Below are 142,724 nucleotides of genomic sequence, written 5' to 3' on the forward strand. Positions count from 1 at the left end.
CATCCTTCAACCAGGGATTCACCCTTGTGTTAAGCAATAAACTTGGGGGAAGACCTGCCTTTTCCTAGGAACACAAAGGAAGGTAGCACGAAGATCTCCACAGGAAGATTGGGAGGGCTGGGGGCAGCCCAAACCAGGGCTGACCCACGCCCAGTGGCAGTCAGCAGTGGGGTGAGGAGGATTTCAGAGAAGGCCGAGCTCAAGCACCAAGGGACTTCACACTCTCACAGATGGCTCTGAAGGTGCACAATGGAGCTCCGGGTAGACCTACAGCTCCAGCTTCCCTGGTGCTGTGTGCCTGGCCAGCCATTTCCCACGCTTGCTGTAGGAGACTCGATGCTAAATTGCTCAGCAGAAAGGGGGAATAATCTGAGCATCGGAAGGATCACAGCACCATCTGCTGGGACTGCTCGTCGGTCCCACGGCAGGAGAGAACTACTGAATTTCTATGGCAAATACAGGATAATTTTGCCTTTTCCCTAGGCGATGGAGAGCCAGAAGGCAGCTGAACATTCTCCCAAAGAAAGCTTTGCCCAAGAATGAGAATTAAAAAAAAGTTTTATGCATCAGCTGAATTTGTAGGATTGGGTTTTTTTGCATAGCTTCAACTGACTTCAGCAACAGGGTGTCATTTTAGAGCCTCTTTCTTACCCTCAGCCTGTTTTTCTCTGTGTCCTCTTTCCCTCCCTCCTTGGCAGCCTTCTTCCCTCTGTTCAGCACTTGCTCCGTTACCCTCTTCTGTCCAGTCCCTGCTTTCTGCTGGTCTATCTTGGGTGATGCTGTGACATGGCTGTGCTTGAACAGGGACTTTGCATCACTCAGGGTTGGTCTGTAGCACTATTTTTGTATTTCCACTGATGGTGCATGGGGTGTTTTGCTAAACCTATCACAGCTCTCTGAGTGTGGCTGCAACCTCAGTATTGCTCCTGCACGGCAGTTGAGGGAGGTGATCCTCCTCCTTTATTCAGCCCTAGTGAGGCCACATTCTAAGTGCTGTGTCCAGTTCTGGGCTGGGCTCCTCAATACAAGAAACACAAGGAGCCACTGCACAGGGTCCAGTGGAAGCCACAAAGATGATAAGGGGCAGGGGCATCTCTCTTATGAGGGGAGATTGCATCAACTGGGCTTGTTTGGTTTAGAGAAGATTGAGAGGGGATCTTATTAATGCATATAAATATCTCAAAGGTGGGCATCAAGAGGATGATGCTGGACTCTTTTCAGTGGTGCCCAGCAACAGGATGAGGAGCAATGGCTGCAAACTACAACACAAGAAGTTTCACCTCAACATGAGGAAGAAATTCTTTACATTGAAGGTGGCAGAGCACTGGACCAGGCTGCCCAGGGAAGTAATGGAGTCTTCTCTGGAGACATTCAAAACCCACCTGGACGCGTTCCTGTGTCACCTGCTCCAGGTGCCCCTGCCTTGGCAGGGGGGTTGGACTGGATGATCTCCCGCGGTACCCTCTGACCTAACAATTCTGTGCCTCTTCCTGGCTATCAGCGGGAATAAACACCCCCAAGGACCCGAGATGATTCCAGCGGTGCCCCCTGCGGATATCGCGGTTCGCGACACCAGCCTGGGGCGGCCTTGCCCCGCGGGGCAGCCCCGCTCCGCTCCGTCCGTGATTCCACTCTCCGGGTTTCCCCGGCGCCTCCCGCTCCACCCCGTCCGTGACTCCGCTGTCCGTGTTTCCGCGCCGGCCCGCGCCGGCCCCGCCCCGCGGCTCCGGTTTCAGGCGCTGCTACAGGGACCCCCAAGATGGAAACGCAGGGGCTGCCGGCCGCGGAGGCGGCCCGGGCCCGGCCCGCCGCGCAACATGGCGGCCCCGCCGCGCCGCCGCCGCCCGGCTGGGACCCGCCGCCCGCCACCGCCCCGCCCTCCCCCGCCGGCAGCACCATCGCGCCGGGCCTCTACGTGAGCTTCCCGGTGCTGCTGGTGGAGGAGAAGCCGGAGCCCGGCGCCAGCCCCGCGCCCAGCGCGCCGCCGGCGGGGCCCGCGCCCGACAGCGACGGGCTGCTGCTCGTCTTCAACGTGGTGCGCGGCGCGGGCGGCGGCGAAGCGGGGCGCGCCCAGCCCGGCCCGCCGCCCGCTGAGCCGCCGGAGGAGGCCCCCGGCTCGGCGCCGCCGCCGCCGCCTCCTCCTCCTCCTCCTCCTCCTCCTCCCCCGCCGCCAGCACCGCTGCCCCCCGCGGGCGGCGATGGCGGCGCGGCGGAGGACGGCGCCTTCTCGGGGACCATCACCATCAACAACCAGAGCCTGCTGGTGCGCATCGAGAACGGCGTGCTGACTCTGGGGCCCGGCGCCGAGCAGCCCGCGGGGGCCGCGCCGCCCAGCGCCGCCTCCAGCCCCGCCGAGCCGCCGGGCGGGCCGCGGCCGCGCTCGCCGCCCGCTTTCCCGTGCCCGGAGCCGCGCTGCGGGGAGGCCTTTCCCCGCAAGCAGCAGCTGCGGCTGCACCGGCTGTCGGCGCACGGCGGCGGTGGCGGCGGCGGGGAGGACGGGCGGGGCGCGGCGGCGAGGCCCTTCGGCTGCCCCGTGCCGGGCTGCGCCTGGTCCTTCGCCACGGCCTACAAGCTGCGGCGGCACCTGCACTCGCACGACAAGCTGCGGCCGTTCGCCTGCGCCGCGCCGGGCTGCGCCAAGCGCTTCACCACCGTGTACAACCTGCGGGCGCACAGCCGCGCCCACGAGCAGGAGGCGGCGCAGAAGTGCGAGGCGTGCGGGCAGCGCTTCCCCAGCGCCGCCCGCCTGGCCGCCCACCGCCGCCGCAGCCACCTGGAGCCCGAGCGGCCCTACCGCTGCGACTTCCCCGGTAAGCCGCCTCTGGGGATGGGCTTCCTTCCCTCCCCCGCCCAGAAAAACCGGGATCACAACTCGCTTGTCCTCCCCGCTGCCCCTCCTTCGTCTCCCCGAGGGGGTCTCCCCTGAGACTTCACCTCAGTTATCAAAGACTTCCATCTGATTTGGCAGCTGGAGGACGCTGCGCCTCTGCTCCCGTGACTTTGTGAAGCACGGCATGACACAGCACCACTGTCCAGTGGTGCACCTTAACCCGGGCTGTGCGGGTTTTCATTGCTCACCTTGGGTAAACAGTTGTATTTCCTCGGAGTAACGTAGTTTAGGATTGCACTGTTTGTTTGGGTTTTTTTATGTTCCCGGATGTAACATCCTGGAAAAAGGATCATGAAGATGCCTCGCTAAAAGCTGGAAGGGAGAAAATAGTGCAGTTTTCCTGATTTTTATTGCTGTTTCCCTTCTCTCCCCAGGCTGTGAGAGAACGTTTATCACAATGAGTGCATTATTCTCCCATAACCGAGCCCACTTCAGAGAGCAAGAGCAGTTCACCTGCTCGTTCCCTGGCTGTAACAAGCAGTATGACAAAGCCTGCCGACTGAAAATCCACATGAGGAGTCACACAGGTATTCACAGGCATGACTTGTACCTGGGGAAGTACATGGAAGATAGCTATGTGAAGAGTGGACTTCAGTTTGCTGGAAAAACTGAAAGTCATGAAGGGAGGAAGGGTGACAGGAATTATTTGGAGTCAGTGATTCTTGGCCTTCTGCGAGGAAGGGGTAGGAGTCCGCTGAATCAACTGGCCAAATGCAAAGTAGGGACATGCAAAGCTGTGGTTTCTGTCATTGTGCACTCTGTCCAGCAAAACTATCCCAGCTCTACTCCCAAATTCATAGACCTTCAAAATGTTGGTCAAAACAAACAGCTGAAAAACTCTCAGACCATGTGGAGTGTTTGTGCCAAGGTTGGGAACAGCAAGAAGGTAAATTTCAACTCAGGCAAGCACTCCTGACTTGCAAGGACCACTGCTAAGCTGAAATACAGCCTCCTCATGTTTTAAAGACACTTGTGTGTGCTCTCTACTGTCCTCTGGTTTCGTGGCTTTATTGTTGAGTTTTGGGGTTTTTTTTTGTTTTCTTAAGTGTCACTTTTGTTAAATTAAAGTTCATAGATGTGATGAAAATCAACTTCACATACTTCACTGTATGGTAATCAAGATGCAGTCACAGGTCATGAAAACAGGAAAGAACATTTCAGTTTTCAGTAATGCTCCTATTTACTGGTTATTAAAGTACCTTCAAGATAGCTCAGATTAATATGAGGTGGATTGATAAATCTGATCTGTGATCTTTGATGCACAGGAAAAGATGCAGTAGCCTGGAGGCCCAGACCGTACAAGGGTGTAGGGGCATGACAATACTCTGCAGTGCATTGCAGGACAGAGTGGCTGAGTTGTTCTGTCTTAAATTATTTTAAGCAGGTTTTGATGTTTTCTAGCAGCAGTGTGTATTTTCATATTCAATGGTTAAGGTAATCTTTTTTTGCTTAAGGTGAAAGACCTTTTATCTGCGACTTTGAAGGCTGTGGCTGGTCTTTCACCAGTATGTCCAAGCTTCTGAGACATAAAAGGTAAAGGAAGCTTTTTCTGATTATACTGTCCTAAGCCGCTGACTGTTTGTTTATCTGTGTATTTTTTTTTCCAGTACCTAAGCAGCAGTGGATTTAATCATGGCAATTTCCTTCCCTTGTAGGAAACATGAAGATGACAGGAGATTCATGTGCCCAGTGGAAGGCTGTGGGAAGTCCTTCACAAGAGCAGAACACTTGAAAGGCCACAGTATAACTCACCTTGGTACAAAACCATTTGAGTGTCCAGTAGAAGGTATTGCTCCACTCTTGTGTGTTTACTGGTAACCAGTGTGTATTTTTGCCTAAAGAGTGTGTGTGTTTTCCTCAAATGTGAGCTTGGTACAGGATTGGAACAATTTAGAGTGAGTCTTTCTAACAGAATTTGAAGAGATAAAACTAAACAGAAGACATTGCAACTGAACAAGTGATCATTCCCAAAGTTATGGATTACAGAGAAAACTGTAGTTTGTGCTCTAGCTTGACTACCTCCATCACTTCAGCAGGACTCCAGGAACAGAGATTTTTGAGTCTGATCTGAAATATTCTGCTTTATAAAGTCAAGAAGCTCTACTTAGTGATTGTGTCTCCTTTTTATGGTCTTGCCAGAAGTCATCATGAAGATGAAAATGCTGTAGCGTGGAAAGGTTGTGCTTTATATTGGATGAATTCAGGGTTTCTTTTTGTTAGAAACAGGTTGTTGAACTGTCCTAGCCACTCAAATGTTGATTTCTTCTGGGTCCTCTGAGTATAGGCACAGGCACTGCAAAATAGCAAGTAGAGTTCTGCGGAGATACTGTGATTTAAGACATTAAGTGTGAACACTGAATTGAAATTAGATGAAATGTCAAAGCCTTGTATATCTTCTTACAGGCTGTTGTGCAAAATTTTCAGCAAGAAGTAGTTTGTATATTCACTCCAAAAAACATCTTCAGGATGTGGACTCATTAAAGACCCGGTGCCCTGTTTCCAGCTGTAATAAACTGCTCACTTCCAAACACAGTATGAAGACGCACATGGTCAAACAGCATAACTTCAGCCCAGGTAAAGTGTTTGTTTCAGGCTGTTAGGGGGTGCAGTGGGAAAATTAAATGTTTGATTAAGGAAGATATGTATTTACTAATGTTGAAATCTTAGTCCCATTGATATGAATGACAGAATCTTTACTGAAACTGGAGTTGGTTTCTCCCTTCCCTAAAATTTTCAGTGGGACCTCTGAGTATTAGAAAGGGATACCTGCACTTGACCTGTGTGAAATTGTGAGAAATTTCATCGTTTTTTAATGAAGTAGAACTTGTCCTTGTCCGTGCCATCTCTAGAATAGTAGCAAGGTCTAAAAGAACTTCTCTTTTCACCCCTTTTTCCACTCCTCTACAGCCTGACTTAGCTTGGACTGTCTCAGTGTTATTTTTTGGCAAGTGCTTTTGTAACTGAAACTTCTCAGTAAAGGAGTGAACTTATTTCAGTAAGCTGCTTTTTCTTAGATCTGCTTTAAGGGAAGTTGGGAAGTATTTTAGTAGGCTGAAGATACAGAATTTTAAGCTTCCTCCTTTGATCATTCATATTTTTCCTCTCCATTGTCTGATTGAAAGGTCTCTCTTATAACCAAACTCTTCTCTTCCAGATCTCCTAACTCAGCTGGAAGCAACCAACTCCCTCACACCCAGCAGTGAACTCACTAGTCCAGGGCAGAGTGATCTCGGCAACATAGACCTTGTATCCCTGTTCTCCAACGTGTCTGGTAACAATTCTGGAATTGCAACAGACATGGCGCTGGTGAACTCTGGGATTGTCACCATCGATGTTGCTTCAGTGGGCTCGACACTGGGAGGAAACCTGCCCACCAGTACCAATTCCTTAAGCCAGGCAGTCGATCCCTTGATCCTGGTGGCGAGCAGCGACATGCCGCAGAGCCTGGACAGTTCTCTCCTGCTGGGAAGCGGTGCAGTTCTACAGCAAAGCACTTTAAACTTGGATGATGTACAGACTGTCAATGCCGAAGCCTTGGGTTCGCTGGCGTCCCTGTCGGTGAGGAACTCCAGTCAAGATGTGCACAGCTTGACGTCCAGCAATAATTTAACCATCGACACGGCCACTTTGACTCCTTCCAGCAGCCTCGGCGGTACCAATGTGCCTGAGTTACTCACGCCAGTTAAAGCTGAGCGGAATTTGGTTCCGTGCTCAGATGTTGTTGGTCAACAAGAGGGCAGCAAAGTAGTGACACAGTTTGTCTTCTCCAACCCTCCGGGGAGCTACAGTGCACAGAAGGAAATGGATCTTGGGGCAGTGACTGGCAGCTCGTTTTTGGTATGGAGTAACTATATTCACTTTACCCCAGCCTGACTTTGGGAGTATCCCTTGCTACTTACAGGGAGACCTTTCTCTCAGATTTTGCAGATCATGCATTCTGGCTCTTTTTTGACAAAGGGTATGGAATGTTATGTTGTGGTAGTGTGTTGTCACAAGTAGATTCAGTGTGGTGATAAGTTCTCTTAAGAAATACTGGAATTCTGGTGGGGACAGTTAAGGAAGAACCTTTCAAAATAAGCAGCCATCCATCTGAAATGGAATTTGCAGGAATACCCAAGAATATGTGATATATCTTGTGCATTTCATTCCAGGGAAGGATTTGGGCTGTAAGAGTAACTGCAACATTTTACTCTCAGTCCTCTTGTTTTAAGTATTCTTCCCTTTCTGCTTCACTGTGTTGCTGCAGACTGTTTACATTATAAAGTAAATATTTGTTAAAATCTGAATGTTTATAAACGTGGACCTAACTTCTTAGTGTGTTGAACTCCAAATATTGAACACACATAGGGAGTTTGTTGAAACACTAATCAAAAGATTAGAGAAACTAGAATTCAGTGTTTGCAGCATAGAAGGTAACTGCATTTGAGAACTCATTAGTCTGTGTTCATTGTCTTGCTTTGTTCTTGATTCCAAAAACTTTACATCTCTGGGCTTTTTTTTTTTTTGTACTAGGAGAGCAGTGGGTCTGCAAGAACAGACTACAGAGCCATTCAGCTAGCCAAGAAAAAGAAACAAAAAGGGAATGGCAGCAGCACAGGTGAGAAGCCATTAATTTTGTCAAATTTACTAAATACAATTATTTAGGATTTTTGGCACTGCAATGGGAGCAGGTTTCTGAGTGGCATTTTTAAATGTCCCATCCAGTATATTGCTAGTTAAAATGATTATGCATGTGGTGTACCATCTGTTACTCTGGATAATCACATTCTGTGGAATATCAAATTCACAGTAAGTTTACAAAGAAAGATGCACCATATGTTTCATGGTTGTTAACAAGACACTAGCTCTCCATCTCTTCATCTGCTTTTTATTTTCTTATTAAAACAAAAAAAAAATTAAGGTCACTTTGCTTTCTGTTGTTTATGCTTTTGGTCTTACTTAAGGCGTTCTTTCAGTCAGTACAGACAATAAAAACAGCTGGAATTTTGCTTGTATGTTTCTCTTAGTAATAGTGTGTATACAGTGTTAAGGAATTTATTTTTTAATTATCTGGAAATACTCAAACTTCTCTCTCAGATTTTTGCCTTGTAGGGAGTTCTTGTGCAGGCTGTGGTTTAGGTCATGATTCCAGATGTGTCCTCTTCCTCTTAAACTGTAGTTTGACTCAAAGCTATCTGATGTGAATTATACACTACTCCTTTGTCAGGTCAAACATGGTCCATGGCTCACTGGACTTGCACGAGCTCAGATGTTTGAGTTGTGTCTACCTTTGGGGCTGGGGTGGAATATCATATATTTTTGATATGAATACCATATATGGAGAGAGAGTTTAGTTCCACTTTGCTGTCTCTTAGACCTTCCTCCTCTGAAAATCAAGGCAATAATTTTTGAGGTGAGTTAAGAGACTAGTTCTGATTTGAGAACCGTTGTGTTTGTGTATTTGTAAAATGCATACCTGTATAAATTCTGTCTGGTTCCGTGAGTTGTCACATGGAAGGATAAGTGCATTATGAAGCCAGTCCTGAGTGTCCTTGTATTAGACGTGTGCATGTGTCATCAACTGTGTCTTTTGGTTGTTAATTTGAAAAAGGCAATTACATTTTACAAATGTCTTCTGAAATGACCTCAGAAAACTCCTGTTTCTGTTCCTACTCAAGTCTTTCAAGTCCACCTTTCACCAGCTATTGCCTTAATGCTACTCACTGCTTCTCTAAGTGGTCTAGAGCATCTTGTATCTCTAACTGGTTTAACTAGGTTGAGCAAATACTATGGAGGGATGTTCAGTGTTTAAAAAGAACTTATCCAAGCGCTTCATTTATTATAGATGAAAAAAGACCTCAAAAACCCACAGAGCTGACAGGACTGTTTCCTTGCAATTGTTTTGATTAGGTTTTTGGTTTTCAACTTGTAATACAGCAGCTGATTTATCTTGCTTTAAACTGAAAGAAGCTTAAGTTGTGATAATTGTATTTGTGTAGCCCATTCTACCCAACAGTCTTTGAAATCTTTCTGAAAGTAGATGAGCTTCACTATGCTCTTTTTACAGTTTAGAAAAATGATGTGCATGACTTCTCAGGAAATGAATTGCAAAATTAAAAATAGAAAATGCAATTCTGCTTCCTAATTCCTTTCTATATCTCCACAAATATACCAGTATTTCTGTGCTACCACAGGGGTGAGCCCTAAGCTTAGCAGTTTGTGATGTGGTTTTAATGGTGTTCATGTAAAAAGATGCTCACTCAGCAGCTGGAGATCACCAGCTTTTAGCATTGTCAGATGGTGCTTAATTATATTGCACTGTTGCAGGCATTTGCTATGTAGTGTAAATAGCTGCATAAAATTGAAAAGTACTAGCAGGATGCTTTGGTTAATTGTTTCTGACCATCTAACTATTAAAACTGCTCTCTTTTAGGGGCATCTGGCTCTGGTCAGAGGAAAAACAAAGGTGGTAAAGTAAGCCCCACCAACTTTTCATCATCGACTCCTGGCAGTCGACTGGGTGGCAACATAGTTCTGCCAAATGGAGGGCTGACAATAAGGGACCCTGCCACTGGAGCTCAGTATGTGCAAATTCAGCTTCTTCAGGTAAGAGCTAAGGAGAAAAAAACATGCTCATCTTCTCTGTTACCCAAATTGGCACATTTGTGGAAGAATTTGACTGTTTGTGAACTCAGGTACTACTGCCCCTGGATGAGATCATGAGCTCTGCAGTATTCTTACATTATTCCACATCTCAATTACAAAGTAAATATTAGAACAAGTAAATATTAAAACAAGTAAATATTAAAACAAGTAAATATTAAAACAAGTAAATATTAAAACAAGTAAATATTAAAACAAGTAAATACTTAAGTATAAATAGTAATTAGACAAAATATAAATAAATATTAAAGTAAGTAAATGAAACTGACTTGAAAACATTCCTGCAAAAGGAAGTTTCAGCCTTAACTGTTATTTTTCTAAACTGTTGAAATGAAGCTTTAAAAAAACCAAAACAACCTAGTAATTGCTGTGGACTGATTAGAGGAGCATGAAAGGTAATAGTTTTTGGCCAGGTGTGTATCTGTGTAGTATTCAGAGAGAGGGGTAAGTTCCTTCTACTTTACTCCTAAACAACTGTGGTATGGAGGAAGCTGTGGGCAGAGTTCTCCATTCATCTAGTTTTCTGAGGGGTGTTTGTAACATAACAAACATGAAAGTTTGTAACTTTTATGTTAAGTATCAGCTTTATGCAAACATGGTGAAACTTGTTTCACATTTCTGAGTGTTACATTTGTTGGAAGATGAACAATTCCTCCTTTTCAGATCTTGCCAGTGGTCCTGATGAAGACAGGATAATAGGTTGTACTCTGGGTTGGGTTCAGATTTAAGTGGTAGTTAGCTTTCTGCATGTCTGTAGATCTAGGCCTTACTAGTACAGTGCAGTGGCTTTAGCAGATTTTTTAACATCATGAGGCTGAGTGAAATTTGCTGTATTGTGCTGAGATGCCTGGGGGTCGTGTAATTTAATCATATTTCTGTGTTCACAGGATGATTCCCCAGGAGAGGGAGATTTGCCCTTTCAGCTGAGCTCCCAGTCTTCCTCATCACATTCTCAGCTTACAGTGGATTTACCTGTTCACATACTTCAGGTACAGCACGTCAAGCCATTGGGTTTTATTGCCTTGCTTGAAAGTGAAGACAGTTTATTGTAAACACTCACATTCTGCCTAATGAAAGTACCTTTTTTTCCGTTGGGAGTTTAATTTCACTCACACGAAGTAGTAAGCAGAGAGCTGCATTACACAATTTATCTTGTGTCTGTTACTAACCTTTGACACATCATAGGTGGTTGTTTCTCTTCCTCTGTTACTGAGTAATGAATAACTAAATGTTACTCATTTATTCTGAAGTGCCCCCATCCTTATTTTCCTGATCCCAGCCTGCAGATAGTAGGTGGGTCAATAAAGAATCAGAATTGGAATGTAACAGGCTACAGGAAGGTTAGGAAGTGGGAAGTATAATCTTCAGCCTAGATTTCAGAGTGGTGTCCATATGGGAATGGCAGGTTACAAAGCCTGCTCAACGGCCCTCAGTTTTGATAAACTCTGCAATGCACCTATTCTTGCCAAGTGGGCTTCTCCTGGGTAGAAAATAAAGCTTTTTTTATTGAGGAGGGGCACCTTACTGTGCTAAACCTAGAAATACAAGAAGAGTAGGGTTGTTAGCCATGGTAGAGAGTTAATGGAGGAAAACCAAATAGCAATTTTAAATTTAAATGCTCATCTGAAGTGTTCCACAGAAAAACTGTGGCAACATTGTTTGGGTGGATCCCCAAAGTAGGAAAGCTTTGGGATTCCCCTGAACCATTCAAAACATTGCTGTGCTGTTGAATAAATGTCAAGGTAATCTTGCTGATAAGCAGTAAAAGCGTCTAGAGGTGAAAGTACTGAACTCTTCATGCTGTCTATTTGCTTTAACAGGAACCACACAATTCCACTGAAGATGATGCAGGTTCTGATAACTCTCAGTTCACTGGAAGCACAATAAACTTACAGGATCTGGAATGACCATTATTAAGAACAGTTACTTGAAAACAAATTGGGCAATCATGACAGAGTGAGATAACTATATGGGTCTTTTTCCGAGGAAAATATGGAAAGTAGGAGAACTGAAGTATGGTTGCACTCTTTGTGATTTGCTAAAGACAGTTGCAGCTGAAAGATTTTCTTAAAAAATGTAAATCCCACTTGATGTGCCTGTGTAAGATACCCTGTCTGCCTGGTGGTCGGGGAGGCTGAGGCAGACTGCTGTACAGTGTTGTTTCAGGGAGAAGTACTGTATTACACTTCAAACTGAGGTAATATTTACTGTTTTCACAGGAAACCAAGTATTCTACAGCTAACAAGTGCAAATTTATAATCCTGCCTATGACAGTTAAAAGTTTCTTTCCATTGGTTTCCTGCTGGAGCCAGTGGCATTGAGGAATTAAGAGCTAAAATTTGCAAGTGTTTTCCACACACAAAAACCATAATTGTTTTGGCCTGTGTTTTGGCAGAAAACTGGAATAAAGTGTCACATGTAACAAAATTAACGTTCTATGCCATGAAAATGAGATGCTCTAAAATCTTTGTTTTAGAAAGCTAGATTCTAAATGTTAACTTAGCTGTGAATCAGTTTGTAGCTCATGTTGAGTTTCTCCCTTTCCTTACTCCCACGTCCCAAATACTTTGCTGAATTCTTCCAGCAAAACTTGAAAAAGAAAACTGCAATAGAACTGTACTCACTGTAAGTGATTAGCTAAGAGTCCAACAGCATCTGAGAGAGGTTTGTTTTTATCTTTGTGTTCCCTTTTTTGGGAGGAATGTTGACTGTCCTGTAAATTTAAGCACCTTGATTTTTGTCTCATCTATAAACCGCTGCCAAGTTACCTGTAAACTGGCCACTACTATTTTATTTTGAGTTGTTTGATGTTTTTGGTTTTTTTTAATGGAACACTGTTAACACAAGTTCTTTATTGCTATCCCAGAGTGCCACATGCACGTGCAGCTTATGGCTGGTTTACAGAATATGCAGTTGTCAGAGTATTTTGTGAGGGGAAAAGAATTGTTACCCAGAGAGATTTGCCCCACTGAAAAACTGCAGTTTCTCTTGGGGCTGGGGGGAGAGGTTGTATGTACTCTACTTATCTGGATTGCAGACACCTAAATAAGTGTAGGGTTGTATAGGGGAAAAAAACCACCTTTGGTTACGTTTTAAGGTAGTAATTTAAATGTTTCTTATGGTGATGTTCTGAATGCCTATAAAAGTATGTATAGGAGTTTGATAAAAGGCTGTATGTACTGTTTTTTTTTTTATTCTCAGTGAGGTGTGTGTATGCACGTATGTGTATTTTTTTTTTTTACAAAATAAGATATGTCACAGAGGGGAACGTTGTGATCTTTCTAATCTTGCACATATTTATTTATTTTACAGTTATACTGATGTTAAATTCACATGAGGTTGTTCAGAAATGCTTTTACTTCCTGTGCCTTTTGAACTATGTATGTGTCCATATAAATGCTTTTTTTGATTGAAGACTTGGGGAGGAAAAAAGCATACAGGTTACACTGAACTTCAGCTCCTGATTTGTAGGCAGTATTTTATCCTCTGGTTGAACCAGTTTTATTTTTCTATCTTTAGCCTAACTGAGCATTGTGGTCTCTCTGTTCCTCTCACTCTGAGTTTACAGCTTATGTCCAGGGAAAGTCTTAACCTTCTCAGGCTGGGTTTCCAAACCAAACTGTTGGTAGATGAGATCTACCCAGTGGCTGTGACTGCAGCATGGAGTCCACTCCTGAGAGAGAGAGAGATTGAGAAGGAGTTGTGCTCCAGGGACTCCTTGGTCTTGCTCTAGTGGTCACCATGCTCTCCCTGGAAGCTGAGACACCTCGAGCTCCCAATGCCTGCATTATTCTGTTCTCAAGGACCATACCAGTTCTTACTCTATTAAAATGGCCAAGGAACACTCCATCTTTTTATGGGACTTGCAACCAAATCTTTCTACTTCTGAAAATGTACCTCACTCAGCTTTGTAAGTGAATGTAAAGTGCTAACCTCTTGGGGCAGAAAATTGGATTACTTGGCTTGGAGTCCATTGCTGGCAATGGATACCTGAAGAACTGCTGGTGCAAAAGGGTTAATAAAGCTTTTTTTTTTATGGTCAGTTTGTCACTGGGTGTTGTTCTTTGCTTGGATGCATCTGACATAAAGCTAATTACTAGCAGCTTGATTTCTGCAGAGCCTGTGTTTTTCCTTTGGTTGCGTCTTTTCCACAGTAGTGGGGTGGAGTCTGTAATGAAACCCATCCTTTGGATTAAAGCATAGCCATTGTTTTTTATAGCCCTTCAACAAACTTGTGATTATCTTAAGTGTCTGGCAGGTGCCTGACTTAGTTGTGCCTTAACAAAGGTTGTCACCCAGGACTGTGATAGATCTCTGCTCGGGTTTGTAGGCATAGAGCCACTGGCATTAAACACTGAATGAGAAAAGCATTGGTGCTTAGCAGGAGCCTGAGAAGCAAAATAAGATAATTTTTATTTATTTTCTTAGGCAAAATATCAATGGGTGGGAAAAGAGGTTGCAAATTTTCCCTGGAGTCTTAGAATAGGAGGAAAAGGAAGTTTCATGGGACTGAAGTTGTTCAACTGAGCAAAGACAGAATGTAGATCTACAAGACTAGTTCTAGAGCAGCTTCAGCCCCACGTGCTGTGATTGAGGCTGTGCTGTCAAGAGAAATAATACATTTGTTCTTCCTTCTCCTTATCTATTTGTTCTTGGGTGGTCTTCTTCTCCTTCCTGGCAGGTGGGTTGGAATGAAACAGCAGCTTCCTGCCATTCTGCGGAGAAAGAAGAGGTATGTTAATCAGTGCTGTGTTGGTGTGTCTGAACCACGTGGCTAAAGCTGTTTCATGAGGGGCCGTGGCCCCTTGCTCTCTATTTTCTAGGCAGGCTGCAGTGTGTCTATGTGTGTTTTTTGTATTAGAAAGTGCATGTGAAGCACCTGAAGGCCGTGTGTGTGCTCGTGCTTCAGCTGCTACAACATACTGTTGTACCTACAACTGGTTTCTGACTCATTTGTGCTGTCTCAGGAAGAGCAGGGGAAGTTGGAAGTCCAAAGAAATATCAGCGGGAGCCTGCAGAACCCTCTGTTTTCTCTTGGCTAAAGGGCAGGGACTCGTGGCACCTGTTCTCTGTCACCCATGCTGTCAGTACTTTGGTGTGTGACAGAGCTGGGGTGTCCTCACTGCCGTGTTGGCCTGTGGGAGGTGCAGCAGGAACTGTGGCTGAAGCTCAGTTTGGCATAATATGGCACATGTCAGAAAAGGTGTGGTTTGATGGGATGGCAAAGCTGACTGAGGGTCTTGCTGCTGTTGTCAGGTGTGTCTTGCTCATGCCCAGTTCTTCATTTGCCAGTTTTCTTGCTTTGTTTAATACAGCCAAGTTAATGAGTTGAAATGAGCTTACTGAGAATTGGCAAGTAATGGAGGGAGCCATGTGGTTGAGAGAAGGATAGGAGAAAGACAATGGAAGGATACTGAGCTGGAAGAGTGTGCACTGTGACTGACTTCCCAGCAGTGGCTTAAGTTACATCACTCCTGTAAATTGTAAGTTGTGCTATGCCTGGCTATTGGTGCCACCCCACACAGCTGTGGAGGCCCCTAGTAACACTATTCCCTTAAACACTTGCTATTCAGGTACCTCTAGCTTCCCTGAAGTGGGCTATTGAGGTGAGAATCACTGCACTTACCTTTTTTTCTAGAGTTGCCTGGAATCTTTCCATGTCCCTTTTCAATACTTCCTCCTGCTGCTGCTTCTGTTTCAGCTTTTCCTCTCTGAGCCTTTTGAAGGGAGGAAATAAAGGATGAGTTAAATCCAGCATGCAGCTACACCAGATGTGCTTTTGACACACAGCATGGACATCTAACATTACATTTTACGTCACACCTTACATGTAACCATGTAGGACCACCAGAGCATGAGGGTTTGGGTGCAGCCTTTGCTGGAGTTTGTTACTGGGAAGGTGGTAGTAGAGAAGCACTCACCACAGTTGGTCCTACTCTTTCTGGAGTGATGAGTGGAAAAAAGCATGTCAGGCTTTGAAATGGAGATATTGGACAGTAGTTTTCTGTTGCAGACGTGCTCTGTGCCACCCTCAGCAGGTGACTTACACTCTGCAGTTGACCAGGATGCCCACCAGCTTTGTGGGTGAGTGATGTTTATAGGAGGGTTTTACACCCATGGAGCTACACATTGCTCAGATGGGCACAGTGGAGGCCAATACTGGCAAGTGGTTCCAATTCCCTATGGAAAGGAAGTGCTGGAACAGAAACGGGATCAAGCTGTGGAATGCTGAGGCCCAGAGGAACTGAATTCTTAACCTTGTGATCCTGAGGAAAACTTTAAATGCTTTTTGAAGGTTTTTTTTTAGTTTGATTGGTTTTGTTTTTATTTAGGGTGTGGGGTATGTGGTGTCAGGTTCTTCCCTGAATTATTCTCCTCCATCCCCAGCATAGAATAAATGTGTGTCTTATTTTGTAATTTAAGAGTGCAAACCCATTCACAGAACATCAGGAAGAAACACCACACCCTTTCTACTCCAAAGCTGAATAAAGATACAGAGAAAGAGTAAGCAGGAGGGAAATATCACTGCTCTGGCTTTAAATCCTCAGACTATTCTCGTTCACCTGAAGATGGCCTGATATGATCAGCAGTTCATCTATCTTTGCAATTTTTGAGGGGAAATTTCATGTAAGTGACTGGGCCAAAAGGAATGTGTCTTATCTTGGAACCTGAATTGATTGTGTTAATTGGCTACTATTTAATAAAACAAGTCAAATTTAAGAGTTTTGTAGAAGAAACATTTGAAAGCTGTCATTGCTGTGAAATACCCTTAGGTACCTATTGAATACCTGACAAAATATCAGGGCATGGCAGACTTTGAGTGTGTTAACTAGAGGAGTAATTTTCTATTCAATCAGATTAAATATTGTTACTGTAATTAGTCTTCTTAAAATTATGATTCTCATCATTGAGTCTGGTTTGTTTGTGAGTTTGGTGTTTTTTATTCTTCTGAATTTTTCCCTTCTCCAATGTAGCTTGCAGGTCTTTTCTAATGTAGCTGTGAGCTGCTGCTTGCTGCTCAGGACACTCAAGTTCTATGAATGTGGAACCCTTACAGAAGAAAAATGGTATGGATTGGTCACATGGGATTTCAGATTGCTGCTACAGTTTCTTGGGTTGATTTGACTCTTTTGGCTGTCAACATTTAAAAATAGAGGTATTTTCCAGAAGAGGGTCTTGCCTTACCTTGCCCTCTTTTCCTTTTTTATGGCTTTCTGAGCCTTTTCTATCTGTGATGATGGAATTCCCTCCAGGTTATCCAGTAAATCATTGAGCTGTTTTTCTATTACTTTTAGCATCTCTATTGTCTTCAGGTTTGTCTCATTGTCTCCAGTGCAGTGGGAATAGACTTCCAGCACCTTCTTCTTCAGGCTTGTGAGCATTTTGTCCTAGAGGTAAGAGGAGGTATGTAAGAGGCACATCTGGGTCCTGCCCAGTAGAACCATACTATCCCTCCAAAGCCAAAGGAAGTCAGTAAAGGAAACACTTTAATTTCCTCAACAAGACTCAGTTGCTTGATTCATGGTTGGCTTAGCAGCAGTGGCTGGGACAGATGGCTTTATTGAGCCTTTCTCCTGTTGGTCTCATCTTCCTAGCTTTGCTGTGACTTGGGGCAGGTTTTGGCTGCCCAGGTGTCTTTATAGCCCCTGCTCTCACCTCATAGCAGCTGCATGGAGCAGACACATTTGCTGTCTCAGCAGTGCCCTAAACCTGCCCTTGCTATAGCTCCATTGCTGGGAAATAGTGCTGATCCCTGCCCAGTGCAACCCACTGCCTGCTCTGTTCCCGGGATATGGATATGGCTGATGAAGAGGAACCACTTATGCCCATGTGAAACCCCCTTGCCTTGATCTCAGCGTGTACCTGGTCATCAGCTTCATGTTCTCCACAGGAAAAGAGGTGGACTCTGAGCTTCAGATCTTCTATTCTCTCTTCTTCCTGGGCGACAGCGGACTGCAGGGTGTTTACCTCCTTTTTCAGCTCTGCTAACTCCTTCTCCCTAGGCCAGAAGAGAGAGGAGGTATTTGGAAAGGGCATCTCTGAAACACAGGGCTCTTCTGCTCCCCCCAGCCTGGGCCCATCCCTTCTACTGCCAGCAGATGGAGGTAACACTTCAGCTTTTCCTGGAAATTTGCACCCACAGCCTTGAGAGCTTCTGTTTTTTCTGGAAAAACAGTTTCTGTGCTAGTGTGAGGAAGGAAAAAGTAGCCTAGCTAAACTAAGATTTTTTAATAGTCAGCGGGGGATCCAGATTTAAAAACTTTCACAAGGGGATAAATTACACTTTAAATGGGAATATGTGTGTCTAGCTGCCATTGAAATAGTATATTACAATGACACTTGGGTTCCCTTCTGTCTTCCTCTTAGAAGGTTTTACATTGAGTCATTGTAGGTGCTGGTCTGGATCACTCCAGAAATTGCCTTTTTTCTTCCTTTGATCTTCCTTTATGAGAACTACACAATGCTTCTGTCTCATATCCACTCCAGGATGCTAAATGCATCAGTTCCCTAGTCTGCACCTTGAGGACTAAGGAATTAGTCCCAAGCTCAAGCCTTATCTTCTAAATTAAACATAGATGGGACACTTTCCTGGGAGCTCACAACAGAGTCTCTGTTGTGTGCTGTGTGAACAGCATTACATGTGGTCTGCAGGTAGTGAGGTGCTAGTGGTGGGCAGAGGGGTCCCTTCCCATCTCTTGCAGGATCACACTTACATGCTTTCGTGTGTGGTGATGAAAGTGTGCTGGACCTTGTTCCATCTTTCCTCAATAGCCTGGGAATTCTGGATGAAGGATATGTTCTCATCCTGCATCTTCATGAAAGTAATCAGCAGTTGTTCGGGATGAGTAAAATACAGCTCAGGCTCCTAGGGTGGAAAACACATGTGATGAGTGTTTTTCCTCCTCCAGCCTCTTGAACTACATGGAGGTTGGTCTGCACCAGCCCTGGCTGTTCAAACACTCTTCCATCAAGAGAGGTCTGTGGCTGTCATTTACAAATGTCTCCCACCTTCCTGCCATGTGTGTAGCTTTACTCTGCCTCAGCAGCTCACCCCCAAAACAAGTAGCGTTTTGGGGGGTAAAAAGTGATTCAAACATCTGTGAGAGGAAAGCTTCAATTTCAGACATAAACCAGTAACTTCACTTATTTAAAAATCTTCCATTATATGATGTCATATCAGGTTGGGGGATGACAAGCTTAGAGATGACGGCAGGTTTTTGGAAACTGGAGGAAGAAAGTTAAACTAAACTATTTATAATACATGTTGCCAAAACATGAACTTTTATGAATGTATAAACATATATTTATAATTTGTGGCTACAGTAACTCCTCAGTACCATAACTAATGGTTAGAAGGCGAGGGAAATTAGTAATATCAATAAATGGCACAGGACAAACCAAAAATGTAAATATTTCAACATAGGACTTCTGACCTCATCTTCATCCGAGCTGATTTCATTTTCTGCTTCCTCCAAGGAACTTCTGAAAAAGCATTTTGTGTATTAGGCCCTTAGAGAAATGAGAGCTCACAGGAGACCTTGTTAGTGACTTATGAACACCGGGGATTTTTTGCTATTGCTATTTGCTCCTCTACAGTCCTTTGCATATTCCCACATTTGCCTCCCCATGGCTGTGGCCTGTTTGGGTGTCAGTAGGATCTAGAGGGTCACACAAACAGGCCCTGAGCAAGCTGCCTTTTGTGCTGCTCCAGGCTATGCTGTCCCAGTGGGACTGGGACACGACACGTGAGCCTGAACTGATGGTGTTGATCCAAATGCCTTTAAACTCACTGGGAGGTTTTGACTCTTGGGCAAAGAGAAGGCAAAGGCAAGAGCCTTACTAGAAAGGCTCAGGCAGCAGCAGCAGCAGCAGAAATGTAGAAGCCTTGTGCTCTTTGTGAGACATGGTACTGCTCCTAAATGACACGGTGTAGCCACCATGGGGAGACTGCAGTTTTTACTTGCCCTGGGAGAAGCTTGTTGAGTGCTTCTTCCTCTGCACAAGAGATGAAAGAGGGGGCAAGAGGTGCCTGGCTGCTCTTTGCAGCACAGTCTGTTCACCACCTTCACTTGCATCTGTCACCCTGTGCCATGGAGGGGTTAAAAACCCTTTGTTTGCATCATCTTAGTGCCAGCCCCACTTGGGGCAAGGCTCTCAGCAGAGGATTTAAGGACAGAGCTCTGTTGGAGTAGGAACATAGGTACTGACTTGCACACCTGATGGCTTTCTACTGGTATTTGGATTTGTTCCAATAAGCCCCAGCTCTCAGTATGCCCACAGCAAAGGTGAGGAGTAGGATTCCCCTCTGCTGACTCCCAGTCAACTGAGTGCTCTCTGCAGTATTTAAGTGTGTTGTTTGCATTGTCTTGTACTTACAGTTCTCTTGTTAAAAGAGGCTTCAGGAACTGTTTGAGCTGTGGCCTGATATCACGTGACCTGGAATCCAAACTCTCTGAATACAGCAGGGAACTTGGCATGTCTGTAAAACTGACGGTATGGGCAGTCCTGGCTGTCACACCCTGGTCTGGAGACAAGAAGAGAGGTACTCAAAGCCTGGGGCTGTCCCAAAGAGGAGCAGGCAGCACTTCCCTGGCACTCATGGCACTCACCCTGCTCTGCCCCAGGGGCAGATGAGGCACTCCCTTCATTAGCTCTGGATTCTGTTTTCAGATCCTTGTCCTTTTTGTGCTTTTTTCCGTGTTCCTTCTGCCACTCTTTTGGAGACAGCTGATAGAGGATGTCCCTGTACATCTTGTACTCCTGCAGAGTATCCTGAATTCTGGATATATCACTGGATTGAGAGAAGTGGACAAAGTTTGTTAGCAGGGAGGAAAGCCTCTGCTTGAACACCTTCTTTCTTGCTCTTGATATTCAGCTTAACCCAGAGGAGGGACAAGAGGGCACGTATTTTCATGGACATGCAAAAACAAATGGGAACCTGCCCTGCATGTTCTTTGTGGTTCCTCATGTGGAAGCTGCCTGGTCATATCTCTGTGGCCAGAGCCTTGATATGTCACTGGGCTTGCTAACTTTGGAATTTTTACTTGAAAAGGAATGAGAAATTTTGCCAGCTCAACTCATAATGGTTATTACAGTTATTTCTTTTGTCTTTCCACGGGTGCCCATTTAAATGCATTGCTTAGTTTTGTTTGGTTTTTAATCTGATACTAAGCATTTGATTTTGGTTTTGGAATGTTTACACTTCTTAACAATATTAATAAAAACTAGTCAAGTTGTTTTAGAAACAAAGCCAGCACCTGGAAAACAAAAGCCGAAATATTTTGACTCTTAAAATGGAACATTTTTGGAAATCTTTCACCCCCAAGGACTGTGAAAGTACACCAGTGCAAGGGCTGTTAAAGGCCAAGCAGGAATAATGAGCAACTATTACCCTTGGACCTTCGTTATTTGGGAATTGATTGCCCGGAGCTCCATTATTTTCTTTCTCTTTGCTGAGGTTTCTTCTTTGGCCCTAGGAAAGAATGCATAAATATAAGACATTAAACAATTTAGTAGTGAGTAGTGAATTGAGGTGCATATGAAACAGCAAAAAAGATGTGATACAAGCACTAGAAGTCTGTGTTACGGGTGTATCCCAGGTGATGTTTGTTTCCTGCCTCAAGGCCCTACTTCTCTTGGCAAGGAGTATGGCATCCCAGTGTTTAGGTCTCCCTAATTTGGCTGCTGCTGAGCATCAGTTGCTACTCTGCCCTTGTGATACCTGTAACGGGCCAAAGTGCTCAGCCTCCTTCACTGAGGGGACTGTTCCTGCTTTGAGGAGTTGGGCAGAGGCATCTCCCCCTAGTAAGGGTGCTGTGAGAAGAATGGAAGTGGTGGGGCCAGCAGTAGGTTTCTTGCTGCCACCAGATCAAGGGCTTTTGCAATGAGAGTATTCCCTGGCTGTTGTTCTCCTTCCTCTCTTTTATTGAATGTGTGGGGAGAAAGTGCCACCAGGACTGTAACTCTGGGAAAATCAAGAGCGTTTCATAGCCAAAAACCCTGCAGGAGGGTCAAGCAGAAAATCTCCTGTGTCCAGCACGAAAGAGCACACGGTTCAATGCTCCTTACATTTTCAGGGCTTTGACAGAGTTATTTTGGTTCTCCTGCAGGAACTCCTCAAACAGGGCAGCATCCTTCTCCATCCTTTTCTCAGCCTTTTCCAGTTTTTTTTCCTCATTCTTTGCTATGTCCTCCATCTTTTTAATTTCATCTCGCTTCACTGCCATGGCATACTGAAATGAACCCCAAAGGCAACACAGTCACATTGGTTGGTTGATTTTAAAGGTACTTTGGTTAAGCTTTGTTCTTGGTTACTGTATTACCTGATAGTTGTTGGCAGAGAGGGTAAGGACTTAAAACCAAGGTGTGTGTCTTAATGCATAGAGGTATATAGAGGCCAGAGGTTATTTCAGAAGGAACATAACAAAGAAGCAGTGAAACTAAAGACAGAATCCAGAAGTCCCAGCACTGTGTTAACTCCTGGCTGACAAAGATTGATTCATTCAGTTTTGTTACAGCACAAAAATAGAGATGAATAATGGGGATATTCCAGCACAGTTACTCCATCCCCTTATTTTGAGTTCAGAATGGCTCCCAGCTACAATTTATGTATAGAACAGCATGAGTCGAAAGGCCAGGGTATCTGTGCATCTAACAACTGAAATAGTTGCAGGGTGGCTATGGAATGATGCAAATGACATATGCTCCTTTATTTCTTGATTGGGAATTGCTGGGCTACAGACTATTAGTGTCTGTAACACAGGACTTGGACAGTCAATCCATGAGGTCTGATGTGTGCCTCCTTGGAAAGATCTATAGGCAGTGCATCTCAGGGGAAAAAACACCAAAACAAAGCAACACAGAGAAGAGTAATTAAATGAAGAGAAAGTAACATTCTAAAAGCAAAGTACCTCAAGAAAAAAGATCTCTCTTCTGTCATTTAGGTAGCCATGGAAGGTCTCCCTTTCTAATGCATAGTCTGAAATTAGAATGTAAAGTTGCTTAGACTAAAGGGGAAAATATGGCTAAGGCAAAACACAGTGAATATGTGGGCTACCATGAGCATGGATCTGGTTGGCATTGGAGTCAGCAATACTGGTTATTGTATTACAGTTTTTACCTTGTTTAGGATCGGTTTTATATGGAGTATGAAATCCTTGTTTAGGACCAGTTTCATGGAGTAAATTCAGATGGAATGGAGCTGAGAATCCGGTCCTTGTCCTCTAGACATTAATGGGAAAGCTACTGCTCATGTCAGAGGAAGAGAATTTAGGCCTGTATCCACTAAAATCCAACTTTAGGTCAGCTTAGTAGAAATGTTTCTATTACAGAAGGTCCTGCAAACTCAGGTGGCTCCCAGCAGATTCTGAGAGCTCCCAGATACTGTGAAGGACAGTGGAACCCAGGCTACTGTGGAGGGGCTGCCACATGCTCTGTGTGTAAATGCATGAGATGGAGATGGTTCAGCCACACAGAGGTTGGCAAGATACAGCCAACTATTGTGTCTGCAAGACCTCACCAAAGTCAGCCAGAGCCAACTGCTCCTCCCATCCCCTCTTCGCCTTAGGCTGTTTCCCAGTTGAGCAGCACCACTGCAAAGACAGTGACTGTTCTGCACCTTTTTGCATGCCTAACTTCCGTGAGAGAATCTCCTGAAGAACTTTCAGTCTCTCTTCACTTGTTGGCTGTTTTCTGCTCTCCTCTTCTTCCTCCTTTTTCAGAGCTTTCATCAACCCACTTTTTTCTTTTATTTTAGTGGAGTAAGTAGTTTTCTCATGGACTTTCAAGGTCTTCTTCCTTTCATGTTCCTGTGGGAAGTCAGATACGTGGACAGTTTGATTGTGTGCTTTGTTTGCTGTGGTTTTTAAAGTCATGAGTAGCTATTCACAGTCTAGAAATTTGCAGACTGCTGATATTCTGATGATGCATGTTTGCCTGTTTTTTCTGACTAATCCTAGTGATATTCTCTCTTGAGGCAACTGAAAAGCTAAATTCCTTAGCTCTTGTTCTCATTAGTATGTTGATTTGTATTCTGCATCCGTCCACCAGCTGTGCTAATTTGTACCTACTCAGTGTCCTCATTTTTCCTTCCTGGATTATTCCTCTGAGTGAACGGAAATTTTCTGAGATTCATCCTATAAGTCCCCTAGTTAAAGGGAACAACAGGACAGCCCACACTTAACCAGCTCAGTCCAATTTTCCCAGTGGCACATAAACCACCAAGTTCAGATTGAGAGGATCTTTTCAAACCCACTCTAGACCTTTCTGGAGGACAAAAGGTTGTTCCCGCTCAGTGTTTTCTTATGGACTGAAGTGTAATTCATTGCTGTCCGCACAGTTTGGCCATGGGTTATGCTGAGGACATCCGTCAGCAGACACCCTTAGTGCACTTCTTCCCAAGTTCTTCCCTGTACTTATATAGTGACCTTCAACCCAAGCAAGAACCAGACTGTATCAGTCATCAGTGTGAGGTGAGGAGGCCTTGCTAAAGCTTGTTTGGATCCCTCCCACTGTGCTTTAGAAACAAAGACCTCTTGCTTCTTTCCACACTACTACCAGGCTGTGTGACCATGTGCAACAGTCAGACCAGAGAATCACAGAATGACTTGGCTTGGAAGGGACCTTAGAGATAAACTAGTTCCAACACCTCTCCCATGGGCAGGGACACCTTCCACTAGACCAGCTTGCTCAAAGCCCCATCCAACGTGGCCTTGGACACTTCCAGAGATGGCGCAGCCACAACTTCTTTGAGCAACTTGTTCCAGTGCCTCACTACCCTCTGAGTAAAGAATTTCTTCCTCACATCTAATCTATATCTCTTCTCTTTAGGTTTAAAATAATTCCCCCTGGTTCTTTCACTATCTGTTTCTGTAAAAAGTTGCTGTTCTTTTTTTGATAAGCACCCTCTGAGTACTGAAAGACTGCAATCAGGTCTCCCAGAGCCTTTTCCTCTCTGGGCTGAACATCCCCAGGTTTCTCATGAAGTGATCTTTTGATCTCTCATGCACTAAAACTTGCTATTCATTGGTTGGTTGCCTGCCCTAGCAAGTGCTTGTTAAATACATTGGCCTAGAGCTTGTATACACACCGCCTTTGCCTTTTTGATTTCCTTGTCCCTTAGTCCAAAAATATCAGCATCTGATGGGATTGTAAATGGATTTTTCGTTGGGTTTTCTTCATCCTCGTCAGAGCTCTCTGCAAAAAACAAATGGATGAGGATGTAGAAGACGTGAAGCAGAATATCAGGACTCAGTGCAAAGGGAGTGTGATCTGCTGCATCACGCCTGGAGGGTGGGCAGCTGTGCTCCCAGCTGCAGGTGTCTAATGGTGCTGGAGCAGGGAGCCAGATAGGGCTTATGAGAATCCACTGATATAACTGAGACCTCTGTATGGTTTATGTCACTTGACCATATCTAATGATCAGCTGAGGATTTCAGACAGGGATTTTTGTAGGTCTGCAGCTGTTTTACCCACCTCATCTGTTTGTGGGCAGAAGAATTTGACTACAGGCCTCTCCTTTGACTGAACAAGGGAAGGCTGCCAGAGCATTGTGTCCTTACCTGACAGCACAAGGCGGGTTTCCATTGCAGGGCTGGAAGAGAGACTTTTAGAGGTTGATGCTGTGTGTTGAGATGGTGTCCTTGACCCTGGCCCAAAGAAAACCATAAACAAGTCAATCAGTTGGGACCTGCCAGTAACTGATGTGGTAAGTTTTACAGCAGTGGTAGGCCTAGGGGCTTTCTGGATCTTAACCACTGAGCCTTTAATGTCTGTAGGAATTAACAAAAAGCTTCATTAAACTGCAAAACATTTGTGCTCTGACCCCCAAAGGAGATGCTCATCCCTGGCTTATGTGAAAGTCGGGTAAAACACAGTCTTCCTTACACACACACTGAAGGGAAATGAATGACAAAACACTTTGGAGGTAACAAGCAACCCAAGTACCTCATCTCTTTTTCCACCCAGTCACCAGTTCAGACCCGCACCCATGCTTTTTCATTCTCCTGTCACTAGTTCACAAGCTACATTTTTCACTCCTTAAAGCTCTTACCAGGAATTGTTTCAGCATTGTGGATTTCTTGCGATGAGGCGGAATGATTGTTGGACAGCACAGACATGTTGTATGAACTCCGCTGTGTTTCCTTTTAGGTTGGCAAATTGGTGAAGGTTAGTTTTTTGTTCTCTGACTCCAGTCTCTTTTGTAGTTTTGCTATGGGTCCTAAGGGAAAAGGCATAATTGAAATGATCTCATTTGCAAAGCACAGATAGACCATTGTTAAAGTTATCCTTTAATCACCAAAGGCAGCGAGCTGGGCCCAGTGAGGTATTAGTTCAATTGATGCAATTCTGCTGCTGGCACCATTCCTGATCTGCACTGATATAAGAACTGTAGAAAATATCTTCTTCCTCTTGCACTAGTTTTAAGGCTATTTTAAAGCATCAGTTTTTGCTCTGAACAGCCTCCAGTTTTTATGTATATTGAGCTAAACTCATCTGGCCTAATTTCCATGTACGTCCTTGGTGCTTTGTGTTTCCTATTGGCTGTGTTTCTGCAGCTGCCCAATTAGTATCCAATTCTTTGGAGGTGTCAAACTTTCACTGCTGGTGAGACACAGAGGCTGAGATAGAATTTAGGCTGTTTAAATATATCCCAAATGTTTTCTCTCTCCTTTTCAGTTCTTGAAGTACCTTTTCCAAAAGCCTCCTTGACTGGTTACTCAGATTTCAAGTCTCTCTGAACTTTGCTTAATGTAAGGGGATATTTTTCTCTAGGGGTCTCCCATCTACATCCTGGAACAACATCACCCCTGCTGATGATGTGAGTTTTGGAGAAAGCCCCACCAGAGCAAGGGTGGGAAGGCAGTCAAACACCTGAGGCATTCAGTCGAATAGAGTTTGTGAAACCTGCAGAGCAGTTGCAGCAAACACCTGGAGGCTCCGCCCTCAGTGCACACCTTGATTTCTCTGATCTGAAACCCTTCTCATAAAAATTTTCTTGTTCCTGTGGTTGATTTAAATTCCTGCTACAGGGAATAAGACTGAAAAGCAGGATTAGACAGAGGATACTGGCATATGGCAAATAATTATCAGCGCAATCCTCAGAGATAAAAAGTGCTTTATAATATAATTTTAGCTAAATGTAAGATTTATATTTATAAGATTAACTTATAAATATTAATTTTATTAAGGTACTTTTAGTCTGAGGTTGTTTTGGTTTTTAATAGGTTTTTTTGCACATCACTTTGGAAATAATGCCAAAAGCTACAGAAGCACTAGCTGTGCTAACTATAATTATTAAGCTCAATAATGCAAATAAAAATGCTTTATTGCTAGAATCATTTGGCATATATTAGTTCCTCTGACATTTTTATGTTCCAGTAGCTACATACCACTGGCCAGTAGCATGGGAATCAATAGATAAGGCATTCATGGTTTTAATATACCAAAATCTTTATTCAGTGGTTTTCCCTTGCATCAAACTACTGTAAAAAAAAAAAAAAAAAAAAAAAAAATCTAAAATGCCAAAGTGAACATGCAGATAGTTCTAAAAAATAATGCAGTAAATCCATCCACCATGTTCCCAAAATATTGGGGGAGTGTGTCTTATACACTCAGATGATTTAGATGACACCATCGCTGCAGAGCAGGTCGTGTCACACAGGTGGGTGTGTGGATGGGACACATCTGTCCCTGGCACACCCCCCTCCCCACCATCCATGGAGAAGCAGGCGGTGAGTGCCTGTGGTTTCTCGGGGACACGGGCCAGCACCTGCGCTAGTGCGACTGAGACACGGTATCTGATGTCACAAACCGCAAAGAAGTTGCTGCGATTGCCCCTCCCCTGTATTTTTTGGTTTCTCACCCAAAGGAGGGGTCCTGCGGGCTCCTCTCCCCGGGAAGCCGCGGTCGGAGCGGGACGGGAGCGGGGCGGGAGCGGGACGGGGCAGAGGCGCCGCCGGCTCTGTTTGCGGTTCCATGGAAACCCGCGCTCCCGTTGCCAGGCGGCAGCCGACAGCACACAGGCACGGGAGGGGTCGTGGAATCGTTGAACGGTTTGGGTTGGAACGGACATTAAAGATCCTCTGGTTCCAATCCCCTGCCATGAGCAGGGACATCTTCCACTAGACCAGGTTGCTCCAAGCCCCGTCCAACCTGTCCCTGGACACTCCCAGGATGTCTGGCTGCAATGCAGACACATGAGCAGGTGTTCTGAGCAGGCAGATTGCTGGAGTTCAAATCAGATGTTGGTTTGAACTCCCTTGGAAAATGAAGGAAAATGCTGTGTTGTGAGAGGTCCCCCTGGGCTTGCTGGGTTTTCTATCCATTATTCATCTCAGAAAGAATTTCTTCACTGAAAGGGTGGTCAGGCATTGGAACGGGCTGCCCAGGGAAGTGGTGGAGTCACCATCCCTGAAAGTGTTCAACATGGCACTTAGTGCTGTGGTTCAGTTGGCGTGGTGGCATTTGGTCAATGTTTGGACTCAATAATCTTGAAGGTCTTTTCCAACCTTAATGATCTTGTGATTCTATTCTATGACTATTTCTGTCCCTGAGGCCCAGGAATTGAGTATTTAGCTCCATGTCTGCAAGCAAAGGGTTAAGGACATGAGAGCTGGAGCCCCTGGTTGTGGAAATGATCATCGTTTATCATTTCCTAGCCTCTGCCTTGGTCTTTCTACCTGTAAAGTGTGAACAGTCACAGTTTGGAGACTGGACATCAGTTGAAAAAGAGTGATACATTTTCACAGAGGGGAAGATCCTTAAATCCCCCTATTTACTCTTTCTGATTTCTCAGAAGACCAAATCAGTTTCAAATGGATTGTGTTCTTCTTTAGACTCTTTAGAATATCTATTAATACAATTTCAGCTTTCAGAAATAGCAGCTTCTTTCATTTACTGAGAGGTTTTCAAACAGCTTTCTGTGTCTGAATAACTTATGCAATAAATAGCTTGAATTTCTGTAAGTGAAAACTCCCATTTGATTGTTATAGTTCTTTTCTCTAATTGCTGATTATCAAGAGACTGGATTCAGGCAACAGAAGAAAAATGCTTATATGGGAAGAAATTTTTCTTTATTCTGCCCATGAATGCTTTGATTTTGAGCAGTGATGCAGAAAACCACAGTGCTATCTTTAGTATGTTTTGGGAAATTTCCCAAATGTATCAGGGAATATGTATAAGAAATGACACTATAGAATAATTTCTATTACCAAAACCAAAATAAAAATCAGGACTAAATTGTACTAAAGATGCATTTTTCTAAAGGCATAATATGAAATGGCTTTTGTTCAGAAATACCAATTTATTACAGAATTGAGAGTTTGCTGCAGTGGTAACATCACAGAAATAGACAACAGAAACTGAAGACATTTGAACAGCTCTGTCTCTGTCTGGCATAATCTCTATATCAATGAATTATACATTTATATATCCATTGCTCTGTTCTGAACTATCCTTGCTAACCACTTATTTCCCAGAAGTGGAACAGAGGTTATTGAAAAGCTGAGATGCATTTTGTGAATTCTTGGAAATGTGCAAGCTCTTCATAGCTTGGGTTCACTATCTGTGTCCTACACATGCCATGACCCACTTAGGCTTTGTGTTTCCTTGAGGGCAAAGAAGTTTTTAAGGCCAGAAGGACATCTGGGGTCTATTCTTAGCCACCATTAACTTGGTTAATGAATGGAATAAATAGCATGTGCAACATCATGGGAAAAATCTGCCTGCTGGCACAGGCTGTGCAGCTGACCAGTCCTGCAGGTCCGTAAGGGTTTCTGGGTTTTGTAGTGGCACTTCAGGGCACCCCAGTTTTTGGGATTGTTAAATGTTTGGACAGTGCTTCCTCGGTGCCCAGCTGAGAAAGTCAGGCTGTTGGCACGGTAAGAAAGGCAGGTGGCTGCTTATGTTTCCAACAGGATGTCTGAGATTTTGGGACTTGTAGGGGGTGATTTTGTTAGGGCACAGGATTAGGATTTCAAGATATCATAATTTCTTTACTCAGTTTTTTCATGAAGGGATTACTTCTCCATTCAGTCACCCCATGGGCATGCAGGGATGCTGATTCTACTACAGAGGTGCTGTGAGGGTTAATTAGTGATGGCAAAACATTTTGAAATGGCTGATTGAGAAATGCTGACAGAGATGAAAGCTGAATAAGTATCTAGATAAATAAATATTCCTTTGTAGTCTTATCATTACAGGAAATTCCCCGTGTACCCAGGATGCTGCACAGGTCACTGAGCAGTCATCTCCCCATTGCCCAGAGTGTTCTCAAGGGGACTCATTTATTTCAGTATTTCACTTTAGTTTCTGTGATGTGAGCCACAATATGTGCCAGAGAGAAAAGCCTGGCAGCCACCAGCAAACACCACAGAAATACCAAAGGGATTGGCAGATTTTTCTTTCCCTGGAGCTCTTGTTCTGCTCTTTCCCTGTGAATTGTGCAACTGCAGAACCTGGAGAATCCCAGGAGAGAGAAGAGGAAGTTGGAGCCTATTCCCATGATTAAAGACAATGAAGAAGAAGGTATCCTCAAGTGAGTGTCCACAAGACAACACCTGCAAGAGCTCTGCTGAAGGCAGTGCAGCCAGCTCTCTGCTTCAGTATGGTCTCTGGTGAGCTGTCAGTAGAAGTTTTTCTGCTGCTGGGTCTCTCTGGGACACTGTTCTCCTGCCTGTCTCCTGCCTGGGGGGAAGTAGATAGTTTTGGAGATCCCATGGAGAATATGTGGCTGCTCTCACACTTATGTTGAGTTCTGTGCAGGCTGCTGAGCTCTGCAGGGAGGCTGAAAGGGGAAGAAAGAGTGACCGTGTGGTTCTCCTCCATTTTTACCTTATTCAGACTATAAATCCCTCCATCAGCACCACAGGTCAATGAAAAGATGCCAAAAGAAACAGTACTGGATAACATATCCATCCCATCTGACCCCAGCATGTCTCCCTGCAGATCATCTCCCTTCCCAGCACCAAACCATCGTGAAGGCCAGGCTGAACGGCTGCACAAATTGACTGCTGCGTCAGCACAGCAAATCCAGGGCCTCTCAACAGCAACAGGGATGTCTCCTGTCTCCTTAGGTCATAGGGTACAGGGAAGTGCTGGCCTGATGTAAAAAGCATCACTACAGCTTGGGGTGGAGCCATCCCAAAGCAGGTGAGCAGCTATTGAAGAAGGTGAGCATTAGACCTCCCAGGAACAGCAAAGCTGTAGTACCCAAGTGCTATGGCCCCACAGGCTCTAACAACTGGGACTGTTGTTTACCCCCTGCTCTCCAGGTGAAGCTTATTTCCAGGAAGGATTTTATCTCAATGGAAAATTTTCCAGCTGGGAAGTTGTCCTCGGTAATCTTTGCATGTCCAAAGGCAGCCACGAGATGGCAGCAGCCCTGTACTGCCGGGGCTGGGGATTTGGCTCTGTCCCACTCTCGCCCCTTTCACCTTATAGATGAGGTCTCCAGGCTTGACGAGCACCAAGAAACCCTGGTCCATCCTCTGGGTTGAAGGAGAAGTGACTCCAGAGCGGGGCTCTGAAAGAAGACCTGTGAGCTCAGCTCCCACCTTTGCAAACAAGCCGATGGAGCAGAACCCACTCAGGTCTTTGTTTGCTACCACTGATGCCCAGCCCTAGTGTATTCCTGGGATGTCTCATCTGAAATGAATGTGCGGTATTCTTTCAACTGCTTAGATTTCAATCTAGTGGATGAAAACTGCTAAAATCTCTGAAGGGTCACACAGAAGTGACAAGACAGCCCCTGTCATCTATCCTTTCACTGTGGGTACTCCTGTGCTGTGTGATGACTTGGACAACAAGCAGCAAGTGCTCAGTGATTTGTATTTCACACTTGTTCTTTCTGAGGATCCAGACTTCTTCCTGCTGGGAAGAAGAGAAAACGTTCTGCAGTCTTCACCTTGGGATCCCAGCCAGGTCTGGGACAGTTTCTTTTGCAATGTAAAGCTTATTCTGATGTGTGCTGAGACAATTGCACACAGATAAGGTCTGTGCTTTGCTCCAGCTCCTGGGCTAATGCAGCCAATACCATGAAGAGCCAGCTGACTTGGGCTCCCTGACATGTGGCTCAGTCAGTGGGGGGACGGCTTGTCGGTGGTGGTGTGACAGAGCCTGATGCAGGTGCAGTGGAAGACGAAAGAATCTCAGAATAATGGCATTGGGGAGGGATCTCTGGAGGTCTCTAGTCCAGCCTCCTGGTCAAAGCAGGGATAACTTCGAAGTCATGTCAGGCTGCTCAAGGCCTTGTCCAGCTCATTTGAAAACTTCTAAGGATGGATCCAGACAATGGAGAGTGAGATCTGGGAGGCTGAGCCTGGGCTCAGTGGGGTGACCCCAATGATTTGCTCTGATGAGAATACAAATGAATTATATGGCTGCAATTTCAAGGCCAGTACTGAATAACCACTTAGGCCTGACCCCCAACTAAGAACTGTAACTAGTTCCAGACTTCGCTCAGAGCTCTGTACTTTGGGGACCTAGGGGTTTGCATTTGGCCCATTGTAAAGAGAGCCACAAAGCTGCAGCCAAGGAGACTTTCCTAAGCTGGACTATAAATCCAGGCTATTTGCAGGGACAAATGACCCAGGAAACTGAGGCTTTAACTTCATGATTTTGCATTAAGCTCTTGAGGCACAGTTCCAGCCTTTTTCCTGGCCCTTGCCTTGTGGCAAAACTTCAACTGCTGTGACTGCATGGGAACTGATCCAGCTGAAAAATACCCTGCCTGAGGAAAAGATCCCTTTTTATTATGATCATTGTGATGGCTTGAGGAAGAGGGACATGTGGGCTTGGGGCTGTTGGAATTGCCCCTTTCAATGACAGCCTATGTTTTGGTCACCTTAGGAAGATAATGAAGCCGCAGCTGGTAAGACAGGCTGATCCTGCAAGTCCTGCACACAAATTTCCTTCAACAAAGGCTTATGGAGCAGAGCAAAAAGGATTAGTAAAGTTATGGGTTGAGCTGCAAAAGGAAGCACATGCTTCATGGCTCCAAACTCTTTCTGCTCATGTGGAATGGATTAAAGATAAAAACAGCCCTGTTATGTGCTTTGCTCCTGAGCTGTTTTGATCCTGTCTATCTTATTCTTCAGAGAATCTTGTATAGGAACTATTATCTGTAATTCAAAACTGTGGCTCTTGTTCCCCAGGTAGCTCATGGGATCCACTTCCCTTTGCCAGAGAATGAGGCATCGCTGGGTACCAGGTGCAGTGGTTCAGGAATGTTTAGTGCCAGCCTGGCTGTTTTCTTGCAGGATTTGCCTGTTTGCATCTTTATTTGAAGTATGGAATACCAGGGCACAAGGAAACAAAGTGACTCTGCTGGTGGATCTCTGGTGGGACAATAACCAAATCCACTTTTTACATCTGTTTAGCTGGAATCATGGACAGCACAAACATGCTCCTCATGAAACAACAGCTTTATTACTTAGAAATGCTTGGAAATTCCACATCCCATTCCTATTCCCTCGGCTGTGAGGGAATAGCACCTGTGTGAATGACCGCTGTTCTCCCTACCAGGATGTCAGCAGATCCTGTAGCTTGTTTTCCATTGAAATGTCTCCTCTTGGGTAAATATTACATCTGGGGTTGCTTTACCAGTGGCTTTCCTACCTGGAGTTTGTACAACAGGTCAATGCCCTGCTTGGAGATAAGAGGGGTACTTGCTGCCAGTGCTGTTTGCTGCTGTGAAATGCCACCCTGCTCTTCCCTCATCAGCTTCTCCTCCAAACATTTTTGAGTGCTGTTTAAGTCCTGGAGGTTTTTGCAAATTGAGGGAAATTTAATGTTAGATGTCGAGTGTTTGGACAGAGCAGAAGAACTTGTTTATTACAACAACTGTGACTTGTAAATTATTCATCTGTGTGTAATTGAAACACTCAGATCCTCAAAGGTCATGTTACAAAGAGTGAGGTGAAGGATCAGCGAGCTTCCAGCAAAACAGGAAGGTTAACAGGTCCTGGGGAACCCTTCTCCATCCACCTGCATCTGCTCTATGACAATGCCTGTTTGTGGAAGAAAACTGAGTTTTGATAAGTGAAGTAATGCACAGACACATGTCTGGGAGGGGGAGGGGACATCTGTAAGGTATCTTCCTCTGTCAGTTTTCCCTCCGGGGGAAACGCAGATTTGAAACCTATTGCAGTGAAACGTACACAAGGTCTGTGGGCACAGAGTGTCAGTGCACAACAGGCTCTGGCCTTTTTGAAACGGAGAAGAAGCTTCTAAAGACCAAGAGGGACCAAGAGGGACCAGAATAGCTGGCTAAGCAGAAAGGAAGCCTGCAGAGTTCTACTCAGCAGTTCTGTCTCCAGACAACACCAGACTTCAACTAATTAAAAAGAGCAGATGCTAGCTGAAACATTAATTGAAACAACTATGATCTCTTGTCTGTTCTTAAATCTGTGTTCTAGCTCTCTCATAGAGGATTTGGAAAGAGAAAGAGTTAACCCTTCTGGTGGCTTGTTATTTTGTTAGGCACAACATGTCCTTAGAAGATAGCATAATGAAACTTCTATGAATAGGTTTCGATACAGGTTTTTTTCAGGTAAAAACAATTCTGCCTAATAATGCAGAACCATCATCACAAACAGCATTCTCAACCCTTCCTTCTCACCATGTTGCCAGTAAAGTGATCTTGCTCAGCTTTCAAAGGCCATGTAGCAGTGCTGTGCACAGGGCCAGCTGCTGTTCTTCCCCATATGTATTGTATTAAGAGGATACCTCTTTGTTAACCTGTGCTCATTTGTTCCCCTCAGCCTGTATTCCTTCTCATTAGACTTGACGTATGATCTGTAGCAAGTGCAAAGAGCTCAGCTGACACCTGATATGCTTATGAATAGCCTGTCTGCCCTGCCACGATTCTGTAGCTATCTCAAAGGGAGGAAATGCTCGGTGTACTGCACTCCTCCTGGAACTGGGATGATACCAAAGATTTTCCCCTAAAGCATCCAATTCTGAGCTCTGCTAGAAGCCAGGTACTTGACTGCAGGCACCTCTGCTCTGTTCCAGATTGGCAGTTCCTTGGTCTCATCCTAGTCTCCAGTTCTTGAGAGATCAGGCAAAGGCATTGCTCAAGCAATGTGGCTCTTCCACTGCTCCCTGTCCTCCCTGCTCCAGTCCCCTGCCATGGGCAGAGGCTCCCTCTGCACAACTACAAGCCCCAGACGTTTCCTACTGCTTTGCTCACACTTCACCCCCAGGCTCCTGCTACTCCCTTCACTCCCACACCCCCAATTTCCTCCCTCTCCATCAGGGCTGGATTCTGTTTCCTCGATGGGCTCACCAAGTCCATCACAGGTCTGGCAATCCTTGTTGAGATGTGTCCTGTGATGCTTTCCTGAGCACCAGCGCTCCCATCTAAATACAACATGCTCTGGTTTCCAGTATCCCTTAAATCCCAGAGCATATCCCTTAACCCCTTTTTCCTTCGCTGACCTCCTTGAGTGATAACTATTGTCATTCCCCACACCCTACTTGCACTGAATGAGGCACAGAATTAGCCTCAAATTTGGCTCCCAAAGAGATTGCCAGAGAGAGATGAATTTAGGCTGGAGATCTATGGAGGATTATGGGGCTGATTGAGATATTAAAGATCATCCCTGATTCGTTTTCTTACAGGTCTGATGCAAGAAGTGAGTCAGAGACCTTTTGACACAGTTTGACCTGACAGATGCAGCGACTCAGTGGCAGTGTGAGGAGCTCATATTGTTTTGTAAATGGAATAAAGTTCATTTAACACAGCAGGCTTGTATTTGCTGTTAACTCAAAGGCCTCTCACCTGAAAAAACCTGCAGATCACTTACCCCATCACCACTTGCAGGTGGAAATAGCTCCTGAGGGTGCTGCCTTTGGTGGAGGAGGTGGGTATTTCTGACAGGTGACCCCCTTTCCCAAGGCAGGATAAAGGTCCTTTTCCTATGATACTGAGTTCATCACACTTGAAATATTCACAGTCCCCAGCCCCTTTTTGAGTAGCCAGGACCCTGCCCAAAAAATGCTCTTCCTCCCCTGGGCTGTTTCTCTCAGCAGCGCTGCCAACACTGATCTAACTGCTTTTTTTGGCTGCTTTCTCTTCCTAGGTAGGAATGCTGTCATTACTAAACGACACCTGATTCCCATGGGTCTCTTTAGCCTGTAGGAAAATCGTTCTTTTCCTGTATCTCAGCTGCAGATAGGCATCTCCCAGGACTGATGGCTCGGGTAAGTAGCTCCTCTGACTCGGTTCTTGTTGTGCTGAGCTCTCAGTGCCTGTCTTCCTTCTGGATGTGTCTTGCTGACTACTGACAGCCACAATTGAATGGCTCACACACTGACTGATGGCTGATTTTTAGACATTTAGAGGTTAGGAGGTGAAGTTAATGGAAACTTGTTTCCTAGTGCTTCCCTCCCGCGTTCTGCCAGCATCTCCCTCTCTCAGCACCCACCCCAATTTTGCTGCCCTCCAAGCCTCTGCTGTGCTCTGCTGCCCATCCCGTTTTTGCTCTCAGGCAGGTTCTGGTTCAGATTCTGCCCATTTTCTTCCAACAGGACACAAACTCCCACTACAGACTCCACAGCCTGTGTCCCTGCAGCTCATCCCCACTTCTGCAGGGCTCTCCTCTGTGTTGGGTACAGCTCCCACTGGAGCAGCCATTCCCTTGTGGTCCCCCAGAGCCGTGTTTGCAGCTGAGCTGTCTGGAGAGAGCATCAGCATTGCTGCATTTGGGCTGGGGGCAGGTTTGTGATTGCTCCTTGAGTTGTTCTTTGTGGCTGCTAACTATGCCCCAGAGATGTAAGGTGTGTCCTGACCTCAGACTTTTCCCTGTGGAAAATGGGGAAAATGGTGCTCAGAGCCTCTGATGGGAGTTTCTTTCGGGCATGGCAACAGTCTTACCTGGCTGCATGCAGACTTGTGCCAGGTTAAGCCAGTACCCTTTAATGCCTTCTCTGTTCTTGTTCCAATGCAGATTCTAAATTAGAAACCCTACCACTTGCATATTATATGAGTGTGGATTTTGCAATACTGGGAGGCTGCTGAAAGGCTCAGATGCATTCAGGTGCCCAGTGCAATGGTTTTCCCTCGTCACCCCATCTCCGCAGGGGTTGTGCAATATTGGCAAACCTGGTCAGCCCAGTATCCTAGGAGCAGCTCAGAGGGGCCCTGGGCACTGGCTGACTCAGCAGGGACCCTGTTCCCTGCCTGCTCATGGCTTTTCCCCCTGTCAGCAGCAGTGTGTCCAAGGCAAATTACCCGGTTTTGAGACAGCTTTGGTTCCAGCTGAGATTGGCAGACTCTGTCTTACTATGAACCTTTTAGATACAGCAGCAGGACACCATCCAGGTATGGAAAACAGGCTGAAAATGCTTGCCATGCTGTACCCTCTCCAATGGTCTGCCACGTGTGTGTATTACATGAGCTAAAATTTATTGACCCGAATTTCCCTAGACTGTACACTGAAGGGAAAGCATCTGGTTCCTGTCTTTCAGATTGAGCCCCTTTTGCCAGTTCCCAGATAAAATCTAATGGAGCTTGTTCAGGCTATTCAGATCAGCGGTGGCTGTGGGAAAGGGTCTTGTAAAATAAGGGTGTTTAGATTTGTTATCCACGTATTTAGTTTCCTGTAGACTTTTCGGTGCTTTCTTAGCCTGGCCTATGGCTAAAACATTCTCAAGGGACTAGTTAAAAGGCTCTTTTTATTTTCTTGATACTTTTTCTGGCATCTTGTAAAAAACTTTCTGCCTTTGACACTGTTAAATGGCGAAACAAGGAGTTTTACTGCTACAATACATCTAAGCTGTTTTAAGTTTCTCTGAATATATAGCATTGCAATTAGCCAAGCCCAGTGAACCTCCAGCAGTTTGCCTGATTTACTTCCCACTCCCCATACACTATGTTAGACCTGGGACTTAGGGCTACGCTCATCCTGGGTCACAGTTTGATCTCGTTTCAGGAGGTAAATCCTGCAGCTCCATTAAAGTGTGGCTGTTCAAGACGGCCCCTCAAAGCAGCCCACGTGGCTCTTCTGCAGGTCTGTGGGCTTGAAGGCAGCCAAAGAAGGCTCCTGGCACATTTTCCTCTCGAAAGTGGGTGTGAGGGAGGAGGAGGCGGCAGTAATTGAGCTGACAAAATTTTTTTGTCTCCTGTCTGGGTCTCAGTGGGCTCCAAAAGAGGGTCGAGAACTGCCAACTCCTCAGGCTGGCCCTGTCCCACACAGAGGCTGCCTTCCAGTGTGGCTCAGGAGCCTCTGCTCAAGACAATTTCTTTCAGCATTTTTATTGCTTTCTGCCCTTCTTGTTCTGGGTTGCTGAAGCTTTTCTGCTGCCTTGTATTTTTACAAGGATTCATTGCACCCACTGGGCTCTGATGACTGGGACACCTTCCCATCGCTGGTTTGCAGCAAAGCCATGGCACAGCTGAGCCTCAGCCGGGATGCCTGGACTTGGTCCGGCTCTGCCCCGACAGGCTGCAGATCCACCAGCAGCTCTGTTCAGCCCTTTATGGGAAAAACAGAACTCATTCCTTTTCTGAAAAACCTCCAACTCTTGATTCTTTGGCCCACCTTTGAGCCCAGTGGTCCCTCCATTGCTCATCTTCTATTGCCTGGACAGAAATGTCGACCCTTCGTGTTCTCCTTGGAGGTGACATCCCACATGTGAGTTCAGCATTGAAACATTTACCCCAAGTATCCAGTCAAGTGGCCTGGGGCTTTCTGTGTTCCTGCCTGTGTCCGGTTCCTTTGGCTGCCTTGGAGCCTTTTTGTGTGCTCTGATTTCTCTCCCTCCCACCATCTCCAAAAGCATCACCATCTTCTGGCTTTCCCATGAATTTTCATTGATTCTTTTACCCAGAGAAGACCTAAACATCTCCACACACTCATGCTTACTGATATTTGATATTGGAATATTTGTATCCCTTATTTCTCTTTTCGAAGCTCATTCGTACTAGGTAATGCCCCCAAAAAAAGAAAAAATCCAAGAAACCCTCTCCTATACCCCATGCAAACAGCTCTGCTTGTGAAGGCAAACAGGGGTTTTTTGCCATCATTTTGCTGCTGCACAGTGACTCCCCTCTATTTTAAAATGTTTTTGCCTGAAGGCAAATTATTAAACAGCTTTTTGAGCAGACTTTCATCATTTTTTTTGCCAAACTCTTGCCGTTTCTACCCACTCAAGGCTGATCCTGACGGCGCTGAGCTGCGTTGCTGTCAGGCATGGATGTGCCCGATTCCTTGGTAAAGTCTGTTTTGGCATTGCACAATGTGTCTGTTCTCTGGGGGGGCCATGCGCAATCTCTGACTGGGACAGATGTCTGAGCTTGATCCCTCTGGAATGACGTCAAAGGCTGCAATACTGTCCCTCTTCTCTGGGCTGGCAGGGCCGGGGCTGGCCATGTGCCACTGCCGCAGCTGCGCGTGAGGTTGTCCCGCGCAGGGTGGTTAATGGGTCACCCACTGGCAGCACAGGCGGCCCCTGCCACTTCGCGTGGTGGAGATCTGCTTACACACCTGGCCCTTCTTCCTTGCAAATTCCTGCTGCTCCAGAAACCTCTGGCTGAAAGCAAGTGGGAGTTGATTTTTAAAAGGAGAATCCTCCATTGTCGACCCGTGAGCAGATAAAATACTGTCAAACTCACAGCCTTTTTCCTGTTCTTGGGATACTGGCTGGCGAAAGCAAATACCATTTGTCATGGAGCTGCAGCAGGCAGCACAGCAGGGGGTGCCAGTAAATCCCTGATGTGGCTTGTCTTTCATCTCTGTGGCACTGGTTAGGAGGATAGGAGTAGTTACCTATAAGGAGTTATTTTGGATGCTTGTGAGAAGGCAAGAGCAACAGCGGCTTCCGCTTGTACCCAACAAGCCGTGGTGAAATAGGGTGACACACACTGCTACACCTGATTGTTTGCCTCAGGGGAGGTTTCCCAGTGCTGCAGGGAAGGAAGAGACTGGCACATCCTTGGGGCAGGACTTCCCTGAGGCACATCAGCCTCTGCACTCCCCAGGGGCTGTGGCAGGGCAGGCAGGTTGGGAAGCACAGTGTGCTGCTCAGCAGGATGTGATTCATTGTGACCTCCCGGCACCGCTGCAAGCATTGCCTGTGCCCTGCTGGACCTACCCGCTGGTGAAGTGGCTGCTGACATTTTACATCTGCCAGACCCAGTCTGAAGTGGGCTGAATCCAGCCCAAGATCGGTGAAATGCTGTTTCTGATCCTCTCAACAGTGTGCTGGCCCAAGCCACGGTCCATTTTGACAGCTCTGCACATAGGTCAGGGGGAAGGAAGGAGCATCTGACGTTTTCAGTTTTTCTATGAATGCCCAGATAGTTCTTAGGTTCTTCTTAAAAAGCTGATGACAGATTAAGAACAGCTCCCAAGTTTGGATTTTGGAAATACTGGGATTTTCCAAGTTGTCAATCCAGCAGGAGGAGTTCCAGCATGCCTGGGGCTGTGCACAGCATCCTCTCCTTTAGGCAGTTCAGGGTTGCTGGTGGTAGCTGCTCCCAGAGACTTGCCCTGGGGAAAGTGAAAGTGAGACTGCTACATTAATAGGAACATTTTTGATGGCTCATGAAGTGAAAAAATATAAGATGTAGAAAATTGTATTAAAAAATTGCTAGCCTTAAAAAATGGAAGAGATTGGGTTTTAGCATGTAGGTGAAGAGGTGAGGTATTTCTCAAAAATCTGTAATTTTGAGCTGGAAATAGGACTGAGAGAAGTCTTGAAAGTAAATATTTAATTACCAGATCAATTTTGACAAAAAGATTCAGAGTTTGCAATTGATTTCTTTAGCCTCTGCTGAGCCCACCAGTGAAACTCCAGGTTAGTAGTGGTGCTGCTGTGTTGGTTTGCTGTGGGTCCCATCAGCGAATAACTTATACTTGTGATTATACTAGATTTTGCATGCTAGAAGTGAAAAATTTGACATCTCAGAACCAACATCCTTTCTGTCTTCTTTTGGTAGTTTATTTCTAGGTGTAAAAGCAAAAGTAGTTTTCTTGACTGGTTGTCTTAAGAAGGCTGTGAGGAGAAGGGCTGGCATGGGAATGCTTCACACTTTGCAGGGCAGAAATTGGCCAGTATTTACCTCAGGGACTGTGATATTTAGACAAGAAATCCAAAGGAAATCACCAGAATGAACTTCAGCTAACTCTGACAAGTTTGCATGATCGGTGCTTCACTATAATAAGAGAGATGATGCACAGGATGGCCACTGTTAAATGCAAGCCTAAGCAAAAATATCTAAATGTTGCCCAATCATTGGGGTAAATTTGCTTTAGAGCTGAGGGCTGTTGCTGCATCAGCCTCTGCAGCAGACAGATCCCAGGTCCACTTGGACAAAGACTGGGTGATGTGCAAATGTTTAGAGATATCTTTTCTCCAGGAAAAAATGCATTAGCGTGTCATTAAGAAGAGGTTATGGGAGAATTAAATCTCTAAATAAGATGTGATGTTCTCTTCCATTCAGAGATTACAGGTTCTTCCCATAAGAGCTGCTATATTCCCTGTGCTGCTTGCACAACTCTGTTGTCCTGAAAAAAAAAGCTTTCTCATAATCTTTTTTCTATATATTCTTCACCAGACAGTTGAAGTCTGTTCTATGAACATGAGTTTGTTCAGGATTATACATTGTCAAGATTATTATCCTTAGGGAACAGGTGGAGAAACTGCAGAGCAAGGAGATGAGGTGAGTCTCTTCTGGCCACATAGACATTTAAATAGTAGCAGGATTGGGAAAGGACATGGTTTTCTCTCAAGTAGTGTTTGTGGGGAAAAAATATAAGACAGTAATCTGAATTTAACTCTCTGTTATTGCTTGTGAATCAGCAAGGGTGAATATTTTACTGCCAGACACCTACAGAATTAGAAAATGGGCATCTTTAGATCACAGGATGTATGAGTAATTTCCCCCCCAATTTTTTGACAAGTGTGAATGAAAACACTTACTATGATTACATCTGTATTTTGAAGAAGAAAAATCCACGTCTGAATCAGTGGTTTTAGTTTGTTACTAAGGATGCATTAGATGAGAAAACAGAGGCTTGCATCACAATGGATAATTTTTTATATGAGCAATCCAGTTGTTTGGAGGGGACCCTGAGTGTTTATTTATTATTAATTATTCTGCTGAAAGTATTTACCCTGTGACAAGCAAAGCAGTCAGCTCTCAACAGCAGTGAAATGAATCTCAGTTCGGGGCAACCCAAATTAGGAAGAAGCTCTGGAGAGTGGTGCTGTTTGAAATAAATTGAGGAATTATTTTAAAAGCTTGCATAGAAGAACAGAGTTTTGCCAGCTATTACAGTTGGACTTCAGAGTAACTGCTGAGTGGGTAATTAGTCCCTCAGGAACACGGGAGTCTGGACAAATGTAAGAAAGAACAAGAAGGGGAAAAAAAGCGTACGAAAAATTAACTTTAGAAAACAAGCTAGAACATTAGTCACAGGAGGGATATAACTCAACTTTCATTTAACATCTCTTTCTGTGTTGAACAGACACATTGTTCTTAACCCCTGTACTGAAGCAGGAAATACAAACCTTCTCTCTTTTTAAGGCAGCTGGAACTGAACTTTATTGAAGTTCATCTCTTTGATAAGAGGGTGAAGGAGAGGGTAAAGAAATGTGCTGAAAGTACCTCAAACCCAGAAAATGGGACTTAAGTTTGGGTGGAGCAGGGAAAGAAACCAGTTATGGAACTGCTTAAGATATTATGTAGTGCCTGTTTTGCTCTCAGAGACTCCCCCATCATGAAGGCAGAGCAGTTAGTCAAGGTTTAAAAGATAAAGTCCCCACCAGCATTTGCTCACAGCCTGTCTACAATGCACGGTCTCATTCTCCTCTGGGCTGGGGGCACCCCAGCTGGAAAGAAGTGATCTACCTACCAGACATGTTGGAGGATACCTCTTTGCATAACTCTTTGCTGGGTTTAGAAAGACTTGGTGGAACACAACTGCAAAATAACCTGGAAGTATGTGAGACACTTGTGGGGTTATATAGTGGACATGTGGTTGATCCTGCACTTCCAGAGGTCCTGATCCATAGTTTTGTGCGGTAACTGTTGAACCAGAGACTTATTTATAGTTTCTACATTTGGGTCTTGTGGTTCATTGCTCCCATTATTATCTCAACAGCAGCAATTTGCTAATCAGTCCTTTGTAGGACAGGACTAGTATTGCTTTGGCTGTTCAGTGTTCAGAAAAAAAAATGTAGTTCCTCTGACTCTGGAAAAGCAAGAAGCTTTACAAAAGCTCCTAACATATCTGTGTGTGAATCTAGGTAAATGGATCATAGTCACTGAACTCTGTGTCTGGAGGGTTAACGGTAACATCACAGCAGAAGGTTCAGGACCTGACACCAGACCTGGATCTTCCTGATTTTGAGGACTTTGGTGTTGTCTCTACTCTAGAACCTCCAAAGAGGTTGAGTCAACCTCCTTGCTGGGCTCTCACCAATTCACTGTCCAAGCAATGGGGTCCCACTTGCCTGTTCCGCCCTGGTGCCCACAGGAGCACTGTGTGTTGGTGCCGTGGTGCTGCATTTCTGACCTGGCAATGCCCTGCTGCTCCCTGAGCAAAGGTTACTGGGGTTTTCATGTGGGCTTTGTGTTTCCTATTTAAGGCGAGAGAGAGGCTCTGAATTCCATCGGTTGGGTCACCCTCTCTGTTTCCCAATTCAATGCAAATGGCCAGACAGGCAGGCAGCTCTTCCTTGAAAACATGGAAATTCGCTCGAGGTGTGCCAGTTTCTCTGGCAGATGTGGTGTTGGCAGTGCACGATGGACACAATATGGTCATAGTTGTTTATTCCTGTAAACACTGTCTTCAAAATCACCATCTCCCCTCACCACCTTGAGTCACTTCCCCGGAGTGCTCAACACAAATATCCTGCACAAAAGCACCCAGCTCTGGCGTATTCCTTCCAGGAGAGGGCAGGGGAATACAGTTTATTACAGATCCACTCCTGAACTGGAGCCAACATTCATGCTGGCCCAGTTCTTCCTGTACATCTTCCAGTCTATTTTGCTTTCCTAAACTTGGGTTAGCAGAAATAGGAGCTGAATCTCCTCAAGGCGAGCTAGTGGGTTTTGTTACATTTACAGACCTCCTGTCCCTGAGTCATCTTCATGAGAGATAGCTTGGACTAGGCTCTTCCCCGTGCTCTTGAATCTATTGCAGTGAGCCTTGTGTGTCTCATCGAAGGCATTGGCTTCTGTGCATCTTCAGGACAGGGGTTTAAACAGCTGAGCCCCAGCTCTTGTGCTTCATCTCTCCAGAGGAGGCAGTGATGGGACAACTTGTCTGTCACCCACTCAGCACACCCCTATCCCTGCAGAAGGTGGTCTGATTCCCTTGGATGTTCATGATGTCAGCAGGCACAGACAGCTCTGCTTGTGGGTGCTTTGCCAGTAGATTAAAATGCAGAGCATGGAAACCCGAGGTTGGAGCTGGACCTGGTTAAAGATGGCCTAGAGAAGTGCAGCCAGAAAGTCAGCTGACATTTTCTCTCTCACTATATTAATGAAGAGAAAGCTCAGGAGAAAATCAGAAATTCTCCCCAGATCCCCACTGTCTTTAATAGTCAAAGGAGTATTAACATTTAAGTCCTAAAATGAGTTTCTTCCAACTTATCTCCCCCTAGGCCTATGATTCTGACTTGAAAAGACAACATAATTTCCAAACCTGTGAAAGAAAAAAAAAAAAAGAAAAATCAATAAACAGTTGGCCCTGCAGCAGAGACGCCCTTGCAAAGCCAAAGAAATTAAGTCCTGAGACTGCTGTTGTTGTTTCCATCTTGTCCTGCAGAGCCACAGCCAGGCATAAACATATTCTTTGTGTCAATATTTCTGTAGTACCAAGAGAACTTACAGTCCTTATCTATGAGTGTCAAGGACTGCTAAGTTAAAGTGATCATAACATTACTGGAGAGTCTGACAGGCCTTTTTATTTCCTCTGTGCCTACGTAACTGTTCTGGTGCTGACAGCTGAAGCCCAGTAGAGCTCAGCTGGATGTGACTGTCAGCTTTGTGGCACATGGAAGGGATCCATCTGCAGGAGACTAATTTAAAAAAAAAAAAAAAATAAAAATCCCCAAATAGAATTTGAACTTCCTTTTAATATTTTTTCTCTGCTTGATTATTTTTGCTTCTTTCATTGGAAAAGAGCAACCTTGATTTGTAAGTCACATGGAAATGTGTGAGTAATCAATTCAGCCTGACTAACCCTTGTTTTGCCAGGTGTCTGGTTGGCTCATCGGATTACTAATAGTTTGCTGGTGCAGTAAATGGGAAATAGCAAGGGCTGGGGCAGAAATAGCACAGGTGACCTCTAAAGACAGCAAAGCACTCACCCGATGCAACACAATCCCTCTTTTTGCCCATCCATGAAGCCCAAACACTGTTGTCAAAAATGAGAAGTAATTTGTAACACAGAACTGTGCAGGCAATGTACAAAAGATGGGAAAACTTGAGGCAGGAAAAACTAGCCTCTGTACAGCATGTATGGAAAGGCAACACGTGGGCAGAGCCAGACAATTCTTAGGTGCAAGCTGCTGAACTTTGAAAGGACGAGCCCTTTGCTGCCTTTCCCACCTTTAATGGGTCTCTGCTATGTGGTACAAAACAATCTGGGAACAGCTTCAGCCTATGGTTTCTTTTTAACTTTATAAAGCAATGTAATTATTATCTGCAGGGAAATTTTTAAAAGCTTGAATACTGAGATTTATTTGCCTTTCCTGACTAGATCTTTAGCCTCAGACAACAGCCAGTTAAAAGGACCTTAACCTTATGTTATCCCCAGTGTTTGACTAGGCTATGGGAATACTAGAAAGCTTTTCCGAGCAGGGCAACCAGTTTGACTGAAGTTCTCTCCTGAAAGGTGGCAAAAAAAAAAGAATGGAAAATCCCCAACTAATATCAAGGGACAGAAGTAATAATAGATTTTCAAAGGACTTGTTGAAGAGATGAACAGAGGGAAGGAAATCTTAGTGATGCACAAAAAGGATTGGACAAGGGAAAAGACAGATGTATTTTGTAGCAGGTAGTGGGGGCTCAGTTGTGCTGCATTACAAAATGAAAAATGCTGATATGAGACATCAGTCACAGCTGCACAAAAACTCGTTTCCAAAAGCCTGTCTCAGCCCAACAGTCATTCCTGGTTCTCATGAAAAGTTGGCAGAAAAAAAGGGATCAGAAATAATTATATTTGTCTAGATCTGTGCATTTCTCCTGCTGCTAATAAAGGCTTGTAGTGTTTCCAAAACCTTGAGCAAAACTTGATGTGTGTCAATTTGCTTTCACTGTCATGGGGCTCCGAAGGATTAACCAGTAAATCAGTCCACAGCTTGAGAAGTGCATTCAGAGATCATGGAGGGATGGAGAAGTGGCTGAGTCAGCCCAGAGGCTGGCACCTGCCACTGTACTCTCTAATTCTCTCTTAGGCTTAAGCCCCAAATTGTGCCAGCAGACCCCAAAACCAGGGCTGCAGTTCAGGACCGTCCCAGCAGACTCATGGGTAAAACAGTGTGGAAAGGAAATTTCTCTGATGAAATCTGCTCAGGAAAGATGCTGTAGAGGATGAAACTGTGGGCAGGTTTCACCAAGGACAACCCCAGACTGGGGCACAAGGTGACAGTGACTTTTGTGTATCCTCTGTTGTACAGTGACAGGTTTGTGCTGAAGTGAGGCATCAGAACTTGTGCTGTCATATATCCTGTTTGTTTGGTTTTAATGTGTGCTTTTTCTCTGCCTAGAAATTTTGCCTGGGCAGAAAAAGAGGACTTTGTATGTTTGTCCAGGGTGTACTGATGCCCAGTATCCTGGTCAGGGCAGCAGTTTTCCCGAAGTGCTGGACACCCAGGAATGCCTAAGGCATAGTCACTGAACCTACACTCAAGGGCTGTGCTAAAGTTTCCCGTGGATTTTGTGTGCATGGCAAAGGGGACCTGGACATACATAAAAAATTCAGTACATCCAGAACTTGTCACACAGTGTGTGAGTGAGCTCAGGTCAGGGGTTCATCCTGGATGCTCTGGACTGACTTCCCAGGTGCTGTGTGCTGCCTGCCTGCATTGTTAATACTTTTTGTTTATTTTTCCCCCAAGGAAATCTCAGGGAGAAACACAGACTGCTTAGTTACACTTTCCTGATATTTTCCATTGCATTTCACCTCGCAGTGGTCACTGTTGCCTTATACTGAAAGGATAAGATGCTCTGTGGGGTTCTTCAGACGTGAAAAAGCATGAGATCCCTCCTCCATCTCAGCGCACAGCCACACAAGGGCAGGTGCTGGCACAAGGGAAGTTGGCTGAGAATGATCTCCAGCAGCAGCACGTGTTTGGATCTGCTTGATCCCACAGAAAACATCTCCAGCTTCAACAACAGCCGGCAGTGCAGCCTTACAGCTGCACAGTGGGCAATGGATGCAGACCTGAGCGGTGCTTTTAGAGAAGCAAAAAGGTTGTGGGCCCAGTAAAATGGATGAAATTGGGAAAGCAGAACTGGGACACATACCCTTTTATTTCCATATAAAGTAAATATGGAACTTCAGTACCTCTCCAGCAATTCAGAGGAAGTTGGGAACTACTGTAACTGAAATACATTGTCTTTTGCAAGCAGAAAAACATAAGTTAGAGAAGCCTCTATAATGTGTCCCAATGCCTAGGTAGGTTATAATAATGATAAAATCAAGATAGCAACTTTTGGTTATTTTCATGGTTAGGGAATTTCATATCTGTACAGCCAACAATTCAAATTCCATTTAAGCCCAATCTTGAGAGCTTGGATTTTAGCTGTATCTAAATCTTATGTTCTAGGCATTGCAAAGCTAAACTTCACCTACTCAGGAAACAAGGGTTTTTTAACTGACAGAAAGCAGTAAAGCAAGGTTTGCCAAACATCTATTTTGGGTAAAAATATTTAAGGCCAACATTTTTACCAATGTAATGCATTTTACGTCAGTGGAGTTACACTAATGCAGAATTTGGCCCTGATGTACTTGTATAAATATAGTATCTAGGATTGTGATGAGTGTGTATTCATGCATTATTCATTGAGACAATGTGGAGAGGAAGAGAGAGGTATGTGCATGAAAGCAGAGCCCTCAGCATTCCCGGGTCCTTTGGCTGCTCCCCTGGAGTGAGGCCACACCTGTGGGGTCACCCCTGTGTTGTTGCCAGGCCCTCTTGCAGTGACTTTTTAAGGCTGAATGCCCTCGTGGAAAGTGAGTGGTTTACATTTGCCAGGATGTGGAATGTGTTACTGGCAATTAGGAAGAAATGCAGATGGAGGATATTTTTGCCAGTCTAAATTGAGCTGGAGTTGAAGAGAGATGAGATTGCACCTTGGTTTGCCACAGGCATTTGGTTTGACCCTCTGTGCCTCAGTTTCGCCATAAAATGAAAATAATACTTCATTTTCCTTGTGGGACAGTGAGATCCACAGTGAGAGAGTAGGAATGGCATGCTGTCCCATGTGCCCTCAGAAAAGGGTGCACAGACTTGTTGCCACAAGACTGCATTATGGTATCCTGGGCTTCATCTTCCCAAGGATCTGAAAAAAAGAAAAAACTGAATTTGAAAAACCACTGACTTCTGCAGCAGCTGGCATCACTCTGAGCTTCCTCAGGTGGGCTTCATCTCTGCAGGGGTTGAACATGATCCATGCCAAGTATTGCATAACTATACTGTGTGTGTATATATATATATATCTCAATTAATATATGTATTTATATTAAAAATGACTGTAATAACAATGGTGGGGGTGTGTGGAGGGAAACACATCCCAAACCCCGATACTTTCTATCATGCTGGAGGTCCCCCCGTCAAGCTCTGGCAGGCAGAAAGGGGCAGGTGTGAGGGTGTGGGGCAGGAGTGAGGGCATGCAGCAGGGAAAGAGTCCGGGATTCCTCGAACTCCTCCAGGGACTTGCACCTCCCCAGGGACTTGCTTATCTCCTGGAGATGTCCAGAAACTTGTACACTTACAGAATCATAGAATGGTTTGGGTTGGAAGGGATCTTTAAAGTCCAGCTAGTGCAGCAAGTAGTGACATCTTCAACCAGATCAAGTTGCTCAGAGCCCTGTCCAACCTGACCTGGAACGTTCCCAGGGATGGGGCATCTGCCACATTTCCGAGCACTCTGTTCCAGTATTCCATAGCCCTCATTGTGAAGCATCCTTCATTATGTCCAATCTAAATCGACCCTCTTCTACTTCAAAAACCATTACCCCTTGTCCTATCGCTACAGGCCCCGCTAAACGCTCCCAGGACCGCGCATCCCCTGCGGGATTCGCACGTCCCCGGGGTCCCTCTGGGCGGCCCAGCACCGCCCCGGGGGCCGGGCCGGGCGGTGCCGCGGCTCCCATTGAGGCCGGGGCCGGGCCGGCCCCCGCCGCCGCGGGGCCAATGGTGGCGGCGGACGCGGTCGAGCCTCTCCCCGGCCTCCCCCGCCGCCGCCGGGCGCCCGTCATGTGAGGGGGATATAGTACTACGGGAGCGGGGCCGCGCTCCGCAGCCGCGCACCCGCCTCCCGGGGGAGCTGCGCCCGCCTCCCGCCGCTCCGCGTCCGCCGGGGCCGCTCCTGCCCGTGCGGGATCCTGTTCTGGTGTTGTTTTGTTTTGTCGTTGGCTTTTTTTTTTTTTTTATTATTCTGCGTTTTTGTCGTGCGTGGGATTTTCCCTCCATGTTTATTTTTAAATTCTTTTTATCATTATTATTTCTATAATTATCTTTGCCTTTTTTTTTTTTAATTATTTTATTTTTTTTTGTGGCTTGGCTTTGTTGTTTGGTTTCTGTTTTTCTTTCCCCCGTTTTCGCTGTTGTTTTTATATTCTTCTGGTCGTTCCCGGCCTCTCCCCCCCGTCCCGGCCCGCAGAGAAGTTCAGGTAAGGGCGAGCGGGGGGCGCGGGGCCGCGACCCCTCCGGCGGTGCCCCCGCACCCGCTGCCGCAGCACCGCACCGGCGGCCGGGGTGTTTGTGCCGCTGCTGCCCGCTCACGGGGCAGGTGGGAGATCAAATTCCACCCCCGGCGGCGCAGCGGGAGGGTGCCGGGCTGCGGCCAGGGCTGGGGGGCTCTTTCGGGGCTGCACCGGTGGAGTGACAGGCGGGGAGAGGGGGGTTTACTCCTGGTCACCGCGACCAGGGGACCGCGCCGGGGGCGGGGGAGAAAGGGGGAGCTCGGGTCCCCAAAGCTTCCTGAAAAGGCATGGAGGGAAAACCAATAAAATAAATAATAATTAACACACCCCCCCAACAAAACAGAAAACCACAATCAAAAAATCAAATAAGCAGATGCTTTGCAGGCGTGGAAACCTGGCTGTGCTTGTGCTAGGATGGGAATGTGTGTGTCTCCCGGCCCCCCTTTCCCTGCCCAGGCAGCTGGTGCCACGCATTATTTGGGGCACCCTTCCCTGCCGGGGTGCAGGAGGCAGCGGGGTGCACTCCGTGGGGAGGACATTGCAGATGAAGTGCTTCCTGTTGCAGAAACCAAAGTTTGCGGCTGGAGTGGGACAGTTTTCAGAAGAGAAAGCTTTGGGAACGTTTCTGCAGCTTTCCATAAGTGGTGGGGTTGGAAAAAACAAACAGGGAGACTCTAAACACCCCCCTGTGTTCATGGAGCAACACAGCCACTTCGCAGAAGAGAGGAGAGCAAATGGGTTTACTCCTGGCTCGTGGCTTCTTTTTATTAGTTTTCCCCCCCCCCATGCATTTCTATTTTAATTTCTTAGAAATGCTGGGCCTGGTTTACTGCCTGGTTTATGGCATGCTCTGTGGAGTAGGAATCAGCCTGAACAGATTTAAAACCTTCTAGGGAACAAGAGAAAACACTAAAGAGATTAGTCCTAAACCAGAAAAAGCTGTGGCAGTATACATAGGAAATGACTGTCAGCATCTCATATATGCTGTGTGATGAGTTGTGCTGGGCTGACTGTCCAGAAATGACAGACTGGGATATATGTCCCCATGTTTCAGCAAGTTCCCAGGACTTAGCATATTATTGTTGCTCTGCATCAAAATATGCCTTTTCTGGTTTGTTTCATTTTGTCAATATTTTTTTTAGCCAGCGATTAGATGGACAGGTTTTAAACAGAACAACATGTTTCTGGCAGAAAGGACATCATAACAACCCAGGGAACTCTTAAAAATTGGAGACGGTTGTGCTGCTGAACAGCTGCTGTATTTCACTCTAGAAGTGGCTGTTTTCAGTGGCTCAGGCACTGTGGTCTCACTATAGGTGCTTACATTTCTAACATGTTTTCAGGGCTCCTAGAGATGAAAGTGCTTTATGGAAACAGCATCATTAGTTTTCATAGCTTTCACAGCCCTGGCTTTTTTTGGTTTTGTTTTCTAATCTTCTGGGTTTGGCTGAGTCTTCAGGCAAAGTAGGGATGAAAGCCTTTTGGTTGTTAGCCTGGCCTTTAGGGGGAAAATATAGCCAGGGCCTGATTCTGCATTCCAGGCATTCCCCAAAATCTTCTTGGCTGTTCTGCAAGCTTTGAGAGTGCACAGAAAGCAGAACTGGCCCTTAATGCGCCCGAATCTATTTGCCTCTGACAGTCCCCTCTTAAAAAGACTCCGGTTACACTGAGCAACAATGTTCCTTGTCAAAGGAGATGAGAAACAAGCATGCTGGCTGTTTTCTGCTGTGATAACTGGCCCACAGCAGTTGCTAGGGGTTTGTTGGTTTTAATTTTCCCCTCGTTTAAGCCCTTATTCAAGTTACAGTTTAGTTCTATTCCCAGTGAAATACATGGATATTTTGATATGCTGCTTTCTAGTTTTGCAGGCATTTTATTATCTGTTTTTTAAAAAGAACTTTGCCAACTGCTTTTGGTGCACACAGAGCACGCCAGCTTTTCTTAGAAAAACACACATTGCAGTCCAGTTTTCTCTCACAGCCTCATTCTTCAGAAGTTTGGGCTGAAACAATGCAGACATAGAAGGAAGAATCAGAAACTATCTGAGGGCAAGTCCTTCTTTCTGCCCCAAATTTCACAAGACAGTCACCAGTTTTTGGTGCAAGATAGAAACAATCTGCTTGGGTGAATTCTTACTGGATGCCAATATAAACTTGTCAGAAGCATATTGTGTTTTCTGTTTCAAAACTGGAATAGCTCAGCTCTGGGACTTCTGCTGGGGAAACTTTCCATCAATGCATGGAGTTAAAACAAAAGTGTGTTAGAAATAGTTCAGCTCTTCTGACTCTTCACTTTTACTATAAGCAATGATTATAGGCTAAGGTCACAAAACAGAGCCACTAACCTCTGTTTGAACTTCCTCGTGTCAGGCACATGTGGGTATTTCATTATCTGTTCCAGGCATAGCTGAGTGACAGGACGCGCATACCAGGAAAATATGCAATCTTACTTTTAAGCCTTTCTTTCAACCCTTCACTGTTTCCTCCATGTGTGTTTGAATGAGGAAGCCGTATCTTTAAGAAATATGGGTGCTTTCCACCCCCCCACCCCCGTTTCCTGTGAAACATTAATAGATGCTGCCAATGGGACAGAGCTCTTTAGGGGTGTTGTGTAAAATACTTCACCTTGCGTTTGCTGCAGCCCTGAGCACACAGACACCTTTTGATTTTTTTTCTCCAGAGAAGGAAAGATAGGGCAAGTTTTGGAGATGAGGCAGCAAGGATGCTCTGCAACAGCAGTAACAACCATCCCCTTCCCTGCACAAAACTGGGAGCTATTGACTATTCATGGCAAAGCGTCCAAAGCGCAGCAGCAGAGCCTGTGGAAAATGACAGCGTGTAACAAGATTGACTGGCATTTCCTTCGCACTGGGTCACATGCCTCCTAATTCACACACACGCAAAACCTCATAGGCTGATCAAATGACTTCTATCTCTGCAGTCCACATACCTTCCACAGAAAGAGTTGTTTTATTATGCACATGTACAGCTCTGTTTTCAATCAGTCACCTTGAGCGAATGACTGAGGGCCAGTGTTCGCTCCATCGGGAGGTCTCTGCGTTTGCTTTCTAGGAGGCATAGTCTCCATCTGTAAGCAGTTCTTTGTTTTTTTCCCTCGGGGAGGAGTGGGGGGGGGGGGAAGAAAAAAATACGCAGATGTCCCTCCTGCCTCTCCCTCCCCAGAAACCTTTCTAGGAAGTTTGCTTGCCTTAAGCGGGAAAGCGCAGGACAATCGCCGCCGTAAGCAAGCATTGTGGTGGGCTGCGCTGGGGAGGGGGAGTTTGCTGTTGTGGCTCCGTGGGGTTGTAGCGGGATTACGGCTCACGTGAGTCGGGATTGCGGGATGCTCCGCTCGCCGCCTCGACACGGAGGAGGGGGAAACTGGCATCGCAGCTGCCCACCGTGGCTCACAGCAGGCTGAGATGCCGAGGGTCCGTACAGTCCGTACCGCCCTCCCAGTTTAGCAACTGGAACGAGGTTCAGCTCGCATGAACCTCCGTACCCAGAGAGAAAGGAGCATGGAGCAGCGAGGTGAAAACAACCACCAGCTGCCTTGCAGGACATGGTAATTAGCTCAGCGCAGTGCCAGCCTTATTAAGGACAGTGCAGGTGATGATGACGTTGGCGCACTGATTCATTACATCTGGAGGGGAAAATCCGCCTAGTAAATGCTGAAGCACAGTAAATATTTTTGGCTCCTGCCAGATTGATCCTTGCATTATGCTGAACAGCCTATATTTGTAGAACTGAGGAAGTTAAAAATAAGGTGGTGGAAAGCTACAAGATAAGAAAAGGATTTGCATTTTATGGTCACCAGCAATAAACTTCTTTTTTATTTGTTTTTTTTTTAGGTGGTAAAAATTTCAGCACTTTATTTTTTTTCTCCCCATTCCCTTCTTTGGCTCTAGATTTCTCTGTTAGGCAAAAGCTCATAATTTATTTTCTTTTGCCAGTATTATTCTGGAATGGAGATGTAAATTTAGAGCACACACAGTTGGGAAATGATTTCTGAAAGAATTCTTTTGCAAATATGTGGTGCAATTCTGCAAAACGCTTTGGCCCTGACAGTCCTTGGGGTGGTACAGACATATCAAAGCATGTAGCAGCATGTGTACTCAGTGAGGCTGCATGCTCTGGACTTTCCTGTGGGCTAGAGGGCTTTCCAAGCTTTAGTTCATGGAGATAAATAATTAAACCAACTTCTGACTGTTGCTGTTTTGGTTTTGTACACTCAGGCTCTCACCTGAACTTTGGCTGCCTGGTATATGCTGTTGGGATACCCTTAAGAGATCGCCCAGGAATGGTGGATCACTTGCTGCCTACTGATGAATCCTTTTCATCTACAAGATCTTCTCTTGGATACTTTGGGGACATGACAGCAGGGGTGAGGTCCTACCAAATGCTGCCCTCTCCCCTCTCAGAAGATGACAGTGACTCGTCCAGCTTTTGTTCTTGTTCCAGCCCTGATTCCCAGGTCCTCAGCTCCAGCTATGGAAGCACATCCAGTGCAGAAAGTCAGGACAGTATCTTAGACTACTTATTGTCCCAGGCATCTTTGGGAAACACCAATACATCATGGTGGGACAAAAGGAGACTCCAGCCGATAGTGAAAGAGGAGTACTTTAGGTTGCCTGAATTTGCTGTGGATATGGAAGACTCAGGACCATTTCAGCCCACACTTGAGGAAATTGAGGAATTTTTGGAGGAGAACATGGACTTGGAGCTCAAAGAAAGACCTAAAAGTGAGACCAAGGACTTGAGAGCCTGCAGCCAAGTTTCTGTTGCTTCGCTACAGCAAAAAGACCATATGTTACCCAGCACTAGTTTAAAAGAGAGTAAAAATGAACAGTTGAACAGCACAACAGAAGGTGGCCAAGCTTCAAATGGAGGAATGACCCTCGAGAATGGGATACCGGTTATGCTCCAAATTCAGCCTGTACAGATCAAACAGGAGTCCAACACGAGCCCCAGTTCCCAAGGACCAGCACAGGAAAATATTAAAATTGCACAGCTCCTAGTCAACATCCAAGGACAGACATTTGCCCTTGTGCCTCAGATAGTTCAGTCGTCCAATTTGAACTTGTCCTCTAAATTTGTCCGCATTGCTCCCGTCCCCATTGCTGCCAAGCCAATTGGGCCAGGAGGCATGATCCAGGGTCAGACGGGAATCATCATGGGTCAGAAATTTCAAAAGAACCCTGCAGCTGAACTCATTAAAATGCACAAATGTTCTTTTCCTGGTTGTACCAAGATGTACACGAAAAGCAGCCATTTGAAAGCCCACCTGAGGAGACATACAGGAGAAAAGCCCTTTGCGTGCACGTGGCCGGGCTGTGGATGGAGGTCAGTATTGGGGTGCAGCTCTGTCCAATCCCCCTTCCCCTTTCTGCTCACTTGACCTAACTTGCTGAGCAAGTAGGTTTGTACTCTGATTTACAAACTGTTTCTGTTTCCAAAACTTGTTTGGTTGGTTTGAGAATGAAAACCTTTTTCTTTCTGTTAGGTGATCCAAGGGCTTTGATAAATTAAATAGCAGAGCATCACCTGCTGGCAGCAGCTGTTTAAGTGTCTTAAAAAAAATAGAAGGAGTAGCATTGTAATTTGTACTTCATTCTAGAGGGTCAAATTAAGCTTGTTACCACAGGTAATACCTTGTGTTTGCATCAGCCTGGTTGCAGCACACCAGCCACAGCAGACCTGTGGCTAGTACCAGCTGAGGCTGTGAGTGAACTGAGTGGTTTAGGGCAGAATCGCTGTGCGTGGCCGTGTGTGGCTCCAACTGTGTGGGACTAAACATGGTCAGTGAAGGGCTGGGATAAGCAAGTGTGGTTAAAAGCAGTATTCTGTGCACTTTCATAGAAAATGCACTCCATCCCACTCCTTCTGGAAATGCTGGCAGTGACACTCTGGCATACTCGGGGTTTTATTCTCTGCCTTGATTCAGAAGAATGCGTGGGTGCCACTCAAAGTTGCAAAAAGCTGTCAGATGTAACAACATAACCAGAAGGCTGAGGTGGAGTTAAGCATTGCTTGAATGAAAGATTACAGGTTTGATTGAGCAAGAGGGCATCTCTTTATTTATTTATTTTATTTTATTTTATTTTATTTTATTTTTAATAGTAGCTGAAAAATTGAATCTTTGTTAAAAATATCAACTTTTTATTTTAAGGAAACTTTGATGGGAGCCTTCCTCCCTCTTTCCAGTTAGCTGTATTACTTGCCAGCAGGCAAGTCTAATTAATATACAGCACCACAAATGACGATGGGAGAAAACATAGTCTTAGCTACCTTGTATAAATTAAACTGAATTTCTTTCAAAGAATATGCTGCAGAGCTACAGTGAACAATGTCTAACGAGGAAATGGTTGTGATCATGAGCAACAGATCAGGTAAAAAGTAACAGGAGAGCATTTTGTAAAAATGCAAGTACGTGAGATGTAGCAGTTAGAGATGGCTCGGTTGGTTTGAGGGAAAAGGTCAGAATGGAGCTGAACCTGCTGATCCCTGACTGGGTCAGTCTGAAGTTTGCCTCTTGGAAGGACTGAGGAGATCAGTTTATGGTGGCTCTACAAACTGGAGGTGATTTTCTTTCCTTTTGTCCTGGTGGCACTTCTCATGAGCCAGCTCAGTGCCTTGCTGCTCAGGATGCCCTGACATCAAAGCTGTGATGTTCAGCAGGTTGGTCCCAGAAGCTCCAGGCTGGTTCCTCCTCATCTGCAGGAGAGGCACTTGCTCCTTTTGGTTTGAGTGCCAGAGTACAAGCACACAGGCAGCAAATCATGTTGGCTTTCCTTGTGCTGGGATGTAACCAAAACTCTGCTTTTTGTGACAATTGCATGTGGCACGTGAGGGTTTGTCTGATGAATGCTGAAATTTGTACCAATGCTTTCAGTGACTTTGTGGCTCAGGATACAAAGCCTGAAGTGTTGTCTGTGGATGACCTTCTCCAGCTCCATGTTATTAGAGAGCTGGTGTTCCCCAGGCTGCAAAACCAAGGGGAACGTTTAGGAAAAATATTAAGCGGTGAAGGATGATTGAACTTACAACGGGTGCCTCCCTTCTCCCAGTGTTACAGTGAATGATGTGGATCAAAAGTAGGATACTGGTGGGCCAAGAGAAGTGCAGGTCCTGCAACCAGGAGCACCCTGAACTTCCAACCACCACAACATTTTAAAGATGACCCCAACAGGAATGAGAAAGGAATTACTTTCATTATGAGGAACATGTTACGAGGAACAGCTTCTGGAAAGGCTTTTCAAACTCTGTTGCTGTTTGTCTTGTTGAATTTCACAGCCCAGGATGTGACCACAAACCCACAAACCCCCAAATTTTGGAAGGGCTCTGCTCCAAGAGGAAGTTTATAGCCAACAGGAGAGGCTGTGCTTAGGGAGGTGCCTCCTGTGCTCACCTAGCACAAGCCTCAGATTGCTGCACATCCCCTGCACGCTGCTCCCACATCAAAGGCCAGACCCAATTGAGCATTGAATTACTCAGTCCCCTTTCATCAATAAACCATGTTTACCTTTCCAGAAGTTCAGTGAGAGCTGTGATCTCACATGACTTAAGTCAAATGTATCTGGACTCTCTGTTTGCTCACAGTTTTATGTAATCTCAAATGAATTTAAGCACTAAAACACTGCTGGGCTCTGCTTTCCCCCTCCTTTCCCTACATTCTTGTGCTTGTGTATTTATTTTTTCACTGAAAACACTTAAGATCTGACCTCACTGGAGATAGTAATTTCAAAACCAAAACAAAGTGTTGCCTAGCACAAAGTGCTTGAGCTCTGGGGTGTTAAAGGTTCTCCAGCTCTCTGGGCAGCCCTGCTATGATGGGTTGCATGCTTTAAATGCACCAGGGTAGGAGTGTGCACACAGCAAACCCTTTTGCTCACTCCTAGGACAGCTGGAGAACCAGAGCACCTCCTTGGAGGAGGCTGAACTCTGCTTGCTTATGCCCTTCCTTGGCACAGGGGAAGAGCTGTTTTCAGCAGGCTGCAGAGAGGCGTTTGTGTGTAAGTGTCCAGTGACCCGCGGCGTTCAATGCCCCGCTGTCCCGGTCGATGCACTGATCCGTGTCGTGCCAGTTTATACCTTTGGCACACCAGCCTCTGGTTAGCCCTGCTCCTCAGAAAGGCCCAGCCAAAGACCTGAGCTGTAGTGTGGGCCAGGCCCAGCAGCTGTGTCATGGCACAGCTTTTCCTCCCTGGTGCAGCATGTGCAAAGCTGCAGTTGTTGCAAGGCAGGAGGATTAGGCAATTGCCCCACTGCACCTTCTGTCTGGAGGCTCCACAGGTGACAGAGTGGGATATAAGCTCTGCCTGGTTTGGCAGGGAGGGTTTAAAGGCTGGTAATGCATGTGGTCAGGAGTGTGCATGGGACTGGGCCAGCGTGGGAAGTACAACATGTAGGGTAGGGCATGTGTCATGCATTGGCTTTTCTTGCTGGTGGTGCTGTGCAAGGGGTTTCCAGGTGTGCAGGAGGTGTGCTGGTTTATTTTAGCAGAGCTTTCAGGATGGGCAGGACAAATTCAGAGCTTCCCCTCCACTACAGGGGAGAGGCACAGTGTCAGTTGGTCTCAACAGCTGGTGGCCATGGTAGGGACCATGGAGTACCAGGCTGAAGCTGTTGAATTTTCTTGCCCTGTGAGCCACATAGCAATGTCCTCATATGGTCAGGAGACACAGGACATGTCCTACACATCAGGGAACTCTAGGATTTGTCTTCAAGGGAGATGTAGTTACAGGTCCTTTGGGATTCCACCAGATAGAAGGATGAAAAAGACTCTTCTTAGTTGCTGTGGGATTGCGCAGATCCCTCCACCTTTCTTGTGAAGGAGGAATCTGTCTGGAAATGGAAGTGACAGAATGGTGAGGTGTTCCTTGGAGCTTCCTCTTTTTTGGTTGAATTTGGCATTCCATGGGGGATTATTTGTGCTTTTCCTGGGTTGATGTCAGTGCCAGGAGGTGCTGCAAATATTTCACTGCAGACCCAGGCCACAAGATCCTCCTGGCTTCCTTGTCCTAACCTTTGCGTTGTTTTTTTGTAAACACACAGACAGCTCGAGGTTTATTTCTGTGGGCTCTGTAAGCTGATCTTTTCGTCACTGCTGGGGAACAGTGTTGCAACATTCCTGCCTCTTCAGCTAAGGACATCGTTATGAGGCAGAGTGTATTTTTATCAGATGAACTCATCCAAGCTTGTTCCTGACATGCGCCTCTTCCTCTGACACCATCCATACAATTCCCCTCAAAACGCACTTGTGAAGCTCTTGTGCAGGATTAGCCAGGTGCTACTGCACTTCTGTTGCAGGTGGTGACCTTAATGGCCAAGGACATGCGACAAGGCAACTTGGCCACGTTTGGTTTTACTCCTTTGGAGTCTGTGTTTAAGAGGACAGCTCTTTGCAGAGGCACTTTTTCCTCTCTGCTCCCTCTTTTCCCTGGATTTGGTAACCACCACTGGCAACAGTGCTGTTCCTTGTCCAGCACTGAGTCCTGCTGAGGCAGTCTGCACAGGCAACATCCTGCCCTCTCCAGACCCACTCACCTGTAGCTCTACAAGAGCATCCCTGAGAGGATGTGGCACTGGACTAGTTCCCTGCTAAGGACTTGGGAGAAATCCCTGACCTTGCTTCTCACAGGTCCAGACTGTGTTTTTGGGAAGCTATGGCTGAAAGGAGCAGAGGAGCTAGAGAAAGGAAATGTACAAGTACAAGGGATGAAGAGAAACCTCTCTCGTAGCCTTTACAAAGAAAATTCATCCCAGACAAGGAGCAGGTTGACAGCTCCGTAAGGGCATCTGCTCGTTGTCCTTAATGGAGAATTTGAATCTTTCACCTTGGGGATACCAAAGAAAGGAAAGGAAGAAATGCAAGTGAACGGATGAAAGAAATGCAAGTGAATGGATGACTCTCCCGTAGAAATGCCCCTGGGAGAGATGTGTTCACACCATATCTGACCCATGGCGAGTATCTGCATCTGCTTTGTACTGGGTGAGTGCTCTCTGAGGAGCATGACCAGATCGAAGAGCTGCAGGAACTGAGGAAACCATTACCAGCTTTCCCACTGCCTATGCCCTGTTCCTCAACTGGTGGCAGGAGATCAGAGCTAATTAAAACCTTTATGTGGAAACTTATTTTTCTTGCATGAAGGACTTATTCATAGGAGCCCAATGGTCCTGTTTTTCCCCTTTTATAAAAGTAGTGTATTCGCTCTGCTGGTGATATGATATTTTGCGCCAGAAGGGCACATTTTTTTACATGTTCTTTCCCCCATTTGTTCAGCTAGTGCCCATGACTTCATTTATTTATTGTAAATAAACAGCTGATACCATTTCTTGCAAGCCCTCTTTCTGTGCCTCTCTTTGTTACTGTTCTGGCAACAAAACACTTAATTGCCCTTTGTCAGGCAGAAAATTTTTTGTACCCATCTGGACAGGGTTGTTTTAGTGTGACATTGTTAATTAACCCTCTGTCTCCCAGTCATGTCCAAACTCAGAATATAGTCAGCCCTACTGTTAAGACCAAAGGATTAGTTGATTTATGTTCAGTAAAGCCTGTGGATTCACAGTGGCTATTTGGGGATTTTTCTATGGAGATGGAAGGTGGGAAATATCTAAAATTCAAAAGACTCTGAAAGATGGTTTTGGTAATTAAAGGTTCAACCTTGATTTCAATTTACCCATATAGTAACTATGCTAATGGCCATTGGGGCCCACCTGAACTTCAGCTGTTACAATGTTGAGTGTTTTTGTTACTGGGATGTTAATGACTCTTTGTTTAGTTTGCAGGAGCATGTACAGAAGCCAATTTTTCAGCTGAATCTAAGTTGTCATATTGCTTTGGGTAGCTATGGCTAGCTGTTATCTGGAGTCCCTCTCAAACTAGGTGCAGTTAATGGGTATCCATTGTGTTTGTGTCAGTGGGAGCTTGAAAGCAGATTTCTCCTAAAAGACGGTGATTGTTGTCTCTGCTTAAGAGGTGTCCGTACTTGGATTTGCAGGAGAGAGGTTGTGGGAGAAGCTTTGAGGGAGACTGGCAGAGGGATCAAGAGCAGCGCTGTTTTTGTGGAGCTGTACCCATGTTATTGGGTCTCGGGCGAGGCTGGTACAAACGTTGCCTCCATGTATTGCTGAGTCCAGAGCTGCCATGGCATGAGGCTGATAGTTGTGTGTTTCCATCTCTGCTGCTGACTGATGGTTGAGACCAAATCAGCCCTGCTTTGTGTCCCTTTCAGACTGTGGAGTCTCCCAGTGGCCCGACAGGACTTTTTTTTACCTGCTGTGAGAGACTTAGCAAAATAAAACCCCATTTATCTGAAAAGGCTTCTCTTCTCTTGCAGGTTCTCCAGGTCAGATGAGCTGTCCCGGCACAGGCGCTCCCACTCAGGGGTGAAACCCTATCAGTGTCCCGTCTGTGAGAAGAAGTTTGCTAGAAGTGACCACTTGTCCAAACATGTCAAGGTGCATCGATTCCCACGAAGCAACCGCTCCGTCCGTTCCGTGAACTGATTGTTCCCGCTGTCCCCTTCCCACCCAGCCATCTCACAACAGCTGATGACAGCACTTTGCTCACTGTATTTCTAGTGATAATTTATTTGTCTCCACAGAACAGTCAATGCTGTTACTTTATACCACCATGTTTGAGTGCCCCATGTTCCTTCAAATATGATTTGAGAATGAAGTTCCTTTTGGGTCAGGGGAGCGGGGTGCTTCTTCCTTTTTTTTTTTTTTTTCTTTTAAGGATATTATTTTTCTTTCCTTCTATCTGTCCCTCCTTTGCTGCTGCTTCTTTTGGAAATTACAGTGTTTTATTTTTAGCTGTTTTCTGCTGCACAGGAAAATGTAAAAGTTGCTTGCTGCTAGTTAATTATAGCCCTGGCATTCCTGAGGGCTTTGCTCATGTACAGGCCATTCATTGTGAGTTTTTATTAAGCTGCTCTATTTGTCCAGTTTGGAAACAGCAAATTCCTTTTGAAATGAAAACAACTCCTTTGTTTTTGGGTCGCCTGAGCCAAGGATTTGTAGGGGCTGGCCATAGGAGGAGGAATAGTGGGAGTTGGGGACAGGGGGAGAGAAGGCTTGAGAGCACTGGAATGTGCCTTCATACACATCTCTATGCAGCTCTAATTTCCCCAGCTCACATTTACCTTTCCCTTGGCTAGGGCTATATATAAATATTTATGTATATATATTCATACATACATATATATATATATTTAAGCAAAGGCACATCCCAGGCAAACTGGGAAGCTCAGGCTGGATGAAATGGCTTGGAGTGGAGCCTTTCAGTACTTTGTGCTTGCTTCTGTCCTGTGCTGCCATGGGGTGAAAGGATGCCCAGGTGTGGAAGGACACACTGCTTTCCTTTGAGTCTGGTTTGCAGCATCCATTGTCTTTAGCAGAACAGCTGTTGTCTGCATGTAAGGCAGCAGGAAGACATTTCTGAGAGCATCTGAGCCCTGGTCCTATCTCTACTCCCATCCTCTTGTGTGATCGTGGGGGAGAAACCAGGGCCCCAGCCTCGGAGGTGCCTGGTGGTCCTGATGGGCACCAGGCATCCCCACAACCACCATGAATCAAGGCCTCGCTGGCTGGAGCTAAGTCTCCATTTGCCTGCTGGCAGGCAGGGTCTGTAGGATGTGCCTGTGCCCAGGGAGGATTGGAGGCATCATGGCCTGGTGGGACAGCACTGCGAGATCAGGGTCTAAGGGTGATCTTCAGTGCTAATCCTCTCCTTCCTGACAGCCATGTCAGAGCTCCATGCAGCTGGGGTGGGCGAATGGGTGAGAACAGTAGCCAAAAGAAACAAATTTGTGTGATAGCTGGCTAAGAAGGGAATTTAAACAAATAATCAGATGGTAGCAGGCAAATGATTTTGTTTTTGTTTCTTCTTGTTTTGTTTTTTTCTTTTCAACTCTGGCAATTGTAAGAAGCTTTAGAAGAAAATAGAATTCAGTAATTAGAAATGATTTTATAATGGATGTTGCATTTCCTTTCCATTCGCAGACAGCATCTGTTTGTCCTTTTTGTTGGCAAAATGGGAAATAGGAAAGTGCTATCCTAGTGCTAGGCAGAGCAGGAGCCCGCGCTGTGCGAGAACAGCAGGTCTAGCTGAAGTGAATGCATTCCTTTTGTCCTCTAGAAATTAATATAAATGAACTATCATCTATTGACTGGTTTATATCACATCCTATGAATGTATGTAAATAAAACTGTACATAGATGCATATCTATATAAAATATCTTTTAATAACGTATCAAATTTGTGTAAATTGGAAACAAAAATACCTATAAAGCCAGTGTACATAAGTTACAATTCTGTATATTTTCTTTTGTTCTTCATAAAAATATATTTACTTTGACAATAAAATGAAAATGGAAATTTTAAATCCCTCCTTGAAATTATTATTCGTTAATTTCCTTTGTAGCCAGCTCTGTAATCAAGACAATAGCACTTCAAATTTCGATTCACCTGGATGTAACTTTTCAGGTGCTTTTTAACAGGGAGATGATGGAAGAGCTCTGAAGTTATCTTCAGTTTTTCTCATCTCAGAAGTTCTTGGGAGGCGCGAGATGTTTCAGCTCTCTCTTCGCCGGAGCCCTCACGCCTCGCCTGGCAGCCACGCTGGGACCCAAATGCCTTCCTTGGCTCCTGACTGCTGTGGAACAGGTCTGCAGATGCACTAAAACTGTGGTTAATGGATTAGAGCAAACAGGTTTTGAAGGAATTCAAACTTTAGTGGTTAGTGTGAAGGAGGAAGGGCTTCAAAGTCTGCTTCAGACTGTGACCGTGGTTCACTGTGCGAACCAAGACAAAGGACTCGATTGCCGTGTGCTGCAGTTCCCTTTCTTGTAAAATGGGGATAATAATGCATCACGGTGACACTGTGGGACTTAATTTACATTTGTATGATCCTTGGATGGAAGAAGCAGGAATAAGACCAGTAGTCACAGGATTAGATTGGTAAAGAAAGGCTTGGCATGATGGAGGTCTTGGTGCCAAGGCGCTTCAGTTGGCTCTTCTGTAAACCCACACCTAAAAGAGTGATGTGAAGGATCTGTGGTATGAAGCTTGCCTCAGGCCTGAGGAGAAGACGCCCTGTTCTGCAGCAGCCATTGCTTCCCATTTGTAACAACAGGGGCATGAACATGATGCTCTGGTGATCTGCAAGCTGGGACATCTCTTGCACTGTGCTTTTGGTTGCTTGGCCTCCACTAGAAGAAGAAACCAGCCACATTACTGGTGTTAAAGTCACTTCTGAGTCTCCATGGGAGCAATGGTGCAGTGGGTCCAGATCTTCTCCCAGCATGAATCACTCTGAGACTAACAGGCATTGAGGGATTTAAGTGTCTCCCTGAAGAACAGACACCAAAAAGTGCCAGCTGATGAGCCAGGGCTCTCCAGACCCCTGATTATTTTTCCCAGAGAATCCCTATCAGTCTGGCAAAGAGGACTGAGGGATGAGGCAGACTAAGTTCTGTGCACTCCAGGTTGTTGTTACCTTCTGAGGTGTAGCCTGAAGACCAGAGTGCTAAGCACAGCTGTTTTAAGGGCTAGTCATGTACTCATTTTAATTAGCAAGCCTGCACCAAGAGGATCTGCGATTCCCTTCTGTTCTCACCCTACCCACTTCATGCAGTAAACCAGCTGCTTTATTTTAACCAGCGTCTCAGTCTCCTCCCCATCTCACCTGGAGTTCTGATATTGCTGTAAAGTTGGGCAATTCATCCTGCAAGACACTTGGGGCAGAAGCTGTTATTTTTCTGCAAGAGGCAATACTTAAAGCTGAAGTGGAGTAATGCAAAATCCCTGCCATTGGAGCACAGCAGGGCAGAAATCTAAGATCTAAGTCATGTTTTAGCCTGGAATATTTTCCATGAAATCCTTATTCTTTCTTTATTTTTTTTTCTCTTTTCTAATATGGTTTTTGAGTGTAGATTGTGTGGATTTTTCTAGTTAATACCTGTAAGGAAATGTAAGCTTATGTATAAGTCACAGTGTTTTGCTGAAAAGAGTAGGGCTGTGTTTGCTGTGAAAGGAGACTTAATTCTGCATGAAATTAATAACATTTTTAGAGATTTGTCACAAAAAATAGTAGAAATTTCCGGAAGAGATTTCAGTGTTTGTTTTATGTGAAATTACTGGCCTGCCTGAGCTTTGCTGATTCATGAGAAAAATGTGGCCTTGCCTTAAGCCTGACTTTATCCACCTGAAGATAAATATATATTTAAGTGCTTTGATACCACAACTATAGAAAAGTTTATTATGTCCCTGCTTCAGCAACTCTGCATGACAAAGCACAGCATGGCATATTTATACATAAACCTATGTCTCATTGACTTCAAGCTGTTATAGTTTCGTTTCTGAGGTGTGAATGGACACGTGCAGTGTTACAGCCTTTGCAAAATGATTGTTATCTGGTTCCTAACACTTGCAAGAACTCTGTTTTTAAAAGGCTTATAGTCCCTTCATCAGAGCTAGTGGTGAAATGGTAGTTATGAGAGGTAAGGAGCTGTCAGTTGGGATGGTTGTACTTGAGGTAAGAACTAAGCATCAGAAATATGAGTAAAGGGATGTTCTGTGAGGTAACCTGACTTCTGTGACCCGTGGCTAAACACAGTGCAGTGGAGTGATGTGTCCAAGACCACAGGCCAACACAGAGGGGAAATGGGAGCAGAACCAAGAAGTCCCAAACCTCCTTTGCCCCAGACAGTGGCGCAAACCACATGTCAATAACACACGAGGGGTTACAGAGGGCAAAGAGTAATAGGACACGTGAGACATCAGATAAGCAAAGAAAGGCAAAGATGGGGCAGAGATAAAGTCAGGCTTTATCAGCATAATCAGCAGACACTGATAATGTCTGCTTTTGGAAAGCATGCCAAGGAGAGAGGAATGAGAGCTCACTTGCTGGTGTGCAGCACATGGCAGTCATCAAGGTACAACTCCCTAAGAAGAGTCCTGCTCCCCTGACCTGTGTTACGTGGGGGCTTTTTTCCCTGGCAGTTTTGGGGGGAGGGCAGGGAGCTGCACCCCTATGGAAAGCAAACTAGCCCACTGAGCAGGGTGCTGTGATGAAAGGTAGCAAATCTGGCTCCCCAGAGGAGTGCTTGAGTTTAGACCCTGCAATGTTTCCAACAGTCTCCTGCTTCCCACCCTCCCTGGGGGTTGTTTTCACTTAATTGCTTGTGCCATGAGCCTTCTCCTTGTCTAAACGGCCACTATACATTTAATCCAAACAACCAGGTGACTCCAGCACAAAAGCCAGTGGCAATAATCCAGTGTTAATGATTACCCTGGGCCCCTTGGGTTATGTAAGTCTGGATGTGCTGTACTTGGGCTCTTGGCTTGGACTTGCCCTCCCAGTCTGGGAGAAATACCAAGGACCTGCCAACACACATAGAAAGCTGTTTGGAGCCAGCTGGGATTTTCCTTCTCCCCTTTTGACAGCACCTATGAAACCCGTTATTCACTCGGTTCAGCGACTGCCGCGCTTTGCTTGCTTATTATGCAGAGACATTGCTCTTAAAGAATGAGTTGTGCTAAGCTCCCACTGGCTTCCTCACAAGCCAGAGGCAGTGACTGCCATGGCTTATCCGGGGGAAAAAATTCCCAGCTAAGGCAGGGACTGCAAATCCCAACAGGTCCTTGGCTTTCCTTGCTCATTCCTTCTGGGACATTTGTGTTTTGTTCTCGCTTTTTTGGGGGGGGGGGCGGGGGGGAAGGGGTGAGGGAGAGAGATGTTTAAAGGTGTGTGGTGCGTGAAAAATAGATATTGTGAAGAATGTTCTAGCCTTAACATCTCATGTTTGCTTGCATACAACTTGAGGGATGGGACTTAATGACTCTTCTGGTGAAATGATCCATATCACTAAGTTTGTAGCTCTGCAGTGCTCAGTGTTTCACAGGTGTTTCACAGGTCTAAGCTTTGATTTGCTCTGCCAGCTTAGTGCAGGTCTTCCTCCAGCTGGAGCTGGAGCACATCCTTCATCTCTTGCCATGTTCTCTACCCGAATATCACTTTTATGACGGTTTTGTGGTTAGGCTGACTCAAAGCCCATGTAAGTATTTGATCTCCTAAAGAGATAAGACCAGAGGAATCTCTTAGCTCTTGGAGACGTCCATTGCAGAGAGCTTTCATCAGCTCAGCCATTCTGCCCTACAGAGTGTGTATGCCTTGGCCAGCATCTCACTGAGCCCCAAATCTCTATTCAAACATTCTGTAGTTTAGAGCAGGGTCTGACAAGGGTCTAGCCATCATGAGAAGAGGACAGTGTTTGCATATCTGCTCAGTGCAGCATGCCAAGGTGTTAGGTAAAATGGAAGTGAAATATATGAATGGCAACTTATTCCTGGGAAAGCCAGCTCTCCTGTTGCTCACACTGGTGCACCCCCTGCTTGTGTTGGATTCATAACCATCCTGAAAAGGAGAGAAAATTGGAGTGAATGTGGTCTGTGGTTTTCTGTAAGGGAGCAGAGGAAGGAAAACAGAAACAGGAGCAAATTACGGCATAGCAAGCACTGTTCTGTCTTTTCCAGTAAAAAGAGAGTGATGGGCTCTTTTTGCAGGAAGGGTTCTGCTTGTTGCGCAGGAGGAAGGTCTGAGCCAGCATCCAGCATCAGAGCAGCTCGTGTGTGCTGCTCTGGGGCAACAGCAGCTTTACGTCAGGGGATTCAGTGAATAATAGTCAGAGAGTTGTGCCTTGGACAGCTGGCAGTCACAAAGAGAATGGTTTGGGAGGGTTTGCTGTCAGTCCCTCAGGTCCCTTCCTTGTATGATTCTGCTTTTCTCCTGAATCTGTAGATGATTCTTGGATTGGACTCAGGGGATGCTTAGCACTTCCCGAAGCAGAAATTTTATTTATCCATGAACCGGGTACCAGGAACCTCAATAGGCAGTCTGAGGTATTTAATGGAAAAATCTATCCATGAATTGTTTTGCATGTGACTGAGGGTGGAGTCCAGTAGCCCACAGAAAGAGAGGTATGAAGAATCACTGTTATGTATCTAAAAAAGCTTCTGGCATCTGCCTTTCCTATTGAGTCCAGTGGGCACCAGTTTAAGCCCTGCTACTTGTTCCAACATTATGGTTGCAAATACAGGAATTGGGCTGTTAGGCTGAAAAGCATCCAGGCATTTAGCAAACTCACCTTCCATAAGCGAAGGAGTGACGTGAACGTTCGAGTTTGGCTCTTGACTGCTGACTTTTTCTGAGAAGTCTATAAACGGCAGCCAGGTAGTCTCTCAGTTTTTGTTTCTCTAGTGTGTGTTGTTTTTCCATGGACAACATGTTCTGGACCTCAGAGAGTTGGCTGGAGCTAGATTCATTCAGATCGTCTGTCTCTAGTGGCAGATAATGCCTCAGGGAGGGCAAAGGGCTTGGAAATTTTGGCATGTCAGAGCAGTGATCCTGCAGCCAGCACAGCTGGAAAAACACCCGGGCTGTGCTGACAGTGGCAGTGCTGGAGCAAGTGGTCTCATGGACCCCTGCCTGTGCTGGACCTCGGCTCCCCTGTGCTGGTTCTTGGGTCTGACTGGGACACTGTGACACCATGGAACTGAGAAACTTATGTGGGTGTCCAGGGACAGGGCTGATGTGGGAAGCCTCTTGTTCTAATGAGACCTCTCTGCCTTGGCTGATGAGGCAATGACCTCTGGTATGGACTCTCCACTTCTGGAAGGGGCAGATGCTGCTGAGGAAGGTCCACTTTGGCTGAGAGGGGAGCACAGGGTGATGAGCAATCTGTCCTCACTCAGAAAATCAAGTTAGTTACAGCTGACAAGTTTGCTTGAAAAACTCTCCCACTTGTTCCCTAGGAATTAATGGCACAACTGGAGGCTGTTCATTTACCTGCCACTTGGGACCTTTAGTCTCCTCACAGGATATTGGTATTCCAACAACTGATAAATAAACACACATTAGTAAGACATTTTTCTTCAAGAGAGTGTAGATTTTCTTTGGCACCAAAACAAAAAGTTTAATGTGAATCAATCTCTGTCATGCCTAAAGGAGTAATTAGCAAATTAGAATTGGTCCTGATGACTTTGTGCAAGTTTACCTGATACCCTGTGACTGATCTCTGGTGGGTGGGTGGAGGACCATGAATCCAGGGAGAGCTGGAGCCACCTTCCTAGCTTTGCTCCTGCATTTTCATGATAATCTCATTGAAACAAATTAGCTGTTCTAAATTAATAATAGTATTTGGCAGCTCTCTAGCATCTTCCAGCTGAGGAGCAGAACATAATTCCCAATGGGGAGTTAAGCCTTTCCAGTCCCCTGAAAAGTAGTTGTCACCTTCACTGTGCAAAGTCAGAAAAAGGATTTATTTGACCAATAGTACTTAGGGAGCTTGTGGCAAAGATGTAGAGCAAGCCAGTTCCTCCCCAGACTCAGGCGATAATCACAGCTTAATCATTTGGTGTGATTTTGAGATGTGTACACACTGATGTATAGATGCACACTGGGGAAGAAGTGGGGATGCTTTTCAGCTTCTGGATAGGCTTAAGACCTACATGAGGTCAAGTGTGACAAATGTGTTCATTTTGTTGATGTAGCAGGATTAATGTTGGTGCAGGTGTTTTGTGGCCCTTGAGGCTGCTGCAGGACCTGGGAAGCAGTAGGGGACCAACTTGGCTGCATCTGCTTGTGACTGGCCCTTGGTTACCTCTGCAAGATGGGTTTGTGTTCATCATCATCTGGGGGGACATGTTGACTCCCACAGTAAGTAGCAAGAAGTTCAGATCAATGTTTTCTCTTGCCTTTATCACCCCATAAAGCACTTCCATGCTGTTGAATATGTCACCTTCTTGGTGTGACAGAAAGGAGGCTGATGAGCACCCTCAGAGGTTTTTTTGCACTAAAATCCAACTTGCATCTTGCAGTACCTTCCTACACATCTACCTACAGTCCTTCCTCTTTAACTTTGACACTTTCTGCTTACTCTTCTCAAACACATTTGTTTTAAAGAAAGTGACCTGCTACTGATGCATTAGCTGTTACCTATTAACACAAACATTTTAGATTGTGTAAGACTGTCAGTTTTGAAAGTTAGTACAGAAGAACTAGTCCAATGTAATCTCTGCTGTTTATCCTGATCTTTTATTCAACCTTCTGGAACTAGATAATTTGTGTGGTAATTAATAAACTCTACTCTTTGTTGTGATAAGTTCTAATTATTACTTTCAAGGGAGTTTATTGGATCAACAAATAACTAGTCACTAGCTAGAGTGATGTTCTGTGTAGAGAGAGGTTTCAACCTACCTTATAATGACTAAGTAGGTATGTGTAAGCCACAGAGAAGCCTTGCAAGTAGAGTTTCTTTGCAGTATATTTGCACAGCTAACAGTCTGAGTCAGCTGGCAATCTAACAAGATGCACCGGACTAGTAAAGCACATTTGGGGCTGCTGAGAAAAAAAAAAAGAATCCTTTTCATTAAAAAAAAAAATTGAAAGCATTCACCAGAAGATGTGAGAGAGCAAAGGAGCAAGAGAGACAGCAGAATTGCTGCTGTGGTGGCAGGCAGTCAGTCACTGGGGATGCTGCCTGTGCTGGTTCATTGGTCCCTCACTGTGGCTGTGCAACACCTGCACCTGCCAGTGGTGGGTATTTTGAAGTGATGCTCATTTTTCCTCATTTCCTTTCCTCTGAGGCTCCTCTTGTGAACTGAGGATGTCATGATTTTACCAGAAAGACTCTGTGGATGAGATAATGTTAAAGACAAACAAAGTTTCTAGTGCAAAACATGGCAGCCAGCTGGGGGATTTATTTATGTGAAGAAGTGCTGTTTGGGGACTTCTTGTGGTCACACAGCTATGCAGAGAAAATAAGGAGTGGAACCTTCTCTAAGTCTGTCTTTGAAGGCCCCTTATAAGGCCATATCTAAGACTATGTCAATAGAGGAGACCTAGGACAACAGGATGCGAATCCAGTGGAAGACTTAATACCCCAGTTGTCTCTGCTGTTGGGAACTCCTCTTTCCTTTTAGTTCAAGGTAATCCACCAGTCAAAACTTTTCAGTAAGATCGATTTCAGATTTTCTCAGTTTTGATAAAATATTTTTATTCTGTTTTTTCTTTTTTTTTTTTTTGATCAAATTTGAATGTCAAGAATTACATGATTTTGTTCAAACCTCAGCAATCCTCTTTGAAGTTAACTTTCTCTTCCCTTTTCAGCAACCCTAGAAATGTGATTTTTATGACCAAAGCCTGAACAACTCACTGGAACAGACTTCTTTCATGTTCATAGACATTTTCATGGGATAATGTCCACTGTTTTCTGCTTGTCTTAGGAAAATATCCATCTCAGAGTCCCATGGCTGCCACCTCTAAATACAACCATTGATAAAAGTCTTTTGCTGTTCTCCTTGCCTGGCATCAGCACATACACTCCCTGAAGGCCATCTCAAGGCCATTTTCATACTTCAGTGCAACACTGAAAAGAAGTCTGTAGGGCCTTCAAGTGGAGGGAGCAACAACAGAATCACATTTCTGGTGCAATGTGATAGTGACCATCATGAGGGAAAAGAGAAAAACTCTGACAGACAGAAGATGTTTAGATCTGCAAGGTCATATTCTCAGTGATTCTCTACCACACTTTGCAGCCTTCCCTCTCAGGGCTAATGACTTTGCTTGCTGGGCTGATCTGGGAGGGGACTGGGGAGTCTCACCTAGGTCTGGGTCTAATCACAGGTCTCAGCTGAGGGCATCTCCAGGCTCCCAGTGCTCCCAGGCACTCAGGTGGGTGGGTGGGGTGGTGATGGGGTGCTTATGGCAGGCCAGGAAGGTAGTTTGGATGCAGAGATTTTAGAGAGTGATCGAGGAGGGAGACTACAGCAAGGAGCAACTGGCCTGTGTAGTGAGATGCTTTGAGGAATGAACCTTCAGCAGGTACTGTACTGGGGAGGCTGTGGTTGACAGGGTTGAACCTTTTGGGTTTTTTGGGGAAATGGGGTCCATTCAGGGGTGAAAGAGGCTTGAAGCTAAAACCTGTTTGCTGGTGTTTAAGCCCAGGTAATGTTGAATCGTACTAGGCTGGCAGGAAGTCGGGGTGTTCCCCAGTTGAGGTGTTTGAGCTTAGTGTTCTGTTTTTGTTTGGTTTTGCTCAGAGGGTTGTAGAATAGGTTCCTGGTTCAGTCTAGGCGGCTGAGCCTAGATTTGGCCACAAATCATGACTCAGGGGATCATGCTCCTTTCTGGACTTGTTCTTTTTTTTCTCTTGGCACAGAAGAGAGGGCTTCCTCCTGCTCCAGTGTCCTAGTGTAAAAATAAACCTATTTTTGATTCTTTATTTTCCTCTTCTCTGGATAAAAGAAGCTGTGCTCTGAACCATAAAGGCAAGCACACAAGTCTGTTTTGTGTGAGGCAAGGAGGAGCAAACAGTTTTGCCTCTGAGCTAGTGAGTTTGCTAGTACAGGGCACAGTCCAGATTTTTCCACGTGTGGGCTTGAGCCCAGACATCACCCTGACAACATGTGGGAACATAAATAAAAACAAAATTAATTTCCAGATGAGGGATGTATGCAATGTTTTCTTTTACTGGCATTTATGCTTGCTTATTTGGCTGAAGTTGACAATCAACTCTGCTTATTGCAACAGGGTAGCGGGAGGATGCTAGAACAGTGAAAGTGCCTGTTCAGCTGTGTGTGCATCCCCAGAGGGATACAAACCCGTGGCAGACACCTTGGGGGGGGGGGGGCTGTGCAAATATCAGATGGAGGCAGGGCCCAGAGACAAGCAAGAATGGTCTTGCCAGAGCAAACCCCTTTGGGGTTTTGGCTGACCCATAACCGTTTAGGAGCTCTTGCTTTGTGGTGCATCTTGTCAGCCGCCCCTTGTCTGGCTGTGCTAGGCCCCTTCCTTGTGGTGGGTACTTGTGGATTTGGGTAGGACTCCATCCTCAGAAGGTAAAAGCAGTCCCCCAGGGAAGGAGATTTTTGCATTTTATGTTTTTCGGCTTGCAAATGACACTGGTGGTTTTTTAAGGTGATTTTTGACTGGGAGAATCCCTAAGCAGCTGGATCACAGTGGGCTAAGCTTGCTTTGGGTTGAATGCTCAGCATCTCTCAGATTTCTTGTGGGGTAAGAAGGGTGGACACCAGATACCAGAGGCTGTAGCCTCCTGTTTTACATTGGCATCAACTTCTCATTCCCCTCTGCACAGTGTGCCTTACTCATGGGCTACACAGTCTGCTTCTGATCTCCCCTGACACTGGGGGTATGAATGCAGTATCTCAAGCTCCTTTTTTTATACGTGTGTGTATATATTCCCATAGATAGTACAAAAAGATGCAGCTCCAAGCAATACTATCAGGATGCTTAGGTATGATTCCTTACTGCAACCCTTAGAGGGGGTCCTGGTCTACCTGGGCACTGAATTTATTGCCACCTTACTCCCAGAATACCATCAGGAAAGACAGTGATGACACCAGCTCAAAATTGGTGAAAGGAAAAAAAGGTCGATTGGTGCTGGGTGCCCTTATAGTTACATTATAATTTTTTAATTTTTTCCTTTTCTCTCTCTGGAAAAATCAGTCCCTGAAAGTAGCTTCAGTATATTACAATAGCCAGCCCTTGATGTTGCTGCTTTGAGTCTGTATGTCTAACAAGTCTAAAAATAACTAAATAAATCACTCAAATGAGGCAGTAAGTAAATAGATTTGCCCCCCCCCCCCCCCCCATTTATTAATAAACACATGCGCATGAACCTATATTGCTATATTAGAACATGGCTCTGTATCTCCTCTGGGTATAAAAAGAAAAACACCTGGCAAAGAGCGAGGGCAGTAAGGCAAGTACAAAGTTTCCACAGTAAACATATTTGTGTTTGCTGAGCAAGTGTTGCCTTAGGAAGGCAGGCAAGGCAAGCAGCTACTGCTGCCTTGCAGAGCCTCAGATTACCAAGCACAGAGAGATGACTCTGACAGCTGCAGATGTGCAGGTTGCAGTTGGATCATACGAGAGAGTATTTGAGAGAAGGGATATACAAGAATCCTTCCCAGCCTCTCTCCATGCTGACCGTACATGTGTAAAGTCCAAATGCACTTCCTCCTTGGAGCTTGCAGCTTGGAGAAAGCAGCCAGGAGATAGCACAGCAGTAGAGCTGAACTTTGGTGGTGGTTTGTTTTGTGGAGGGTTTTTTATTATTATTATTTCATTTTTTTCTGGGTTTTCCTGCTTGGAGGGATGTTCCTTGGGATAGCTCAGATCCTGCTCTAATCCTTACCCTTGCAGAATAGCTCTGCTGACTTGCAGAGCACTCCTTTCATAGCATCAGTGTAGAGGTGATTCAAGCAAGCCTCTCCTGGTTGAATTCATGGTCATTTAAAGCAAAGCTGAATATGGGGGTAAAGGATGAAAGATCCATGCCCTGGCATAGGATCTCTGGGAAGGGAAGATCAGGTCTCACTATGATGAGTGTCTCTCATGTGCCGTGAGGTGAGGGTAGCTAAAAAAACCCCAAGTGGATGCATCTATCACAATGTCTCCTTTTCTTGCCTTCCTATTCCTGTTTGCAAGCTGTGATATACCGCCCTCTCAGCCACACTGCTATTTCTGCTCCCTCACAGGTTCAGCTGAAATATACTGAGCAAGGGGCAAAAGGATAACAAAAAATCCTGAAGCACGGTCCTGCCTAACTGGGACACGTCAAGATGTGTGGGTGGGTGTCTCAGGTCTTTCCACACTGCCTTCTAGCTCTGCAAGAGACCCATCAGTTTAGTGAAGGATGATGTCTCTTCAGAATTAAACAAATAGTCTTGCACTGGATTAATACAAAGCCTCCCACCTAACTGCCTCCAGCTGTAGTGGTGCAAAGGAGATGTCAGGTTCATCCTAAAAATGATGTGAGCCCAAGATAGGCAGTTGCATCTGGGTTGGGCTCCTTTAATGTATTTATAAAGTTTTGGGTCCTCCCACTCCATCAGCCTTGGCAATACTGTTTTTGTGAAGCTATTGAATAACATAATCAGCTTCACAGCTTTGTTTTACATGGTGATTTTGCTGACCATAAATGTGCAAAACCCAAATATTGGAATTACTGGTGTGGTCTTCACTCTGGGTTTGATATCTAGGGGAAAGAAGATCAGAAGTATTAGAAAGTGCTATGATTCAGTGACACATATATCACTGCACTTAGTTGCATGACCTGCATTTTTCTGCCTGGGATCTGCTCTTGTTTAATTAGAATCACAAAATTATGTTTAGTTAAGTCACAAATGGCAATGAAGTGTCATTTCTTCTGTGTATGAAAAGCCTTGAATAAACAGCTTGGAGAAATCCTATTAAGTAGACTTGCCATGCCCTATCCCTCCTGGAGAAACTCTGCCTGTGCATTAGGACAGGGCAAACTTGAACATTACTGTCCTACTAGTTTCTGATTGCATGTAAATGTTTTGTGTCAGCAGCTACTACCTGCAATGAGATCTCCCAAAAAAAGAAACTGCAGGCAGAATAATACTCCCAGGGCTGACAGAACCTTCCTTTGAACCAGGACTGCTAGTAGGAATCAGAGAGGCATTTTTTCCTCCCGGTATTTTCATTAAAAGCTATGTTCAATTGGGATGGGTGTTGTCAGAGATCTGTGGGACCTAGTCTGGCCATATAGCCACAAGAAATTACTGAAAGCAATGATCTGCTAAGGTCCTTTGGCATCCATGTACTGAAGATGTGTTGCTTTATGTTACTAAAGTCGGAGCTGACCAAGTGAGGGCCATCCTTAGTGTGTCCTTGTTCTGCTGGTGGACAAGCCTGAAGCAATCCCAGTTAATAAGTCCCTCCTGGCTGTCCACAGATGCTATTTCATTGATGAAAACCAGCAGTTAGCATTGCAAGCAGTGGAAAAAGTGGCCTGCCAGACACTTGAAACAGCAGTGAGGGTGGCTAGACAAGTTTAAGCAATAGTAGGGGACAGGTCATATAATTTTGCTGCAGCAATTTATTTCCATTTGGTTCTGCCTTTTGGGGCCCAAGGCAAAGTGTAACTTGCCCATGGAATGATTGTCCAAAGGACAGAATCTAATGAAGCTAAAAATGGATTGTGCTCATTCTCCTTAGCTCTTAAAACAAAACAATGTATAATGCCATTAGACTGTGGAAATAATTAAAACCCATGCTTAGACACTTGCATATCGTGATTGTAAGACACAAAAGATTAGAGGGAACAGGTCTCTACCTAAGCATGTTTTTGCATGATTTCTGGTGGGAAGCAGCTGTCAGAGCCAGCTCCACTGAGGAACTGGACATTTTTTTGGGACATGTATGAAAATTTTGGTTGTCTCATGGTTCTACAGCTATTTTTGAAGTAGGTCCCATGAGGCAACTGCTAATACAAGCGAGCTGCATGTTTTTAAACAAATAAGAGGATTTAGGTTAAATATTAACTTTTGGTCATTCCAGCTCTGATAGCTTTGGCCTTCAGGTTGATCATTTAATGAGCTCCTTTCCGTTGCTACAGCAACTGCAGCCCTGGAAGACCTTGATGTTCAAGTTGGGGGGGTAGGGGGAAATAAAATAAAGCTTGTCCTGAAATTTGCTTAGGCTTCTATTGATAAGTGTCTGTGCTCAGAGTCAGTTGTTGAGACAAACAAGGCTTGGAAATGTACTGTAGAGTTTAATGCAATCCTTGCACAACCCCATTCCAAACCATCTGCTCTTGCGCACTGCTAAAAAAATAAAAAACCCAACCAACCCTAAATTTTGTGCCCTCCTCTGGCATGCACTAAGCCATTCAGTGATGTTGTTTTAAGAAAGCAGACTGGTCTGTTCTTCTTGCAGAGTTATCACTGTACACGATGTAATTCTGGCCCATGAGTGTGCATGCCCTCAGCGTGCCGTGTACCGGCAGAGTGTCTGAGGTGTGATATAAGCTGGCTTTTGGAAGGACAATGTTCATCTGTGCCCCCCTTTCAGCACGAGTTTGTACACAGCACTGTGCCAGATCTAAACTGCTTCTTTTCTGTCCCTTTCAAATACAACTTCTGGCTAGACGGTTCTTTCTTCATGGACTTCCCCCAGACTCAAAGCATTCAAAATTTCCCCTGAATGCTGGTTCTATTTTACAAACTCTTTTTGTGATGACTTCTCAGTAGGTGTAAATCAATATCACCTTCTTGAATTCACAGCAAGTGTGCCACTTAATGTCAGATGAGATTTTGGTCACTTGTTTTTGCAGCAGTAGAAACCTCCTTAGTTCTGTTTACTTCTCTGAATGTTAATCTTAGCACTGTTGTTTGAGTTCTCTCTAATTTTCAAGGTCAAGAATTTTTTCTATGTCTAGGAAATTGCATCTCTGATATGAGCAGAGGTCCAGAATGAGATTGTGTGCACTACACACATTTTTCCATTTTTCTTTCTAGGTAGAATGCTTCCTCTGTCTCTTACAAAGGTATAAATATTTTAATGAAATGTGGGGCTACAAATATACAGCTGAGTGCTCATCAAAGCTGATGGCAGAGCTGCTGTTGTCTTTAGTGTGCAGCCCCGAGGGTGTCTTGTTTGAGTCATGTTTCACAGTTGTTTTTAAATGTAAAGTTTTATGGCCCAATTTAAAGTACAGCTGGCAGGAAATGTTTTTTTCCTATCCTGAAGAGCACTTGAAACCTTCAAAAAATAGTCCTGCTCCATGCTGAGGTGGACTGACAGCTCCCAAACTGGAGAGCAGGAGCAGCCCATTGAAACTAGTTAAAGCCCCAGTAATTTGGATTCTCTTGGAGAAGCTGAGACGAGTTTGAATTCATAGTCTGAACTCAACTCTGAGTCTGCTGTATCAGGGTGAATGGCCTGCCCAAGAGCACTTTGCTACTTCATGTTTTCTCTTCCTGTTCTCATTCTGAAAAGTACATTGTGGACCTGAGATAACAACAGCATTTTTACTGAGCTGTCACTGTGAGAGCTATTCCCAGGAACTGTTTCAATTTCAGTGAGTCTGCATTTTCTGTCAAAATAACATTTTGTCAAAAACCTCCAGACTGTTTCTCATCCAAAGGCTGCTGAAGTCAATGAAAAACATTCTTCTTCAAGAGAATTTTAATTACTATTAAGAATACCAGAATAAAAGCTTAACCACATTAGGAATTTGCTCTCTTGATGGAAGTTTTTATTGATCTTTGTTTTTCTGGACTACTGAAAATTAGAAATGGGGCTAATGAATAACTATCTGGACCTCCCCTTGGTTTGAAAAATGGAGTATGAGACTGGTCCATGCCTGCCAGAAAACATGTTTCTTGATTGCTGCAGTAGTCTAGCAAGTGACAGGCTGTCACAATGGGCAGCCATGACCACATTGCAATACCCTGGTCAGATGTGCATTAACAATAATTCACTCCCATACTTTTTTAAAAAAAACAAACCAAACCAAAATCAAGCCCTCAACCAGCAACACAGCCCTTTCCTCCTCCCTTGAAACTTGTGGCTGATATAGCTTCAGGGATTTTAAATATAACCGAAAGAAATTCAAGAAGCAACAGTTGCAACATCATGGCGGGGGGGGGGGGGGGGGGGAGTGGGTATTAAGAGTATGTAGTTAAGAGTGCATGTCAGTAAAAGACAAATGAAATCACCTCTCTGCCTAAATTCTTCCATAGGAATGCACGTGTGCGCACACACACACACACAAATATCTTGGTGAGTTATTAGCCTGGAAGTTACTCAAGTCTTAGAGCAATCCAATTCTCTCAGGAAGAAGAAGAAAGTAAAGCTGCCAACTTCATGCTTCAAGTGGAACAATAATCCTGAACTAAGAGAACAGCTTCCAAGTCTTCAGATGGCGAATTATTTATCTGCTGACATAGAACAATGTGCACTTTGTAGTTGATGTACGAGGTTCCCTGTATGTGCTGCACTAGAAAGGAAGGGGGTGTGGAGTTAGACAATTATGCTCTTTTTTAATGGAGGAAACACCCGCTCCATCCACAACTTTAAATCTATAATTAGCCACAAATGAATCCAAATGCCTTCGGCAGCCCCTTTTGAGGTGTTTGACTATTATGTTACTAGGGCCAAAGGATGCTGCTGGCAAAAGTTTTCAGAGTCAAAGTCCTGAGATTTTCTGCCAGCCCCCAGGACAGCTCCAGCAGAGTATCCCAAAGGACCCCAATCAGTGTGCTCCAGTTGCTTTATAATTTTTTTCCTTTCTCTCTGTTTCTGTTCTCTAATTTCTTTGGCTTTTTATTTTGACTGCAATCCTTCATTGCCGGGAATCTTGTCTCCAAGATTGTCTGTAAAACACCTTTTTACCACTGTGCTGTTGAGAGGATAGCAGAAACATGGTCTGTTTCTGGAAAAGGGAAGAGCCATCTTTGAAAGCAAGTCTTTGTCCTAGGATTGGCAAGCCTTGGCCCTGAAACTGAGATAACAAGCCAGGGGCCTGCCTAAAGGCAACTGCTTTTGGGCTTGCTTTGCCTGAAGCTCTGTCTAAGGAGAACTGGGCTTATTCCACCCATTAACTACCTGAGCTATCATGACTTTGCAACACCATAATAAAATAAAATCTATATAATTAGCACCAGTTGTCTAGAGGCAAAAAGACTTTATATCTCATCATTGAACCTTTGAGTCAGCTTTTAATTGCTTTAATCTTTATTATAGATAAGGTTTGTTTGTGGACTAGTTGCATCCTTGTCTATGATCAGAAGACAGGTATTGCTCTCCCCAGCATCCCTGGAGCAGGCAAGATGCTGCTGCATGAATTGCCAGAGGCAGGCCCTATAAAATGTCTTTTTATGTTTTCCATAAAAAGCACCCACCATGCAGATTTCCTCCGTAGTTTACAATGCCAGGTTATGAGCCATAAGAAGTACTTTGGAGATGTTTAGCAACGTTAAACAAAGCTATCTCCTGATGGGAATAATTTCTCATACCCAGGAGATAAACACCCTCTGCCTGGTCATCAGACTGGTGACTTTACCTGCTCTCTGTGCTGGTTTTCTTTATGGAGGGGCCCAGTGCTCTCGCCAGAGTGGCTGCCCCTGCAGCTGGGTCAGGGCCAGGGCACGTTGTGTTGCTGTTACCCATTAGGGAGATCAATACGGGACTTCAGTCTCCACCACTTCAGCACCTTTCATTGGAATAATCCTCACATGCATTTAACACACGAAAAAAATCCAGGTGCATCCCAGGTTCCCATTCAGGGGAGCAGGTATGTTTTGCCAGGTTGCTTGCATGTAGTGATAACTGTCTGGATGCGCTGCCTCTGCTACTGGAAACTGTGGCTTTTGGTGTATATCCCTCAAATCAGAAGAGCAGCATGAAAAAACACCCCACCATGCATGGGGGAATGAAAGGAAGATCAAGGTTGCAAAGACCCCATCACACAGTCTAGCGTGAACTAACTTAATGTATCCATTTCCAGAGAGCAAAGTGAGGTGTTTGTTAACTGAATTCCTGTGGACAGGAGGAAGCCATTGTCAGCTCTTGCAGTGTCATTCAGGACAGGAGAAAGCTTTGTGGAAGTGCAAGACAAATCTGATTTGGTGTCAGCTGTTTGTTGTGGGGGTTTTTTTCCCGTCCCTAATCTAATGTAAAGACTGGTTCTCGTGATCAGTCTGGGGGTTTACTGGTGGAGCGTTGACAAGCCTTCCTTTCATTTAACAAGATAGAAGACCAGTTCCAGTTATATTAATCAGGCCAAATGTCAATGAAGCCGATTAAATCCATTCTCTCAGGCTCAGCTCCCTTCCTTGGCTGTTCTTTTGCAAAGGAGCTTTGATTACAATTAGTGCTGATTACCGTTTTATTGATAAAGGTATTATAAACCACAATTTTATCTTGGGGCATCAGCTTCAGCAAAGAGAGGAACCACAGACACAAAACTTTACACTGTTTGCTGCATTTAGTCAACCAGCTTGATGCAATAAAAGAGCTTACATATATCTCTTTTCAGAGCCTTTGCTTCCTTGCTTCAGCACTGCAAGCACCTGCAAAACCTTTGGCAAATATCTAATCACCACCTGTAACGTAACTGAACGGCAGGACCATTCTCAGCCTTCATCCCCTTCCCTGTCCTGGGCAGGGATTGCCAAAGTTGCTCTTTGCCTTCACTTTCCTTGAGCTTACACAATTCTGCTGTTAAGCGCGTTGCAGAACAGCCTGGTGACTGATGAAATACCTTGCAGAGATGACAGCACACAGTGTAGATCTTCACACTACGTTCTCACAGGGGAGAGCTGCACGTAGCAATGGGCCAAGGTTTGTCAGAAAGCTGCATAATTTTTGACTGACACATTCATGCTACAAATTATGTCATGATCTGATGTTTTGAACAGGAAAAACTCTGACCTTGCACTGAATTCAGGTTTGCATCCAGAATAGTTGTTCATTTGAGCCCTAGAATTTTTTGTTTTAGGTGCTTTCTATCCAATACAATTGAGATTCCAGGACACCAGAGGCATTTTGTGGTATATGATCAGAGTAATGATCAGTGTGTCAAGCCTACGATAGAATTGAAAGTAATGTCAGAGCATTTGGTTTGCTGGCACCGTGGAAGATCTCTTGCCCCTGTAGAGCTCTGTACAGATAGGTCTCCTTTTCTCAGAAGGGGGATGTTGGCACTGCCCATGCTTGTGTTGTGCTGGTAGGACCAGCTCTGCTGCAGGCCCTCAGTGGGAGAGGCGTATGCAGGAATTCAGCTGAACATTGGCTCTGTGGAATTCTGGATTGTGCTACTTCTTACATGCTGCCTCATCTGGGCCCTTTTGAAGGTGCTAAGGTGGGGAAAGCAGCATTTTGCTTCCTTGGAGATATGTGTTTTGGGGACTAAGAAGGGAACTTCCTCAGGAGCAGGGGTTTGTAGGAAGGACTGAGGTGCTTCTTTGGTTATGCACAAATCTGGTCCAGTCTGTGACATTTCCACACAGGGAAGTGGACACAGAAGTAGCTAAACGTGATACTTTCTGTTGTGTTGGTCTTACTAATGCTGCAGGTCACTGTTTTATAAACATTTCATCCCTATGAGAAGGGGTTTATTCTTCTCCAAGCTGCAGGTTACAGTGTTGGAATATGATCATGTGGGAGATTTGCTCTCAGTAAAAGAGTGATGAGGTTGTCTAGTTTGGTCCAGGTGCTTGTTTCAATCATTTTTAAAGAGATACTCTGTTTGGCATTTATTTAAAATGTGGCTAAATTGTTGGTAATGAAACATGTCAGTGCTTGATGCAAGATATCTATGTATATGTAAAGCAACACAGGTAACTGCATGATGTGCACCCTAAGTTTTTATATTCAAGTGATATGAGCATGTAGGTACCCAACTCTCCTAAAAGGTCATAGAGTATGAAAGGGAAAGATTTTCTCTTTGCCTTGGATTCTTTCCTTCATCACTTCCCTTTCCAGTAATTTTAGTCCCTTCCTGCTATCCTTGCTGCCAGCTTCCTTTGTGCCAAAAAGCAGTGATGCACAGAGAACAAAGCAGCCTGATGGCCACCAAAGCAGTGACTGCACCTACACATGGCTCTCTGCTGGGAGCAGCATGTGGCTCCCAGCAGACCTTGCACCTCTTCCAGGACCCATGTGAGTCATGGTGTTGAGTGGAATTGTTGCAGGTGCTGTGGCAATGCCAGGCATTGACAAATCCAGAAAACCTCACTTCTCTGAACTTGGAGGAGAGTATGTGCTTTCCCGGGCTTGGATCTGGTAGGAATCCGGTTCCCAGTCAGCAAAAGCAAATGTATTTTGTGCCTTCAATGCCCTGAACTTTGGAAATCTCAGCCTCTAATCTCGTTGGTGTGTGTGGATGGCAAGTCTGTGGTCCCAAGTGAGGCAGTGCCCTGGGACAGCTGACAGGGTTCACTGAACTGGAAACTTGACCCTCTGTAACTTATTTTGGACCCTGTAACTGCTTAGCAAGTCTTCCATTTTAACCAGTGCACTCATGTGGCACAGTTTTAATCCTTCATTGCTTCTGGAGAAGGGTCATTTAAAGTGAAATCCTGGCCTCAGAGGAGTTGGTGGAAATTCTGAAGTGACTTCAGCAGGGGCCATGGCTCCATCTCTCACGTCCCCACAAGGGCACTGAGCGAGCGGAGGGGCGAGCGCTCGCGTGTATCAAGTGCAGAATAAAGCAGGGGGGTCAGGAGGAGGAAGTCAGGGCTCTGAACTGTGCATTAAGCTGCTGCTGCCAAGGGACTCCTGCCAAGGAGAGGAATATGCACTTTACATGCCCCATGCACACAGTGTCTCCTTGCTCAGCGTCAAGGCCACAGCGTACCGAGCGGTTTTGTGAGAAAGCAAAACACGCAAGTAAACAGCAGCTGCCTTTAGCTCCAAACTGGTCTCGGTTGGTTGCTCCTGTTTTCTTGTCAGAGGAGTGATTCAGCTAAGGGAAAGGTGATTGAACCATTACCAGAGGGGGAGAAAACACCTATTAAAAGAGAAATAATTCAAAATACTGCAAATGGCTCTCTTGTGTTAGAGCGACTGTTTGTCTTGGCCACTGACCTGTCCTTAGCAATCCTTTCTTTTTTTCTGCTGCTGGCAAAACCATGTTCAAGAGCTGTAGGGTGATTCCTGGCCTGGAGGGAAGCAGAGCTGGAGAAGTGTCCTTGTCTCTACTCGTACACAGGTTAGCTGGGAGAAACAGCGAAAAACGACAGGACACAGCTGAACCAGCTGCAAGTTTTTGGAGGCTAAGAATGCTGAAGGAAGTGAGAAAGGGAAGGGAATAGGATGCTAAATGGAGTAAAAAGCTTAAACTGAGCAATGGAAACTGTAGATTTAAATGTCAGGGTATATTTCTTAACAATGATTTCTGTCAAGTTGTTGGCTAATCCCAAAGGGAAGTGGTGGAAATCTCGTACATGGAGATATTTCTCAAATTAGGTTTTGATGAAGGCAGCAAAAAATATACACTTACAAAAAAACCAGTTGAACTAGATAATCTCAGAGTATTTTCCCATCTCTAAAATGTGATTTATACTATAAACACTGCCAGACCCTGCAAACTAATCTGTTGTACTAAAAGTGACTCAAACACGATTGCTTATATTTTTATACCCTTCATGATGTTAAACATTTGGTTTGCCAGGATGAGTTGAAGTATCCAGGACTCACTTTACTGTGAATGGATTTCATGAACTATAATTACTAGGCAATAAATCCATGCAAATGGGAAACATCTCAAGTCTTGTGCTGGATAGTAGGAAAGGATAGGAACTGATTGTTTTGAGGGGTAACATTTTTGTGTGAACTTGGAAGGAATTAAAACACCAATGCTGCTTTTGAAGGGCCAGTTGGGGCAGGGGCCACAAAATTGTTCTTTACATTAACAGTAAAAAATGCATTTGCACAGCTATTTCTTGGATGGGAGCTCACACAGAGACAGCTGGTTTTAATTAGGCAAACAGATGCAATAGCTGAGCAATTACAACTTGATCATGAGCCCATGCAAGGCGAGGGGATCTTTAGCAGTCTGTGCTTAAACTGCTTGTGTTGGGCAGGATTAGACCTGCAGATGAGAAATCTTGCAGTCAACACAGCAGTCCTTGGAAGCTGCTGGGAGTAAGACTTTTTCCTGTGGCAGGCTCCATTTGTGCAACAGCATACCTCCTTCTGATTTGGTGATGGGTACTGGCCCTGGGGAACAACCAATTCATTGGCTTTGCTGTCATTTCTTCCTGCTTCCAATAGGGAAAAGGATGGGAGAACACTACTAGGTGTATCTCTGGGAAATTCCCTGCCACCATTTTAGTGGAGAGTGCAGGTATTTCTTGTGGGTTGCCAGAGGAGTTTGCTACTGATCAGTAATTATTACCAGCAGTAATTATTATAATGCTCAAAAGGGGGGTTGTGTTACTACAGGCAGAATGAAACTACAATTTCTTGCCCAAAAGAAATAAAAAAATCCAAACTTGAATAAGGATCTATCAATCTGTGACTGGTTTATGTGCAGATCATCACAGTACCAAAAGCACAACCCAGGCTTATCACCACACTGAAAGCAAAAATACTCCAGTTGTTAGTAGCAACATGAGTAGAGTTGTCCCTTCAATCTGTGACTCTTTATTCAGTGTCTTGAAGTATTATTTTCCTCTTCCTGTTTGTAAAAGAAGATGTATATGGTATCAATAGGTGAGCAACAACTTCACCTGCATATATACATGCACACATATATGAGTGTGTATATATGTATATACGTGTGTGCATATATATATATGAGTGTGGACACACACATGTATATATTGTACAGACTTTCAAAAGAAGTAATTATAAGCTCCCAGCAGTCTAAACTCAATGTTATCTTCTTAGCATCAGTAACTGGAACAATTGTAGTGGAACAATGATCCAGCACTGCTGAGAAGGACAAACACAAACTCAGCAGAGGAAAGACATGCACTTGTTCATTCAAGGAATTGTGGGGAAACCCCAGCCTTTAACTGCTTGTCATAAAAAGCCATGGCTTCTGCAGGGGTTTCCTGTCACTACTCCCCACCCCCCATGTCCTCTGCCCCAGGGCAGAGCCTGTTTATTTTGTCCCACAGAATTGAGAGGAAAGTCTTCTCCTAAGTCAGAGTCCAGACTTCAGGCTCTTGATCTGACCCTGAAAATAGCAGCTCTGGCCCATATGAGGTTGGACCTTCTTGCCTTCTCGCTCTGTTTAATATCACTGACAACTCCGTGTAGGAGGATTGTTTCTGGCATATATAAGAGCACTCATGAAGCACTGCTCTGCTGATTAAAACATGTGCAAAACAAAACATGTCAGGTCCTTCCCCCTCCCTCCCTTGGGACAGCCACGACAGCCAGCTAAGACCCTCTGTGAGCCTTTATTAGAGAGAAGAGACAGTATAAGCCACTGTCCCGTGGCTTCTAAAGCCAAGACTGACTCAAACTGATGCTCCACCAGCTTGAGTGTGCCCATCCCAAAGTTCTCTGATCTGGCAGTGTCTGGCTTGGTTTCCCTGTGCCTCCATGAGAGCAAATCATGCTGAAGTGGAGCTTGTCAGTGCAGGGTGAGAAATGAAAAGGTGACCTCGCTGCTGGAGGAAAATATACAGGCTCCTGCCCCTCAGGCGGGGCATTGAGCCTCCCTGGCCCCAGGTTGGCCAGGTTCCCTCCTTCCCCCATCTGGACTTCACTCCAGGGGGCAATGCTGCCCACAGCTGGCTTGCAAGTGTCTCTCTTTCCTCCTCCTTCTCCTATTCCCTTTAGTTCAGCTCCCCAAACCCCTCCCTGTGTGATAAAGCAGGGGATGTGGGGATTTCCCAGGCCTCCCTTCCAGAGATGGCTGATGCTCTTTCAACAGCCCTGCTAATTCTAGTCTTGTCTCTTTCTGCACCCCCAGCTCCACACTTACCTTAGGCTGCTCTCTCTACTTCTGCCATGATGAAAACATAGCAGTCTCATTTTAATTCTTATTGCTGTTTAAAACCTTCCCCTTACCACAGGTTCTTCCTCTCCTGGTGTCTTCACAAATTGCATTTGACCTACTGTTCTAAGCAGGGAGCAAGTACATGGTGAAAGGAAATGGTACCACATTCAGGAGTCACTGGGCTCCACATTAGGATGGGCTCTGTCATATGGTGTTGGGCAGACCCTTAACCTTCATTCCTACTTTTGTGATGGAAATAATTAGAGTGGAGATACCTGAATTCCTTCCAGAATTACACCATTGCTGTTCAAATTTTGAGTTTCATTACAGATCCTGGACCAACCTTTATGTCATAGTGCTTGATTACTGAATTTTCTCCTTTGGCTAGTTGCTTTTTCATTGCAATTCCTGCTGTGACTTTCCCAATAATAGCCTTTTGTCAGTTTATATATTTTTCTGGTTGGAACTGTAGATTTCTGGATAAGCAGTATCAAGCATTGTTTTTAATATTGAGAAATTACATGATAAAAAGCCTTTCCACAAAGCCAATGAAATGGTCTCTGGTGCACATACAGTTATCAACAGTGCTTTGGTGCTCTGTTCCCTTTTACTTTATTAACCCTGTCCCTGTGGGCATTGAGCAATGATCCAAATTATATCTGTGCTGCACATACAGTGCGTTCTGCTGGCCACTTCTATACAGCAAGACAACACAACAGATTTCTGAAGCTGAGTACTTGTAAACACATTTTCAATGTTAACATAAATTACCTTATGCTTGCAAACATCCATGGTGCATGCATGACTATGTAGCCAAGAAATGGGCATGCTCTCACACTAACCAGAACAGGGAATATTTGCCTCTCTGCAGTGGCTGTAGCCACAGCAGGAATATTCTGCACCCTCTCTAACAACTTGTATCTGCAATTAAGTTTTAGTCACTCATAAAATGACTCTGAGTGAGATGTTATGCTTCCTTCATGTAAAATCTAGGGGATTTGTGCTTTCTCTTTGTGCAAATGAACAAGATGTTTTCCAAAGAGAGATTGAGAGAATCAAAAGGAGAAGAGCTGTCTGATGGCCTAGGGCACACGCTCATGCAGAAAAGCTGATTTCAGTATCATGCAATGGGCTTTATTTTTACCTTTGGTGGCATCTTTGGGGCTTTGTTAGCTACATGACAGCAACAGATGAACGTGAACAGTACATTACTCATCAAAAGCTACCTGGCATGACTACCTCAAAAAAGAATAGAGCAGTGAACAAATACAGCACAGAGAGAAGTGATGAGACCACCTACATTTCAGATAAGTTAACTTTGTCTATACACTGTTTTGATAAAGAAAGATTAAATGATGTGCTGGAATGAGTGCAGTCTGACTAATGAGAGAATTCACAGTTACATGTGATAGGAGAGAAAAAAATACCAGAAGGGATACAAACCATCAGGCATCTACACACTGGTGGATTGTCAGGAAAGAAAAATCTGCTGGTTGGCCAAAGATATTGCTGTTGGCTGGTTTTTTTCCTCCTCCTCTGAGATGTTTCAGCCCATTAGAACTATGTCCAGAGGATCCAGAGATGAAAATCTGGAACCAGAACTGTCTTGCAGCAGCTCCAGCCTATGGCTCCATGAGCAAGGTAAATTTGGGCTGATTGCTGGCTTGTCTTTTCCTGCCCAGTAAGAGCCAACCTGCCCTCTGTGACACTGCAGTGGGTAGAAAGCAGCTTCCCATGCTTTCATGGCCAAGGAAGCACACTGACATTTATCCAAGGGTGTATCCAACTGCAGACAGGCAGCTCCTTGCAGGATGGCAAAGCTGTGGTGAGTTGTTTGTGTAGCTGTACTTGTGCAGGAGGGAACAACAGGGACTTCATGGGCCCATTGATTTTTCTGAGGGAGCTGAATTTTTCAATTTTATGATTAGTACTAACATTGTATTCCAAGTCTATTTCCTCATGAATTTTCCTCTATTTATTAGACCTCTTAGGATGAGTACAAGTCATATTAGTGCCATCTAATTATTAGTTCTATTTTTACAGAAAATAACACTGCACCAGAAAAATGATCTGGCAGATGCTTAGCTCAGGGCTAGAACAAAATGAGTCCCCAGCAGCTGTCTAACCAAGAAGCTGTACCACCACAGTCCTTGAGATAAGGGAGTTTTTTTCTTTCCAATAGTTTCACATTTATCCCACTCCAATATTTTGATCTTGGTGCTTTGTGGGCTAAACCAGTGTATAACAATGGAGAGGACTGAGGAAAGATTCTGTGAATAGCTCTTATGATGGCTCCACGTGCAACATAAGAAAACAGTTTTGTTATGAGAAGCTGTTCAGCTAAATGCTCCAAAGGTCACTGTCCACCCCAACCAGTAAAGCTCATCCTATCTCGGTGGGATATGGCAAAACTGGCAGTAGGGCTCCTTCCTTACTCTGGGCAGTGCTGTTAGTCATAGCCTTGTTGGTATTGCAAGGCCTTGGAGATACCGCAGCACCAGGAAGATGGAGAGACAGCACCTGGCAGCTTGAACCAAGCCCCAGCACCAATGCAGAAGGGACCACACACAAAATAAACCACCTTTTCTTTCCAGCAAAGATTTTGGTCATTCATCCTGATGGCATTTGACATGCAAAGGATCCAAATAGCAGGAAAAATCCAGCAAGAGAGGGGAGAGGGCTCTGCACTTATCAGTTCAATTTTTGTATTTGAAGCCTTATCCAAAATCTAATGCATCAATGGGAATCCTTCCAGTAACTTCAGTTGGGATTTTATAAGGCTTTAATTAATGGCCTGGATGCTATGATTGTGCATGTTCCTCTCACACTCAGAGTAATGCCTCCAAAACAGATGTAAACAAACAGGGCTCCTTGATCAACATTTTGTAAATGGCAAGACAGTAACTCTCTTGGGAAGGACTTGATAGCAAACGTTTGTCTACAACTGTCTAGAAGTTTTCTATTATAAATGGAGGGAGAAGAAGCCATTTTTGACCCTGTTTATGGGTGAGTTTCAGCTGTATTAAGTTTAGTTTTCTGATAAGGGGTAACTGTTTAATGTTAAGACTGAAAATGTCTTAGGATTAAGGAGCTCTTTGCAGTTAATGTGAACATTTGGCACAGGACTGTAAATTGCATCTGACTTGGAGAAGAAAGAACATGCTCTAGTGTAAAGATTCAGCTTTTCCTGTGTTATCATTTTCCTACTGGGCAAGGCTTTCAATGGTGTGGTATACCAATCCAGCTGCTACCCCGATTCTTCAAGTTACTTTTTTTTCCTTGTGCATTTTGAAGAGTCTGTCCCATCTCTTTTTTTAAATCATACTTCTTATTTGCCAAAAAAGCCATCTGTTTGCCCTTCAGCACCCAGCCCACGTCTTGTTTCCAGCAGCCACAAAGTCAGCTATGGTCCTTAAAAGCTGGACTGGTTTTTAATAACCAGCTAACTAAGAGAGGCTGTCAGTAAATGACAGCTTGTGGTGCTCATGTACCTGCTTGCACCCACAAACAAGGCCCTGCAATCCCTGCCTTATCCTAGAAAACAACCGGGTTTGAAACCACAGAGCTGCAGACACAAGGGGAGGGCTGTGATAGCGACTGGGCTGAAAGAGCAGTGCCTGTCCTGGAGAATACCACTTTGTTTATGACTGAGTCTTTCTGCTTTCAGAGAGACATGGGAGAAAAAATGATAGTATGTACTCTGTAGGACTGTGTATAGATGTGTGTGTACACTCAGAGACAGGTACATTTATAAACAAATCACAGAACACATTGCAGTGCTCGAAAACACTCCAGTGTGTCTATGGACATCTTGTTCTCTCCTTCTGTCCTTGAGGTGTCAGGTTTCCTTGTTTACAGTCTGCCTCATTCAGGATCTGGAATTCCTAAAGAGCAGTAAAACCCTATCATGTGACTGAAGACTGATTTCCAGGAAAAGCGGAAGAGGTTCTAGGAAAGGTCAGTCCTCGTGGTTTCACTTGTTCCCTTCAAGAATGCAGAACAAAGGAGATGAAAAAACGTGAAGTCCCTGATCCTTTGTCTCTCTGTTGAGCCTGGAATGAGATTTAAAGGAAAATCCAATGCTTGATGCAGAGCTCCTTACACTCCACATACTTTCCCCCCTCTTTAATGTTTTATTGACATGGGACATTTCGCACAGAAGTGGGATTCCTGCCTCCTGGTATGTCAGTCCTTCCAGTGGCTTCCTTATTTCCTGAAGGGTTATTTTTGCATGTGCTGTCACAAGTGGTCATAACCCTGCTTGTGACATCATTAACAAGATCGTGGGACAGATCCAGGCAGTAGTGAGTGTAGGAAGGACTACACTAATGCAGTAGCAGAAAATAAATAGAGAGAAAAATGCAAAAAAACCAACCAGGTCATATATGCCAAGAGCATTTATAAAGCTCATCAGCAAGATTAGTGAACATTGATTATGTGAGGTTATCTGCATGAGGAGCATCTGGGTCTCTGGCCCTGGGCTGTAGCTTTCAAAGACCCTGCACTGTAGGAAGTCTGTAGTACCTCTTCTGGCTGTACCCCACAGGTCCCAGGAGACTAGAATCTTTCTGTTTGTGATGGGGACATGTCTGCCTTACTATACTGTGTCAGAGTTTGTCCTGAATGAAGTTTTGGGCCATGCAGTCTGTTTGCTAACCAGAAGGCTTATGTGCTGCCAGGCTGCAATTCCACGTCAGTCTGAATCAACAGATCTGATTTTATTCTTTTTCTTTGCCTGAGATCGCATCGGATCTGCTATCAGCTTGGATCCAGCCTGGTGGATCAATGAAAGTTATGACGCTGTACAGATTTGGTTTTCAGTGGCACAGATAAACCAGTGTTGCAAGATCCTCAGCTCAGACTCAGAGTCTGGCTAACTGTAGGTTGTGAAATTTCCAAAGGCGACGAGCGGGGAAAAAAGCAAAAAACCACTCTCCCCTGTGTTGCAACTCTAAGTGCAATCAGTTGCAAACAATAATTCTCTCATTGGACACTCAGATTCATTTGAGTTGTGTCCACAAAAGATTATTTCTACATATATCAGCTAGATGTTTGACCTGAGAGTCAAACTGAAAAATATGCTTGCAGAAAAGTTGCAAATGCAAAATTCTGGCATGGCAGTCCAAGGTCTGCCCTTGACTAGCACAGCTTGTCTCAAAATTGTGACCATGTTGAGCAATTGTACAGGGGAAGATCTTGACCATTCTGAAGAACCTCTGTAAGCTAAAACACCATCAATGAGAACTACCAAGAAATGGAAATACTTGAGTAAAGAGAAACACTACAATGAAGATATTTGCTGTGAAACAGCTCCCAGGGCTGCACTGGCGCTTCAAAGCATTCTTTCTCATCTTCTTGAGCAGTTATGGTTTGAGTTGATCTGTGCCATAGATAAATAAGAGGACTCCATTCCCCTTGATCAGCATTGCTTGCCTTGACTCAAACTGTGGGCTACTGGATGAAACATGAAGGTACAGTGTCTAATTGGATCTGATTCCCACACTGAAGCATCTCTGGTATTAGTGGGCACTTCAACACTTGAACATGACACGAAGTCGGAAAGATTCTAATGAATATTCAGAGATGTTGACTGGATCATGGTAGAGTAGAGAAGCCCCAGTCTTGGGCTGTGAAGGTGATGTAAAGACAGGGGACACACAGGCAGTCCCTACCTCAATAAGCCTGGCCAGAGCTCAGGAGGATTTTCTCTAGACACTCACTTAAAATTCAGAGAGGGGGGTCTAAAAGGGGAAGAATTAACAAAATTTGCACCTGGGAATTAAAGAAACAGCAGGAAATCTCTAGGAAATTCTGGTCCATTTCTTTCCACTTCAAAGAATGGATTCACAATGTGATTTCAAGCTCCTAGAAATCCCCGACAGTATAGGCCAGAAAAAAATAATCCTAATCCAATCCATCTAATCTAATTTCATTTCTCACTACTGTGAAATGTTCCTAAAAACATTTAAGATGTTTTTAGTTCTCTTAAATGTTAACCATCCGCAGGATCATGTCATATATACCATTGCTTTACGGACACTGTTTCTTAGTGGAATTATCATTTAACTAAACTGAAATAAATTGCAAGAGGAAATGCTTATTAATGACAGCTACACCCAAGAGAAGCCTCATGAAGATTTCTTTATTAGGATGATCATGACAACAATAGGAGTATGCCATGCTATGATGATCTAATGGTCACCACTTTACTCACTGTGGAATTGCCATTGTGGGTCGACCTTTCTTTCAGAAAGGGGGAAGGGTAGCACAGAACAGGCTCCTGATTCAGCTTACCTACACCTCAGTGGGCCTGTCTTCAGGCATCTTTCACATGAGTGCAAGGAAAAGCTAAGGTGGTCCCTCATCTGAATCTGAAAGACCAAGTGTAAGAGCAGGCCAGAGATCTTCATACCCTTCAATGCAGTAAGTAATGTTGTGTATGCAGTGTATCAACCACTGAGAGCAGTGCTTAACACCTCAGGTATTTCTCCATTTTTCCTTGACTAGTACCTTCATCTTCAGATTTCTGTTTTTTTTAATGATGTTACATTGGACTCTGAATATCAAGACTAGTGGCACGAGAAAGCATCAGTAATTACTGACTCGATGTTTTCATCAGTAAAAAACAATCCTAAATTGACTGACATGGCATCAGCTAGGGCAGGAGTCTGATCCCTTTGTACTTCAGATACTGCTTTGGACCATAAAATCAAATGAGGTCACACAGACAGCCATGTGCATGAGTAAAAGCATCACAATCTGACACGTGTCTTTGGTGAAGCACACTGAAGTCCTCCAAAGGGAGATGCAATAGAAGGGTGAAGTGTCAATAGTTCCTTTGACTGTTTTGTGACTCTTGTTTTGCAAAGAGTGGTCGTGTGCTGTTGTTTTGAACTTCACTCATGTTTGTTCTATTTCCTCGATCTGCCTTTGTGATGACCACTCCCAGAGCAATCAAGCCTGAGGAAATTTGTGTCTGAACTGATGAAGCTCAGTTTTATTCTCAGCTCCTCACTGGAAATTTGAAAGTTTTTGTTCTACCTTCACTTTTTCCATAGTGTTCCTAATTAAAGATCTCTGTGTTAATTCCATCTGATTTGGTGTCAGCTCTTCCATGTCATCAGCATATATTCTGTAACTTCTAGCATCCCAAAACCACAGGTGAAATGTGCCAGGTAGATTTGCTGTCGCCTCACGTACTCAGCTCTTTTGTTTAAATTCTGAGCCAGATATGATTTCAGTGAACCAAGAAGCTGTGATGATACCATAGATGTGGACTATAGCAAAAACATATTTTAACCAGCAAGAGCCGAACCTGCAGTACCTGCTGCTGGTTGAGACCATGCACTGATTCCTGACACTGGGTTTGCTTTATCGAGTAGGTACAATACTAGGTCAGCGTTGAGATACTGCTGATGGCTTGTGTCCACAGAGGGTAAGTACCTCTGTATTGTATCTTCCCACATTTTCCATTTTGTGTGCAAAATTGTCTTGAGACATTCCTTTGCTTGTTGACAGATACCCAAAGGATACTGATGAGTTCAGCCTGGTTTCTCTTTTCCTTAATGAATGGTCACAGAATGATATTTTAGTTCTGGAAAGAGAACCTTTTAAACTTCACATGTCAACTGTAGACTCTACCCTGCACAGAGTAAACAGTGTCAGGCAGACAGGAGGAGGTCTAGGGTTATGAAAATGGACATTCAACACCATGGACTTCAGGAAGGCTCTGTGTTCATACAGAGACAGAGTTGATGTGCCTCCACACCAAAGCACAGAAGGTTGGCAGGGGCAGGAGCAGCATGTGTTTGGATGCACGAAGACTCCACATTATGAAAACCTTCCCAAAACAATACAGAGGAAAAAAATAAAGTGTTTCAAAATTTGAGCCCAAAGGAAAAGCAAATTGACGTCTAACAAAAGACTTATTTCTTCTCCCATAGAGAGGTATCTGCCACTTACTCGAGCTGGCAAGGCAGTGTCTCAAAAGGCAATTTAACCAAGTTGCATAAGGCCTTGGCTGGATGGCTGTAGAAATATTGAGCCTCTTATCTGAATGCTGGCCACAGCTGTTGCAGATCTTGAAGGAATTATTTCTGTGCCTGTCAAACATCTGCTTTGTAAGCAAATAAAGAGGCTAAAATACTAGTGGTGCACATGATATGCTGCAGCTCATGAGGCAGAGCCAGGAGGCAGTAAACGGGAACTTTTTTTCCCCTGGCATCAGAATCCTGATGTCTCATGAGTGTCTTCAATGGATGGATAGACCCTAATCCCTCTGTGTTATATAGACCTGTGCCTTGTCATAGAGAAAGAGCCAGTGTGGTCCAAGCACTGATCTCAGTGTCTTTTCTAAGTTATAAATCATCTACAACTGTCCTGAATATTCTGGAATATAGCCTGCAGAACTACATTTACTTTCTCTCTCACCACACAGGAATTATTTCATAGAAATGTGGGTAAACCCAAAAGGGCTGATGCTAAAAATCAGGATGTATACTGGAGCCCTTTGACATTAAGATCTCTTTCCTTTTGTCTTTTCCCTCCCTTACTCATCCCTAAATTTTTCCTCTACAACAGTCACAGTGTTAACCAAAGCAGCTGCCTTTCTGTATCTCTGGTAGTTTCCCCATTACCAGCTCTCCCACACTACACAACAAATACCCTCTGGGAGCCTGGCCACAGGGAGTGTGGGGTGCCTGTATACTGGGTAACAAGAATACTTTCTGTTCTCTTGTGTGTGTTTTTATGCTACCACCAGTCCCATAAAAACCCTTGATAACTGCCCGTTGCTGTGCTTCTTTGCATGTGAGTCTGCAACATGAACTTCACTCTCCCAAAATGTAGGTGCTGTGGGAGAATCCAGTGCAAATATGATGACTGGACACCATATGAGGATACTGATTTTGTGTTTTGTCCATTCAAAACTTTCCTTCCTTGTGCTTTTTTGAAAACCATTGGTACTGAAGAGGAGGATGGTGACAGTATGGATGGATGAATGATCAGATGAATTAACATAAAAGGCTGACCTGAGGTCTCTCTCATCTGTTTTTCCCTTGGTGGAGACCTCTAGGTGTTCCTGCAGTGTGTTCCTGAGCCGTTTATCCACGTCTTTTTGAAATTATCTTAGTTCAATGTGACACAGCTTCACATTTTCTTTATATGTATAATCAAATGCAAACATTTAAGATTGCCTAACTGAGCTCTGTGCCAACAGGTAACTACAGTTCAAAGGACCTTTTACGCAGTTAACAGGTTGGACAGCATTTCCTCCACACCCTTCAAACAAAGTTATGGTGTAACATCTAACAGAATTTTCCTGTCAAAATCTGCAGTTCTAGGGTGAGCTCTCAGGCCAACTGCCTGAGGTCTGAGGTCATGAAGGACACTTCTAGGCTGAATAGAAAATCAATTCATGGCATTCAGTTTTCAACTGAAGAAGTGGGAATGCATGCATTTCAGGGTCCATGCAATACCACAAGGCTATTGCCAGTTCTCTGTGTGTCAGCTGGAAACTATCAAAGCAATATCACCTTGCAATGAAGACAATCTTATCAAGGACTTCTAACTAATTTCCATTCCATGCTATGTTGCTGCAGTTATCTTATTATTCTCAATGACACTGGGAAGGGGAGGTGTTAATATACAGCAAGATTGTGTTTCTAGTTACTGCTTAACACTATGGGCAGAGAGTGGGTTTTGTTCTAAGCTTTGCCATAAATCTGGGTTGATTAACATACCTTTGCCTCATGGCTTTAAATCTGCAAAGTGATGTGAGCAGTTACACTAAGCGAAGAATTTAAAATCATTACTATATTTAAAGTGCTTTTTCTGGAAGATAGTGCAGGTGGCTTGGCTATACTTGCCATAGGAGAGATCACCCCAAGTGTCTGCTCAGATAATGTATTTCGGAGATTTGCGTAGTTAAGTTTGTGCTCATCATTCACGTGGGTAGCTGGATTTAGTTTAGCTAGGGCTGGAGGTGGTATTTGGCTAGACATGTGTCTTGTTGTGTGAATGGAATCTGAATGTTCAAAGAAAGGAGGGCAGCAGGGAACTGACTCAGCCAAGACTGGCTGCGAGATATGGGGCTCTTCAACTCCTGGGTTCAAATCCAATGAAGTTAATAGGAATCAGATGACTTTCTTGCCATCTGGCAGCCAGTTGGGAGCTTGTGTGCATTGTATATTGTGAATTTTACCATCAGGTTATGGGGCAAGTGACTTCATCAGCTCTAAGGACAAGGTGGGAACAGTGAAGAAAACTGAATAAAGTGTATCAACCTAGAGGAGTGGTGTGGTACTTTTAAAGGAGTGATGTGTGGGAGGAATGAATTAAGTCTTAGTCTTATAGCTTTCTTTTCTGACAGAGAAGGACAGACTTCACAGCTCATAAATACCAAGGCTTCTTCCTGAGAAATCAAGTAGGTCAGAGTCTTCTATCAGCTCTGTGGTCCTTCCCATGAAGTTGGATGATGGTTCTGATGCATCAGGAAAACTCACAGCTCCAACCACACATTTTATTTTGTTTGTTTTAGAAGGCAGAACCCTGTTGAAAAAAGTTTATTTTATTTTCATACTCATTGTAAAGATGGATGTGAACACAAGGGAGAGATAAAGGGATAGTTTGCTGGGATGGCCAGAGCAGGATGTAAAATCATACAGTGACTCCTGGATGTACAGTGATATTATAAAACCTGCACTAACTGTGCTCTGGCCTTGTATCACCTCATGGTTTTCAAAGCAATATTATGCCTCAGTTGGTGGCCATTTCACAGTAGCCCATGGCTTCATGTGTACTACAAGAACATGAACCTTGTGATTCCTGAAATATTTTGCTAATTTGAAAACAGATCCCAAGACACTTTGCAGTCTACCAGGAGAAGAAAGGGGTTTCCAAATTTCTGCCCAGCCCAGTCTCAGCCCTGGTCGAAGCTCTCATTTCTCCACAGGTGTTTGTGAAAAGTACTGGGGGACTGGTGTGCTTCTCTCAGTAGGGACTTAATTAACAGCCCTGGGCAGGAGACTGGGAGGAAAGCAGCTATTTTTTAACAATTTCTCAATTTGTTTCTTCCCTCTGCAGAGCTTAGGGCTCCCTGAGGGATGGCAGCTGCAGCTGTCAGGGGCTGTGATTGTCTGAAAGTGCCCACGTGCCCAGGGACATCAGTTTTGCTGATGGGGTTTGGGGTTGGGCAGGAGGTTTGTGGGTCCTGTGGTGGGTGGGCTCAGTTCGCAGGGGTGTATGTTAAAAGCAGCTGTAGTAAATTGTATTTACTGTAGGAATAAGTGGTCTGGCTGCTCTGGAGGTGGGAGAGGCTTTGGAGGAGAGCCCTGCCTAGGTGGAGCCAGCAGTGCCCAGTGGGGAAGGTCGAGGGCAGCAGGTAAGGCTCTGTGTGCTTTCTGGAGTCGTTTATTTCATAGTGCTGGCTGCTGGTGCAGACACTGGTCACAACATGTGTGTGGGAGCAGATGCTTCTTTCACCCTCTGGGTGTATTTGGAGAGCTGGTTTGGGCCAGCTCTTTGTGGAGCTCCTGCCATGTGATGTTTGGTTGTTTTCTTTTGTTTATATGTTGTTTTAACCATTTTAGTTTCCTGTTTGTCTTGGCTTACCTGGAAACTTGTAGCACCTCTTTTTGTTGTGACAACAATTCATTTTATGCACGATAACGTTTACGTTGTTGTCTGGCTGAAACTGAAGTGCCAAGAAGTCATCTGGCATAACTGATGTCAAGAGAGAGGCTTAGCTACCCTGCACATGTGCTTCCTAATGCCTCAGCGCAGTACTGGAAGAGCTTTTATTTCTCCATGCAGGTTTATGCATCTCTTCACATTTCACAGTGGTTATAGAAGCAGAACGTGGCCGATGCAGCTGGGTTGCTTCTTCCACATGAAATTTCATGATGGGGAGAGAATTTCTGGCCATTTTCTCTTGGAGCTGGATGTGCTGAGCCAAGGGTGGAGCTTCTGGAATTGTAAAAAAACCCCCAAAAAACCAACAAACCAAAAACCAAAAAAGTCAGAACTTTTGCATGAGACCGAGCAGTAAATCATGGGCGTTGTGCCAGATTAAATGGAGAAAACAGCCCCCCCCCAAACTGTTATCCACATTCTGTCAGCGTTAGCAAATAAGAATTAAACTCGTGATTGTGTAACTGAGGAAACTGAGGCAGGGAGTCACCACGAAATCGTGTAAAGAGCTTAGGGTGTCATTTAAGGACTCTGGGTGTGACTTTTGGTTAGGAGTGATGATTTTGGGTGTCTCAGTGCAAGACCTTTAATAGAACCGGGGGGGGGGGGGCTTTTTGTTGTTGTTTTTCTTATTGTTGTTGTTTTTGGTTTTTTTTGTGTCATCCCTGTCTGTGTCCCCTCCCCATCCTGTCCCATCTCTTCACTCTAGATGTTTGCCCCTATCTATGAGATATATAGTGCCTTTTCAATGCACAATTCTGGGTACTGTGGAACTGAATTATCTGAATAATATATGTTTTGTAAAAATTCTTACTGTGCATCCACCTTCTTCCTTGAGTAAGAAAGACTGCCTGTGCAAAATAGTTCCACCTACACGTACCCTGAAGCTAGAGCCTGATTCAGAGAAACCTACTTAGCTTTTGTCTGCTGTAGTACACAGGTGAGAATGGGCTGCCAAGGACGTGACTTACCATTTCTAAAATATCTAAGGCTTATGCAAGCAGCAGCAGATGTAGCTACAAACCTGCCAGAATGTATCTTTCTGTGTGTGAGTGGTGTGTGCTGTTGAAACTGGGTCTCACTTTAAGGAAATAGCAGATGGGACTGTGAGAGAGACAAAGAGAAGTAAACCTTAGCGTGTTTGGCATGTTAATGTGGGCTCTGAGAGCTTTAAAGGGACTATCCCAGAGGCGTGTATTGCTTAGCATTTTTGGCCTGCCACAGGTAATAAAAGTCTGCTCTCATGAAGAACTGAATGTACAAGTTTATTAAACACCAGTAGACTGTTGTCTTTCTCGAGGAAAATTTCTTGTCTTCTTTCATCACACTTTATAGAGCATGTTGAGACACAATTGGGAACAGTCTGCTGTTCTTGTTCGGAAGCAGGGAGTGTTCCTGTGAATAGGAAAGCTCCATTTGAATTAATCACGGGTGATTAGGCATCTAATGGCCTCTGCAGCTCTTTAGATCTGAGGTCCACAGCAACAACTGATGCAAAAGTAGTGTGTGTGACAGTGAGTAACAACTATCATGCAAGAGCACGAGTACAGCCCTGTCTATAGGCATGTACATGAGCTTTCTGTTTTCATGGCCTTGCAATTTCATACTTTGACCAGGTTATGTCTTGCAGCTGTCTGCATCATCACTTATTCTTGTCCTCAAAACCCGGGTTAGTTCACATTTTCTGAGTTTTTTTGGGAGTTGCAATAAACTAAAGAGTTGTCAGGAACGTGTGTGTGTAGAAATAATAACAGTAAAATCATCACCCCACAGGGAAGATTGAAATTCACAGGATTTTTTTGTGTGTGTCTGCTTGGTTTTATGAGCAAAAAAATTAACCAGACAGTGGTAGGGATACGATAAATGAAATCTGCATTTGCTCTGTGTGTGTATGTATTTATCCAGGTGATTTTAAGTGATGGCAGAAGAAAACACACAGAACCATCCCTTCTTGGAAGCATCCCAAAGCCAGTTTCAGATCTAGGCCTGCTTACTGATCTTCAGTCCTTCCTCTGGGGAGTTTCTTGAAAGAACTTACTTTATGCTGGCCATTTCTCTTTATACTGCTCCATGTACATATTGTGAGGGAGAGAGATCTTGCCATCACACATCTAAATATCTATTTCAAAGTGAAGTAAAAAGCATGAGATGGCTTTTTGTTCAGCATTTGTTCAGGTCCTGCTCAGCAGGACTGCCTGTGATTGAGGTCCTTTATCTCTGTGTCAATACAGAAAGCAAGTAAAATAAGCTGCTACCTGGGGCAGGCCAAATTCCTAAATCTGACCAACACAAAAAACCCAAGGCTCTTCAAATGCCAGATAGACCATCTGTCAGTGTGCTATGCCAAGTTTCTGGAAGACCAGCAATGCAACTCAGATTGTGAAACTATCTAAAACGTTGCATAGATCATTGTTTGTGATAGGAAACTTTTAAGTTGTGATTGAAGCCACAAAAAATCCTGGCGTGTAAGTCATGATGTCTGGGAAGGGAGCAATCACAACAGCAGTTCAACTGACTCCCCAAACCAGCCTACTGATGACATTGGACATATTACAGGGCCAGGCACTTGGGGTGAGGCAGCTGCATTTCAAAAGCCTGTGTAGGGTAATATGTTCCACTCAACTGTTCTATTCATGTTCTTGGAGGGTAACTCACATGAAAGTATTTTTACTGAGACTGGCTTTAGTATGGTGAGTACCTGTTGTAATGATTCATATAAAGGAAGGCATAGATCCTTGATCCCCCTGAGTACTTGTTTGCATCCTGATGGATTTCAAGAATGAATAGACTATGAGGTGTTAAAAACTTAGCCCAGGCTGAGTGGGTGGAGGAAAAGGGATATTGCTAAATGAGTACTATGCTATTAATTGCTGAGCAGATGCCTCCCAGATTGTAAAAACAGTCTTTTTGCAAGGCTGCCTCTGTGAGGTAAGATGCAGCTGAATAAGTTCCAGTTTGACAACAGTGAGAAGGTGGCCACAGCACTTGCTTAAAATTACTGCTCCAATACTTGAGCTAAGATTAGGAATGCTCTAGGCTTGTGTTCTCCATCTCAAAGCTTGTGCTTCCTGGCAGTCAAAAAGGTGACAAAGCTGTATCAGACCACCTCAGGAAAGGGGAGTTACTGTGATGCTTAGATCTGCTTTCAAATATTTCTCCCCCTAAATTTGGGTGTTTAGATTCAGTTTAGATTGAGCTATAGCAGCTCACAGAAGAGAGACACTATGGTTTGCTGCTTCAGAAGCATTCACTGCTCCTCCTTGAAGTCTGTCAGGAAGTGGCACTCCCACTTTAGGACTGAGAGCATTAGGACTGAGAACATGGAAACAAACACCAAGAAGGGAGTGAGTTTTCAGTTACTTTCATGTGAAATTGTTTTCTGTGAGTTTTTTAACATATAGTTGTGACGGCAGAAACCTGTCACCTAGAGATAGGAGACACTGAATTCAGAACCCACGTTGTATCCCTGTTGTTCAGGATGCAGCAGGGTCACCTGGCTGGCCAAGAACATGTGCTGAGCTCTTCTCCCCATCTCCTGCAGTTGTGGGCGTTTGTGCCTGTGTGCACTCATGCTGCAGAAGCCTTCTCACTGCAAAGCATCTGACATCACGTGTTCAGAATAATCCGAAGCTAAAATGGGAGCATTCACTTTCCCTTTCCCTCCAGCCGGAGCCCAGAACAGGCAGCAGAATCTGTCTTAGACTTGCAAGTTGTGCAAGATCTTGGCACTGAAAGCATGTGGCACATGCTGCCAAAGCTGGGGAGCTGTTGAAGGAAAGGATCAGGGAACCCTATGCAGGACTGTGAAAGATGCCAACATATAAGACCAGCCTGTGGTGCCGAAGTACTCTCCTGAGTAACTCCTGCGGTGATGGAAGGGTCTACTTATAGGACTGTTGACCTTTGGATCTGCTTTTCTTGTAGTGTGTTATGTCCATCCACAAGTCTTCAAAATATGTAGAGGAGTAATTTTCCCAAAATGCATGGTTCTGTTTTCCAGTGACGCATAAAGTCTAGGTAAATGGGAACGACAGCAAGACAGATGGCTGGTGGTACATCACTCACACAGGCCTGAGAATGCCAGCTTCTGGGTGGAGAGGAGCACTGAAAAAGTGCTCAGTTAATCTTGCTGGAGGCATGAGCTGCTTGTGCTCATGTTCATGTGAGCTGCTGTGGGAACTCTGCTGTGGTTGTGAATGTGTGTTGTCTCTGAAGATGCCTGTACAAGAGTGATCAGTCTTCATATTAACACCTTCCCTTTCAGGCAAATAAAGCAATTTGTGCTCAGACAAGTATTTGCAATTCTCCCATTTTGTAATTAATTTTTCAAACTGTATTGCCATTCAGCTGTGGAGAAGAAATAATGCCATCCACCCACAAAGAAAGGGCAGGAAGCAGTCTATGATCTCTTCAGGCTAAAAACTGTTTGTTCAAAAGGTTTGGCAGCTACTTTCAAGTAACAAAGGTCTTCACAAAAGCATGGACTGGGTGATGATTGGTGTGAGGTGTTTGGGTTTTTTCAGCCTGTTTACCTTGTACCCCTTAACCTGCCTCCATGCTGTACCCTGCTCTTTTTGAGCACGTCTCTAAAAGGCAGGGCTATTGCACATGAACAGCGTGTGCTTAATGGGACAAGTAAAGAGAATCTTTTCTTTTAAGGCAAAGAGAGAGCTGGTAGAAGTTGCCCTTGATCTGTTCCCCTTATACCACTGGAGATGAAATTTTCTGATTCCTCCTGGATATGGCACTGGATGAAGGACTCATCAGACACCTGTATTAGTTTACTTGGGCTATATATAGCACAAGACAGCAACAGCAGCGTGATAAGATAGTTCAAGAAAGCTGATCAGAGCTCAGTAAGGGGATAGCACAGACTGCCACCTACGTGCTGCCGTTGCAGCCAGTACATCTCATGTGAATTCCTATGTACAGATCTGCAGGTGAAGTACCTCCCAGCATGGTCTTGCTGGAACTCTGCTCAGAGCAAAGGATTTCCCTTAGAGCTGTGGCAAGCAGACAAGCTTATGCAGAACTTGAGCATGCATCAGAAGGTATAGATCTCTTTCAGGGAATCTGTTTTCATAGGGAATTCTTCTGGGCTCTTCCTTATGCTGTTGCAGTCACTGACTTTGGGTAAAGAATGTGTTTCAGACTAACAACCGTAAAAAACTCACAGCTATAGTAAAGCTTTGGTGTGTTTGAAGCACTGGAATGCTGATTTATCTCTTCCACCTTAGTACAAGGAATCAGGCAAGAGTGGAATGAGATATGAGATACTTTCAAACACTAAAAAAAGGCAGCTTAAATAGGAAGAATTGTGGCTCATGAGCCTTTTCCCTATCTCTCCCCTGCTTCTTCAATTGAAACCGAGACCTCCTTGAAGTCAAGAAGGTTTTAACACCAGAACTGGATTCTTAATCTGGGGAGTGTTACATTCTGAGTAAAATTTAGTGTACACAGTTACAAGCCCAAATCTTTACTGGTATAAATTAGCATAAATCCACTCACTGTGGTGACCCAATTCAGACTTGCACACATATTCCCTCTGCTCCTTTTACACATTGCTTTACGTCAGTTTTATCAGATCTGTGACTGCCCAGTGACAAAGTCAAACGATAGAGGGATGGTTCTGTAGTGGCTATTTGAGTGCTGAACATCAGAAGCTTCTCTGATTGTTTCAAAATCAGAGTAACTTACTTTGTAGCATCTGTCATTATGCAATGCATCCTTTGCAGCCTTATAAACCTTTAAAGGTTTATAAATTACTGTACAGAACACAGTAATTTATTACCTGCACCTGAAATTACATAGCAAACTGCTGCTGGAATTAGAGTGGAGTTCTCTGTACTGTGTGTTCTGTGGAGTACTGTGTACTATATAATAAATTACTTAACTCTCCTGTTTAGCAACACCTGATTGAGCAATAAGATGCAAAGCAGCACATGATGAGATCACATTATGTATAGTTTGAAAACCTCTAAAACTATAAGACAAAGCGAGTATCTTATATTTAGAGTGACCTGAGTCATTCTAAGCAATGCTGACTACCCACATACCAGAGCTTTAGTCATGTTATAGAGGTTACTGAATCAGGACTTGTCTGTGGATACCTTTGTCTGTGTGAGTAATTGTGCTGAAGTTAATAAAGTACAGCTTCTGGGAATTGGGTCAGATCAGGCCTTGTAGGATGTTTTGTATCCTAACACATCGTTCCATTAAGCATGAACTTGTACTGATACCTTTCAGTGCTGTAATAACTGTAATTAGTGGTAGCTCTTCTGTCGTATAAACATCTGTCTTTACCATGCAGATTTTCTGGTTAATTCTGCTGTTGACTCTTCCCAGTATGTCTCATGGGAGAGGTGTTCTGCCAATTCTGAGCCAGGCAGATGTGTGAAAACATGCTAGAGAAGCAGCTTTATGTTAACACAGTAGGAAAGTGTCTCTGCATGTGACACAACGGTCAAAACTTTAAATCATTAGACTTAATGAACTAAGATGTTTGTAAGCAAACAGAATGTGGTAAAGCCTGAGAGGAGAAAGCATAGTACAAATGGGGTTAGAAGCAATTAAAACATTTTGTTCATATGCATAAAGCTCCATTCTTAAGTTTTTAATGTTGCAATTGCCAGCAGCAGAATGAAGGTGCATAACTAATCCTGTCCTGCTCAGGTGTCCACGCCTTGGATGAGGTACCAACCACCCTGATGTTCCACCGACTTCAGGGTGTCCTGGCTCAGTACCCTCCATCCCTCATTCTGTTTGATGAAGGCTCAGCTCTCAAAAGGAGATGACAAAATGCCTCTTCAGTACAAAGAAGTTTGGAGTCCTTCTCAAACTCTGAAGAAATGTTTGTGTTAGTGGGTGAAGCAGGGAAGTTTGTTTTTTTGACGTGTTGTTGGTTAACTTGGGACAGCAGTTACACAATTGTAACCCTGCTGGATTTCTGCTGAAATGTGTGGTTGGATCTCAGTTTGCCTCATGTGTCTCTGCATGTTCCAGCTTCCCTTGATGATAGGAGGCTCTGGCAGTGCTCATTGCTGGGCTCTTGCATTCAGTCTGCTGCAGGTGTATTTCAAAAGCCTGAGGCCAGGTTCTGCTTCTGTATAGAAGCTCTGTAGCTCGGGTAGCTCAGCTGATTATCAAAGTGGCTGAGACCAAAGCTGTTGTGCACAGTGTAGTGAGAAAGGTATTAGAGGAGCAACCAGCCTCTCTGAGAGGGCCAGGTGTCATTGTGACCTTGCTTGATAATTGTTTTATGGTAAGTGGCTTTTGTCAGGCAAATGAATTCAAACCCTGACATATAACCAACAGCTGAGAAATCACGCCCAATGTTTGCTTAACCTGTTGGTTTTGGTGGTCTGCCTCAAACAGAGTTGTCTCATTCCTCTGAAATGAATAGTGTTAAGGTCAAATTGTTTAGCTCCTGGTTTCTGCTCCGTAGTTTTGATCTGTTTGCAGCTGCCATGAGGTTTGCTTCAGTGCTCCTTTGAATTTCTTGATAACCAGAGCGAGACGTATGCATTACAGACAGAAGAGGCAGGGGAAACTATGAGGACTATAGAAATTGATACGAGAGCACATTAAGGGAGGGAGAGGGTGATTTTCTGTTGCATATGCAACTTCCCAAGGTTACACTTCCTAGGGCAGTACAAGGGAGGGAGGGAAAGTGCTGAACTGGGCCATAAAGGCTGCTTTGGTTATGAACCTGCATTATGGTGACTTAATTCACCATAGTGCATTAATTCACTTAAGTTCTTACAATGTGCAGAGCCCTTGTAGCCACTGAGAAGTAGGGCTTGCCCTACTGAACTGCCATGTGCAAAGTACTCCAGAGACACAAAATCCTCTGTAATTGTTTGTGGTAATAATTTGCGTACTGTGACATTTGCTTGGCGTTTCTCTAGCTCATTTTTCCTTTGATTCTGGGTCTGTAGTTCAATAAACTCAACAAATTTAGCTTCCTAGCTGCTTCTAATTGAAATTACTGAGGTAAAATTGCTTCCAAGAAGTAGTGCTGCCTTACACAAATCTGATCTTTCTACTGCATTCTTTATTCTCCATTCCTATGTCTTGACCCCTTCAACTCTGTGTTCCTTTGTTTCTCCAGAGACCCTTGATACCTTCTATCCTGCTTTTCTCCTTATCAGGTAGTGAACAGAAAAAGCTAATATCTTGCCTTAATCTGATCAGGGAGATGGTGAAATGTTTATTAGCCATTTACAGGCTCTCTAAAATGCATTAGCATTCACCCAGAAGAAAAGGATTGCTCAAGGAGCAGCAAGATCAAGGCTGTAGCTTGAAGTTGTTAGTTAAAAATAAATTGAACAATGGACAATGAAGGACATGTATCCAGAAAAAAGTTTATTGGCAGTTAGGAAACTCCTTGAGATTGTTTGTTATTTTTTCCCAAGGAAAAAACTAGACACATACATAGGACCAGGCTGTAAAGCTGGGATCCAAGAAGGAAGTTTTGCAGAGTCTAACTGCTAGATTCTAAAAATTGACTTAGATCTTTCTCTTTTTTTTTTTTTCTTATTTTATTCTTTTTCCAAGGAGCATGTCCCTAGTTCTGTTTTACTGCTGCAGTGGGCTGAATGCAGAGGGAGAAGGCTGTCCTGTTGAATTTCTGCCTTATCTCTCATTTCCCAAACATGGTGTAACCCTAACCAGAGAGATCTCAAAGGGACAGGACAATAATGAGTTCTTAATCAACTTTGCCACAGACTTGCAACTACTGTTGATGTGCTTTTGTTTCTTGAGTAACCAAGACACATCAGCTTTTCCAAGATGAAAATATGGAGTAAACTTTCCAACTAAGCTAACTTGAAGACTAATTAGTACCTGGTCCCTGTTATATTTTTATATTTGCAGTTGCTAACATGATAGCATGACAATTACACAAAAGTTTAAAAATATGCAGCCTTTTCTGCAGTAAAGACAGGAATCCATAGCCAGAAAACACCTGATTTCTCAGGAAGACTGCTGCACTAGGTTGTCTTTTGTGGTTTCTTGGAGAAATAGTGGGATGGGAGGGAATTTGAGCCCAAGGCGAGACTGAAATCTCCTTCAAATGGTCATGTATATGTCAACTCTCATCAAAAACATCAGCTTGCTACTGAAAAAATGTATCAGTGTGCATTTCCCCTGTTGTTTTCTCTGATGCCCAGCTCAGAGGCTCTATTTTTCTGACGTAATTTCACAGTGGTCTTTGTTGCAACTGCAACTAGCTAAAAGGAAATCAAGACTTTGACTGTCTATTCTAGTAATGGAAGGTGCTGGTAATTCTCTCTAGGATATGACCTTAGAAAGAGAAGTATTGAAGCCAGCTAAGGTAAGAACAAAGAGTAGGATACCTTAGTACTCAAACCAAAATTGAATCTGGCACTGTGTTTCCCAGTGTGTGACATTTGCAAATGCATAGTTTGAGGGCTGGTCTCAAGCTGTGTCCGTGGTCTGGCAGGGCCCACTGGAGGCTTCTGTGGTGGGGACAAGATGTCCCTCAGTCTCTAAACCTCTACTCAGCTGCCACCAGTAACATCTCATCTGTGTGTGACAGCATGTCCTGGTAGTTTTCAGGATTTTCTTGTAAACCAGTGACCCAACCACTGATTGTGGATGTCACTGTTTACTGCTGGTTTGTTTCTCCCATGTCTCTCTAGGGCAGTGTCAGTGTGGGTTTGAGTATGAGAACAGAGTGTAAAGGAAAAAACTGAAATCAGGGAACAAGCCCAGAAACATTGGGTACCTTGTGACTAACCAGATGCACAGTAAACCTAAGCAGTTGGCTTCTCTTCCTGCTCTGTTACTTGAGACTGGATTCTGTGTGTGTTTCTGCAGACACACCAGTAATCACCTCCTGGGTTTCTTGCTGGGGTATGTATTCCAGGCAGCTCTCTCTCATCTGTGGCACCTGGTTGGTGGAGGCTGGGTAATGGTACAGATACTCTACTGGAAGATAAGGCTTCCATTGCCTGCCAGGGGAAGAAAAAAGCAGGAGCATTTACAGCAAATGTAACTACTTAAAGAAAAGGTGTTATGAGTTATCACAATTATGTGTTATTCTTTAAACGTATTTTATAGCATCTGCTCCTGTCATTCTCAAATCACATGTCAGACTTGGATGTGCCTTGAGGTGTGATCATTTGAACATAATAAATCTGGGCTTCCTTCTGTTTTCTCTTGATACCCTCAGGATGACAACTTTAAGAGATTTAATGTAGATGTGAATGTGTGGCACCTCTAATGTGGTATGGGGTATGAGGCACCTGGGGTTAAACACCCACCCTGAAATACCCACAACACCCTGTGTTCTTCTCACCTCCTGCTTCTACCACTAGTAAACTTACCTCCTGGAAAGTTCATCAAGAATGGGAAGTGAGGAAGAGAGTATGTAAATAATGTTAGACTTGTATGTGGACATGTGTGTAGGGCAGAAGAGGTTATATACTGGGTTATGTTTTCTGTGCTGGCTTGTTGCCTCGTCATGAGGGTTGAAACCTTCTGAGAATATCACTGTTCAGGTGATGATAGCTGGTTGGATGATTTATTGAGAGTGCAAAAGGGAGTAATAATGGTCAATAAGAGAAAACAGTTGAAAAGGTTAAATAGTGAAGATTCACACCAGCCTTTAGTAGAAACTGCACGCCACATTCATCACTTCTGATGTTGTCTGGTGGATAGATAGACATGACTGACCTCTGTTCATATCACAGAGCTGTTATTTTGACAGTAAAGATACTGTTTGAGATGCTTTTACTCTTTCCCTGTGTCCCTGCCCCCTCAATGCTACAAAGATAGCTGTTGACCTAGAGCATCCCTTCCTTCTCATTCAGTTTTTATGCCATAGCAGATATTTATCTTTAGGCAGGAAGTGACGGGGTTAGTCCCTGCTGAGCTGTCAGATTAACAGAAGCTGTTTGAGAGAAATCTGATTTACGCAGGAGTAGCTGTAAAAGGGAATGGGGACAGAAAAAGGAAGGATGGTTCAGACCAGGATAAGATGCAGCTACAGAGCTAAACAAAAAGGACCAAAAATAGAGGCAAATATTTCTTGCCCTTTTAAACTTAAGAAGTCGAACTCTTTATTTCTGACTTGGTCTGATAAAAGCTAGATCAAGAGGAAAATAATGCTAAGTAGGAGGTTTGCAAAGGAAAACCTTGCTTGCATTAGTATTGACTGGCAAACTTCATAACTTTTGGAGCAGTAAAATTGCAGTGTAAGTAAGATTTTTTTTTTTTTTTTAATCTTCTCCCTCCTTTTTAAAAAGCAAACACAACTCCCCTGTCCCTCCCCCCCCAAAAAAAACCCCAAAGCTGAACCTCCACAAGAAACCCCAACCAACTAAAAAAGCCCCAAAACAAACAAACAAAAAATGCCTCCCCTCCAAAAAATAGTAAATTCTTATGCAGAGGCCTAAGGGCAAGAATCTCAGGGAGCTGGAGAACATGTTTTGAAGGACAAAGTTAGAGTGGTGTGTGTGGCATTGTCTGCCACTGCCACATGCATGCTCACGCTAGCAAATGGTTCCTTTGGCTCTAGCTTGGAGGGAAGAGTTGGAGTGATTTAAGGGTACAGAGTTAAGTGATTAAAAAACATGGGAGTGTCAGAAACAAAGTAAAGTAATGGTGGTAGTTTGATGACATGTGAGTTATACCTGAGGATGCTGCTTCAAATGCAGCCCTTACGCAATAACAGACGTGTGGAGAAAGGTAGCAAGTACATCCTGCAGATAGGGCTAGAACAGCCAGGAGCTTGATGTTGCTACTCAGATCTCTTCCAAGCAGCCAGAGCAGTTGTGTGCTCAGGCAGCCTTCCTGGCTACTAGTTAATTCCTGTACTGTGCTGTACCTCTGGGCTTCAGGACACAGGTGTTGGTTATACCTGGCTTGGGTAAACAACAGGACCCACAATACCAGGGAGAGGCAGAGTAGATTTATTAAAAAAGACCCAAAACAACCAATCAAACAAAAAAACACATTAGGTGAGAGAATTGTTTTACTAGAACTAAACAGGATGGATTTATCAGGAACCAAAGCTGAATTAGAACTCTGCTGGAAGGGCAACCATGCAGCTCCTTCTTATGGATTTATTCTATGACTAAATATAAAAGCACTTCCAGAGGCCTCATGTTACAGTCAGGGATGATGCCTGTATGGTGTTGGGTCTTGCCATGACTTCTAGGGTCAACTGCTCAGGCTTTCAAGGTGGGAATTGTTTGACTGTCATCATCTCTTCAGGAGATTCAACTCACTTGTCCTGTTTCTGGTAACAAGATCAGTGCTTCTGGCAGACCTGAGCTTGGGAGATGACTGTATGAAATGAGAATCTTTTCTCTCCTGTTAATTCCATTATAGATGGTTGAAACATCTACTTCAAGGGAGATGGAGGTGCAGCAACATAGAACTTGGGGGAAAGCTTGCACATGGCAGAATGAAGACTTTGCTGGTGGGTGATTTGGGGACATTTGGTGTAGGCTGTAGGGCTAGAGTGCTCTCTGCTGTTGCATTGCAGCTCAGAATAATAGCTGTAAAGGAAGAGCTATTTGAGTTTCAATCTTGCCTTAAGCATTACTCTGGACAGCACAAATAGCACAAAGGAGGTAGTGAAGCTTAAAAGGAGAATTATCTGGTGCAAAACCAAACAAAAACATTAGGGTGTCACACAGCTGCATTCCTTTCGCAATAGGCCATGAGTAAGGAAAAAGGAAAATGACCATATTGTTTGGAGCAGTAAAGCTCTTCACCCCTCTCATCTTTCACCATGGCTGTATTTCTTTAGCACTGGCATTGGGCTATTTATTGAACACATATAAATTATATATGTTCCTTTTCTGGGTAAAGTATAGGAGGCCCGTCCACCTCGGTCTGAACTCTCCTTTCCCTGACCCCTCTCCCTTTATGTTTAGGGGACCTTCTTGCTGCTTGTGGCATCTCTGCTGAGCAGAGTTAGTTACCTTGGAGCTTCCCCGAAACAAGGTGCTTGTTCTCAAGGAGTTGGAACTAATTCTTTTGGCTACCTCAAAATGCCTCTTCACTCATTATAGGAAAGAGAGAGGGTTCTGTCCTGGGAGTAAGTTGGGGGAAACGTTTGTGGGACCTTGAAGGTTGCTGGATGATTCTGTGGTACTGGAGAGTCCAGTATCAGCATTTCCTTCTCTGTTGTAACAGCGGAATTTCCAGTAGTCTCTACAGGAACTGTTTATCTAAAGGCTGTGTTGAGTGTTTTGAAATAAACATGTGTTTTGGCTATGACCTCTTTATTACTTTTTTTTTTTTAATGCAAGATCTTAAGGGAGGTGGGAGGAATAGCAATGATGAGATCAGCAGATACAGAGTTGAAGATCTGGAGCTCTCTCCTTGTTTCTGATCCCAGACCCCTGGCCAGATTGTAATTTGCGTAATCCCATATTTACTTCCCCTCTGTGTTTTCAGCTGGTTGGAGCACTCTTTGCTTTCTGGTAACAATCTGCCCTTTATTGCTTTAAAGGTAGAAGAGGAATTTCTGCATGGGGGAGGCTTGCAAAAGCACTCTAGAAAGAATGTCAGGGCATAGCTGCATACAAACTGTTATTGTAAACATAAAACTTTTCAACTGATCTGTGCAGTATAAACCTGACAGTTTTGTACAATGTCTGACCGAGTCATCCCCTGAACTAGTTTGGAGACCAAACTATTGTTGCCAATGTCTGATATCTCATTTGTTTCATGTATGTATTTTTATTAGGCCTGGAATTCTGGCTTTATCAGGACCTGTTCAGGACTCGATATTTTTTTCCCCAGTCTAATTTAGCACAATACAGTTAAAAATTAGTTCATTGTTCTTGGGGGTTTATACACTGTTAGTGTTCCCATGTGTCACTATTGGTATTAAAGTGAATCTGAATTACTGAACTTTACAAGGTGGACTTTAGACTGAAAGCAGATGGAGTAAATTCTCTTAATTCTGTCTGGGGTTTTTTAAAGGGAAAGAAGAATTAATTTCATCCTTTCTGCCGATTAAGCTTCAAACAGTGATGATTTGGAACATATGGGAAGTGTAAGACTATTCCCTTCTGCTGAACTGTTGTAGAGGGAATTTTATTAAGGTAAATAAGGGTGAATTATGCAAAGAATCAAAAAGTGAGGTTTTTTTTTTCCCTTTTAATTATTGTCTAGTAGAATGTTCGATCTTCAAAACTATGGGTATAAATGAAAATATTATTTCCAAGTCTATGTGATCTCAAAGCAGAAGCAGCCCAATTGTTATGCTGTTCAAGACTTCTCCTGTCAATTCTGGTCAGTAAAATCCACAGTGAGAAATTTGCTAGATTAAAAGTAAATTCATGCTAATACTGTAAGTATAGTTTACAATAATTATTGGAGTTTGAAGCATCAGAAAAGGGAAGGAAAGAAATGCTATTTGATATATTGGTCTGTCTCTTTTTTTTTTTTCCTTTTTTTTTTTTTTTTTTTTTTTTTTAATCTGCAGGCTGCTTTTTCCATAAAGGAACAACTTATTTTCTAAAAGCTATAGTTTCTAGGTACTGTGAGATCTTAAGATTATTTGTAACTTAGTGGCACAAAACTCAGCATTTATACAGTGACTGTTGCAAAATCAAAAACGTATTTCTTTTTATTTTCCTGTAGGTGAGAGAGCAGTAGTTAAAATTTTAAATGTTGTTTTAAGTCCTCCTTAAATACTGCTGGCTCTGACTATCAGAGCACTGATTAATGTGGAGGAACAGTAAGAAAAAAATTGAAATTAGTTTTTGGAATCCAGAGGTGCTTTCAATATTTCAAAATGTGTTTTCTAACACAAATTATTTTTTTTGGTGGAGATATTTTTTCCTCAAAGCAGGAAAAACGATAATAAAGTATTTCAACACTAAAATGCACTAAAAGGAAATATTTTCCCCACAAAAAGTGAAATGTTGCATCCTGTAGCTTAGTCTTTGAACCATTTGGGATTAAAGTGTACCAAGGGATTATACTGTGCTCTAAGGACAGTGAAATCAGACACTGAATTTTAAAGTGGAACCTGAAACTTCTTGGTAGTCACAAGACTGAGAGCTGATCACAAGCTTCAAGATGAAATAATGAAATTTGCAATGCTGTGAAACTTTTTTCCTTCTTAGGTAGTAGGAGTCAAGTGTCTGATCTGCACCCAGATGAGATCAAGGGCTTTCCAGAACGTGGCATAGCTCGATATGATTCATAGTCCATGGTAAAGATCCCAGTTCGTTGTAATCTCTGAAAGGGGAGAAATGATAAATAACTGAATGAGTCCTCCTCATGGTGACAGTCATCTAAAACCAAAAGGCAATATGTGAAACTCTTGGGTTGTGCCATCCTTATGCTCCATATATCCATCGTCACAAGGCAGTGGGTGATGATTAATCTTGGCATGATGCCAAAAAATCTTTCGTTAATATGCTGATGTATAATAAATGAAAAGACTTTAAAATCAAGATGCCTGAGAACTGGCTTAAGAATAATACAGCAACCCAAGAAGAGGTTTAAATGTTTCTGGTAATGATTTGCCTGCGAGAAATGGATGTGGATACAAGGTAGTGTTCTCTTGATGGGAGCTGATACTTCTCCTGGCACACAGAGATGAGTGTCCCTGCAGTCTCCTAATGCCATTCTACTTCCCCAGTAATGGTGCTGCCTGACAAATCAGCAGTTATGGGAAGAAACTGGACATAAAGAAGCTCTGAGCGGGGACAAGTGTATCACTCATCAAGCAGGTCATATTCGAGCCTCTCTTGTGTTCTCTGTATTGAAATTGTTAAATGTATGTCACTTGGTGGGAAGCTAGTTTTGTTTGTCTAAGCAGTATTTCTCAAGAGAAAATGCCACTATACAAAAGAAACTTGCCTTCTTTGTTTTAAATGGAAATAAGTGGGAAGCTGCATGTTGTAGAATTGCAAGAGTTTTCTTTTTCAATATAATTTCTCATTTTGTTCTGAATGTCTCATCCTCTGAGAAAAGTATTTCTAGAGAAATAAGATCTCTCTCCATCCAAAGTTATGATGTTATTGCTGCAGTGAGTTTTGAAATTTTTCCATTCAGGGAGGAAATTCTGTCTTCTGACAAAAAAAAATGAAAAATGATTGGTTTTGCATTGGATTCAGAAGCTTCCCTTAAAAAAAAAAAAAAAGGTAACTTTTAATGAGCAAGTCTTTCAAACAAAAGTTGATTTAGAGACCCTGTTTCTCACTGAAAACAATTGGGAGAAGAAAGATGCAGCTTACCTCAATTATGTGATGAACAAGGTTGTATCAAATTCCTTTGCTAAAAATAAACCAGAAAAAAACCCCAGAAAATTACAAATTGAACCAAGTGATAGAAATAGTTTAGGAAGAAAACTTTTGACATAGAGAAATTTTTTCACAATTCTTAGAGATGCAAAAAAGTGCATACTCTTCCTAGTTCACATTTTTGGACAGATGCCCTGTGGTATTAAGAGCAAACAGATACAGAAATCCATTCCTAGGGGACACCAGAATCAGTTCAGCAGACATAAGTGCCATTGTTAATATGTGGCTTGCTAAATATTCTGTAAGCCATAATGATAGTAATTGTTTAGTTTGCAGTTTCCTCATTCCCAGAGTATCAAGTTATGAAAAACTTTTTTCTAAATCTGATTTTTATGTTTAAACCCACTGATATGATTAACTGTAATAGACACTGTGAATATGTCATGTATGGAAACTCCATTCTGACAGTGAAATATGGCCTGTGAAGGTGCTGTTGTGGTTTAATCCCAGTTGTCAACTAAGTACCATGCAGCTCTAGTGGATAGGGAGGAGAATTGGAAAAAATGGGTAAAAGCTGTGGGTTGGGGTAAGAACAGTTCAATGATTGAAATAAAATATAAAAATAATGAAAATGGAGACCAAAAAGGGAGAGAAATAAAACTCAGGGAAAACAAGTGATGCACAATACAAATGTTCACCACCCACTGACTGATGCCCAGCCAGTTCCTGAGCACTGATTGGCCCCTCCTGGCCAACCCCTCTCCAATTTTTATACTCAGCCTGGTGTTCCAGGGCATGGAATATCCCTATGGCTGGTCCCAGGTCACCTGTCTCAGCTTCTTGTGCACCTGCTCTCTGGCAGAGCAGGGGACACTGAGAGGTCCTTGACTTAAAGGAAGCACTGTTGAGCAACAAGTAAAACATCAGTGTGTTCTCCAAAACACAGCACTGCACCAGCTGCTAGGAAGTAAATTAACTCTGACCAGGACAGGTGCAAAATAAATGCTGAGAAACAATGACTTTCTTTGACTGCAGCTTTCAAAAGTGAGGGAATCCTGAAGGCTTTTCCTTTCAAATACTTTTGTTTTGCTATGTCTGCCTAAGGTCAAGTGACTTGTTAATCAGTTTATAGAGGAGTTCATACATTGTGATTTCCTAGATACAGTACAGTGAATAGTTTCTGAATAAAATGTAACACCTCATACTTTCATCTTGATCTGTATATTGGTGTATTATTTATATATTGGCAGTGATTTTATTTTTTTAAAGTCTGAAAGACCTCCCACAGTAAATTAATAATCAGTTAAAAACCAAAATGGACAAGACCTACCTCTCTATTCCCACAAATTATTAGTAGTGATTCTCTTGGAAGGGTGGATGGAGCCTGACTTTGAGTCTCTTGGACTAGTTTCAGTGGCTTTAAATGAAAATTTCAAGGTATATTGAGAGGAGAGCATGCAAAAAATAGAGGGAGTGGAGAACAAGATACAGTCCAGAATGAATATCTACTGAAGGAGTCACTGCCCTGTGTAGAAATCCTAACTGAAAATTTTAGTCACATTAGAGTATAAAAAAAAAAAAGTTGGATCCATTCCAGGTTGGGGGGCGGGGGATAGTGGTGGTGCAAAGCTTATGAATCAAATGTGTTTGTGTTCAGTCTCCCATTTTCAATGGGCAGCAGTTTGAACCAGTTCTTTGTTTATTGGAAAATATTTGTGTGCTTTCAGAGGCCACTGAGTCAGAGAGCCATACGGAGCAATCGAAATTACAAGCAAATATTTTCCTCTTTCATGCCGTTAAGTGCTTAATAAATCCCTATAAACATGAGCTTTGCTAAATAAGACAGCATAAACAGGCTTTATTAAGCCCAGAATTAATTTACTTCACAGCCACTTTGAGAACATGTGGCAGAGAAGATCAGCCTTAAAGTGAATGTAGAAGTCTCTGGTGCTGACTTTGAGGCCACAGCTGTTTAAGTGCATCTCAATGTGGGCATGAACTGGGCTGGTGGTCCCAAGTGTGATAGTAGGACTGACTGCTGGCTTCAGCAATAAGAGGTTCAGGAGCTGCACTGAGCAGCAGAGCATTTCTGTGCCTAAACCAAAGGAAGAATTACAGCTGTGCACCTCCTCCTGCCTCTGCAACTGCTGATATTGGAGAACAGTAGATGGGTTGGTGCCTCTGCCACCTGTTTCCTCCACACCATGAAGGTGTTGGTGTGTATCTGAGTTCCATGGTACTCTGGCATTGATACAGTTCCCTTCCTGGGCAGACCTGGATGCCTCCTTTTTCCCATCAGTTTAACAAGTCCAGACTGGGAGCTGATGGTGGGAAGGGAGGTATGTAGAGATGCCTGGGAGAAGGTCCAGGGGAGCAGTCCACAGCTTTTATGTGGACAGACTGTGCACAGAGGAGAGGTATATGGGTGTCCCAGGAGTGCAGGCTCTGAGAGCGTGTGGATAAAAAGGTTGGGTCCTTGAGGTAATGGGAGAAACCAAAGGAATAGAGTTGAAAAGACAAACTGACCATAAATCCAATTGTTCTAAAGATTGCCCAGAATGCTTCCTCAGATGAAATTTCTGTAGGTACCAATAACCAACTTTAGAATTCACTGCACCACAATAGAAAAATAAAATAATTTGCATCTTTTTCTTCAAGAGGCAAATTGAATTATTCTCCTTCTACTGAGAAAACTGTATGCTGGCTGTGGGAGCTGGATTATGATTTTAGTTGTTGTCTGAATCCAAAATAACTGTCAGCTATAGCTCTGTCTAAGTGCCTGAAAGTGTAATCAAAATCTGATCATGACATAGTGCATGGGGATGTATGTGGTGATGCTAAGGGATGAAGATATCCCTTCCTTTTCACCCCTTTCACCACTGCTTTTTGCTCTCCATCTGGTGCCCTTGTTGTGTGAGTGTGGACCCTTCCCCTCGATTGATTCAGACTCAGAGCTGTGCCCAGGGTTTTCACAGCCCACATTCATGAGTATGGACCAAGACTGACTAGCAAAGAACTTGTTTATGTGGGGGCAGAACTTGGCAAGTTTTTGACTTTATCTTTTGAAAGAAGACCAAAGAGGCAGACAGATAATTAATTCATTCAGTGCTCCTATACTTTGTGGACTGGGACCTAGCAAGTGTTTAACCGATAACAGTAAAAGGTGGCAGGAAGAAAGATTTTTACACTAGACTCACATGGTCTGCCTAAAGTCTTCTGATCTCATTTCTGACTGATTTTAATTTGCTCATCTTGTTTAAATTTTCTTCATCTAGGCACTAAAGACAGCGTCCAAGTTGATAAAAATAACTGTCATTGCTGAGATCTTCGAAGCTTTCCATGTGGGAGAAGTTTCCTTTTACTTGCTTCTCAGAAAGGTGGTTCCTACAGCTTAGAGCCAAGGCACACTGAATTAGAAAATACATGTGTTTCTACACCCATTTCCAAGCAAAATATTATTAAATCCGTGGAGCTTCTTTACGTCAGTTGGCATTTCTGTCACAATTACAGAATGTACTTTTAGGCTGGCTGAAATGTGCACTTAAAAAACAAAAAGCCAAACAAAAAAACAAAACCAAAAAATCATGCTCTTTAATATGCAGACATGTAGGGAAAGAGTGTGGTAATGAATTTGGCTTAGTTTGTTGAGCCTGGGCCAAATTCTGATCTCAGTTACACTGGCCTCAGCTGAGTTGCTCCAGATTTTTACCAGTCGACTGCAGCCAAACTGTGTTCTTTTGTCCTTTAGCATTTATTAATATTTTAGGGGCAGGAAATGGGGATAAGCTTAAAGTATAAGGATTTAAGAGTCCTGTCCTAAATCTGTGGTTTGAGAATACTTTAAGATATACAATATATATTTTCAGTCACTGGTTACCTGGTCTCACAGGTGAGATGTTCCAAGACTTTCTACATATTCTACATGTGTATAGATATCACCCTTTGCACAGAAGTAAAAAAATATAGCTCCAACATCATTGTATCTATATCAGCCGAGTCTCATGTAATCTGTGAAAGCTCTTTCTGAACACTGTCAGTAACTGCCTTATTATAGACCATGGATTAACACACCACTGGGCAAGGTATGCCTCTGTATATTTAATAGCTTTAATCTTCCTAGCTATATACAGCTCTTAGGACTTTGCTTTTGAATAGTTTTGTCTTTGAAATAAAATGTTTAAACTTATCAAATGCAGCAAATTATAGCATTTATGACCTTTTAAGTTAGAGAATCTGTAGTTCTCTATGTGTATGTGTGTTTGTACACACACCCCTCCCTCACTGTTCATGAAAGCAGTGGCTAAGCTGTTAGTCCAGAGGGGATATGATCTGTTATTTTGCATGAGTACTTACACAGTGGTAGCAGGAGAAAATCACTTAAGTCCTTAAGCCTGTGTCTGTGCTAAAGCATGTTAGAAATGTTCTTGCAGATGAGAACTCAGTAATCTGTACCTTTATATTATTGGCATTGTCCCTGGCATGCTGTTGATCATTTGTCACTCTCCCAAACAATTCCTTGGCATGGCTCAGGGGTTAGTACTGTTTGGCACCAGTCTCCATAGGTTTGACCAGCCTATTCCAAAAAAGTAAATGAGTTAATAGTATGACTGTGGAGGGGAGGCCATGCCGGTGGTCCTTGTTGTAAAGAACAACCCCGTGTGAGAAGCAAATCAGGTCCTATACCTTTTTATATTATTTAGTTTTATTTATACTAGTAAATTAATCAAGAACAACTCTTGTCAGGTTGGTGATAATATATTTGTTAAATCAGTGCATGGTTAAAAAAACCCAAAACAAAATAAACAAAAAAACCCCCAAAATCAAGACCAAAGGAAAAAGTCATGGTACCTCCTGTGAGATATATTGAGTGTCCTTGAATTCCTTACTCTAGATTAAAATTACTAAGCAAAAAGAGACTGGATTCTTCAAGAGTAAATCTAGGATGTTAGAGATTACCCTGGTGAAACATTCTTTTCACAGAAAGGATAGTGATGGTGTTGTACTGCCATATCAGCCAAAGAGGTTGACCAAAATCAGCTTTTGTAAACCACAGCAAATGCAGAGGCATTTACCTCTTTCCTAAAGAGCTTAGAGCCTAAGATTACTAGGGAGCTTCTCTGGGAGGGAGGAAACATTACACATGCTATATGCAAAATCTAAACCCATTCCCTTTTTTAGTACCTATCATTTTAGAGAGGACAATGTGAGCATTGCTGGACAGAGCTGAAAGCTCTATTATTATTAAATAATCTCAGTTGTTGGGTTTTTTTGGTTGGATTTTTTTTTGTTTTAGTTTATTTGTTTGGGTTTCCTCCCCCCTGCCTTCTCCCTCCCTCAGGCTTCAGTTTCCTTATTGTCATCTATTCACTTCCATATGGTGTTTTTTCTAGTTGGCAAGCACTACAATTGGCTTTCTTGGAGAGATCAACTGTAAAAAAAATTAGAAAATGAGATACATTTGCAAGGCTTTTCGTCTTCCCAAGCAGTCTGAGTACTGAATGGAGGAGCTTCAGGGTTGAGAGTCTGAGTTCATAGAATCACAGGGTGGTTTGGGTTGGAAGGGACCTTTCAAAGGCCATGTAGTCCAATCCCCCCTGCAATAAGCAGGGACATCTTCAACTAGATCAGGCTGCTCAAAGCCCTGTCCAGCCTGACCTGGAATATTTCCAGGGATGCAACATCTACCACTTCTCTAGGCAACTTGTGCCAGTGTTTCACCACCCTCATTGTAAAACAATTTCTCCTAGTATCTAATCTAAATTGACTCTCTTTTAGTTTAAAAGCATTACCCCTTGTCCTATTATTCCTGTTGCCCAAGCAAAATCACTGTCTGGGCACTAAAAGACGTGAACACCAGGCAGAGAGTGTGCATCCTGTCCTATCAGTAGGTTGTATATGCCAAAGGTATGCCATCTGAAAATATGTCACCATAGTCCTGGTGGCTTGATCAGCCTGAAACATCTGTTAGGGAGTCCAGCTCAGGTAACTGAGATGCAGATTTGGCTCCCTGTTTTGGGAGGAGCCAGGAGATGCTCTTAAATTTGAGGGATTCTGATTTCTGATACGGAGCTGTATGAATTTGGATCCAATTTGGCAAGCTTCTCATTCAACTCTTTACCTTGTGTCTTTGTGGAACACCTTCAGGGTGCTCCACACAGTGAGGAGACAGTGTAGGGTCTATAGATGTTTAAACATAGCAGACCCTGTACTGCAGGACCATATGCTCATCTTTCTCCCTGATACTTGGCCAGAACTGACATGTTCAAGTCTCTCTTGCAACAGACATGGCTTGGAGAGTCCTGACATGATCTTTTAGAGGCAGGTGAGACTTGGCTGCAGTGAGGGTGCCCACTACAGATACTACTGGGGATAACAGAAAAATTGGAAGTACTCATAGGCATCAGTGTAGCATTGTATTTGGAATGTGATGTCATTTAGCCCGTTCTACTTTGTCATTAAGGCATTAGGACAAAGAGATATTTTGCGTTTATTTCATGTTAGTCCTGACTCCTTGTTCCTCTTGTGGACATCCTCATTCAGGTGTGCTCAGACTTCACCTGTGCTGTCAGAGGACAGTTACATGGCTTGCTTGTTTGCTGCAGACCTGCTGTTTACTCTGGCTATTTACATAACCTACAGGTCTGGTAACAAACTGTGATTGCAGTTACCCTGCAATAAACCTGGAGTGATTTTGGTGCAGCAGTTGTTACTTTTCTTCAGAAATTCAAGTTAGAAAGGGTCCCTTTATCTCCAAGCTGGTATCAAATTGAAGACAGAAGGCAGGGAACTCTTTTCTAGCTGAATTCCTGAGGACACATCAAAACCTCTTAGGGGCAGGTCAGCCAATGGAGAGGGAAATTTATGAGCAAAGACACAATTCTGTATCATAAAAATAGGGGATGGTATTTAATGTAAAAAAGTCTCCAAGTGAACCTCAGGGTAGAATGGCATCTTCTTATCTAGACTGGTCTAACTCGTACAATTTTGCAAAGGAATAATCTCATAGCTTGCATTCTGATCTCATGCTTGGATTGCTTTAGACACGAAGTTCGATTGTTACAGTAATCCCCTGGTGTAAATGAAACCAGAATCAAACCAGGTGCTTGAGAACCACACCTGCAAAAGAAAGAGAGTCTTTCAGCATCTCTTTCTGCCCTTCCATTCCTTTCACCCACATTAACAACTGTGACAGTGTTTACATTCCAGGCTCTTAGACTAAGAGTCTCTTTACTTTAGGATCATGGATACACATAGAAGTGAATGAACACTGTGGTGATCTTGCCTATCCAAAGAAAACAGTAGTTTATTTTTTCTTGATCTGACCATGCCTTCTTCCTGAGTGTATCATATGACAGATCCTAAGAAATAAGCCAAAAAAGGGGGAATACAGATAGATAGTGCAGTACGAAATTCAGATTGTTGGCTGTGTGTTTGCATGGAAAACTCCCTGGTTAAAAGTACTGCTGACTGGGCATGGAATAGTTAAAGGATGTTCATTAATAAACAGTGGAGACCTCCAACAAAACTAATGCCTCACAAAGACATGATGCTGAACTTCATTAAAACCAGACTAACAAACAAGATGTTACTCTGTTGTCTAATTGGTTTAGACTTATTGTGTGTGCCTGCATCTAATTATTTTTGTGTGCTTTTTACACCACAAGCTGGGACTGTACAAGTGTTTCATTGACCCTGTCTTAAAATATTTCTGCAGTGTCCATGTTCTCTGTTTTTCAGTGCATGCCCACTGCTGAGGACACAGCTCAGTTGTGTAACAACATGATAAAGAGACTTCTTTCTATCTGAGTGACATGCCAGGTATGTTTAAGACTTTTCTCACTCTTCTGGCTGAGTAGATGACAAAGTTGGATTTATTTTTTTTCCCCCTGTTGAGCTGCTGCTCTGCTGTGACTGAGGAACCTGCACTGAGACCATGCAGGATCAGAAGTCAGCCAGACAGCTGCATGTTGCAGAATATCACCAGATCAGGATCTTAATTACCTACACAAACCATAAAATGTGATAAAGTAGGGCACACTCTTGTTGGGAGAGTTACTTGGGAGATTCTGTAGCAAATGTCCCTGATTTACTAGTGGCAATGCTATCTCTGTACCTCTAAGAAGAAGGTGGTGTAATTTTTGTGCAAGTATTTAGTGCAGCCTTTGCAAATCATCTTGAGCTGTGGAAGACCTGATCTCTGTACTTCTGTGCAGTACCCAAGAAGTGCCAGCTCTCTGAACACCCCTTGGGGCATTTTGCCACAGACTGTGCATCCAAATGCTGTCTGCTTATAGCAGCTTAGTGCTGCCAGGGAGGAAAATCATACTAGGGGCAGGTTGCATTAGAATTTTTTACTAAAAACTCTCTCTGGCTGCTCTTCTCTGGGTATTTTCCACTATTGAACTTGCTTGCGCTTACAGTAAACAAACTGAAGTCCAAATTAGTTTAGGAAGTGTGCACTGGAGCTGGAACTGACCCAAGAGAGTATGGATTTGTTGTCTTGTTTGCCATACTATCTGAACGTTATCCACTGTGATTTCTCTGTCAATACCTCAGATGTTTTTGGTAGTAAGTGGGCTTTGTGAATATAGAGAAATCAAGACCAATGTAATCATAGAGGCTTATCTGACCTTTTCAGGCAGCTCTTCAGTGGTAGAATTTAACAATGCTAGTAAGGTTTGTGTAGTAGCTGCTCCCTGCATTACCCAAAGGACATCAAACTCCAGTCAGAGAGCTGGCAAGTTCCCACAGTGTTAATGTCCTCTATCCTTTAGTACCAACTTCACTAACTTACATGGGTTAATGCAATCTTATTCTTGGGTTGAGTACATTGTTCCTGCAATTTTTCTTGGATATTAACTACCAGCTTAAGAGCAGGAAAGGTTTTTCCACTGTGTTATCCATAGCTGACATTGTGTATCTTGGCATAATTTACTGCTGTATCTTTTTGGACTGCAGCACATGAAGCAATGTTTGGAGTTGTGGTTCTCTTCTCTCTTGTTGATGATTGGTCTGTAAATTTTGAATTTATCTCTATCTGCTCCTCTTTTTTTTGTTCTCTCCTTTGCTGGTCTTGCTTAGTTAGATAAAAACATCTTGGGGCAGAGATGGCCTTTTGCTGTGGTAGAAATCCTGCCTCTGCTGATATGAGCAACAAACCTGTACTTCATTTGATTTTGGAGCCGAGATTTCACCCTGTGTGTTTATATGATGCTTAGCAAAATGAGTCATTGATTTGTTTTTGAACCTTAAGGTTCTTCTGAATTATTAGTAACAGAGAGATAAAAGGATTGTACAGGAAAGTAATTGCCTTTTTTTTACATTGTGCAGGATGTCTGTCCATTTCTGTTGTGTTATGGATCTCCCTTACCCTTCTGCTCAGTATTTCCTCTTGAGCCCTTTCCAGAGGAACTGATTTCAGCTTTTGACTGTGTCAACATAAATGTGGAGATGAGTGAAATCATTCACAGGTTACACCTATCAAGCTGAGTCGGCATGTGGGAACTGTGTGTTATCCACAGGGTATCAGCTCAGGCTAAAGGCAGTAAAGCTGTTACCCTGTGACATCCAGTGCCTGGAGGAATCAGAGCTACTTATACCATGTAACACAACTGTTCCTATCAAATACTAGGTAGTGTACCATGGACATGCTATCAAGGCCCTTACTTTGTTGGAAACATGAATAAGATGACTTTATCTTTCTGCTGCTCCCCTTTCCATGCATTATCAAAAACTTACTGTTCTCATTATGAGAGGGATTCCTGATGCTACAGGTCTGTTTCTCAAGAGGACTTCAGTGTATCCTCAGTCTTAGCTGAGACCTCTTGGTTTTGATGAACTTAGCTCCTGTAAGAACCAAAGGTGTATTGATCAAACTCAGAGGTTGACTGGTGCTACAAAGAAAGCTGGCAGGTTTGGGCAGTGCTATATACATGGTAGGTCACAATGACATTAATAGCGATGCATTTTGCAACCACTAGTGTTAAATCACAGATGTTTTCCTCTCTCAATCTCTTCCTGGAAGTAGTGCCTTAGTTGAATTTGCAGCAATGAACATACTGGAAAAGGGAAGTGCTCTGAAAGCTGGCCTCAGGGTATCTCCAACTGGGTAGCTTTATAAATAACTAGTGCTATCTCTAGGATTCCTTGGAACAGAAATTGTGGTGCCCGGTGTATTTCTGCTCTGGCTGAGCTATGTTCCTCTAAATGCCCTCTTGCTGCAGTAGTTGATGCAAGATTCTTCTGCCAAATATGTCTGTTCTCCAGAGCATCTCACAGATTCATTTTTGTTGGCTTTAGTCTGAAGTTGTTCTCAAGCTCCCGTCATGCTGACTCGTACAGACAGTCATGGCACTTGTTTCCAAAAAGAAAATACGAAAAAGGAACTCTAGGAGAGAGTGAAAGGGCAGAACTAGCCTAGCTGGTGGAATCCTGGCTATTCCATTCCCCTTGTTTATTCATCAGTTCCCAGATTAGTAACAGGAGCTTTGGGGCTGTGACTTCAATCTCTGACGTGGCTTTTCAAAAAAAACATTCTTCTGACTACTTCCCTAGGCATTTCTAGTCGTTCCTTTTCATTCATTGGGTCTTCCACTAGAAATACCTGTTTGCAACATTTGTGTGCCTTTCAAATACTATTTTTAGCATATGTCTTTGTGCACTATCTTTCACCCATAAGCCCATTTAAATTTTTCATGTCACTTCGTTAGTTGGTTGATGGCATTTTGAAAATTTAGTTGAGTTGCTGTTTGGCTGGGATGCTGATTTGACATCAGACAGGTTTTCGTGGAGCTGTTCCAAACTTTTCCAATGTTAAAATGATCATGTTTGATAGAATACTGACAACAGGTGTCCTGTTTTTGCCAACAGTGGTCTTAGACTGGCTGCCAACATGTAGTGTTTGCCAGCATACCACATGTCTTATGCTGCGCTATTTTTAAAACTATACTCTGTGAAAGAGCTGAGAAGCTTTTAAAATACCTGTTAGCATCTAATGGAAACTGCACATGACTAGAATATGCAAAGCTGTAAAGCATGATTGGTATAATCTTTGCTATGAGTTGCACACTGTACCTTTGTAGGGCAAAATGTGAATATTTCCACCCTTTTGAACATTAGCTGGTCAAGCCAGGTATTCCATCTGTACTTTAACAGGTGCTTCAGGCCATAGTGTAAAATCCTATTAAATAATTATATGGCATCATTACTGAGAGACATTTTCCTCTGAATTCCTAGCAGTTGATGTTTGGCTGGCATTCTGGAGCATGAAGGTTGGTATCTTAAATCCTTACTTAGTATCACAGTGAATGTTTTCTCATTATCTGTATAACTATTGAATCCTTCTCTCAGTCCTCCAATGTGCTTCATTATATCTCATAGTGCTTGTTTTACTTTTATCCTGTGCTGCTTACTGGCGGAGTGTCTCACCAGTTGGGGGGTTATGTTTCGTGCAGGAAGAAATAATCTCTTCAATTTTAGATCTCCTGACTCATGATCCTGCTTTGTGTCACATCCTCCTGTAGCGATAGAAAGAAGTTAAAAGTAGCCAGATGGAAACTGGCTAATTCACACATTTGGAGAAAAGGCCGCCCCTGTGAACATTCATAGTGTAGAGCTGACTGTAAAAGCCTTCTTTAGATCTTTAATCAGCTTCAGATAATCACGTTATCTAAGGGGAAACTATCTATTTGTATAGGTTGTTGCAGGAAAAGCATAGAAAAAGCTGGAAAGCAGATATATCTTCTGGCAACGCCTTCTGTGTTCTAGCAGAGATATGAAGAGTTCAGTAACCTTTTTAGCAATAACATATTTTCACAGACAAGAAATAACTTGAAAATGTTGCAGATTTTTTTTCCCTACTAGGATATTTCAGCATAGTGAGTGGGTCAAAATCAAGGTATAAAAATATTATCAGTGAGAACAGGTGTATTTTACAGGTTTAATTTGTATTTCGTTTAATATTTGTTTCTAGAGCAGGTCTCATCAGTTGTCTTTGAACTGAGATTTTTCCCATGATACACAGTGTAACTTTCATCAAACTGTCACCTTTCCTGTCATCTCTAACTATTTCCTCTAACTCACACCACAGAGATAGATGAAGAGATGTGTCCTTGGTGGTAGAGGAAGAAAAAGAGCTTGAAAGACCAGAATCTAGTACAAATTCAGTGGGACAAAATGGACCATCTTTGTTATAGCCATAGATTTTTCTGTTGAGTTTGGAAGGTCTGAAGTATTGTACTTCTAGTTCTGAGCTTGTATCAGTAGAGCAAGAGAGAATCTGTGCATTTTAGGCCAGAGAACCTGAAAAATGCAGTGTTTCTGTGTTTTAAGGAACTTTTATAGGTCAGGCTTTCGTTAATGCTGTTAAGTTTTCTAATCTCATTTCAGCCACACATTTATGTTGCAAAGAGTAGTAATGCCAGAGGATTAGCCAAACTGGGGTTAGCATTGCAACCTACAGGTATTAACTTTTCCAGTGCCAATGGCATCAGCAGAAACAGGAGAAATGCCATTGTGTGCCTGCTGTGAGCTCATGAGATGCTGTAGTATGTGCAGAGCTCTGTGGTAGTTCATAAATGCCAATGTGTTGCTCCACAGAGAACATTAAAGTTAAATCTGGATAAAAAAATGCCTTTCTGCTTATTTCTGACTCCTAGCTAGTTGATTTATTTGTTACAGATCATTTTTTGCTATTCCCAGAATGGCTTCTCAGTATTTGAATAAATCTTGTAATATAACTTAGCTTCAGAAATGAAAAAAAAAAAATCTGTTTTTTCCTCTCTGCACAGCCCCATTGGTTGCCCACAGAGGAGTCTTTTAAAGAAACTGGGCACATGCTTTAAGTTTTCAAGTAGCTCAAATAGTAATTGCGCCGTGGGTTATTGTTAGAATTACTATGACAGAGGCTAATTAAAAAGAATGCTGTTGCCTTTTAGGAAGAAAAACAAGTTTAATTGGTAACATCCCAGACATGTTCTGCCAGAGTCTTCCTCTCATCTTTTCCTAACTGGTTTTGATTAATGCAATTTTAACCATAATTTCTCTGTGTAACTTGGCTTCTAAGATTCTTTCTGCCAAATTGCATTATTGTTCTCTACTTGATGGAACTGTTTACAAGTGTCATTTTCAGAATACTGTTGTGGGAAGGCACTGTACTCTTGCTGCTACTTAGTGTTCTTTCTCACTACCAAGCAGATAAACCAAAATTTAATAAATGTAAAGGGAAAAAAGCCTCTTTTCTGTGCATCCTGGGGTTTACACTGCACTAGAGGCAACCAGTTACAGTAACTCTACACAGTCTACGTTTGTTTTGACATAGCCCATAGATATCAGTTTAAAGCTAAACCTTGTAACCGAGTAGCAGGATGTTGACAGTTTAAGCCATATAGGGAGGAGGTTTTCAACTCACCTATTGGATGAGGTGCCTCTGTCTCCGTGTGTCCCGAGGTGACCAACTTTTTGTTTTGAAGCCTTCCCCGGCAGAGGGAAGGTCTGTGTTCCAGTAATGAAACCATCAGAGCTCCAAATGAGTCCCTTGTGTAACTGACAGATAGGTGCAGTGCAGAGTTTGATTCAGACTCTGAAAAGACATAATAGACCTAAAAAAAATATTTAAAAATCCTCAAAGCCCCAACCGTTTCAAACTCAAAATAAAGTACTGATTAGCTGCAAGCCTGCTCATACACATAAAACTCTGTATGACAGCTGCAGCAGAGCTTTTTTTCCTAGTAGAGTAATTCCTTTGCCTCAGCCTAATTCTCTTACCAATGGAGATTAACCTTCTGTGGACAGTGTACACCATTCTGTCTTACCCGTGAGATAACGTTAGCCCTTTCTTAACCCGAGTTCACAACTGAACCAAGCTCGTAGATCCAAACTCTTCTGAACCTGAGGGGTGGGGAGAAAAGGAATCACATACAGATTTTTCTGACTTACAGATGCTACTACAGATTACTGGGAACATAATCTTGCCTTCATTTATGGAATAATATTTATATTCAATTTGGGCCTGTTCGACTGTTGCATAACTACCCAGGTTTGAGTGGGGCTCCACCAGCTGGGTATTTGACTCGTTTTGTCTTACAGTGTGTTGGTTTTAATTTTCTTCTGTATAGCTCAGAGCAGTTTGAAAAGGGCATTACAAAATTTGGGGCATGTGAGCTCTATTCCCAGCAGCACAGTGTGTGTGGGGGTGCATATCTGAGCACAACTCAGCACTCACTTTTCTCTGTCTCTAAATTTTCTCTTTATTATTTAAGTCAGGATCTGGAGGGGAGCAAGGTAGAATAGTAGCAATACTTATTACCATGATACACTGAAACAGTTGCCTTGCTCTGTTGAAATCATTGTATGGGTGCACAAGTAGAAGGCTGCGTATGCACAGATGGCACAGGACATGCAGGAGAGTGATGTAGCTCGTTACTTGATAAATGTTTCTGTGAAGAAAGTGGCACTGCCACGTGGTTTGGTGCCTCTGCATCCAGCATTTTATCATTCTTGCTCCCCTACCATCCAGTATCGTCTGGGACCTTCTCTAAGAGATGTTTCATGTATTTCAGCACTACTTGGAACTGTAGAGATCAGGCTTTGAGAAAGACCTACAGTAAAAACTTTCCCAGTTCACTGGGGATGTTGTTAGCTTCTCCTCCCCACGTCTCTAAAAACAGAGAGCCAAAAACAACACTGAGTCACTCCAAGCTTGCTCTTCCCCAAAGCATAAGCAGCGTTCCCCACCCCACCCACATCCAGGGATGTATTGCTGCAAAGAGCTCTGAGAAGGGGTGAGGGCTGGTTGCTGAGCCCGTTCCTGATGATCCTGAGTACGTTTTTTTTTAGCTGCATTTTGCATGGTTTTTTCCAGCTGTGGCACAACGTCTATGCAGGTGCTCCATCATGCATTGCAGAAGGAAGGGACTGAAAGGGATGGGGTTGTAATGATTTGGTGTTCAAACTGATTTGGCTCATGTTTGCCTAGGCTGAGGAGTGCTCGTATGAGCAGCCTGGCTGGATGGATGTTATGAACAGCTGTGGTGCATTCAGGGCTATGTTATAGCTTCAGAAGGATGTTTCTGGAGTGCCTTGCTGAGCAGAGCTGGGTTGTTTGCTAACTGGTTGCCTTCCCATAAATATGCACTGAGAGAAAATTTGAAAGAAACCTTCGTGTTACTGAAAGCAAAAATTGTTACCCACGGAAGTCTGAATGTTTTATGGACCTCTTTTCCTTCGCTCAGAATATTTCCAAACTGTATTACAGGGACATGGTGCAAAAGCTGCACTGTCCAATTGGTGTACATGGCATAAGAATAGAGATGGGCTTGAAATGGGCCAAGGACAAGGAGCTGACTGGAAACAACTTGGCCAAGGCAACCTACCAGGGGACACTTACTGCTGAGGACAACTGGGCTTGTGCCTGTCCCTATGTATTCAGGGGATACTCTTGCTGCCCCCAACTCCTTAAAGTCCTGCAGCTCCTACCAAATGGGTATTTTAGTTTGATTCAGTATTCAGTGGCACATGATTTATGAGCTGTGCTCTCTGATTTATGGTCTGTATGGCTGGCAAAGAAATCAGGATCAGGCATCTGGCTATTGTGCAAACGGGGATGACACATAATATCCAAAAACGCAGGAAAGATAAAATTACACAGATTGTTGAAATACTCTCTTCAACTGTGTTGCTCATGTGAATGAGTAAAATAAGAATAAGGGTTGTTGGGTTTTGTGTGCAAGTTGGGTTTTTTTAACTCCATTTTCCCCTTTGTTGCCTAGTTCAGCCCAGCCAGCAATGCTGGACTCTTTAGTGTAATTTGCAATTCTGAATTTGGGTATTAACATAAAACCATTCTTTGGGTTTCTACCAACCGATGGAATTGTTTTATATTTTCCTTTCCCAAGCTCCAAATAAAATGTGCTTTTCTGACATGCTAAAAAGCTTGGGCTTCTGACTTGCTGGATATTTTATTACTTTCTTAACATTTTCCTGAATGTGTATTTGAAGAATTGCCTTTTTCATTCAGTACTTGTTAAACCTCAGCAGTGGAGATTCAGCCATGAAGTACGTGAGAGGAACTAAACTGGGGAGGGAAGAATTACAGATATAGGGTGTGTGCTGTCCTGTGACAACGGTATGAATTCAAAGTGATTTCACTGAAACTTGTGGTGTAATTGAGAGTAGAATCCAATCTCTTCAATTTCATCAAAGTGAATAGCAAGAGATTATAATCAATATCATCCTGGACTGAGTTCAATCATAGTTGATCAATGTCTTTCCTGCTGAGCAGTGTGGCAATCACTGTTCTTTGTTTAACCTTTCGTTTGAATAAGAAGTTCCTCTTTCTTTATTTCTAAAGAAAAATTTCTGCTGAAGCAAAGCACTTCTTATTTTTTTTAATGCAATTACTGAGCTGTAAAAGTGAAGACTTCTTTAAATGCCAGAATGTGCATCTGTGTGCGAGAAAGAAGGTCAGCACTAGAAAACAACTTACAGGGATGAAGGTAGGGAGACATAAACACATAAAAATGGTCAAGAATGATCTTGAGAAACTCACGAACTTGGAAGAGTGTTAGAAGAGCTAGTACGTCCAAAGGTCCAATTAAGGATCTGAGATATTCAGACCTAGATTTTTCCAAAGGATCCAGCTCACTTTAAATTTAAGGAAGGCTAAATACCTGGGTATCCTTGAGGTTGTGGGAAGACCTGGTACAATGCTCTCTAGGTTATAGGTGGAGTTGGAAACCATCATGGAAATGGAATCAGACTGTTTTTGCAATGAGAAAGGTAAGAGGAATACATGGAGTCGAGACAGAAGAAGAAAACCTGAGGCTGAGGGCACTAATGGCTATTCTTCAAGAAGCTCATCTCGTTTTATCTACTATCAGGACCTGCTGCTCTAGGTGCTTTATGCTCTCCCTCAGCAGACATCACTCTGGATTTCTAGGGCTGTGACAGAGGGAAAACAAATGCTTGGACCATGAGGCTTTTACCATACCTTGCCTGTTGTCCTTGCAATTATGCCTACATCTGACTTCCTATCCCAAGGTCACACAAACAGCTTTTGTGGGACTACCCTCAAATTTCCCTGAGTGCCAGGGGTCCTTGCTGCCTGAGGGACCCACCCTTCACTTTCCTTCGCACCGCACATATAAAACAAAGACAGTGGAATACAGTCTGCCCTGAACAGTAGAGTTAAAAACCCATATACTACTTAGCCTCTGTGCTAGTATTGGAAGAAACAGTCTTTTTGATGTGAACAACTCTATGTGAAGGATGCTTTGCAATTGCCTGCGAAGAAATGGTAGAGAGTGCAATTCAGTGACCCCTTATCACAGAGACTCTGTTAAAGATGGCAGTGGGCAGATGTTGAAGGGCCGGGGCAGGCATGAGACTTGAAGTGAGTCCCAGGCCCCTGTGAGATCCCAAAATAGCAGGAACTGGCAGCTGCTACTTTGCAGGGAGGTGAGTGGCTGATAGTAATGTATTGCCTCCATGAAAGGCTGAAACTTCCAACTATCAAATGCTGTCTGCCAGCTTGCCTGCACTGTCTATCACCATCCCCACCCTTTAATTTTGGAAAGAAGACTGAATTTTTTTGTGGCGCCCATGAAAGGTCACTGACCTGAGGTTTTAGTCTCTGCTGTGTCATTGACTGGCATTTGGCTGGTAACATTCATTCTATTAAGGGCATAGTTAAGAAAAGCGTAGTGAAAGTGGATCGAATACTTCAAGACAACAGCTTAAAATTTTCCATTTGCTCTTCTCTTCAGCAGAAGATGAAGTATTGAGTAAAAAAAAAAAAAGGTGTGAAAATATCCACGTTGCTTAAGAGTCCTTTTTTTCCCTTGCTGAGGAAAGACCACTCCCTTTACCCCCACTCACTATTTCTCACTTGGTAGACAAAAACTGAACATTTTACCCCAGGTTTAAAAAGTCATAAACCCTAAACTTGGAGTGACTGTTCTAAACCATATGATTTCTGGCACTTTAAAGATAATTAACTATTCAGAAACTAGCACTTCTCTCCCACAGGCTTCCAGCCCGTTGGGTGTACTGAGAACAGCATATACTACAGCTATGGTTTGTGGTGATAGTGTTTTACACTTGTGCAATTATCTTGCCAGAGGCAAAGGATATTCTGGGAAATCAGCCAGGAGAAACTTAAAGTAAGCAGGGCAAGTGGTATAAATGTAAGAATAGGGTGGGATGCTTGGATGTGGAAACAGTTGGCCTGGAATTGTTCAAACTTTTGAAAGTGTTCAAACTTTGTGGCAACCTCAGAAAAGGAAGCTTAAGTGAAGCATTTATAAATGCTCGGGCTTTTTTATCAACCTATCCTATTAATATTAAGAAGCTTGAGGAGACAAAAAAAAAGATAAACACATTGCTCTTGGGCCATAAAGGCAGTTGGATCAATGCGTGGGTACGTAGATCATCAGCTTCCAAGTAAAAAGGATCTGGCTCTCTTCGGCACTGCTCACATGACAGAGAAGAGCAAGCCAAAGCTCTATAAAGTGAAGGGGCCAAGTGTCCTATCTTCACTGAACTTAAGCCTTATTGCTTCTTTTTTCACACACGCACAGGAGATCCAGATCCAGCACGGATGAGCTGAATTCCAAGCGTGTAAGTGCATCAACTGTCAAGCGAATGCACAAGAAAAGGTTGGAAGAGAAACAGATTTAGTTGTTTTAATGTGTATAAGTGTGGATATTGGAGAGAGAATTCACCTCTGCTAAACAGAATGCCAGAAGATACATTTACTCACAGAGAAAACAAGGCATATGAAAAGAAAGTTGGTCTACAAAGTCCTCTGGTGGAGAAAGCAGTTGAAGAGGAAAATTCAAGGGAATAGGAAGGAGAACAAACTAGTGGAATCAGTACATTCCAGACATAACATTCTCAAATGGAAAAAAAAATGCTATTAAAAAAAAAAGAAAAAGTAGAAAAAAGGTATTTGGTGAAATAAAGCCTTCTGTGTTTCTCCAAAACCACCAAACACCTTCAACTCCAGTTCCTACTCATGCCAAGTATGTTGAGGTAACCACATTGTGCAGCTTTCTCATTGAAGGTCTGTGTGCTGCTGAGACTTCATGTCTGCTCATGCCCAGCATTTGCTGCTTGAGTTGAGGCCCTTCTGCACACAGCTCAGAATGGGGCTGGAAACATTCTGTATCCCAGAGAATAGTCCCTAGATCAGGCAAGGCATTTGTCCACAGGTTGAGTTTGTACACTTAGCACTCCACCCAGTGTGGCCTCTTGGCTCTGCATCTAACTAGTGAAATTTCTCTAAAGTGAAAATGTCAAGTCCACCTTCCCACATAATGTAAAAGGAATTCTGTTCCTGCCTTCACCACTTTCCCTTCCATCAAGACATGCACTGGAGCAGTATCCATTTACTGGTCTCAACTCCACCCTCACCAAAACCACAAAGAAATGTCAGTGCTAACTCCTGCTTAAGCAGCTCTCTGGGGTGTTGTTGGGAATATGCTGGATCTGGCCATGCCTGTATCTGCATAACTTCAGAGTTATTATATGCTGGTATTCATCTGCTTTTTACTTGCTGCTACTGGTGCCAGACCCTAAATGGATGGTGGGTGCCCAGGGCTGGATTGTCAGGGGGTGCAACCACCTCTGTGGTTGCTGCAGCTCAGATGCAGTGCTGGTGAAAAGTGTTGGGTTTTTTTCATGTGTACTAGGCTAATGAAGTGAGCACACTGATGGGGCAGGGATTTGAGAGGTGAAGGAACTCAGGTGTTGTTTGCTTTCTCTGCCCCAGTTGCTCTGCGTGGGTAGTGGGATGTATGAAAAGTGCAAAACCTTTCCACCACGAGGCTGCATCCCTGTGACTTATTAGAACAAGCAAGGTGCAAATGAAAAACAAAGAAAGAGAAAAGAAACCACAGCTGTGTTACTACCCATGTCCTCTTATCCTTCTTAGGAGTTGTGTTTCTCCTGCTCCTCAGTCCGGGTTGATTGTAAAGTCAAATCTCCATATGCTGTGGAGGAGCTTTCATTACATTTTTCTCCTTAAAAGGAAGAGATGATTTCAAGGACAGTTTTATGAAGAACCTGTTCTAAAAGTAACATAGGAGAATGAAACCAACTTCCTTGCCCTTGAAGCCTCATCAGAAGTGAATGTATGAAATCTGTGAACCTCAAATGCTGTACTATGACCATCCTTTAAAAGTGTTCCTTTTTATTGCTTTATCCTAAGTGGTTCTTAAAGTAGAAGGAGGGCTGTGTCTGCTCATCCATGCCATACAACTTATCCAATTATTTATAAATTGGAAATACTGTAGCCTGAAACATCTGTTTCAGCTGCTGAGTAGATTCTTTCCCAGTCTACGTCCTTCCAGCCTTGCTGTGCAGCTGACATCTAATGTGGGTTAACAGTCTCTTCTTTTGGTAGTGCAAACTGATGCAAGATACGTCTAACATTTCTGCTAGTTCTACTTGTTAATTTTCAGAGGACAGATTGCTCCATTCAACAGTTGTCTATTATATTCAATGCATACCAATGTAAGAAGAATGTTTAAGCATTCAAGATGTTCTGTAGATGTTCACACTAATTTTGTTTGTATGCCTCTGACAAGGTGGATTAATTTTCCCCCACTTGTTCTTTTTTTTTTTTTTTGCATTTACTTGGTGATTGTGTATGTGCAAGCATCTGGGGAGGGAGGAAGGGAAACATGATCTCTTTTTTCTTGTATGTGAAGGAGAAAAAGCCACGAGACTTAATCTGGATTAAGAAAAAAGGAAAACACTAGAACTATATCCTCTGCTTTTGACACATAGCAAGTTCCTCTTTATTTTGATCCACATTATATCTTTGCTTGGTAATAGGAAGCAGGTCATCAAAATAATAGCAGATGCAACCGGGACACTGGAATTTTCTAAATCTTTTTCAGCTGGGCAAAGCAGATATGTCAATGATGACACCAGATCATCTGATTTCTCCTGGGAATACATAAAGATAATGCTTCTGCTCCTTTTATTTTATCTGTTAGTCAGCTTTGATATGTGCTCCAGGACACCACGATAGAAAAGAATGAAGTTGTGTTTGGGAGTTCATTGTTCTTAGTGACTTCTTAAACATAACGTGTCTGCCTAACCCACTGATTCCTTAAAGGCTCTGACGGACAGTTTGAGTCTCTTAGCATAGTTACAAGTCTGGCAGGAAAGTACATAAATGCCTTGGACCCTACTATGCAAACACAACAGGAGCAGTGAAAGAACAACTCTGTACCTTTCCAGTACCTAATTCATGGTAAACTGGCTTGTGCTTCATTTAGATCAGGTTGACACAATCTGGTGGATTTGGGAGGGGAAAGCAGAACATCAAGCAGCATGACCTTATGGCTCCAGACAAAGGAAGTGCACTAGATTTCAGTTGCTTTCAGGAGGCCTCAACAGCTGGATAGCAGCATCTGGCTTAGATTTTTCTCTCTGGTGGGGATCTCCTCCTCTTGTCCATGTCTCTGTTTTCATTAAAATTTGAATGGGAAGTAATGGAAAGCATGTACAAGCAACAAAACCTCAAAAGCTGTTCTGACTTCAGGACCTTTCAGGAGTATTTCCCATCTGAACTTAGAATTACGTTAGTATCTTTCTCTCCTTATTGCACATTTAGTTTAAGTGCAATTGTCCATGCTGAGAAACCTTGCATACAACCTCTCATATACTGTTTTTAAACTGAGTTTTCTGTGGCAATATGACTTAGGAACTTTGTGTCAGATCTCATCCTCCTGATAGGACCTCTTGGTAGACTCCAGCTATGGCTATCTTTTGTCTTTTGACTTCCTCCAGAGAAAAGCAGGCAACTATGAGAAACAGAGAAGGGAAAGTCTGTAGTATCTCTGAAAAGATGTCAGCAAATCCATAAGATCTTAAGAAAGATAGCAGTGAAGTTATGTGTTATAAATGATTAAGTGACACCAAGTGATCCATCATCAGGATTCAGGGCCATTGAAAGGTGTGCATAACTTGTTCCACAGTTGTTTTTTTTTCCAAGTCTGCTTACCAGACTTGAAAATGTTTGATTTCTTGGATAGCCTGAGCTTACATTTGGTTGTCTTCTGAAAAGATTCCCCTTCTTCACAGATGCTTCATAAGGCTGAATTTTGGGTAATGCAATGGAAGGCAGAAGACTGAAAGACAATTTAAGCTGATTAGTCAAATAGATTTTGTTGTTTTATTGCGGCTTGGATGGATTTCTGTATAATATGAATACTTCTTAGGATATTTTTGTTTTGCCTTTTTTAACCTCTAGTTGCTAGTTCATAGATCCTTGGAGAGGTACTTAACAAGCTGGAAAAAAACATCAGAATGAAACAAAAAAAAAGTGGAAAAGTTGCACACATCCTTGATGTATAATGGAGTAATATTTTAGTTGCAATACGATGGAGTCATTCTGTACTGATAATAAAAGCACATTTCCTCTTGGAACAACTCGTTACTGTTTTCAGATCAAGTCCATTCATTCATGGAGTTTTTTTTCTTGCCCCTGTGTCTCATGTGTGAGCATCACTAGGTGCGAAATGCAATCAACATGAATTCTGCTTGTGATCACACTGGTATCAGCCTCGCCCAGAGGAGAACTTGGCTTTTAGACCTTGTGTCACATTTTAAGAAAAATAATATTGACTCATGTTATTTCAAAATCATTGTTTGTTGCCAGCAGATTTTAAATCAAAACAGTCAGGCACGTTTTCCTTTTACGCTCATTGTTAAATAAGCTGTGAAAAAGGTTTCTCTTTGCAGAACTGCCTTTCTCCCCTGCCTCCCCAAGATTATTACATTTCACGTGTTCTAGTTCATCCCAAGATTGTGCTATTGTTCTCTTCAAAGTTTCCTGGGCCATTAATCTCTCTCTATTGTTTCCATTTGGCCTCAGGATAGGTCAGCTGGAAACTGCATTGCTGGAGAATATTCTGGTCTTGAGAACACAAAAAAAGGAGCAAGGAGAGCCTCCAAATACTGTTAGTTCTTCATTCAGAGTGTACAACTAAGTAAACCCATAAAGGCTGTGTTATTAAATCCTTTATCTCCTCAAAGCCAGCAGAATATACTGGGCATCAGGCACCATGTTCAACAACAGCTTCTATTCTCTTGTTTAAAAAGTGAGACTTTTCACATCGTATTTCCATGCTTCTCTATTTTCCTCTGTTGTCTTTAACTATCCACCAGGGTCCACTATATTGGATATGACAGTTCAAAATGTGTATTTAAGGCTCGGTGACACACAGCTACGCTGCAGCCACAAAGGAACAGTTATGGCAATTGAACCGTGTGAGCCGCTCTGGTGTTGAAGATCCATCAGTCTTTCCATTGTGACTCCTCCTCGCTCCCGGAGGATTTATAGGCGCATTTTTGAGAGGACTCCAGTAACTAAAATAAAGATGTATTTTTCTCCGCAGAAATGTTGCAGCCACATACGTGGCTATTTGGAGAAAAACAAAAGAAAAAATTTGAAGCCCCATCACGCTCGTGCTGTAGTGGTTCTACTGATGGATTTTCAAAGTGTTGTCTTAAAGCACGTGATTTTTACCTATTTTTATGGCTGTGTTTACTGTTGCTGACTGACATGTGGAACAAATTACGCTGTTTCAAGGAAGGGCCTGTACTCCTTAGGACAGGAAAGGTTAATTTGGCTGCTTTCTGAATAAGTATGTCATACAGTCTTCCATTGTTCAGTTTTCTTTCTTGACATCTCCTAAGATCTCTGCTTTGGGACACAAGGTGGTTATACTCTGAGGTAGAATTTGTGTTGGGCAGAGAGGCAGGAGCATGTTGTGAGCTGAAACAAGGCTGAGGGGTACAGATGATACAAGAGGGTGCCTTTACAAAGGAGCTGAATAACATCTTTCTGGGCTGGAGCCTATGCCAACCTTTGCCCCAGAAAGTACTGCTTGTCATTAGGGAAGTTATTTGAGCCCAGTACCTTATGGATGGCCACTGATGGTGTGTTCCTCACTTTATGGGTTGGTCAGTTCAAGGCTCTGGCACTGGTGTGCCAGTTACAGTCCCAAACAAGGAGCTGTAACTTTTACATAGCAATTTGGACGCTCCATCCAGGAGAACTTTGGCTGGAAGTTGGGTGAGCTGTGCCCACATCCTGGGCTGGTGGGATGATGTATTGCTGTGTTACAACAGGACTGAGCCTGTGCTTATAAACCTTGTCTCTCAGCAGGGGCTGCTGCTTGTTAGCAGATGGATTTCAGTTGCCAGGGAATGAAGGGGCCCTGTGAAAAGGGCATCAGTTGAGGACGAGTGCTTAAACTCCACTGTCAGTGGATGTGGCCTAGGCAGAAAGGACATGGGCTCCCTTTTGGAGTCCATGAGTGGCTCCCTGTGGAGCATGAAGAAAGACCATGCTGGGGGAAGTTCCCAAAATGTTGGATGCCTAAAAGGTGCTGGGTTCCAGGTGTTCCCTGCACTTTTCCTGAGAAAAGGGCTCATAGGACCACATGATAGTAAACCCATTTCTTTTGTATATGCATGAGGTGACTGAGTTTGATTCACAGAAACAACTTTGCCATCTCAGCATAACAATGTTCTGACTTTTGAAGGAAAAAGTCTCCCACCTATTTATTGTTGAACATAACAGAAAGTTCATGGTGATCACTACAGAAAGCTCATGTTTTCCATGTCTAGTGCAGCAAGTGCATATCTGAAGGCAGTACTCACTGGGACTGCACAACTACCTGGTCCCAGCACTGTTCCAGGGTTGGAAAGAAGGTCTGCTGAAGTATGTGGGACAAACATGCCCTCTTGAGTCTGGAAGCCTAATGAGGAAAGCTTGGAGCTGATAGAGCTAAGGGACATTTCATGTTCATTTTGTATCAGAGGCCTGTGATTTGGGAGACTTTCACCTTTATCTGCATACTAATCTCTAGGAAACAATAGTTTTCTGCAGTCTGGGAGCTCTTGGTAGTGGGTTGAAAGCTCCTCTTATCTAGGGGAAAAAGGATGCCTGATTAGCTCTTTTAACTTTGGTTGTTATGCCCAGACTGCCAAGAAATATTCTTGTGAGGGAGGCCTACTTCATGTTCCCCGGGTGCAGCCTCAGGCTGCAACCTCGTGGTACCTCATCCCCTAACAGTAGGCATGTGCCTCTCCCGTGGAGACCTCATGTGTGTATTTGCATCTGTCCCAGGTCAAACATGCAGCTCTCTCGCATGACTGTGCATTCCAGGTTGATATTGCTGTTAGAGGGATGAAATTCAGGCAAACCTACATTAGTGGATTTTGTCTGGACTGTCCAGAGCACAGAGCAAAATGGAGACTAAGGCTGCAGACTGTGACTTAGAAGTGGTTGCAGCCAATAAAAAGGGGTAAATCTAAAATATTATCCCCCCATCTTCCTGTTCACTGCCTTTCATCAAGGTGGCATGATCTTAAGGGTAACTCCAAATTTTACTACAGCCCTTAAACCGGAAACCCTTTACCTTAGAAGGGGAATAAGGGGACACTTAGACAGAGATTTCACATCTGCTCTGCTCTTCTATGAACTCTTTCTACTGCAAAGTTTGATTTATGATCTCTGCAGAAATCCTCATTTTAACCCTAATCTAGCGTTTAACCATGCAGTTCTTATTTGTTCATTGCTCTTTCTAGGAAGGATCAGTCTCATTTAGCCTCCAACAATCTTTCTTTGTTAGCAAAGTACTCAAGTCATCTGGATTTCAGCTGTTGCTCTTTTTTCCCCCCTCCCAAATTATTGGAGACATGACAATCTCCAGAAGAACTGAATGTATTGGCTGTACAGAGAGCCCATTGTACTGCCCAGTCAAAGAGAAACCGCCACCATGTGAAATGAAGCACAGCCTGGGGAAAGCATGAATCTGGTGTATGCTGGTGTTTGCAAATTTGCTCTTGATCTGCTTGAGCAGATGCAGTCTGTAAATCAGCTAATGATGCATTAGTGTCAGCTCACTGCCACATTTTGAAGTAAGATACTTGTATTTTGGAAGGATAGTGTGATTTGGTTGTGACAAACAGTGCAGGTATCTCTTTATAGATTGTTGGGGTTTTTGTTACTGTTGTTTATAGGCTGTCCCCTTTGAACAGGTAGTTCAAAGCGTCTGAGAGTTCATAACTGATTACTGTTTGCCTAGAGTTTGAAAGAAATTAGGAACAGTGGAAGAGATACCAGCATCACTTGCTTTTGTACAGTAACTGGGTTAAATAGCTGTGAAGAGAAGAAACTTCTTAGCTTTAGTCCTGGTAAAACTGGTTTGCCTAAATTTAAAGGCTAAAAATAAAACAATACACTGTTTTATAACCTAGCCTAGAAAGGCAAGGAGTAGTGCAGTGAGTCCAGCTCTTGCTGAGGCTGACAGACCAATACACCCTCTCACAAAAGCATCAGAAAAACATGCTTGCACCTTCAGAGTGCCAGCAGGGCAGGCTGGAGTTGGTGTTCAAAGGCACAAAAGGGAGATTGTAGTAAACTAAAGAGTAAAACACAAATGACAGGATGCTTACTGTTTCCATTTATTGATCTAAACATTGTGTAGCACGGGGAGAAATGATAAAACCTTCTGCTGGGGGAAAAGTCTGATTTTGAACCAACTTGTTCTTCCTGTTTGCCAAAGGGCCTTGATGGCTGTCACACCTATGGGTCCATAGTGCTCATGTGTGCAAGAAGGGTGGATGCAGCAGCCTCCAGGGCCCTTTCCAACAGTGAGGTGCAGAAAGTTTGGCATGTTCTCTAGGAGGGTCACTTGAGGGATCTAAAATAGATCTGAGGCACTGTTTGGTTTCCCTTGCAGACAAAAGAAGCAAGTGTTGTGTGTAGAAGAAAGGTCCTGTGGTGGATGTGGTTGCCAAAGGTTACAGTGAGGTGGCTAACTCGGTGTGGTTGAGTGGCAAGCAAAAACAGAGCAAGATGTGAGCTTCGACTTTATTTTGCAAAAATCTCTTGTCCTGTGCAAAGGTGAAATTTGGTGGGTATGGAAGGTGCAAAATGGAACAGGATAGAAACAACTAGAGCATTAGGAGTTTCATCATGGAGTCTGAGCTGCGTGTCTTCTGGTGTGCTGCTTCTGTCATGTGGAATAGGCTCTCTTTTGTGGCCCCTTCAGTTAATTAACAGCATTCAGAACTAAGTCTGCAAAAAAACTACAGCCAACAGAATATATCTGTCCAGACTGTTTTCCTGGAATGTCCCTAAACAAAAGCAAATTCCCTGGAGTGAAATGCTTTAGTGCCCTGTTGCTCAGAAATCATCAGATTTCAGTCCTTTCTGAAAACCTGTAATTGTGATGAAATTATTCTTTCCGAAAGATACTTGGGTTGTTTTCCACCCTGCTCAATGAGATCCATATTCCATGGCACTGACTGTAAGTGAATGGTTTGAAGATAAATGCGTGTCATGTCATGAATGTGTTTCTACTTTGTCATGGGGAGACACCAGCCAATTAAATTCTGAAACAAGGGACTTTTTTTTAGTATGAAAATAAATAAAATAAAATCAATTAATCCTTTGGAAAAAATTGCATTTTTAACCCTGCTTTGGTTATCACTAAAGTAGTCTGAGGTAGGAAAGGAAGTTGGTGACAGAAATAAGGTTTTATTTCCAACTGAGTTTTCTGAGAGTCTTAAGTTACTCTCAGTTTATTCATAACTTAGCAACAATTTGAATTCATTTAATAAGGTGCTTAAAACGCTTGCAAAGAAATGTGACCACTTCTTTAGATGAGATGGTGTGGTGTGTGCTGCTGTGTACACGTGAATGTCTAGTTTCTAATTTCCACATCCCACCCCAGCCTCTGGAACTGGGATGGAGGTTCAAGATTATTGCTTACAGTGCTCCTTGCTTTACAAGTTACTGTCCCTGTCATCTGGAAGAGAGGAAATGGAGACCAAAGGTGTGGAACAGATTCACAACCAAATAAACTCTACTGTGAAATACACTTTGAGTCACCTGCTTCCTGTGGGCACCACAGGGGCACTAAGACTGGATGGAGTCTGCTGAAAGAGATGGCTTTGTTCAAGGATGCTGATATGAGGGTGAACCTTAGTTTGAAGGGGGACAACAGAACAAAACCACTTGAGGAATGTGTCTGCAGAACAAGGAAGAAAGAGTCCCCAAGTCAGGCTGTTCTCAGTGCTTGTCTGGAACTGCAATGGATGTCCATGTAACTTTCTGAGACAAGTTGTCTGACTGGTGGCAGCAGCAGCAGCTGCACTGGGAGCTGGAGGGAGACTGAGAAACCACATCACATGGCAAAGACTGATGTGCTAATCAGTGAGTACGGGCTCAGGGATGATCTGTCCCTCACATCTGGCCTGACCCAGTCTCCTTTTCCTCTCAGCTGTGGCATGGAAGGGAAGAATGGAGAGGAGGAGAGGACTTCATCCCTCCTCTGTGAACTCCAGGATATGTTCTAGGACTTCGTAGAATCAAGGTCTTGAAACAATTTTAAGTTCAGCTCCAAGAGACCTACAAATAACACCTTTTTCCTTTATCCTCAGTAAATTGCTGTGGGATGTGAGTAATGCAAACTCTTGCATGGGTGTATTGGTCAGTGGTTCTGAGATCTTAATCCAGAGGTGCAAGAATATGAACTCTAGGTAATTTAAACCAGCAAGATTAAATCCCCTGTTTCTCTCTGAAAACTGGAACTTTTATATATTTGGCTTTCCTATTCCCCTTTGCCCTCACAGCTCCAGCCTTGCTAAGACACCCTCAGGATGAGGACAATTCCCTACTCTGGGTTCAGTTCAGTTCAAAGTCCCAAATGAGTTGGCTTTTTGTTCCATTTCTTCTAACCTGAATCAATCATGAATACTTTGAGTGATCACTTAATCAGAGGCTCCTTTGTGGTTCCAAAGGATTGTCTTCCAGATTTAGCATGTTTCCAGATCATTTCCTACTCTTTTGTTCTTGCTGCTGGATGATCTGCCAGCTTTGTCAGCCAGGGTGAAATGTGGATAGTGGACTCCAGGCATTTTTTCATCCAAAACTTTCGGATAATTACAAAGTAATAAGTAGATGATTTTCACATCCTTGGAGAGTTAAGTTTTTGCAATTGCTGGCCAGGCTTTTTGATGCAACAAATTCAGAAAAGAAAAACAAGTT

General features: G+C 43.7%; 3 protein-coding genes and 1 long non-coding RNA gene across 7 annotated transcripts; 3 read left to right on the forward strand and 1 right to left on the reverse strand.

Moving 5' to 3' along the window:
* Positions 1-1,744: 1,744 nt before the first annotated feature.
* ZXDC (ZXD family zinc finger C) lies at positions 1,745-13,574 on the forward strand. Its single transcript, XM_064667460.1, has 10 exons — positions 1,745-2,810; positions 3,265-3,417; positions 4,345-4,423; positions 4,546-4,676; positions 5,294-5,464; positions 6,045-6,727; positions 7,403-7,487; positions 9,303-9,475; positions 10,420-10,521; positions 11,353-13,574. Exons 1-10 carry the CDS (start codon positions 1,760-1,762, stop codon positions 11,437-11,439), a joined length of 2,715 nt encoding a protein of 904 aa, XP_064523530.1. The 5' UTR covers positions 1,745-1,759; the 3' UTR covers positions 11,440-13,574.
* A 347-nt stretch (positions 13,575-13,921) lies between these two features.
* CFAP100 (cilia and flagella associated protein 100) lies at positions 13,922-27,496 on the reverse strand. The gene is made up of 16 exons (XM_064667478.1): positions 27,396-27,496; positions 25,584-25,751; positions 25,093-25,179; positions 24,621-24,727; positions 23,151-23,340; positions 22,444-22,511; positions 21,602-21,765; positions 20,925-21,005; positions 20,143-20,324; positions 19,910-20,057; positions 18,967-19,015; positions 18,247-18,398; positions 17,396-17,531; positions 16,718-16,920; positions 15,159-15,249; positions 13,922-14,247 (listed from the first exon to the last, which is right to left on the reverse strand). Exons 2-16 carry the CDS (start codon positions 25,648-25,650, stop codon positions 14,137-14,139), a joined length of 1,836 nt encoding a protein of 611 aa, XP_064523548.1. The 5' UTR covers positions 25,651-25,751; positions 27,396-27,496; the 3' UTR covers positions 13,922-14,136.
* A 73-nt stretch (positions 27,497-27,569) lies between these two features.
* Positions 27,570-35,277, forward strand: LOC135420267 (uncharacterized). 2 transcript variants are annotated; one of them, XR_010433436.1, is made up of 3 exons: positions 27,570-30,147; positions 30,479-30,682; positions 35,156-35,277. It is a non-coding gene; the product is annotated as an uncharacterized LOC135420267 (long non-coding RNA). The 2 variants fall into 2 exon arrangements; XR_010433435.1 differs by having other exon boundaries at positions 27,578-30,068.
* A 13,685-nt stretch (positions 35,278-48,962) lies between these two features.
* On the forward strand, positions 48,963-62,809 carry KLF15 (KLF transcription factor 15). 3 transcript variants are annotated; one of them, XM_064667484.1, is made up of 3 exons: positions 48,963-49,389; positions 53,657-54,764; positions 60,761-62,809. In XM_064667484.1, the coding sequence occupies exons 2-3, from the start codon at positions 53,722-53,724 to the stop codon at positions 60,927-60,929; spliced, it is 1,212 nt and encodes a 403-aa protein (XP_064523554.1). In that variant the 5' UTR covers positions 48,963-49,389; positions 53,657-53,721; the 3' UTR covers positions 60,930-62,809. The 3 variants fall into 3 exon arrangements, with proteins under 3 accessions (XP_064523554.1, XP_064523555.1, XP_064523557.1); XM_064667485.1 differs by lacking the exon at positions 48,963-49,389 and adding an exon at positions 50,847-52,511; XM_064667487.1 differs by lacking the exon at positions 48,963-49,389 and adding an exon at positions 53,080-53,187.
* Positions 62,810-142,724: the final 79,915 nt, after the last annotated feature.

Source organism: Pseudopipra pipra, chromosome 11 (genome assembly GCF_036250125.1).
Source record: "Pseudopipra pipra isolate bDixPip1 chromosome 11, bDixPip1.hap1, whole genome shotgun sequence".
In the NCBI taxonomy this organism is placed as follows: domain Eukaryota; kingdom Metazoa; phylum Chordata; class Aves; order Passeriformes; family Pipridae; genus Pseudopipra; species Pseudopipra pipra.

Bases quoted from the DNA above. Each gene is read 5' to 3' on its own strand.
- ZXDC (XM_064667460.1), top strand. From the start codon at position 1,760: ATGGAAACGCAGGGGCTGCCGGCCGCGGAGGCGGCCCGGGCCCGGCCC. The intron at 4,424-4,545 runs GTAAAGGAAGCT...CTTCCCTTGTAG, and splicing joins AAGCTTCTGAGACATAAAAG to GAAACATGAAGATGACAGGA. The intron at 5,465-6,044 runs GTAAAGTGTTTG...CTTCTCTTCCAG, and splicing joins ACAGCATAACTTCAGCCCAG to ATCTCCTAACTCAGCTGGAA.
- CFAP100 (XM_064667478.1), bottom strand. From the start codon at position 25,650: ATGTCTGTGCTGTCCAACAATCATTCCGCCTCATCGCAAGAAATCCAC. The intron at 22,512-23,150 runs GTGCAGAACAGT...TTCTAATTTCAG, and splicing joins GAAGTTAGGCATGCAAAAAG to ACTATGCATTAGAAAGGGAG. The intron at 16,921-17,395 runs GTACACGCTGAG...TCTTACCTCTAG, and splicing joins AACATGAAGCTGATGACCAG to GACAAAATGCTCACAAGCCT.
- KLF15 (XM_064667484.1), top strand. From the start codon at position 53,722: ATGGTGGATCACTTGCTGCCTACTGATGAATCCTTTTCATCTACAAGA. The intron at 54,765-60,760 runs GTCAGTATTGGG...CTTCTCTTGCAG, and splicing joins TGGCCGGGCTGTGGATGGAG to GTTCTCCAGGTCAGATGAGC.